At 45.4% G+C, this 141,916-nt stretch overlaps 5 protein-coding genes and 1 pseudogene across 14 annotated transcripts in view; 4 read left to right on the top strand and 2 right to left on the bottom strand.

Moving 5' to 3' along the window:
- Nucleotides 1-5,995, bottom strand: part of WDR93 (WD repeat domain 93) — a 52,888-nt gene extending 46,893 nt beyond the window's left edge. Inside the window, exon 1 of one of the 2 annotated variants that reach the window (XM_023187134.2) lies at nucleotides 5,937-5,995. The gene's annotated coding sequence lies outside the window, so the exon portion shown is untranslated. The remainder of the gene's footprint in view (nucleotides 1-5,936) is intronic. The other variant, XM_023187135.3, reaches the window with a different exon arrangement.
- An 18-nt stretch (nucleotides 5,996-6,013) lies between these two features.
- On the top strand, nucleotides 6,014-15,273 carry PEX11A (peroxisomal biogenesis factor 11 alpha). Of its 2 annotated transcripts, XM_023187138.1 has the most exons (3): nucleotides 6,020-6,217; nucleotides 10,245-10,360; nucleotides 12,861-15,273. In XM_023187138.1, exons 1-3 carry the CDS (start codon nucleotides 6,162-6,164, stop codon nucleotides 13,430-13,432), a joined length of 744 nt encoding a protein of 247 aa, XP_023042906.1. In that variant the 5' UTR covers nucleotides 6,020-6,161; the 3' UTR covers nucleotides 13,433-15,273. The 2 variants fall into 2 exon arrangements, with proteins under 2 accessions (XP_023042907.1, XP_023042906.1); XM_023187139.1 differs by lacking the exon at nucleotides 10,245-10,360 and having other exon boundaries at nucleotides 6,014-6,217.
- Nucleotides 6,195-32,646, top strand: PLIN1 (perilipin 1). Of its 2 annotated transcripts, XM_023187136.1 has the most exons (10): nucleotides 6,195-6,217; nucleotides 10,245-10,360; nucleotides 19,920-19,978; nucleotides 23,902-24,106; nucleotides 25,754-25,836; nucleotides 27,075-27,339; nucleotides 27,650-27,822; nucleotides 29,525-29,716; nucleotides 30,134-30,379; nucleotides 31,378-31,737. In XM_023187136.1, the coding sequence occupies exons 3-10, from the start codon at nucleotides 19,934-19,936 to the stop codon at nucleotides 31,735-31,737; spliced, it is 1,569 nt and encodes a 522-aa protein (XP_023042904.1). In that variant the 5' UTR covers nucleotides 6,195-6,217; nucleotides 10,245-10,360; nucleotides 19,920-19,933. The 2 variants fall into 2 exon arrangements, with proteins under 2 accessions (XP_023042904.1, XP_023042905.1); XM_023187137.1 differs by lacking the exons at nucleotides 6,195-6,217; nucleotides 10,245-10,360 and having other exon boundaries at nucleotides 19,934-19,978; nucleotides 31,378-32,646.
- LOC111522875 lies at nucleotides 8,350-9,620 on the top strand (annotated as a pseudogene).
- Nucleotides 32,647-41,926: 9,280 nt separating the features above from the next.
- Nucleotides 41,927-63,232, top strand: KIF7 (kinesin family member 7). Of its 7 annotated transcripts, none has more exons than XM_023187146.1 (19): nucleotides 41,927-42,058; nucleotides 44,153-44,504; nucleotides 47,167-47,367; nucleotides 47,740-48,133; nucleotides 48,329-48,722; nucleotides 49,386-49,502; nucleotides 50,057-50,284; nucleotides 51,094-51,227; nucleotides 51,663-51,778; nucleotides 51,948-52,097; nucleotides 54,739-54,941; nucleotides 57,312-57,509; nucleotides 57,924-58,049; nucleotides 58,194-58,370; nucleotides 59,494-59,709; nucleotides 60,709-60,915; nucleotides 61,632-61,830; nucleotides 62,048-62,194; nucleotides 62,413-63,232. In XM_023187146.1, the coding sequence occupies exons 2-19, from the start codon at nucleotides 44,177-44,179 to the stop codon at nucleotides 62,775-62,777; spliced, it is 3,900 nt and encodes a 1,299-aa protein (XP_023042914.1). In that variant the 5' UTR covers nucleotides 41,927-42,058; nucleotides 44,153-44,176; the 3' UTR covers nucleotides 62,778-63,232. The 7 variants fall into 7 exon arrangements, with proteins under 7 accessions (XP_023042914.1, XP_023042912.1, XP_023042911.1 ...); XM_023187144.1 differs by having other exon boundaries at nucleotides 48,329-48,848; nucleotides 51,097-51,227; XM_023187143.1 differs by having other exon boundaries at nucleotides 48,329-48,848; nucleotides 51,951-52,097.
- On the bottom strand, nucleotides 63,188-116,254 carry TICRR (TOPBP1 interacting checkpoint and replication regulator). The gene is made up of 22 exons (XM_023187148.3): nucleotides 115,523-116,254; nucleotides 108,764-109,043; nucleotides 107,193-107,434; nucleotides 105,791-106,025; nucleotides 100,450-100,579; nucleotides 98,047-98,186; nucleotides 97,012-97,230; nucleotides 92,498-92,649; nucleotides 91,245-91,345; nucleotides 90,548-90,641; nucleotides 90,371-90,450; nucleotides 89,961-90,200; nucleotides 89,059-89,155; nucleotides 85,135-85,192; nucleotides 82,682-82,828; nucleotides 75,098-75,188; nucleotides 73,251-73,309; nucleotides 71,282-71,416; nucleotides 69,608-69,765; nucleotides 65,386-67,549; nucleotides 65,111-65,236; nucleotides 63,188-64,227 (listed from the first exon to the last, which is right to left on the bottom strand). The coding sequence occupies exons 1-22, from the start codon at nucleotides 116,177-116,179 to the stop codon at nucleotides 64,097-64,099; spliced, it is 5,736 nt and encodes a 1,911-aa protein (XP_023042916.1). The 5' UTR covers nucleotides 116,180-116,254; the 3' UTR covers nucleotides 63,188-64,096.
- Nucleotides 116,255-141,916: the final 25,662 nt, after the last annotated feature.

Genomic DNA, 141,916 nt, shown 5'->3' with positions numbered 1-141,916 from the left:
CAGAGCAAGGCCCTGTCTCAAACAAAAACAACAACAACAACGACAACAACCACCACCACCAATGTAAGTTCACACAAAAACCTCTACACAAATGTTTATGACAGCTCTACTTTATAATTGTCAAAAATGGTAAACAATCCAAACGTCCTTCAACAGGTTTATCAATGGATAAACAAACTGTGGTATATCCATATCAGTAATAAAAAGCAAAAAACTATTAATCCACACAACAACATGGATGAATCTCAAAGACATTATGATGAGTGAAATAAACCAGTCTCAAAATTTATATGCAGTGTAATTCTATTTATACAGCATTCTCAAAAATGCAGACTGAGTAATGGGGAACAGATCAGTGTTTGTCACGAGTTGTAAGCAGGGAAGGGTGTTATTCAAAAAGGACAGCATGGCTGGGCGCGATGGCTCATGTCTGTAATCTGAGCACTTTGGGGGGCCGAGACGGGTGGAACACTTGAGGTCAGGAGTTCAAGACCAGCCTGGGCAATATGGCGAAACCCCACCTCTACTAAAAATACAAAAATAAGCTGGGTGTGGTGGTGTGTGCCTGTAATTCCAGCTACTCAGGAGGCTGAGGCACAAGAATTGCTTGAACCTGGGAGGCAAAGGTTGCAGTGAGCTGAGATTGTGCCATTGCACTCTAGCCTGGGTGAGGGAGTGAGGCTCTGTCTCAAAAAAAAAAAAAGGAGAGCATGAGAGAGTTTTTTGGAGTTATGGAACTATTTCATCAGTGGAAAGAAAAATGTAAAGCTGCCTTATCTCCAGATTATATGCTTATATAGGACATCTGATGAAATCTACAAAAACATTTTCTAGAAATAATAAATGAGGAAAGAAAGGTTGTAGGATACAAGTTCAATATACAAAACTGATTGTATTTCCACGTACTGGCAACAACAAACCAAACACTGAAATAAAAATACCATTTACAACAGTATCAAAAACATGAAATACTTAGGGATAAATCTGACAAAAGATATATAAAACCTGTAACTGGGCTAGGCAAGGTGGTTTGCACCTGTAATTCTAGCAACTCAGCAGGCTGCGGTGGGTGGGAGGATTGCGTTGAGTCCAGGAGTTCAAGGTTGCAGTGAGCTATGATCACGTTGCTGCACTCTAGTTTGGGCAATACAGCGAAACTCCCTCTCTGAAAAACACCCACCCATATACTGAAAACCATAAAATATTGCTGACAGAAATTAAAGAAGACCTAAATAAATGGAGAGTGTGATACCTTATTTATGAATTGGAAGACTCAATTTTGTTAAAATGTCAATTCTTTTTAAATTCATGTACAAATTCAACACAATCCCTATGATAATCCCAGGTGGCTTTTTTTTTTTTTTCTAGAAATTAAGAAGCTAATTTTACAACTCATAATTGGAGGACTAACACTACCTAATTTCAAGACTTATCACAAAGCCACAATATTCAAGACAGTGTGGAATTGGTATCAAAATAAACAAATAGATCAATGAAACCAAATAGGGAGTCCTAAATTAGATGCAAACATATATGGAGAACTTATTTTTGACACGGGCACAAAGACAATTCAGTGGAAAAAGGATATTCTTTTCAACAAATAATGCTGGAGCAGTTAGATATCTATATAGGAAAAAACTGAATGCCGATCCCTACCTTGCACCATACCTTGCACCATTAACTCAAAGTAAAATCATACACCTAAATGTAAAACTGAAAACTATAAAACTTCTAGAAGAAAACCTTGGCAATCTTCACTTAGACAAAGATTTCCCAGACATGACATTAAAGTATAACCTAAAAAAACAAACTGGTCATTTAAACCTTTTCAAAAATAAACTTATATTTCTTCAAAACACACTGTTAAGAGAATAAAAGGTAATCCTCAGACTGGGAGAAAATATATGTGCAAGTCACTTATCTGATAAACTACTTGCGTGTAGAGTATTTTTAAAACTCTCAAAACTTTCAAAAAGAAATAACCTGGCTGGGCATGGTGGCTCATGCCTATAATCCCAGCACTTTGGGAGGCCAAGGCAGGCAGATCATGAGGTCAGGAGATCGAGACCATCCTAGCTAACATGGTGAAACCCCGTCTCTACTAAAAATACAAAAAATTAGCTGGGCATGGTGGTGGGCACCTGTAGTCCCAGCTACTTGGGAGGTTGAGGCAGGAGAATGGTGTGAACCTGGGAGGTGGAGCTTGCAGTGAGCCGAGATAGTGTCACTGCACTCCAGCCTGGGAGATAGAGTGAGACTCCGTCTCAAAAAAAAAAAGAAATAATCCAAATTTTAAATATGTGCAAAAGATTTGTACAGATACTTAACCAAAGAAGATATACAGATGGCAGACAGACTCATAAAAAGATGTTCAGCATCATTAGTCATTTGTGAAATGCAAATTAAAACATGAGATATCACTACATATATATTCAAATGCCTAAAAAGATAGACCATACAAGTGTTGTTGAAGATGTAAAATAAGAATGCTCATACGCACTGTTGGGAAACCAAAATAGTACAACTGGTTTGGAAAACAGTTTGGCAAGTTCTTAAAATGCTAATGTGGAGGCCAAAGCAACTCCATCTTGGATGCTAATCTTCCATGTTAACTTCTGATTATCCCCAGTTCCAGAAAAACCTTTAAGATTTCCAGCTGGGCTCATTCCTTGTGTAAGAGCACCACTTACTGTAAATATTGCCCTTAGGTCAAAACAACCTTGATGTTATCATCCTTGCTATAAATTCTGCCCTTAAGCAATTATCTTACACATTCCTTCTGAAGCACCTTTCTCTATAGTACAGAAACCCAGGGTCTGGTGGATAATGGCAGGGACCCACCATCTTGTCTTGCTTCCTGAGACACAGACATGGCTTCTGTTTGTAAGTCCCTATTAAATGTTTGTTTCTGAGAAACTGGGTATGTCAGCCTCTTGCTTTGGCCTCTCAGCTTTCTCAGACTTTTGGGGGTAGGTTTGCATTGGCCTGTCCGCTGCAGGACAGTTAAACACACACCTACCATTATATCCAGTCATTCCACTCTTAAGAGTGGTAGAAGGGAACTGAAAACATATGTCCATACAAAGACTTGTACACAAACAGTCATTACAACTTTATTTGTAGGAGCCCCAGAGTGGAAACAACCCAATGTTCATCAATAGGCAAACAGATAAGCTCTCACACATTGTCAGTGGTAATACAAAATAGTATAGCCACTTTGAAAAACAGTTTGGTAGTTTCTTGCAAAGTTAAACATACCATATGTTTCAGCAATCACATTCCTGCGTATTACACTAGGAAAATTAAAACTTATGTTTCACATCAAAATCTGTACTTAAATATTTATAGCAGCTTTATTTATAATTGCTTCAAATTAGAGATGACACAAATGTACTTCAGTGGGTGAATGGATAATGAATTATAATACATTCACACTGTGGAATAAAAAATTACAAACTACTGATGTGCACAGCATAATCTCAAATGCATTATGCTAAGTAAAATCAGAAAAGAAAAGAAAACGCTACATACTATATGATTCACTTTATATGATACTGTGAAAAAAGCAGAATTGTAGGTATAAAAAACAGATGAGGCCAGGCACGGTGGCTCACACCTGTAATCCCAGCACTTTGGGAGCTCGAGGCAGGTGGATCATCTGAGGTCAGGAGTTCCAGACCAGCCTGACGGTGAAACACCGTCTCTACTAAAAATATAAAATATCAGCCGAGCGTGGTGGTGCATGCCTGTAATCCCAGCTCAGGAGGCTGAGGCAGGAGAATCGCTTGAACCCAGGAGGCAAAAGGTGCAGTGAGCCGAGATTGCGCCATTGCACTCCAGCCCTGGCAATAAGAGTGAAACTCTGTCTCAGAAACAAAAACAAAAAACAGATTACATAAATCTGTGTTTAGAGGCACCCTGTGCTCACCTCTATCATCTAACGTATCTCTGTATTGTACTTATCAGTTTACTGTGTTCCTTATTAACCTTTACCCTAGGACTGGAGTTCAGCACAGTGGTTGGTATATGGCCAGCACTCAATAAATTCTTATTGCTTGCAGAATTTCCCTGACCAGGGCCATGCACTTAGAGAAAACTTCTGGCTCTCTTCCAGGCTCTTTCCTCTGCAAAAAATGAGTAACCCATGGGGCCAAGGAGATATGCTCACCCAAAGCCTAGTTTCCCTCTTTTGGAGTCTAGACCATGTTCAGGGTACCAATACCCCTGGAATTTACTGCCCAAATGACACCATGGCCTGCATGAGCCTTTCTCAGCTTTCTCCTGAGGGCAAACACAGCTGCTGTGAGCACTCCTTGATCTGAAAGGTGGCCAAGGCACGGCTGCTTGCAGGGGTCTGGGCAAAAGTTGGATGTGGCTTGGAGTATCAGGATGGTATGCAAGGCTCCTGGCAGGGAATGTAGGTGGGCGCCAGAAACCAGAAAAGAAAGGGAAGTGGGAAAAGACTGGGGGCCATTTCTCCCCACATTGCCATATTCCAGCTGTGTTTCCAGGTGTTCTAAGGAGTCTAGGAATTCTGAAAATGAACCTGGCCTTCTATATCACTATGAGGGTTTATTTGTCAATGTAGGAAAATAGACTATATTTTACTTAACATTTTGTTACTTGATTTATAACTAAAATATTTAAACATACGGTATGCCAGGCCGGGCGCGGTGGCTCAAGCCTGTAATCCCAGCACTTTGGGAGGCCGAGATGGGCGGATCACGAGGTCAGGAGATCGAGACCATCCTGGCTAACATGGAGAAACGCTGTCTCTACTAAAAAAGAAAATACAGAAAACTAGCCGGGCGAGGTGGCAGGCGCCTGTAGTCCCAGCTACTCGGGAGGCTGAGGCAGGAGAATGGCATGAACCCGGGAGGCGGAGCTTGCAGTGAGCTGAGATCTGGCCACTGCACTCCAGCCCGGGCGACAGAGCGAGACTCCATCTCAAAACAACAACAACAACAACAACAACAACAAAACATACGGTATGCTGGACTCCATTTGTACTCTTACTCAGGGCCTGCAAATGTTATGAGCTGGCGTGACCAAGGGAATAAAGATTACAAAAATGTTGACGTTATTTTATTTTATTTTTTGAGGCTGGAAATCAGTGGCACAATCTCGGCTCACTGCCACCTCTGCCTCCTGGGTTCCAGCGATTCTCCTGCCTCAGTCTCCCAAGTAGCTGGGATTACAGGTGCCCGCCACCACGCCCGGCTACTTTTTTTGTATTTTTAGTAGAGACGGGGGTTTCACCCTGTTGGCCAGGCTGGTCTCGAACTCCTAACTTCAGGTGATCCGCCCACCTCGGTTCCCAAAGTGGTGTTGGGGTTACAGGCGTGAGCCACCGCGCCGGCCGACCTTATTTTGTGGTTATAGAGGGTACATTTTATAAAATTACTGCCACGGAGTGGGTGAGGCTCAATTTCTTCAAGCCGCACAGAACGAATGTTCAGCGGTGCAATTTCATTGCAATCTATTTTTGCTTCACTTTGCTCACAATGACTCTTTTAGGGATTACCTCAGGTAACAATCTTCTTTCAGTGTTCAATAATCCAAGCAGAAAATTCTCTCACTTCATCCGGCTCTCGTGCTAGGTTCACACTATGAATTGGCTTATCTCTGCCCTAACCACTTCCTTCACCATACATGGAGCTGGTGTAGCTCAAGGGAAAGAGGCACGGCGCTGGGAAATGATTAGGCCCCACCGTCCCAAGCAAGAGAGTTCTCAGGCTGGAGAGACCATTCGGGATTTCACCCCGGGTTCCTGAGAACCTGAGATCTGCGGGCAGGTGCGAGGCATCCGGAAATGCCCGAGTCTGGGGAGACGGACGCCCTCAGACTTTCCTCTAGGAGACTCTACAGGTAAAGGGGAGTCCTGGGACTCGAGGGGAGCCACGGCACCCGAAGGTAGGATCAAAAGTTTTGCTCACCTGGCCCGGCGGCGTTGCGTCGCCTTGGTAACCACAACTTCCGGCTTAGACCGGAAGTCAGCGAAGTTGCTCTACGAAATGTGTGCCCGCCCCCTCTGGGGCGGAGAGACTCAGCCCCTCCCTCTCAGCCGATACCCTGGGACTGACAGTTCCCTAAGGATCTGGCGGGCCCCAGAGGACCCACGCCTGAACCCGGTGCGACTCGTGGCCTTTGGGCTAGGAGCCATGGACGCCTTCACCCGCTTCACCAACCAGACCCAGGGCCGGGACCGACTCTTCAGGTGAGTCAGGTGCCAGCGGCCTCCGCCCCTTTCTCGCCCTAACTGGGTGCTCCGGTGCCTATTCCCCGGCACCCGAGAAAAAGGAGGTGATAGCCTAGTAGATGGAAGCGGGAAGGACGTTGCCAGCTCCTACGGGGGGAGTTTGGTATCCGAGCCCCTCCTCACCCTAAATTCTACGTGGGTGGGCCCAACGCATCCGCATCCGGTCCTAGCCTCGTGTACGAAAGCCCCAATGCCTGGCACCCTGGCCGCCTCGAGACCGTCTATGACGTGACACCGGCTGACAGATCCTTCTCCCCTCCTAACTTTGCTCTCCGGGCAAAGAAAGATTGGGTTCTCTCCACTCAACATTCTTCCGAGGGATTTCCTTTAAAGAGAAACTTTGGGTTACTATTTGTGGCCAGGGAAGCAAACCACTTGGCGTGGCTTCAAATATCTCTCGTTCTTGTTGTTGTTGTTGTTGCTGTTGTTGTTTGTGAGACGGAGTCTCGCTCTGTCGCCCAGGCTGGAGTGCAGTGGCACGGTCTCGGCTCACTGCAACCTCCTCCTCCCAGGTTCAAGCGATTTTTCTGCCTCAGCCTCCCAAGTAGCTAGGATTACTGGCGTGCACTACCACGCCCGACTACTTTTTGTATTTTTAGTAGAGACGGGGTTTTGCCATGTTGGCCAGGCTGGTCTCCAACTCCTGACCTGAGGTGATGTGCCCACCTCGGCTTCCCAAAGTGCTGGGATTACATGCGCGAGCCACCGTGCCCGTTCTCAAACACCTCTTTTGAGTAGAGACAGAAGTTCTCTTCCATTATTGCCCAGTCTGTATCATTGAGATACTGCATGTGGAATAGTTTTGTAAATTGTAAAACAAAATATAGCAGGGATGAGACCACACCAACTGGACTGGGGGAGAAATACAATGGGGAGAAGCTCAGAAAGAACTACCTGCACGTCTAAGGTTCATGCTGTGCTACTGAAAATATTAAACAGAGATTGTGTCTCTTTTTCTTTTGGTTCCATAAGAAACAAAAAGAACTGAGAGACTGTATCTTTAATACACATACAGTACTAGTTCATGATGTTTTAGAGATTTGGTTGATTCTTGCTTGATTAAAAAATAGTTACAGTTGCAGTTTTATTTAACAGCTCTTCATTCTCTTCTGGGTGTGCAAGTGCTGATACAAAGAGATCAATTAGAATGGCCCCAATAATGAGGCTTTTGGAAGCCATCTTTATACCAGCTATTGTTACCAGTGTTTTGCAACTATGAACTCATTTAACCCTCATCACAACCCTATGAGGTAGATACTCTAAATATTCTCCCCATTTCAGATGGAGAAAACCAAGCAGAAGGAGGTTAATAAGTACCACACGGCAGAACTGAGAGATTCACGTCCACACAAATGACTCCAGTGCCCACTTAACTACCAAGCTATACTGGCTTTCTCATTAGTTTGATAGGTTTTTTAAATGGTTGCTTTATATACAAGCTTCATTAAATAGAAATTTCATTAAATAGAAACCTGTAATTCCAGTGTGCCTAGAATGTACCCTGCAAGGTTTATCAAGGAAGTTGGTTAAAAAAATAATCATTTAGGCCGGATGCAGTGGCTCACCCCTGTAATCCCAGCACTTTGGGAGGCTGAGGCGGGCGGATCACGAGGTCAGGAGATTGAGACCGTCCTGGCTAACATGGTGAAACCTCGTCTCTACTAAAAATACAAAAATTAGCCAGGCATTGAGGCGGGCGCCTGTAGTCCTAGCTACTTGGGAGGCTGAGGCAGGAGAATGGCATGAGCCCGGGAGGCAAAGCTTGCAGTGAGCCAAGATTGCGCCACTGCACTCCAGCCTGGGCGACAGAGCAAGACTCTGTCTAAATAATAATAATAATAATAATCATTTAGGCCAGGTGCAGTGACTCACACCTGTAATCCCAGCACTTTGGGAGCCTGAGGCAGGTGGATCACGAGGTCAGGAGTTCGGGACCAGCCTGGCCAACATGGTGAAACCCCATCTCTACTAAAAATACAAAAATTAGCTGGGCGTGATGGCGCATGCCTGTAATCCCAGCTACTCAGGAGGCTGAGGCAGGAGAATTGCTTGAACCTGGGAGGCGGAGGTTGCAGTGAGCCAAGAACGCACTACTACCCTTCAGCCTGGGCAACAGAGCAAGACTGTGTCTCGAAAAATAATAATAATAATAATTTAAGATATGTTTATTCCAAAAGATCTGAGATCTCTAGCATTCATTTCCCAGCCTCCTTGATGATCTGTATAACCTTTATGACCACACTGGCATTCATAAAATAATACCTTGCTTTCTGTGCCAATAATGCTCACGCAAACATGATGAACATTCCTAAAACCTGTTGGACTGTAAGAAGTGTGGCAAGCACCAACCCCACAAAGTGACATACTACAAGAAGGGCAAGGATTCTCTGAATGTCCAGGGAAAACGCATTATGACAGGAAGCAGAGTGGATGTGGTGGGCAGACTAAGCCGATTTTCCAGAAAAAGGCTAAAACTACCAAGAAGATTTTGCTAAAGCTTGAGTGTGTTGAGCCCAGTGAAGATCTAAAAGAGTCCTGGCTATTAAAAGATGCCAGCATTTTGAATTGGGAGGAGATAAGAAAAGAAAGGGCCAAGTGATCCAGTTCTAAGTGTCCTCTTTTGTTTTATTATGAAGACAACAAAATATTGAGTTTATGTTCACTTCAAAAATAAATAAATAAACGTAATGTCTTACTGTTGGCCTAATTCCTATTGTTAGACCAAAGCTCAGAAAGGCAGAGTCATTGACATGACCAGCCCTCTAACCAGGAAGCACACTTAAAAAAGAGAAAGCAATTGTTTATGATTCCAGTCTTCTCTTTTTATTTCATTCCTAGTACCAAGTTCACTATTTTAGAAAATGGAAAATGTACCACATTTTTATTGAGAATAATATTTATAGCATAAAGGGATTCAAATGCACTTACAAGACAGTAGGAACCAGGCACCTACTTTATTAGTAGATTGCCAAATGGATTTGGATGTGTGACTGTGTGATGTAAAATTTCTCATACATTTATATTAGTAAGCCATTGTTATTTGTAAGCATGACAATAATCACTTTATATATAGTATTATTAAGCAGGATTCTGCCTGTATTTTATATAAAATATCAATGAGTTTAGAAAGACAACTATGAAAACATATTTATACTAATTTATGTACTGATGTGTATTTGGTCCTTTTGTTTACAAAAAATTAAACAATCTTTAAACTGTGGACTTTTCATTTGGTTCTGGTTTGAGTTTGTGTCGTGTCACATAGATGGTAGATTATGTACATGGTAGAAAAGTTCATTTTAGAAATCTGAAAATCAGGCCAGATTACAGGTAGCTCACGCTTGTAATCCCAGCACTTTGGGAGGTTGAGGCGGGCAGATCACGAGGTCAGGAGATCGAGATCATCCTGGCCAACATGGCGAAACCCCATCTCTACTAAAAATACAAAAATTAGCTGTGCGTGGTGGCGCACAGCTGTAATCCCAGCTACTTGGGAGGCTGAGACAGGAGAATCTCTTGAACCCGGGAGGCAGAGGTTGTAGTGGAGCCAAGATCGCACCACAGCACTCCAGCCTAGCGACAGAGTGAGACTCGGTCTAAAAAAAAAAAAAAGAAAGAAATCTACACTGGGGAAGAGAAGGAGTACGGATCTTTGTAGACTTAACATGAGGGAGATGTTGTGCAGTTTCTCACTTTGACTATATCCATTTCTCTGTGCCATTTGCCTTTTGGACGCACATTGGCTGCATTATTGCAGAGTTCATTTTCATTACCTTTGTGTTAAATTTCCATGACATGTTCTACCCTTTGGCTGTCCTGTGGAATGACTGTTGCAGAATTTTGCTTTTGTAAGAGTTGCTACATGAGAAATGGTCTTGAAATGTTGTCTGTAGGCATGTGTTTCTCTTTCCCTTACTTCATGAATTAAGTTTTATTTGGTTTGTAAATCACTCTTCTCAATTTTTTTTTTTTTTTTGCATTTCAGAGCCACTCAGTACACATGCATGTTGCTTAGATATTTGTTAGAGCCTAAAGCTGGCAAAGAGAAGGTGGTAATGAAGCTCAAGAAACTGGAGTCCAGTGTGAGCACTGGTCGTAAATGTAAGTACCCTGTTTCTTGAGGGACAGTGGCTCCTGGTTTAGAATCCTCAGCCTCAGATCCTGTAATTTGTGGAGTGATTTCTAGGTCATTAATTTCTAGTCAATCAAGTTTATTGATGAAATTGACCAGTAAGACTGTCCTCATGGTACAAAAGGTTTGAATGTCTTGCTGCAGACCATTCATAAACACCCTGTTATGTTCACATCTGGTGCTACACCTTGTCTTTCTGCTTAGTCATAACCAGTGAGACAGACAACGTGTTAGTTCACCTTTAGTTCTTAGAATCACAGTATGTTTTAGCAGTCTCTGACATGAGCTTCTGCTCCTGTGAGCCCCTTTGTTCTAAACAAGAGTGGAATAGTTATATCCTAGACCACCTGCCTTTTTCCTTTCTTGAGGAGTGCTAGAGGATATATAGGTGGATACATTTTTGTAGCCCATTTGTGAGGTAGGTTTCATGCTAAAGGTAAAAAGTGAAATCAATGTTTTCTGCTTATTTAATTCACTTTAATAATACATCATCATACTGGGAAATCCAGTGCTTTTCATAGCAGTTGCCTTTCTGACTCTTTGTTGTTTGATGAAAACCAGATGTTGCTATAGTAGGTTAGCAGAGGCATTAGAATGGAATTTAGAGCATCACATATTGATCAGTTGGTTTTGAGCACCTATGTTATATAGGTATATTCCTGAGCCTTATGGGAGAAGTAAGGTGCTTTAAATAATGATATATAAGATTTAGTGCCAAACTTGTTGGCTGAGAGGTAGAGGAAAAGAAAGGTGTTTTAGAGGAGGTGGAACTTGAGGTGAGGCTAGAGAGAAGGAAGAAGAGTTTCGAAGGGCATTCTCCTCTAGTAAAGGCTCAGAACTGTTCTGAACAAACCATTGTATGGGAGGATCATTGTCAAACTACAAAACTAGTTTAACAGAAAATTTAAATTGTCAAGCAGAGGGATGGGAAGGGTGGGGCGAGCTTTTCTGGATGGCACTGAAGGCCAAGATTAGAAATTCTGTTTAGATTATTTAGAATGTTGGAGCTGAAAGGTCCTTTAGAGGTCACTGGTGTCTGAGTCCAGAAGGGGCTTATCCAGGGTCATTCAGCCAGTTAGTGCAACAGCCAGAACTGGAACCCAGAATCTATATACTAAAACAGCCATTACATATACTATTTTACTATTTTATGTTATTTTTGATAACATAATATCAAACATTCTTTTTTTTTTTTTTTTTTTTGAGATGGAGTCTCACTCTGTTGCCCAGGTTGGAGTTGGAGTGCAGTGGCGTGATCTTGGTTCACTGCTACCTCCACTTTCCGGATTCAAGCAATTCTTCCACTTCAGTCTCCCTAGTAGCTGGGACTACAGACATGCGCCAATATGCCTGGCTAATTTTTGTTTTGTTTGTTTTATTTTTAGTAGAGACAGGGTTTGACCATGTTGGCCAGGCTGGTCTCAAACTCCTAATCTCAGGTGATCTACGCACATTGGCCTCCCAAAGTGCTGGGATTACAGGCATGAGCCACCGCGCCTGGCCCCTTCTGAGATTATAAGTTTTCTGACAGTAGCTACTTCTGAGTGCCTCCTGAGTCTAAGGTATGGTCCTTCAAGGAAAAGTATTTATTTTGCATCCTCCATGATGTTTGGTACTATAACTCTTTCTCAGAAGGTGTTCAGTAAGTACCTGTTGATTGATGCATCCCTGATGAATTGAATTACATGCTCACATAAGGACATGCCATTGCAATGGTTGATTTAATTCAACTAGGAGCTCTGTGACAATATTAGTAATTGTTCTATCCATTAAATTCTACCATTTCTACTTTATTTTCTTGACAATAGGTAGCCAAAAGGGGTTTGGACCAGAGAAATGGCAAAATGATAATAGTGTTTTTTAAAAAGACAGTCTTTTGTCTGGAAAATAAATAAAATGTAAGGCATCAAACTCTCCAAGAGAGTATTGCATCTGGAGTTCATGTTATCGTAGTACCTTCCTTCTAAAGAAGTGTAGCTGGTAAATAATCCGATGTAACTGTCCACACTCATGATTGACCTTGCCTGGAGTATGCTGTCAGTCAACATTAAGGTGTTCATTACAATGAAGGAGGTAAATTTAAAGAGTCACTGTTTTTTTTTTTTTTGCCTTCCAAGATCATTTTAAGTGTCCTTAATGTACTATAAAATCTTTTTCTGAACAAAGGCTGAGCCTTGAATGACCATCAGTTGTTAAAAACACCAGTGCCAAACTGGGCACACTGGCTCATGCCTATAATCCCAGCTACTCGGGAGGCTAAGGTGGGAGGATTGCTTGAGCCCAGGAGGTTGAGGCTGCTGTGAGCTATGATGGTGCCACTGCATTCCAGCCTGTGTGACAGAGCAAGACCCTGTCTCAACACAAAACAAAAAACAACGAAAAGCTGGCTCCTCACCCGGATACAGGGATTCTATCTTCCCATTGTATACTAATGAAATAACTGTTCATTATTGTGGGTTCTACTTGCAGGGTTCAGACTAGGCAATGTGGTACATGCTATACAGGCAACTGAGCAGAGCATTCATGCCACTGACCTGGTACCTCGCTTATGCTTAACATTAGCCAACCTGAACCGTGTGATTTATTTCATCTGTGACACCATCCTCTGGGTGAGGAGCGTAGGTCTCACCTCTGGCATCAACAAAGAGAAATGGCGAACGAGGGCTGCCCACCACTACTGCTTTTCTCTTCTGCTGAGCCTGGTCAGGGATCTGTATGAAATCTCCCTGCAGATGAAACGAGTTACACGTGACAGGGCAAAGAAAGAGAAATCAGCATCCCAGGATCCTCTTGGGTACAGTGTGGCTGATGAGGAAACAGAATGGCTCCAATCCTTTCTACTTCTCTTATTCCGATCTCTGAAGCAGCATCCTCCCTTGCTCCTGGACACGGTGAAGAACCTTTGTGATATCCTGAACCCTTTGGACCAGCTGGGGATCTATAAGTCCAATCCTGGCATCATTGGACTTGGAGGTCTTGTGTCCTCTATAGCAGGCATGATCACTGTGGCATATCCTCAGATGAAGCTGAAGACCTGTTAGGGTGTTTTTAGGCTTGGAACTAGTACCTACTTTAAAAGATGGCCTCTTAGTGGGATAGAAATTTGTATAAGTCAAGGCCATGTCATACTGTGCTTAAGTTCTTGTTCATGTGAGCATTTAACAACCTATGATGTGGGCAGAGGTGAGGCCAAAAATGGAGAAGGGAGGAGCATGAAGACTTGTATGTTTTTGGAGTGCTGGAGTGACTTGTGAATTTCTGAATATTTTCCCTTCATCTAACATTTATTGAACATCTCTTATGTGCATAGTGGGAGCTTAGTATTTGCTGAATGAATAAAAATTGAAAGGAAAAAATTTTAAAAGACCCAATCACACTGATCATTTAACACTAATATACAATAACTTTAGGGTTATATGGATCATTGGTTTCACATAATTACAGTAGGTCTGGTGCATGGCACTCTCAGATCTAGTAGAGGCTCTGATGTCAGTAGCAGGATGGAGGAGAGCTGGGCTGACAGCCTCTCAACTTGTTGGCCCTTATACCATCACTACACTCATGTCCTTGCTCTGTCCAGAAGTAGAATCAGAAAAGCATCAGGCACCTTCATGGTATAAATTGTGTTTATGGGTGCAGTGAATAAGCAAAAATCAAAAGCAGACAGGAGGGACTTAGAAAAATAGGTAGAGGGTCACAATGGGTGCCTATATGTAGCCTGTGACAGATAAGAAGCTGACAGTTAGACAAAAAACAACTAAGGCTAGAGCCTCATTCCTCTGACTCCTAATCCAGTGTTCATTCCATGCTCTCCCACTGTCTTCAGAATTGAGTAGACATGTGATCCTCTCCTGAATCCTGTTTTTTGCCTCTTACTCTCCCATAATTGGGACCTTCCTTGTCCAGTGGTTTATATTCTTTTCTAGAAAAACTAAAACTGGGTGGAGTGTGGTGGCTCACACCTATAATCCCAGCACTTTGGGAGGCTGAAGCAGAAGGATTGCTTGAGGCCAGGAGTTCAAGACCAGCCTGGGCAGTGTAGTGAGACCCCATCTCTACAACAAAGTGTTAAAAAATTAGCCAGGCATGGTGGCGTATGCCTGTAGTCCCAGTTACTCTGGAGGCTGAAGCAGGAGGATCACTTGAGTCCAGGAGTTCAAGGCTGCAGTGAGCTTCCACCGCACTCCAGCCTGGGTGATAGAGCAAGACCTTGAGTCTTAAAAAAAAAATTATAACAGTATTTAGACTCATCAGCTAGATTGTTTTATTTAAATCCTTCTAACAATTTAGGCAATACTACATTAATTTTCATCAAAATTTATCCAGTCAAAAAAATGTCATGATACTCCAGATGTAACAGGGTCACAATTTTCTATGATAAATCAGACATCTTATTTTTAGGGTGATTGAGGGAGGTGGAAAGCACAGGAGGAAGCCAGTGAAGAGGACACTGGAATGCTGAGTCAATGACATTGACTTGTGTTTCTATCTCCCATCTTGGGTGTGGGTCTTTATATGTGGTTACAGATCCTTTAGTTTGAGGGAGGTGAGATAGGGAAATAGGATGCCAGCAGGTAGGAGGCTGATGTCAGTCCTCCCAGCAAAGCCGTGTCATTTATCTGAATGGAAGTGAGAAAATAAATATGTACTCAGTAAGTTATATTTCCCAGAAATGTGATTGAGATTCTCAAAAAATAGACTCAGATTCTTGGCTGTATGTTTAACCAATCAAGATATGGAATTTGAGAAATAAAATTTTGGAAATTTTAAAAGACATGAAAGCTACTAGGTCAGGGCAAATAAAAAGCTTAAATAACGATTTTTATTGTCCAGATCCTCTACTGTAATAGATTAATTATGTTCAATAAATTTCTAGACAAAATTGACTTGTGTCTGTGAGTATGTTCTGGGAATAGAGAAGAGTTATACGTAAGGCAATCCAGCAGATAATCCTCAATCAGCCTACACAGTTGGTACAGCGAGCTCTGGGCTGGAAGATCCAGACTGAGGAGGTGGATGGAGAAAGATTAAGACGTAGAGCCTCTGGGTTGAGAGGGACCTCTGAATGAGCTCATCTAGACTGCTGCCATGGAGAGGGTGCTCTATGGTAGCCCTGTCAATGGCTGGCTGGCTTCTGCCTAGATAAGTCTGCGTTGAATTCATGGTAGTATGTTACAGTGGTATCCATCTTAATGGTGTCCTGGTACCTCCCTGTGAATCCTTCTTTCTAACTAATGTTTTCCACCCCAGAGCCTCCACATTCATGAGGGATGCCAAAAATTGAAGTTCTTCATAGATGTACAGCCCAGCACATTCACAACTGAGCATTGTTGCCTGATAATTCATTTATTCAACAATGAATGTTTGAGTGCCATGCATGGTTTTGGGGATCCACTTGTGAGCAAGATGACCTAGCTCCCTGCTCTCATGTGGTGGAGGGGTAGGGAAAGCAGGTAGGGACGGAGAAGGAAAGAAGATAGAAGTCTATGCCCTGCAAGCTGCTGCTAGAAAACTAACACTTCTGTCTTCCCTCGGGACTCTCCTAGGCCCTTTCACCACTTCTCACCTCTCACCCACATTCTGCACTCCCAGCTAAAGCAGCCAAAGGACTAGTTGATTTGGCAGCGCTTTCAGGCACAAAGCCCTATACTCCCTCTGGCCCAAAGCCACTACTCTGAAGGCTGAAAACTGCCCTTTGGCTCAGGTTGCTGTCCAGTCACAGCCTCACAGATAATTTGTGCTGAACCTTGAGGTGAGGGCAGAGGCCACTTCTTTTTTTTTTTTTTTTTTTTTTTTTGAGACGGAGTCTGGCTCTGTCACCCAGGCTGCAGCGCAGTGGCCGGATCTCAGCTCACTGCAAGCTCCGCCTCCCAGGTTCACGCCATTCTCCTGCCTCAGCCTCCCGAGTAGCTGGGACTACAGGCGCCCGCCACCTCGCCCGGCTAGTTTTTTGTATTTTTTAGTAGAGACGGGGTTTCACCGTATTAGCCAGGATGGTCTCAATCTCCTGACCTCATGATCCAACCGGCTCAGCCTCCCAAAGTGCTGGGATTACAGGCTTGAGCCACAGCGCCCTGCCGAGGCCACTTCTTTAAATACTTTCTCTTCTCTACTGCCTTACATTTGAAAAGCCCAGGTTGGATCAATAAGTATTAAATGTATAGCATATTACTCCTTTGAAGCCTCCCTGCTTGACTCCTCCCTTTCCTGCCTTCTCATTCCCTACTTTATTTATTTATGTATTTATTTTTATTATACTTTAAGTTCTAGGGTACATGTGCATAACGTGCAGGTTTGTTACATATATATACTTGTGCCGTGTTGGTGTGCTGCACCCATCAACTCGTCAGCACCCATCAATTCATCATTTATATCAGGTATAACTCCCAATGCAACTCATTCCCTACTTCATTGCATCACAGATACATAGTTTATTACCAAGGATCTTTCATAATTCCCCACTCCCATCTCTTTCTTCTCTTGCCCACAGTGTGTGACATAGAAGAGTCAACAATACATGTAATTCCACCAGCAACAAAGAAAATACGTTTTGTTTTCCTATTGTCCATTTTCACAAAGAGGCCCTTCTTAGTTAATCTGAAAGCTATGGCTTACACCATAGTCCTCCATCATATCTGAAGCCAGGAACTAGAACTTGGGCTTGTGCTTGAGTCCTGGCTAAAGAAGGGTTGAGTGGTGCTAGTTCTTGGTTGTCTGGGTGCTACTGATTAGTGATAGAATCTTAGTCAACACTGTCGCTTATCCAGACTTAGGAGAACAAAAATCTACTTGGCTCTCCCACTCTTCATTCTGGTAGCATCTTAGGCCAGGTAAAGTTCAATAAATTTTTTTGAACTCTAAGAAGTGAAAATTCCTCCCTCAAAGGCTATATTGTCAAAAACAACTCCTGGCTCTGTTGCTTCTTCACTGAGGGCAATTTATCTCCATAATCAAAGACGAATACATTCAGATGAACTCTTCTGTGTGGGTTTAAATTTTACTGTTCAACATTCACTCTTGCTAGTAAATAAGAAAAGATGAGAGAAATGGATTGAGAACTGTCCCACAAGACCCTCTACGGAAAAGGAGCCAAAAGATTGCAGAGGTATATAGAACTTTAGAGCTTTTGAGTTTAACGATGTATATCCCTATACCTTCTTTCTGGAAAGCAGACTTTTGTGAATTGAGGGCAGGAACATTATAGAACTGATGCTTCATGGCTCTGGAATACTAAGTCCTCTGAGCCTGGATCTCCTTCAGCTCTGCCACCTACCTCCTTGTTTGCTAAATGTCCTTAGAGAAGTTAGGATATGCCCCGGGAACCCTGGGTCAGATAACCATGACAACTGCTGACCCTGCTTTCTCTTCCTCTCTGCCCTCCTCTAGCTGGGAGGCGTTAGTAGCATTGCCCAAGACTCCCAGGGGTGATAGGAATTGTTTCTGCCTGAGGAGACGCTCTGCAGCCTGGGCTCTGTGAGACTGAGGTGGCGGTCAGCTGCAGTGAGTGTTGGGGTCCTGGGGCACCTGCCTTACATGGCTTGTTTATGAACATAAAAGGGAAGAAGTTGAAGGTAAGGGCCTCTTGGGAATTTTGCTTGGGATGAAAAGCTCTGCAGGGAAACTACTGAGGGAGAGATTCTGGTATAGATACTCTATACCAGAAGTATAGAATAGCTATTCTGGGGCTACTGTCTTTTCTAAAACACAGATATGTTTGTTTAGAAATAGAGGAATTGGGTAGGAACAGTGGATCATGCCTTTAATCCCAGCACTGCAGGTGGCCGAGGCAGGTGGATCATTTGAGCCCAGGAGTTCAAGAACATCCTGGGCAACATAGTGGGATCCTGTCTCTACAAAAAAAGAAAAAAAGAAAAAAAAATTAGCCCTGCATAGTGGCGCATGCCTGTAGTCCCAGCTACTTGGGAGGCTGAGGTGGGAGGGTACCTTGATCCCAGGAGATCGAGGCTGCAGTGAGCCATGATTGTATCACCACATTCCATCCTGGGCAACAGATTGAGACCCTGTCTCAAAAAAAAAAGATAGGGAGAGGGGGAGAGGGGCAGACAGAGAGAGAGAGACAGAGAGAGAGAGAGAAATAGACGAATTAACCCAGAGCCTTTTCAAAGATGAGACCTGAAACTTGTTTATCTATTTTTTTAGAGATGGGGGTCTCACTATATTGCCCAGGCTGATCTCAAACTCCTGGGCTCAAGCAATTCTCCCATGTTAGCCTCAGTAGCTGGGATTACAGGTGCTTGCCGATGCACCCAGCTTGAAACTTGTTGTTTTAGTCTCTTTTGGACTCTCATTAAAGAGCCTTAAGACTTTAGCTAAAACTTTTTATCTCTTATGGCTGCCTGCATTTTTCATTTCCTAACCTGAACTCTTTTTTTTTTTTTTTTTGAAATGGAGTTTTGCTCTTGTCGCCCAGGCTGGAATACAGTGGCATGATCTCAGCTCACTGCAACCTCCGCCTCCCGGGCTCAAGTGATTCTCCTGCCTCAGCCTCCCAAGTAACTGGATTACAGACGCCCACCACCATGCCTGGCTAATTTTTGTATTTTTAGTAGAGACAGAGTTTCACCATGTTGCCCAGGCTGGTCTCGAACTCCTGACTTCAGGTGATCTACCCACCTTGGCCTCCCTGAGCCACCGCGCCTGGCCTCCTAACCTGAACTCTTTTAAGAAACATTATTCTTGGCTTGGCCAAGGTGGGCAGATCACTTGAGGTCAGGAGTTCGAGACCAGCCTGGCCAACATGATGAAACCCTATCTCTACTAAAAATACAAAAATTAGCCGGTATAGTGGCTCATGCCTGTAATCCCAGCACTTTGGGAGGCCGAGGTGAGCGGATCATGAGGTCAGGAGATCGAGACCATCCTGGCTAACACGGTGAAACCCCGTCTCTACCAAAAAAAAAAAAAAAAAAAAAAATTAGCCGGGCGTGGTGGCAGGCACTTGTAGTCCCAGCTACTTGGGAGGCTGAGGCAGGAGAATGGTGTGAACCCGGGAAGCAGAGCTTGCAGTGAGCGGAGATCATGCCACTGCACTCCAGCCTGCGCAACAGTGTGAGACTCCATCTCAAAAGAAAAAAAAACCCGTCTCTACTAAAAATACAAAAAATAAAAATAAAATAAAATTAGCCGGGTGTGGTGGTGGGCGCCCCAGCTACTGGGGAGACTGAGGCAGGAGAATCCCTTGAACCCAGGAGGCAGAGGTTGCAGTGAGCTGAGATTGTGCAACTACATTCCAGCCTGGGCGACAGAGCAAGACTCCATTTCAAAAAAAGAAAGAAAGAAAGAAAGATCAGTCTTGACAAGTAAGCTATGGAGCAACTCATTCCTATGGGACCCTAACGAGTGGGGCTATTGTGTGTGACATTCACCCTCCAACCTAATGCCTTCCGTTCAGGGCAAATGGGCCCCCAGGCAGCCTGGGCCTAGTTGGTGGCCATGAAAGGTAGGGAAGTGACCCAGTGGAGCTCAAGCCTGAGGGCTTCTGATGGGACCTGGGACTCTGTTTTGCAGCTTAAAGAGCTAGGATGGCAGTCAACAAAGGCCCTACCTTGCTGGATGGAGACCTCCCTGTAAGTAACTTGGGCTCATCTGTGACAGGGGATGGACAACTAAGGGAGGAGGAAGAAGCAGGGAGGGAAGATGCAGGGGACTTAGAGCAAGATATGCCCACATTATAATCCTAGTTCATTGACTACCATGGCTTAGTTATTCTTGCCCTCACCACCTTTTGTAGAGGGCAGTTGGAGGATCTGGGAGGGGAAAAAAGATGCTTATTAAAAACTAAGCACCTTGGAAAAAAGGGACAGAAATCCTGGCTTAGGGACAGTGGGGAGTGGAGAAGAAGGGAATGACTATGTTTAAACCCTGATGCAGAAGCCCATGCTCTGTCCACCGCCCAGCTGGATGTGTATTCAGTGCAGAGCCACTGCATTCTTTGTCTCCAGCATCATTCATATGGCAAATGGCACCTCTTGGAGTCAGACGGTGCACAGCCTGTGCTGCTGTGTCGGGGGAAGGGTGGGATATTCCGTGTGTCTGGTGTTCTATCTCTGACCTGGTTTTCACTGTGATTTGAAGTGGTTTGATACTTTTAGGAATGCTTGATGGCTCCTGGCAAGGCATCTCAGATTTGCACACAGTTCAGATAGTGAAACTTAAAAATTGTGAACCTGTACAATAATCCACCTTGCCCAAATTAGGCTTATACTAACTCTTGCACTAGGAATCACTTTGTTTTGTATTGAATCATAGAAGAGAGAGGCATAAAATGGTCAAGTACATAGTGAAGCCATTCTAACAGACGGTCGGTAGTTTATTCCCTTCCCAGGATCTCTTTCCCCCTTTGGTTTTGTCTAAAACAACCTCTGAAGGCTCTGTCCAAACTGTTAAAAAGAATGTTTTCACCGGGCGCGGTGGCTCAAGCCTGTAATCCCAGAACTTTGGGAGGCCGAGGTGGGCGGATCACGAGGTCAGGAGATTGAGACCATCCTGGCTAACATGGTGAAACCCCGTCTCTACTAAAAATACAAAAAATTAGCTGGGCGTAGTGGCAGGCACCTGTAGTCCCAGCTACTCGGGAAGCTGAGGCAGGAGAATGGCGTGAACCCGGGAGGTGGAGCTTGCAGTGAGCCGAGATTGTGCCACTGCACTCCAGCCTGGGAGACGGCAAGACTCTGTCTCAAAACAAAAACAAAAACAAAAAAACCCGAAGACATTGTGGGCTGCTCTGTCTTAGTGTACACATAGGTCTCATTGATGGGGGATCTTTGAACTCTCCCTCCTACAAACAGAACAGGCCAGGTCTTTACTTCATGAGCAAAACTATGCCACAGTGTCATATTCAAAGTTACAGAGAGTCTGAGCATCTGAATCTGACCTGGGGAGTTTTTCTTTTTACTTTAGATATGGAGAATTCTCAGCATTCATAAGAACAGACAGAAAAGAACATAATAAGCCCCGTGTACCCTTTGTTAGCCCCGAAGACCATGAATTCATGGCCAATCCTGCCTCATCCTCACTTCCATTAATTCCCTCACTTTGTGTTATTTTGAAGATAATCCTAGGCAGGCCATTTCCAACTCAAGTTGGAATCCTGACTCTGCCACTTACCAGCTGTGGGATCTTGGGTAAATCACTTCCCATTTCTGATTGTCAGTCTCGTCATTGACTCAGTGTTGGTGACAGTGCTAACCCTAGAGGATGGCTGTTAGAATTAAGTGAGCTCATGTCACCAAGTCACCCAGACCAGTGCCTGCAGCATAATGGCACCTGACAAATGCTCTTTCCCTCTGCATGCCTAGAATTTGTTCTTTTAATTTTGTTTATTTATTTTTTAGATATAGCGTCTTACTCTGTCACCCTAGCTGGAATGCAGTGGCACCATCATAGTTCACTGCAGCCTCGGCCTCCTGGTCTCAGGCAGTCCTCCCACCTCAGCCTCCCCAGTAGCTGGGACTCAGTAATCCACATGCCATCAAATATTAGCATGGCTAGCTTTTTTCTTTTTTCTTTTTTTTTGTGGCTCAGAGTGTTCTCAAACTCCTGGCTTCAAATGATCCTCCCACCTCAGCCTCCCAAAGTGTTGGGATTACAGGCATGAGCTTCTACACTTAGCCCTAGAATTCATTATTTTACTCAAAGACCAGTGTTTTTTCACTAAGGTTCCTAGGTGACCTAAAGCTTAATTATGTGACTGCTGCCAAAGGTGCATTACTAATAGCACAGCACCCTAGAAATTATAAACGATTGTTCCACTACACCCAGCACGCACAGATCACACCCAGAGTGCTGTCTTTGAGTGTTTTTTGTTTGTTCGTTTTTTTGTTTTTTGAGACAGGGTCTCATTCTGTCATCGAGGCTGTAGTACAGTGTCATGATTATGGCTCACTACAGCCTCCATCTGCCAGGCTCATGTGATCTTCCCACCTCAGGTTCTTGAGTAGCTGAGACCACAGGCACACAGCACCATACCTGTTAATTATTATTATAGTTATTTTTTGTTGAGACAGGGTCTCCCTATGTTGCCCAGGCTGGCCTCAAACTCCTAGGCTCAAGCAAGGGTAGTATATTTTTAAGAAAGATAATGTAAAACTGTAGCATGTCCAGGAGAGGGGGTCACCAGACCACAGTGTGAACCATTTGTAAACAAAGTTAGGAACTGGAGCCATTTAACATGACGGAGGTCCCTCTAAAGGGAGACATATTTGACTTCAAATATGTGAAGGGCCAACCCATGAATGATGAAATAGGTTTGCTCAGTTTTGTTCCAGAGGGCAGAGTGTGGAACAGGGGGATGGAGGCAAATTTCAGCTCAGCAAAGCTGTCCAACAAGGGACACAGGCCACTTTATGGGGGGAGAGCTCTCATTCAGGCAGATATTTAAATATAAGTCTTGGCTGGGCACAAAGGCTCATGCCTATAATCTCAGTGATTTGGGAGGCTGAGGCAGAAGGATCACCTGAGGCCAAGAGTTCAAGACCAGCAAGACCTGCCCCCTCTACAAAACAAAAGTATTAGCAAGGCATGGTGTCACACGCCTGTAGTCCCAGCTACTCAGGAGGCACAAGTGTGAGGATTGTTTGAGCTCAGGAGTTGGAGGTTACAGTGAACTATGATGGCACTAATGCACTCCAGCTTGAGCAACAGAGTGAAGCCCTGTCTCTAGGAAAATAATAAATAAATAAAAACAAATACAAGTCTACCAGAGAAATGATGGAAAGGATTCTTACCACAAAGTCCCCTGGGGGCCTAAGATTCTGTGATTCTGTGCAGTTGGGCAGATCTAACCCTACACATTCTACTAGGCACAGCCCTGACTGTGGTTCATGTATTCAGCTAACATTACTGTGCCATGCTTTAGGCTACACTCTGGGGATACAGAGATGAGTCTACGGGGAGTGAGATGAATACCCATAACCATAGCACGGTGTAATGAATGTGGAGACAGCCAGGGAGGGAGTGGTTTCCGACGCGATGGAGGAGAGTCTGGAAGCTTCACAGGGGAAGTGCTGGTCAAGTGGAGTCTTGAGGGAATGGCACTCTGCCAGGCAGCAAGGGCTATGGGAGGGAAGGTGAGCATTCTAGGCAGTGGGGCCAGGATATACAGGCGGGGAGGCAGTACCTCAGAAAGACCAGAAAAATGTTTGGAGAAGCCACCAATCAAAGGTGGATTAAAACTCTATCAAAGGTATCAGGGGAGTGAGTGGGGGGGGGGGGGGGGGTGATGGGATCTGACTTGGCCCCTGGAGAACAGAGATTGCCTTGGTAGCTCTCCAGAACCTGGATAGTGACCAGGAGGACATGGCCTTGTTTTCCCCATGGGCTCTCCCATGCTCCCATGATTGGGGCATCTAGAGAGCTCTTTGGCCTTGGTTCCTCCCAGGTCACTTGGACTCAGGCTAATTGCACCATTGGTCTCCATGACCCTGAGGTCACCTTCCTGGGAGGCTGGAGAGGGAGGTGGGACAACTTGAATGTGTTCCTTCCACACCAGGAGCAGGAGAATGTGCTGCAGCGGGTCCTGCAGCTGCCGGTGGTGAGTGGCACCTGCGAGTGCTTCCAGAAGACCTACACCAGCACTAAGGAAGCCCACCCCCTGGTGGCCTCTGTGTGCAATGCCTATGAGAAGGGCGTGCAGAGCGCCAGTAACTTGGCTGCCTGGAGCATGGAGCCGGTGGTCCGCCGGCTGTCCACCCAGTGTGAGTCCTCGCGGCACTCAGCAGCTGCCTGCTTATTCACTGCCTACCTGCCAGTCTGTCTGTCCGCCTCTCAGTCTGTCTGACTATCTGATAACTTGCTTGTCTGTCTGCTTAACTGCCTACATCCCATTGCATGGTCTTCTTATCTATGGATATAAAGATATACATACAGATCTCTTTTCATCTATAGATGCCTATCTGTGGCCCAGCTGGCATTTGCCTAGGATAACAATGATGGCCAGAGAATCTGCAGGGGAAGGGAAGGCAGAGCTATGCAGGCAGCAGTGAGGTTGGGGCCCATGGCAGACCAGACACTCACTGTAGCAGCACGGGCAGCAGCAGCAAGAACCAGCAGAGTCTGGCAGAGGCAGAGGCAGCCACACTAGGGGGCCTGGCAGGGCTGGAGGGCATGGAGGGAGGGGAAAGCTGGCTGAACCCGGCAGCTGATGGTAGCGGCTCATGACAGGTGGGGGCGGCAGAGAGCCACTAGCCAGAGCCCTGGAGGCAGAAGACGGTTCTCTTACGGGCCTTACCAGGTGTGTACCACTCAAATTGTTCTGCCCCATCTGAAAATGTGGTCTCCAAGGCATAGCTCTTGACAGGGCTGAGGGAAATCGCAGTAATGCCAAAAAGTCTAGCACCTTCCACCATCCTAATTACAGAATTATGGGTAGCTGAGGACTCCACACAGCAAACAGAAGAGGACAGATGTAAAGTAGGCCCAGGCCCTGTCCCTGGCTGCAAGCTCCTTAAATAGTTTCCTTGAGTCTCACTCTGCCCAACTGGAAGACAGCTAAGTCATCTGGGCTCTCTGCTGCTCGAGAATTTTGTGAAGAAAAATAAGGTATCTGGAGAAAGAATATATGAAAGAGTATAAAGAACTCTCTTTGAAAGCTGTGGCCCCCAGTGGCCATGGCTGCAGAGCCGATGTCCCGGCCGACCCGGGCAGGATCCCCTTGAAGCAGGTGCATCTCTGATGCAAGCCCACTCTCCAGGGGCAACTCTTTTCCCTTCTCTGTGACCCTCTTCAGACAGCTGACCATCTCAACACCTAGTGGTTAAAAAGAAGAGCATGGACAGCCTGGGGCCTGCACTGGCTGTGCTGGGAGTTTGTCATGTTGAGAGCTAAGCAGGCCCAGCTCCAAGGCCTCACTGCCATCTGCCTCCGTCTCACACCTCTCTTCTTCTTCCTTATGCTCACTCAGAGTCCCCATGCAGGTACGGAGGGAAGAGAAGGAAGGAAAGAACAGTACTTGTTGGTGATTCATATAGCTCCCATCATTCTTCTTCATAAAAATCCTGCCAGGCAGGCACCATTAATTCACCTTTTACAACGTAGGAAGCAGAGGCTCAGACAGGCTGTGACTTGCTAAGGCCACAGGCTGCTTAGACGTGGTCACTTGGCCTTTTGAGTGCAGGTCTCAGTGACTCCAGAGTTCGCACACAGATGTAAGAAATTGGCCCGGGTCTCGAGGAGTCCCTGCGGACAGGGGCTAAAGAGGGCAAAGGGCCTGGGGCCCAGAGATGCTGGGGAGGCAGGAGGCCTTGGGATTTGAGGGCTCCAAGTCACTTCTTTGGCACAGAGGCCACTGCTAGATTCTCATGGAGACAGGCAGCACTCACCCAAACTTGACCCTTTCCTTCCAGTCACAGCTGCCAATGAGCTGGCCTGCCGAGGCTTGGACCACCTGGAGGAAAAGATCCCAGCCCTCCAGTACCCTCCTGAAAAGGTAAGCCCCTTCCCACCTCTTGAAGCCTCCCTGCACTCTGTCGTCACCACCTCTCAGGGAGGAGAGGGCAGGGGCTGCTGATGCCGTGACTGGAAGTCTGTGTCCCATGGTGAGCATCCTCCAAGGCCAGCAGAGGCTGCCTGCTCCCAAGGCCACACCATACAACAGGCTCCTCTTCTCCCTGTGAAGCTAAATGGAGTTGGGGTTTCTGGGACCAGCAGGCACGAGCCCAGAGGCAAACCCAAACAGGAGCTCTGGCGGGTCCCACTGCCTCCGGATACCACACCCTGGGATCTGAGGTTCCACAGTCTGCCCTGGACCACTTGGCAACTACAGCTGCTGAAGGTCATGAGTCACACTCATTCGATCCCAGGAGTGTCGTCCCATATCCTCAAGATCCAACATTTTATGGACCATGAGATTGAAAGTCACTTTACCTGGCTACATATTTATTAGGTAGTTGCTATGATAAGGACTCATTTTTGGTGCTTCTGGGGAATAAGCTTCAGTCTCTGACCTCATCTATCTCACTGACCAACTACCCTTCCCACAAACATGTACTGAGGCCTACCCTATGCCCGGGGCCATCACCTATGCTTTATCAAGTACTCTCACTTAATCCTCTTGTCAACCCTCTGGGATAGGGGTTGTTATCTCCATTTTACAGAGAGGAAACCAGTAAGTGGAGACAGTGAGAGCAGGTCTGTTCAGCTGTGAGGCCTGTGTCCTTTGCTCCCCATTTTTCCAGATTAAAGGCAACATTTTTGTTGTCACAAAGGCACTCCCAGGATAACGAAGAAAAAGATAAATTATTTCAATGCAGAACTTGTAGGAAGATCAAGCACACCTATAAATCAATAGAAACGCTGTGTTCTGAGGAAAGGATGAAGGAGATTCCTTGTGAGCATGAGGGTATCAGGACAGGTGGCACCAACGAGGAGTCTTTGGGGTCATCCTCACAGGATGAGAGGGATCTTGACAGACAGTGATGGGGGTGAAGAAGCCAGGAGATCCAAACGGTTGGCACAAGGAAGGTTGGAGCCCTCTGCCTTTAAAGCCTAGCTTAATTCCAGGTACCCAAAGATCAGTACCAGTTCCCTGGGCCTTTAGATGACACCTTCCTGGGACCTGGGCTCAGGCCACCAGACCCCGAAAGGGTGGGCCACCAGACCCCGAAAGGGTGGCCCTTCCAGGGACTGCAAGACCACATGCCTAACACCCCCACCAACTTCCCCCAGATTGCTTCTGAGCTGAAGGACACCATCTCCACCCGCCTCCGCAGTGCCAGAAACAGCATCAGCATTCCCATCGCGAGCACTTCAGACAAGGTCCTGGGGGCCGCTTTGGCTGGGTGCGAGCTCGCTTGGGGAGTGGCCAGAGACACTGCGGAATTTGCTGCCAACACTCGAGCTGGCCGACTGGCTTCTGGAGGGGCTGACTTGGCCTTGGGCAGCATTGAGAAGGTGGTGGAGTACCTCCTCCCTCCAGACAAGGAAGAGTCAGGTACCTGCCATTCGGAGGCTCGGCCTGGGAGTGAGTTGTCACACACACTGCCTGGGAATCAGCAGGAGGTAGCAGGGCTCATCCAGCCACTGCTCTGGAATAGGGAAGGCCAGTGGGATTTTCAGATGGATTCATAATCATTTACCCCCCCGCCCCCACCCATCTGTAAAGAGGGAAAGTGAATTGTGGAACTCACCAGTGAGTTTGTGGTGGAGCTAGAACACCTGCTTTCCAGTCCTAGACATGACCCAGAACTCCCCGGCCCCTCTCTTACTTGTTTTCTCCTCTTTCCCCCTAAATCCCTACCCAGCCCCTGCTCCTGGACACCAGCAAGCCCAGAAGTCGCCCAAGGGCAAGCCGAGCCTCATGAGCAGGGTTGGGGCTCTGACCAACACCCTCTCTCGACACACCATGCAGACCATGGCCCGGGCCCTGGAGCAGGGCCACACCCTGGCCATGTGGATCCCAGGAGTGGCGCCCCTGGTGAGTATCTGCCCTGAGCTCTGACTGACCCGGTGCCTGGGAGCCTTGTGGGCCTCTTAGTACCTCCCATCCCCCACCCATCGCCCCTTCCTGTCCTGAGAACATTCTCTCTTCCAACCTGGGCTAGGACTTTAGTTCTAAGGACAAGAGGCCTTGAGAGGGGCAGAGGGATGGCCTTCCAGACCACAGGGAAAGAGAAGGGACAGGATGTTAAGCAAGGGCAGGCCTGCCTTGCTAGAGTGCTCCTGCCCTACCACTCACTTCTATCTCCCCCATTTCCCTCTGAGTCTCCCCCAAGCCCCAGTCTTCATCCCCTCAAGTGGGCCTCTTTCTATGGGTCTTCCCACCTATAAGACAGCAGGACTTCCATCTGCTATGCAAGCACTAGGGACTGTCATCCTTAAATAAACAAAGTACACAACCCATTTTGTCAGGGAGCGTGTACCCAGCACCAATGCACCCAAGGTAAATTTGCCCTTTCTAGGCCCAGGGAGAGTTAACTCCCCACCACTCCCCACCTCCACCTCTCTGTATTTTAGCAGAAATAGGCTGGATTTTTTTCATAAGGAATTTTAGTAAGAAACTAGTGCCAGAAAAGAAAATAAAACAACATTAAAGCATAAAGGTCAGCAAACAAGATTACTACTTTTCAGCCATCTTTTGAGCAGTACTTTTAAAAGCATCATCAGGCCTGGATCATTCATTCAAGCAAGTGTTGCCCCTGCAGGGATACAGGAGTAGCAGTTCCCCTCAGTCCCCTGCATCAATAATGGCTGAGACTGAGTCACATGCCTGGGCCCGGCCTGCAGTGGGCAGAACCTCACATGCCACCATTCACATGGAATAGAGTGGCATCCCCAAAAGCTGTGTAATAAGGAGGCCCTGTTTGTGGGGTTCCCTAGAGGTTTAGAATGTGCCTCAGGAGACACCAGCCCATTGCTCAGTCAATTTCTTCCCGTGGGACACTCTGGTTTATTGAATTTTTCACTCTTTAGAGATCTGGGAGGAGTATCTACCAAAGCTAACAAACATATATCCTATGGCCCAGCAATTCCACTCTTAAGTTGTATACCCAACAGAAATGAGCACTTAAATCTCCCAAGACAAGTAAAAAATGTTCAGATCAGCAATATCCTTAGCTAAGAACTGGAAGCAATGATAATGCCCATCTACTGTAAGATGGGTAAGTTACGGGAAATTCGTATGATGGAATATCACACAGAAGTGAAAAAGAAGGAACTACTTCCATTTGCAGTAACATAAGTGAAACTTACACCATAATATTTAACTAAAGGAGCTATTAATGAATGAATACACATGATGTGAGTCCACTTATATGAAGCTCAGAAATAGGTAAAACGAAGGCATGGTGACAGAGATCAGGATTGTGGTTGCTCTTGGGGGAATATGGACTGAGTGGGGGACACAGGGAGTCTTTGGGTGTTGAAAATGGTCTATGTCTTGCCCTGTAGTGGTTACATAGGTGTGTTCTTATAAAAATTCATAGAGCTTACACTAAAGATGTGTGCACTTTAGTGTATGTAGATTACCATTCAATAAAAAGTTTCAAGAAAAGTTTGCTGGGGCCAAGCCCTGCTCACCACTTGGCCTGGACCCTGGGGGCGAGGGGCTTTGGCTGCTGTGGCTCCCTGGTCATCAGCAGGGGCAGTTGAGCCAGCAGTCTGCTGCCATCCTCCCTCAGAGCAGCCTGGCCCAGTGGGGTGCCTCAGTGGCCATGCAGGCGGTGTCCCGGCGGAGGAGTGAAGTGCGGGTGCCCTGGTTGCACAGCCTCGCAGCCGCCCAGGAGGAGGATCATGAGGACCAGACAGACACGGAGGGAGAGGACATGGAGGAGGAGGAAGAATTGGAGACTGAGGAGAACAAGTTCAGTGAGGTGAGGGGGAGAGTGGGAGCCTCAAGGTCGTCCAGTCCACAGAAGTGGTGAGAAGCAGAGGCATAGGGTGAACTCAGGAATTCTGGCCCAGATGCAGGGGCATGGCATGTGTGTGCAACACCCTTCACCCCACCCCTAAATGCCCAGCTGATGAGGGACTTCCATGTCATTCTCTCAGCTGATCCTTGCAACACTCTGTAAATAGGCAGGGCAGAGATTATTGTCCCATTTTGCAGAAGAAACAGAGGTTCAGAGAGGGAATGTGACCTGTCCAAGGCCACATTGCTAGTGGCAGAATAAGCCTGAAGTTTTGTAAATTTGGTATTCTCATGCTTTTCCCTTGAGCTCTGGGGCTGGTGAGGAGGGAAGGGTCAGGGGAGTTACTGCAGGAGGCACTGACCCTACTCTGGCCCCCAGGTAGCAGCCCTGCCAGGCCCTCAAGGGCTCCTGGGCGGTGTGGCACACAACCTGCAGAAGGCCCTCCAGACCACCATCTCGGCTGTGACATGGGCACCTGCAGCTGTGCTGGGCATGGCAGGGAGGGTGCTGCACCTCACACCAGCCCCTGCTGTCTCCGCGACGAAGGGGAGGGCCATGTCTCTATCAGATGCCCTGAAGGGCGTTACTGACAATGTGGTGGACACAGTGGTGCATTACGTGCCGGTGAGTACCACCCCTGGCAAACTGTTAGTGTCCCAAGGGGGCCCGGACAGGGCAGATAAAGTAGATTTCACTGAAGGGGATGCAGTCCCCCTCTTTTCCCCTATTCCTCTGGAGACCCCCCTGCAGTCCTCAGTGCCCTGGCAACATTTTGACATACTGGGCCTCTCCCAGCCCCAGGAGTATAGAGGCCCATGGCTCTGGCCTAAGGCCTCTCCCCACGGCCCCTCCCACCTGCTGGTAGAGGAGTCTCCAGCCATTAGTCCTGGGATCCCAGTGGCTCACTTTCACCCCTTTGCTCCCAACTGAAAGACCGGGCAGGTGCCAGGCAGGTTTGCATGCTGCTGCACGGGAAGTGGTTGGAGAGACTTCCAGGGCACCCTGAGGGGTGGGCCATGAGTTCCAGGGGACAGCAGCAGGCTCCACCCAGTTCTGTCACCTGTGGCCAATAGGAAAAACCCAGGGGATACCAATGCCATCCCTTTGGGAGCCCCTTTCCAAAGCAAGTTATAGGTTATGCGGCCTGAGTGGGGCTGGTCAGGGCAGAAAGCACCCTTAGAGCTGATAAGGGGGTGGGTTACTCAGTCACTCTAGCAAGCAGCATGCCAGTGATCTTAGCAGACCTCCTGTTCACCCTGCGCTCGGGCCAGCCCCAGGAAGGTGTACCCATCCCTGGCCAGGTCACTGTGTGGGCTGCAAGGAAGAGTTAGGAAAGCTGATGACCTCCCATTGAGGGTTCCCCTCAGGGAGGCCTAGGGGATCCTGAAACTTTGGGAGGCTTGGCTTGCCTGAGCGGCCACCTGGTCCATGGAGAAGCTCAGAGTGGGTAGGACCTCAGGGCTTTCCCCGGTGCCCCCCAAACTACTGAACCGCTCCCCAGCCTGTGGCCTCCTGACGGCCGCTCCCAGTGAAACAATCGAGGGACCCGGGAAGGGGCAGTGGGTCAGAGGCGCAGGGACCAGGGCCAAGCCAGGACTCTAAGGCGGCTGCCGGGCCCTCAGCTCCCCAGGCTGTCGCTGATGGAGCCCGAGAGCGAATTCCGGGACATCGACAACCCCCCCGCCGAGGTAGAGCGCCGGGAGGCGGAGCGCAGGGCGTCAGGGGCGCCATCCGCCGGCCCGCAGACCGCCCCGCGCGCCGCACAGCCCCGCCGCAGCCTGCGGAGCGCGCAGAGCCCCAGCGCGGCCCCCGGCCCGGGCCTGGAGGACAAGGTCGCCACGCCCGCAGCGCCGCGCCCGGCCTTCCCGGCCGTGTCCCGCGAGAAGCCGAAGCGCAGGGTCAGCGACAGCTTCTTCCGGCCCAGCGTCATGGAGCCCATCCTGGGCCGCGCGCAGTACAACCAGCTGCGCAAGAAGAGCTGAGTCGCCGCCTCTGTCGCCGCACCCCGGGCCGGCGGGTTTCTCTAACAAGTAAACAGAACCCGCACAGCCCAGGCGAGCGTTGCCGCTTTCAAAGTGGTCCCCTGGGGACCCCAGCCTCATCCCGATGATGCTGCCGAGGCACACATTTTTTTTTTTTTTTTTTTTTTTTTTTTTAAGCATCCTTTTGGGGCTTCACCCTCAGAGCCAGTTTTTAAGGGACACCAAAGCCGCAGCCTGCTCTGATTCTATGGCTCGGTTTTTACTAAAAGAGTAATTGCCTAACTTGATTTTTCATCTCTTTAACCAAACTTGTGGCCAAAAGACATTTGACCGTTTCCAAAATTCAGATTCTGCCTCTGTGGATATTTGTCACGAATGAGTAACTCCTGTCACCACTTTGAAGGTCCAAACAGAAGATCTTGACACATTCTTAGCACTGAACTGGGAGATCCTCTGATGATCTAGGCTCCCAGCAGACTACTTTGAAGGGAACAATCAGATGCAAAAGCTCTTGCATGTTTATTTAAAATACTAAATGTCACTTTCTGAGTACTCGCCCTTTCACAGGCTGAGTCCCAGGCCTGTGCTTCATAGAGCCAGCTTCTTGCTCACAGCCACATTTCCATTTGGATCATTACTGCCTGCACCTGCATAGTCACTCTTTTGATGCCCTCCAGATGCTGGGGAATGAAAATGGTGATCATATATAGACTTTATAGGCACAGTTCATCCCCAATCTCATTTTCCAAGGGAAATGTTAATATTTGATAAATCTAGAAAATGCATTCATGGCCGGGCTCGGTGGCTCACGCCTGTAATCCCAGCACTTTGGGAGGCTGAGGTGGGTGGATCACGAGGTCAGGAGATCGAGACCATCCTGGCTAACACGGTGACACCCCATCTCTACTAAAAGATACAAAAAATTAGCCCGGTGTGGTGGTGGGCGCCTGTAGTCCCAGCTACGCAGGAGGCTGAGGCAGGAGAATGGCGTGAACCCGGGAGGCAGAGCTTGCAGTGAGCCGAGATCGTACCACTGCCCCTCCAGCCTGGGCGACAGAGCGAGACTCCGTTTCAAAAAAAAAAAAAAAAAGGAAAAGAAAATGCATTCATACAAGTCTAAAATTCAAACATTGCAAAAGGGCGTGTGTCTTCCTCCCTGAGCCCCCCGTTCCCCTTCATTAAAAACCACCATGATGCCATCTCTGGTGTATGCAGGGCTATGCACCTGCAGGCATGTGTGTATGCACTCCCCGCTTGTGTTTACACAAGCTGTGGGGTGTTATACACGCCTGCTTTTTTCACTTAATAACACAGCTTGGAGAGATTTTTGTATCACATCATAAATCCCACTCGCTCTTTTCGACGGCCACATAATAACTACTGCATAATATGGATATGCCTTATTTGATTTAACTAGTTCCCTAATGATGGACTTTTAAGTTGTTTCCTTTTTTTTTCTTTTCTGCTGCTGCAAACAGTGCTATAATAAATGCCCTTATCAAAAATGTCTAGTGTACATGTGTGGAAATACATATATATACATATGTGATAGATGCGTAACTTGTAACCGTGACATGCTGGTTGAAAGAATATGTGCATTTTAAGTATTCCTAGATAATACCAAGTAGCCTGCCAAACCAAACCCTATTTTTCTAGTTATTTTCACCTGCGACTTCAGAAATATGCACAGAAAATTATGAGTCTTCAGTCAGTCATTTTAGACATCCATATATTTATACTCATTTTCCACAGGTCCCCCTCAGACCCATAAGCACCCACTCTGTTAGCTCCCACTCTACTGCACACCTGGAAGCCCTGCTCCCTGAAACTGACTCTGGGGCCCTGGAACTGACTCTGGGGCCCTGGCAGATCTTTGGTGTAATGGGTCATGGGCCTTGATCTATGGTTTTGGAGTCTGAGGATACAGAATGGGGACAGGAGAGAAGCCGGTAGATATACACATGAAGGTGTGGCCAGGCCCCTGACCCAACCATGGACCCTCCCCACCCCACTTCCACGATATAAACCACACCCAGCAGTTCCCTGGGGGGTGGGGAGGGAAGATGAAGGGTGGAGTTGGCAAGATGGTTTCTTAGAAGCTGATATAACAGGACTGAGCAGACAGAGCCCAGCACAGCCTTGGCAGGGCTTCCATGGACAGATGCTGGAGAAGTGACCTCAGGCCTAGATGTGCAGAAAGAAGTGCTTGCCTGTCCTGGGCCTCACCCACCCATGCTGCTTTCTTCCTAGTGTTCCAGAAACTACATTCCTAGCTATCCACTCCTCCCCAGTCCTGTGGCTCCTCCTGCTAGGCTATACTCCAGAAGGCAGGAAAGCTGCCGCCTCAGCAGCATGAGGGCTGCAGCCGCCAATATGCCTGCTGGTCAGGCCCAGTTCCCTCACCCAGCCCTGGGCCTGGGCACAGGTGCTGGAGGCTACATATGGAATAGGACAGCCCAGGAAGCAAACAATGTAAGTTGTAAGTTTCTTTTTACTGTTAGAAACCTCTTGATTAGGCAGCAAGGTACACTGAACCTGCTTCTCAGTATTTTGAACACATTCTGGCCAGTAACAAGGGCAAAGTAGCTCCTCTAAATGGCAGACATTTGCTTCCTTGACTCTAGGCTCAATGGGGGACTTCCCCCTGTTCTGCGGGGCATCACTTTGGCAAGGCCCACCCACACTCAGCATCTTCAGCGTGGCTCAGGACCTAGCAAGGGCCTCCGCTTCACATTGGGTTGCCCAGGGTCCTTCAGAGAAATACCCAATGCCTTCCGTTCCAACTTACAAAACTCACCTCTAACTCAGCCACAGCTTTTGGAGATGCACACAATTACAGAAATTAACATACATTTATCCAGGCAATTATTTACCCCTTTTTCTTCCCATAATTTTATTTTGAGACTGTATCGCTCTGTCGCCCTGGCTGGAGTGCAGTGGCAGGATTTCAGCTCACTGCAACCTCCGTGCCCCCAGGCTCAAGTGATTATCTTGCTTCAGCCTCCTGAATAGCTAAGATTACAGGCATGTGCCACCATGCCCAGTTAATTCTCATATTTTTAGTAGAAACGGGGTTTCACCATGTTGTCCAGGCTGGTCTCAAACTCCTGACCTCAAGTGATCTGCCCACCTCGGCCTCCCAAAGTGCTGGGATTACAGGTGCGAACCACCATGCCTAGAGTTCCTTCCAATAATGATCTAGGATCTTAATAGCCAAGGGACTTCTGGGCATGGAGAGAGAGATACCGCTATGACTTGTGCTTCGAAGCTCATTGTCTTAATCATAACTTTCCTAACCATTTAAATACTTCACACTTAATCAAAATTTATAAAATGCATACATCAAATTATTTTAAATATTTAAATGTTGGTTAGGTGGCTCACGCCTGTAATTCCCAGCACTTTGGGAGGCCGAGGCTGGCAGATCACGAGGTCAGGAGTTCGAGACCAGCCTAGCCAACAAGGTGAAACCCTATCTCTATTAAAAATACAAAAATTAGCCGGGTGTGGTGGTACGCACCTGTAATAATTGCCAGCTACTCAGGAGGCTGAGGCAGGAGAATCACTTGAAACCGGAAGATGGAGGTTGCAGTGAGCCGAGATCACACCATTGCACTGCAGCCTGGGCAACAAGAGCAAAACTCCATCTCGAAAAAGAAAAAAAATGTTGATTACAAGCTAAAAAGTCAAATTCTTCTAAGCTTTTCTGTAAACTGAGTCAATGGAAACTTCTGTATACCTTGTTGGTATGTCATTAGAGCTAGTGGGGTCATCCAGAGGTTCCTCTGTGCGCAGAGGGGGGACCAAGCCTGTGTGGTCAGCTCCCCATCCAGGATGTACTATTGGACCCTTCTACTCACTGCTCTACATCCAGAACACAAGCACTACCTTTAAAACATCCTGCATGACATCCACAATCCCTCCCCATCCCCAGCCCCAACCTGCTATAACCACAGTCCTGAATTTTGTTGTTTCTCATTCCCTTGCTTTTCTTTATAGATTTACTTCCTATATATGCACCCCAATACAATATGATTGAGTTTTGCATGCCTTGAGCTTTATTTAAGTGTGATTATGTGTATTCTTGAGATTTGCTTCTTTTCACTCAAAATTATGTTTCTGAGCTTCATTCATTTTCACTAGAGATTTTAATTCTAAAACTCTGTATTTAATGAGTACATATAAATATGCCCTAATTTATTCAGTCATTTGTATTAGAATGGGTTCAGTTTTAAAAGACAGAAGGCTCCCAATAACAATGTATACTAGTCAGCTTTTGCCATGATATTGTTGCATAACAAACTGTCCTAAAACTGTGGCTTACAACAACATGCATTTATTTTTATGTTCATAGGTCAACTATGGTTTGGCTCATCACAGTGGCACTCCCAATGGCTCTGCAGATCAGCTGAACTTGGCTCCAGGCTGTGCATGGGTTCAGTTCTGCACCAGGGGTGCTATTTCAGGGCTCTAGGATAAGGGGTCAGTGGCAGTGGCTATCTGGGGCATACTCTTCTCACAACAGATCACTGGAGCACAGAACCAAGTCTCATTTCAAGTCCTCTCCTTGTGTCATATCTACTTACATTCCATTGGCCAAAGCAAGTCATACAGCCAAGTCCGCATCAATAGGACAGGGAAGTAGACTTCTCCCCTAGTGGAAGGGGAAGGGAGCAAATATTTACTGAACAATAGTACAGTCTAGCACACAGTGATTTAAACAAGAGAGGAGTTTATTTCTGTCTCCTGTGAAAGCCCGGAGATGAGTAGTCCAGACTGGAATGACACTCAGCAGTGCCAGGAATTGAGGTTCCTTCTATCTTAAGGACAGAACCTTACTATTCTGTCATGAATGATTTCTTTCCCTAAAGTCACCTCATGAACCAAGATAGCTGCTCCAGCTCCAGCCATCAACTCCATATTCCAGCCACAGAAAAGAGCAAGGAGAAGCGATAATGGCATGCCTCCACATCAGAAATTACATACTACTGCTTATAACCCAATGGACAGAACTTAGTCACATGACCACTCCTGGTTTAAAAGGGGGATGGGAAATATAGTTTTCATTTGGAGTGGCTATGCATCTAATTAAAAATCAGAAGTCCTAAATGGAGGGGAAGTAGATCCCAGGGATGGGGGTTAACTTGTGATCTCTGCCACATCACTCTCATGTCAATAGACATTTGGCTTGTTTCTGTATTTTTTTTTTTTTTTTTTTGAGACTGTTTCAGTTTTGTCCCACAGGCTGGAGTGCAGTGGTACAATCTTGGCTGACTTCAACCTCCACCTCCCATGTTCAAGCAATTTTCCTGCCACAGCCTCCAAGCAGCTGTGACTACAGGCGCCAGCCACCACGCCAGGCTAAATTTTTGTATTTTCAGTAGAGATGGAGTTTCAGCATGTTGGCCAGGCTGGTCTCGAACTCCTGACCTCAAGTGGTCCACCCACCTCGGTCCCCCAAAACGCTGGGATTGCAGGCATGAGCTACCATGCCCAACCTGTTTCTGTATTTTTACTGTTACATACTTTGTGACAATGAACATTCTTATAAGAGTTTCTTAGGGAATTCCTAAAAGATGAAGTATGTGTATCGTTAACTAGATACTGACAAATTGCCATTCAAAGTGGTTGCTCTGATTTACATTCTCACCAGAAGTATAAGAGTCCTCTTACTCAGCATCCTCATCAGCACTTGATATTGTCTAATTTAATCACTTTTCCTAAATCTGAAAGGAGGAAAATGGAATCTTGTCATGGACTTAATTCCCTGATTAGCAATGATATTGAACATTGTTTATGATGTTTATTTAATATTTGCATTTCCTCTTTTGTGAAGTATTTGCCCTTTCTTTTTCTCTTTTCTTTCCTTCCTTCCTCGCTCCCTCCCTGTCTCCCTCCCTCCCTTCCCTCCCTCCCTCTTTCTTTTCTTTTCTCTTTTTCTTTTCTTTTCTTCTCTTCTCTTCCCTTCTTTCTCTCTTTCTCTCTTTCTTTCTTTTTCTTTCTTTCTTTCTTTTGACAGGGTCTTGCTCTGCCAGTCATGCTAGAATGAGTGGTTTAATCAAAGCTCACTGCAGCCTTGAACTCTTGGGCTCAAGTGATCCTCCTGCCTCAGCCTCCAAAAGTGCTGGTATTACAGGTGTGAGTCATCATGCCAGACCTAGTTTTTCTCAATGATTTTTAGGAGTTCTTTATATTTTCTGAATACTAATTCTTATCAAGGATAAATATCACAAATATCTTCTTCCAGCTTGTTGCTTGCATTTTCATTCTCTTTCTGGTTTCTTTGTTCATCCTTTCAATGAACAAAAGTTCTTAATTTTGATTTAGTCACAATTATCACCTTTTCCCTTTGTGGTTTGCAATTTTGAGTTGTGATTTTTGTTTGTTTCTAACCTTCCCTATGGTGCTGAGAGTTATATTTTAAAAGCTCTCCCCTACCATGAAGTTGTGATGATGTTTCCCTAATATTTGCCATGATGATTTTCTTCTAACGCTTTCATAGTTTTGCTTTTACATTTCATTAATTATTATTTTTTTTGCGACAGAGTCTCACTCTGTCACCCAGACTGGAGTGCGGTGGCGCTATCACGACTCACTGCATCCTTGACCTCTCGGGCTCAAGCAATCCTGTCACCTCAGCCTCCAGGGTGGCTGGGACTACAGGTGCATACCACCATGCCCACCTAATTTTTGCATTTTTTTGGTAGAGATGGGGTTTCGCTGTGTTGCCCAGGCTGGTCTGCAACCCTTCAGCTCAAGTTATCTGCCTGTCTTAGCCTCCCAAAGTGCTGGGATTATAGGCATGTGCCACTGCGCCTGGCCCAGCCCTACATTTAATTAATTTTTATAAGTATGGTTTAAGTAGGAATCCAATTTTTTTCTTCCATGTGGATAACTACCTTACACATTTCCTAATTGAATTTTCAGTTGTGCTTTCTCTCTTTCTCTCTCTCTCTTTGAAGATGGGGTCTCTGTCATCCAGGCTGGAGTGTTGTGGTGTAATCACAGCTTACTGTAGCCTTGACCTCCCAGGCTTAAGCAATCCTCCCATCTCAGCCTCCAGAGTAGTTGGGACCACAGGTGCACACCACCATGCCCAGCTAATTTTTTTTTTTATTTGTAGAGACGAGGTCTCGCTATGTTGCCCAGGCTGGTGTTGAACTCCTGGGCTCAAGCTATCCTCCTGCTTCAGCCTCCCAAAGTGCTGGGATTACAGGCATGAGCCACCATACTCAGCCTTGAGTTTCTCTCTAAATGAATTGTATACTGCAGGAAGTTTAAGAGTTCTCTCGAGGCCAGGCGCGGTGGCTCATGTCTGTAATCCCAGCACTTTGGGAGGCCGAGGCGGGCGGATCATGAGGTCAGGAGATCAAGACCATCCTTGCTAACACAGCGAAACCCCGTCTCTACTAAAAATACAAAAAAATTAGCTGGGCATGGTGGTGGGTGCCTGTAGTCCCAGCTACTCGGGAGGTTGAGGCAGAGGAATGGCGTGAACCCGGGAGGCGGAGCTTACAGTGAGCCAAGATCCCGCCACTGCACTCCAGCCTGGGCGACAGAGCGAGACTCTGTCAAAAAAAAAAAAAAAAAGAAGAGTGCTCTCGAATGTCAGCTGAAAACTTCTGATTTACTGATGTCTGATGAACAATGGACCAGGTTCGGCTTGATGGACTGAATAGCTTTCCCCCACTGATCTGCACTCTCTACTTTGTCACAGATCTGGTTTCCAAATTTGTTCTATTTGTTATTCCTGTAGCATGAACACATTGTCTGAATTACAATAGTTTCAAATATGTTTTCACATCTTCTCGGGCAAGTCCACCCATACTGCCCTTCTGCAAGTGTCTTTTGCAACTTCCGGCACTTTGCTTTTCCATATAAGTAGTAAAATCAGCTTGTCAAATTCCACAAAAGGAATTTTTACAGACTCAATTTCTTTCAAGTAACTATAATTATTCTTTGCTCTTCTGAAGCTCATGATGTCACAAGTTGGCTGGTAAGAACCCCTTTAAATTGGGGCTTTTGTCATTTCAGGCCTACAACATACATTTTAAAAGCATCTGAATTTTTTGACCACAAAATAATTATTCCAGTTCTTACCCTAATACATGGCATCAACTACTTTTAATGGAAAATAGTGATAAAGGCCACAATTTGGACACTAGGGTACACAAACCAGATTATTGCATATGAGTACTACTGATACACAGAAAAACACCGCACATCCACCAGAAAGAGCAAGAAAAAAGGTACATCTTTCTAATTCTTTAAAAATTTATTGTAACATAAAAGTTTTAATTTTATTTTCTCTACAATTTAATTACTGTAATTGTAATTAGAATTGTACCTCTCTCTTTTTTTTTTGAGACAGGGTCTCGCTGTCTCACGCAGGTTAGAGTGCAGTGGCACCATCTTGGCTCACTGCAACCTCTACCTCCCAGGCTTAAGCCAGTGTATCTTCCTACCTCAACCTCCGGAGTAGCTGGGTCTATAGGCCCATGCCACCACGTCTGCCTATTTTTTGCATATTTTGTGGAAACAGCTTTGCCCTATTGTCCAGGCTGGTCTCAAACTCCTGGGCTGAAGGGATCTGCCTGCCTCAGCCTCCCAGAGTGATGGGTTTACAGGCGTGAGCCACCTTGCCTGGCCCAGAATTGTACCTCTTAAAACATGATGTTTCATTAATCATCATCACCTTTTATTACATTTTACACACATGAAGATCCAAGTTCAGTTTTCAGCTTCTTCACATTTTCAGGGTCTAAAATGATTCTCTTTGGGTATCACAGCGGCAGGCTGCTCTGTGTTGTTCTTGTTCAGGACCCCAACTGATTTAGAATATTTGGGACCAACGGTGTCATTCTACAGCATGTCAGAGAACACCGGGGTTTCATGTGCTCTTTCCAATTACTTGAGGTTTTAGTTTCTCCTTAATTGAATTATCTATTGGAGGAAATGGCACAGCTCCTGGCATCTGACGGATAGATGCTTGGTACCTGAATCATGGTGCTTTGTGATACATGAATCAGCTGGCCAGCCTCTCCTCTATGAAGCTTCGAGGATGTGGTTGTGGAGATTGTGGATGACTTCCCTATATCCACGCTGTCTCACACAGGTATTGCAAGCCAATCATGGTAGTTCCATCCCCTTGACAGTGATTAGTTTGTGGGTGGACAGGCCTAAGCTGTGTGGTACATGGAATGGGAAGGCAATCAGCTCGGAGGGCTCTTGATCCAAAGGGCATGCCTTGCCACACACTGCTGTCTTCTTCCTCTGGACGTTTTCTGTTTGAAGGTAATGGCAAAACAAAACAAAACAAAACAAAACAAAACACCAAAACCAAAACCAAAAAACAGTTAAAAAGGCCAGCTCCTTGGTAATGTTGCCACTGACTCAACCTGCCCAGGAGCCCTCATCCCTCTGGGTTTCACTGTTCCCCAAGATAACAAATGACCTTATCGTTCAAGCCACTTCAAATTGTGGTTTCTGTTACTAGAGGCTGAGGGTTTCCTAATATAGATCTATCTGAAGAGCCTGGCAATTTCCATAGCCTTTAATTATGTTGCCTGTCTATGCCAGGTAATCTTCTATATACATAATAAAATATCACTAGAAACGACACTGGAGTTTACTTTTTCTAATGGCATTTTAAGTGACAAATATGTTTTCAGATTATAAAATTCACCCATTCACGGTGCTTCCAGTGCAAACAATGGATCAGAGGTCTCAGAGGTGAAGACAACAACCATCTCTTTGAGGCTGCCGGCTGCCGGGGACACCGCCAGATCACCTCTCCTGCCCCTCCTGGTGCCAAATTTCCCTTGACAATGAGTGTAAGATGGAACTCAATTTTAGAAATACTAAAATATGAGAAAATGAGAGTCTCAGAACTGAGAAAACTTTTTTAAACGTGGGGAGATGGAGGTTTCTGCTGGCTTTGTGAGTGGCGTGCAGGGGGCGTGGTTTGGGACTGGGAGTGGAAAACAGAGATGGGGGACGAAGGTGACTCGGGGCTGAGGACAGGATGGCCTGGAGTCCAGTTTGGAGACACATTCTAGAAAATAAGTCGATGCCATCAGGAGGATGCTTCAGACTCTCCAGGCCTGGGCCCTCCGCACGGGCCCCGCCCGCCCAGTCTGCGGGCAGACTCTGCGACGCCGCCCGGCTCGCGCCTCCGCCCCCGAGAGCCCCGACGGGCGGAGTTGCGGGTGAGGGGAGGGCTGGTTTTGGGGGCGGGGGTCCCGATGACGGCATCGGAGCGCGCCGCACTGGGGATCGAAGCCTGACTGCCTGGCCCGGGACGGCGCTCGCACCCAGGCAGGTGAGTGTGGGCCCGAGAGCGGGTTAGGGGCGAGGACCGGGTGGGTGGAGGGAGGCGCGCGCTCCCTCCTCGCGCAGGCCTGGGCCTATTGACCCTGGGAGCCGGCACGCCTGGGAGACCTGAGCCAGCATGAGGAGCCCCGCACCCTTGCTCCCCAGCCTCCTGGAAGCTCTTCCTTGGACTGGCCGGCGCCCTCTTCCCGACATCTGGGGGCTGACGCCGGCATCCCGGGCCTGCAAGGAGGGGCGAGCGCCGAGGCCGCGTGAGTCGGGTCCCCATTTGTAATCACTTCTTCCAACTTTCCGGGAGCTCCGTCCCGCGCCCCGCCGCCTCCAGCCCCGGCTGCCCTACCCTGGCTCGGGATTGCGCCTGCGGGGATGTCAGAGCGCCTTCGGAGCGGTAGCGCTGTGCGGAGAGCAGGGGCGCGCGGTAGCCGGGACTGCACCGGGCTCGGAATGCTCACGCGGAGGAGGGGTGCGCGAAGGCCCACACGGTATTGCGAGGCAGAGTTTACCGCTATGTGCCCAGGATCGGGCGCCCAATAGGGGCCGGGTGATTGAATTAATGAGAGGTTACTGTGCTGAGAGAGAGGTTAAAGGGTAAAGAATGACGTGCCGGGGTGGCGGTGGGGGTGAAGAACGCTGTAGGAGGAGGGAGGACGTGGAAAGTTCCTTGGATGAAGATTATCCATCACTGTTTATTGGGCAGCGTGGGACCTTGTGCTGGGCGCTGGTGATGAAGTGCAAAGTGGACCCAGAGGGTCCCCGCCTTCCAGCTCCTGGTCTGGGAGGTGGGGGAGAGAAGCGGGTAGTAACCTGCAGTTGCAGTAGAGTGATCACGGGCGGGTGGAACAGCACTGGGGGTTGTGTGCGTGTCGTGGTGGGGTCACAGAGAAGGGGAGCTTCCGTGGCTCCCTGAAGAAGAAGGTGCCTGCAGCCTTAGCCGGGAGGGATGAGGAGGCTTGGGTAACACCTAGCCGTTGCAGGCAGAGAGAGGAGGCAAGGAAAGGCCTGGGGTGTGGGAGGTGAGTAATCCAGGGAGGCAGGGCCTGATTTAAGGCTTGTCTTTTTTTTTTTTTCCCTTAATATTTTGAATCCCAAGGGCAGTGGAGAGCCTTTTTTTGGAGAGTTGGGGTTAGGCAGGGAGTGAAATAATTGTATTTGCATTTTGAGAGATGCCCCTGAGGCGCAGTGGCTGATGCCTGTAATCACCGCACTTTGGGAGGATCCCTTGAGCCCAGGAGTTCAAGACCAGCCTGGACAACATAGCTAGACTGTCTCTACAAAATAATAATAATAATAATAATAAAAATTAGCCAGGTACGTGTCTGTGGTCCCAGCTACTTTGAAGGCTGAGGTGGGAGGATCACTTGAACCTGGGAAGTCTTGGCTGCAGTAAGCAGTGATTATGCCACTGTACTCCAGTCTGGGTGAAAGAGGGAGACCCTGTCTCAAGAAGAAAAAGTAAGATGTCCCTGGCTACCCTGCGGAATGGGACAGGGAGACTGAGACCAGGGGGAAGGCTGCTCAAAGTCATCCTGGCACAGTGTCAATGGCCAGGACCAGGGCTTTGACAACAGAATGGGAAGGAGCAGGTGAACTTGAGAGATATTTAGGAGATGGATTTGGCAGGATTTGGTGGTGAGAGCTTGGTCTTGAAGGATCTGTTGACTTTTTTGAAGAAGGTGGGGCAGGGGATGTGGGTGACTTGACAAAGACAGAGATTGTGGTAAACCCAGTGGGTGTTAGGGACAAGAGTTCCCTGGTGTGGTGTGGTGTGGTGCTGTGTGTGTGCGTTATTCTAGGAGATTGGGCCGTAGGGAAGAATGCAGCTGAAACACTGGAGTGCAGGAGTTAGGGCCTCATTTCGCCAGTGCTGGGAGCCATGACTTGTTACTTAGGGGGACTATATATGTCATGACCCTTGCGATTTTTGAGCACCAGGTTGGACACGGGGATGTTCTGAACTTTGACCACCCTCCCCCCAATCCCTCTAAGGTCAGGAGCTGCAGGGTCTGGCTCAAGTCCCCTGCAGGGTGAGTCTAGCTCCTGGAGTACAAGTGCTGATGGCCAGGGCTTCTTTCTCTCTCCACAGGGCCCAGAGCAGTCCTCCCTCAGCATGGGGCTGGAGGCCCAGAGGCTGCCAGGGCCTGAGGAGGCCCCAGTGCGGGTTGCCCTGCGAGTTCGACCACTGCTGCCCAAGGAACTGCTGCACGGGCATCAGAGCTGCCTGCAGGTGGAGCCAGGGCTCGGCCGCATCACCCTGGGCCGTGACCGACACTTTGGCTTCCACGTGGTGCTGGCCGAGGATGCCGGGCAGGAGGCCGTGTACCAGGCCTGCGTTCAGCCCCTCCTTGAGGCCTTCTTCGAGGGCTTCAATGCCACCGTCTTTGCCTATGGTCAGACCGGCTCAGGGAAGACGTACACCATGGGGGAGGCCAGTGTGGGTGAGTGACCTTGCTCGGGGCCTTTGCCCACTTTAAGGAGCCTTAGTTCCTTCCTGGATTTCTGCCCCTGTCCTCTTGCTGCCTGTCCCCGTGAAAGGTGGGGATGCTGGGGGAGGAAGAGTCAATTTCCTAGACAGAGATCTGTGGCCCAGGCTGGGACCAGCCATGTCTATGGGGTAGGGAGGAAGGAAGAGTCATTGGAGGTGAGTGGCCTTCTCACCTCCGTAGAGATGGCGCCATGCTGCCTGGCTCTGGGGACCTCAGCAGAGGAAGGGTACGGGAAGGTAGCATGTCTCTGGAGGTTGTCAGGTTGGCTGGGAAAGGTCAGGAATCTGTGTTCTAGCTGGAGCAGTTGGGAACGGGGACCATGTGTCCTGGAAGAGACGTGCTTTGGATGCTGCACAGCAGGGCTGCAAGGTGCTTCAGCCAGGCTCTGGAGCAGTTTCGAGAAAGATCCTTTGGGCCAACTGAAGGAAGTGTCCCCTTTTAAGTAACACAAGCTGCTTTCTCTCAGGTTACTGCCTTGCTCTGCTCCCTTCACTATAACAGAATACCATAGACTGGGTGGCTCCTCAACAGAAATTTATTCCTCACAGTTCTGGAGGCTGGAAAGTTTAAGATGAAGGCACCAGCAGATTGAAGGGCCTTCTTCCTCACAGCCACCTTCTCTCTCTAAACTCACATGGTAGAACACAGCAGGGGTCACTCTTAGCTCTCTTTTACAAGGGAACTAATCCCATTTATGAGGGCTCTCCCCACCCACTTTCCAAAGGCCCCACTTCCATCATATTGGGGGTGAGGATTTCTACATGTGAATTTTGGGGAGCATAAACAAATTCAGACCATAGCAGTTACAGAAACATAACTTTGTCGTAAAAAAATTAGGAAAATACAGCAAAACACATGCACGAAATATAAAAGTACTTGATAATTGCCTTTCAGAAATCCCCTGCCCTGTTAGCATTCCAGTTTCTTTGTCTGGGAAAATTATTTTACTTTTCAAAAATGGGATTATATTATGCACATTCTTTTGTGTCTTGTTTGATTTTCTTAACAATGTATCATTGGCCAGGCATGGTGGCTCGCACCTGTAATCCCAGCACTTTGGGAGGTGGAGGCGGGTGAAACACCGGAGGTCAGGAGTTCGAGACCAGCCTAGCCAACATGGAAAAACCCCATCTCTACTAAAAATACAAAAACTGAGCAGGGCACGGTGGCTCATGCCTGTAATCCCAGCACTTTGGGAGGCTGAAGCGGGTGGATCATGAGGTCAGGAGATCGAGACCATCCTGGCCAACATGGTGAAACCCTGTCTCTACTAAAATACAAAAAATTAGCTGGTCGTGGTGGTGCATGCCTGTAGTCCCAGCTACTCAGGAGGCTGAGGCAGGGGAATCGCTTGAACCTGGGAGGCGGAGATTGCAGTAAGCCGAGATCTCGCCACTGCACTCCAGCCTGGTGACAGAGCAAGACTCCATCTCAAAAACAAAAAACAAACAAAAAAAAACTGGCCAGGCATGGTGGTGGGGGTCTGTAATCCCAGCTACTCAGGAGGCTGAGGCAGGAGAATTGCTTGAACCCAGGAGATAGAACTTGCAGTGATCCAAGTTTGCTTCACTGCATTCCAGCCTGGGCGACAGAGCGAGACTCCATTTCAAAAACACAACAACAAAAAAACAATGTATCATGAACATTTCTCTGTATTATTAAATATTCTTCAATCTAAATTTTTAGGCCAGGCACAGAGGCTCACAGTTGTAATCCCAGCACTTTGGGAGGCTGAGGTGGGAGGATTGCTTGGGCACAGGAGTTGGGAGACCAGTCTGGGCAATACAGCAAGACCCTGTTTCTAAAAAAAAAAAAAAATCCAACTTTTTAATGGGCTACCTGGCATTCCATTGTGAATATAAAATAGTTGATTGGGTACGGTGGCTCATACGTGTAATCCCAGCACTTTGGGAGGCCGAGGCTGGCAGATCACAAGGTCAGGAGTTTGAGACTAGCCTGGCCAACATGGTGAAACACTGTCTCTACTAAAAATACAAAAATTAGCTGGGCATGGTGACAGACGCCTGTAATCCCAGCTACTCAGGAGACTGAGGCAGGAGAATCGCTTGAAACCAGAAGGTGGAGGTTGCAGTAAGCTGAGATCACACCACTGCACTCCAGCTTGGGCAACAAGAGCAAAACTCCGTCTCAAAAAAAAGTTGATTTGGCCAGATCTCCTGTTTGATCTTCAAATGGACACTTAGGATATTTGCATTTTTTGAAGTCATGAGGAGGAGTGCTATTCTGAACTTCCTCTGATTATTTCCTTGGGATAAATTTAGGAGGCCCTTTAGATAACAGCATGGATTAGGAGTAATCAAGGCAAGGTTATTTGCTAATCTGTTGAGGATGCAGTGAAGGGGATGCTTACATCATGAAAGGGGTTGATTGAATCAGGAGAGGTTGCTTCCAACTCTTAAATTTTATATTTCTGCCTGACCACACCGAAGCATAGCCTAGCTCAGGCCACCTGTCCCATCCTGGCCTTGGCCACTGTCTTCTCCATCCTAGAGCACCATCCTCCAGCTCTGGCAGGGGCCTATGAGCTTGCGGGCCTGGGGGACTTGGGTTATGTCCAGCTGAAGTGGCAGGAGGCCTTGCGGTGTCTCCCCAGCCTCCCTCCTTGAGGATGAGCAGGGCATTGTCCCGAGGGCCATGGCCGAGGCCTTCAAGCTCATCGATGAGAATGACCTGCTCGACTGTCTGGTGCATGTGTCCTACCTGGAAGTGTACAAGGAGGAGTTCCGGGACCTGCTCGAGGTGGGCACTGCCAGCCGTGACATCCAGCTCCGGGAAGATGAGCATGGGAATGTTGGTGAGGAACTCTGGGGTCCTCCGCTGACGGAGAGGGGTTTAGGGAGGCTTCACCTGCTTGGAGTGGGGTGCTTACCTGTCTGGGAATGGCAACTCCTCATGGAAAACCCAAGCCCTGGGAGGTTTTGCTTTAGCTTCCTGTCTCCAATGAGTTCAGTACTGCTTCTATACCCAGAGTGAGAGGCACTGAGGTGGGCCAGTGGGAAGCCGGAGCCCCTCAAGCCCTAACTAGGAAGGGCAGTACCCCGTGGGCGTGGGGAGGGAGCGGTGGGTCAGGAAGGGCAAGTTTGGGGCTAGTTCTGCTCTGCCTGCCCTCCTGGCTCGTCAGTCTGGCGGCCCCTGCCCTGGGGCTCACGGCCTTCTGTGCCCGCAGTGCTGTGCGGGGTGAAGGAGGTGGACGTGGAGGGCCTGGACGAGGTGCTGAGCCTCCTGGAGATGGGCAACGCGGCGCGGCACACGGGAGCCACGCACCTCAACCGCCTGTCTAGCCGCTCACACACTGTCTTCACTGTGACCCTGGAGCAGCGGGGGCGCGCCCCCAGCCGCCTGCCCCGCCCCGCCCAGGGCCAGCTGCTCGTCTCCAAATTCCACTTCGTGGACCTGGCGGGCTCAGAGAGGGTGCTCAAGACGGGCAGCACCGGCGAGCGGCTCAAGGAGAGCATCCAGATCAACAGCAGCCTCCTGGCACTGGGCAACGTCATCAGCGCCCTGGGGGACCCTCAGCGCCGGGGCAGCCACATCCCCTACCGGGACTCCAAGATCACCCGGTGAGCTTCCCCCGGCTCCTGTGTGGCCTGGGGGCCGGGGAGGCGGGGAGTGTCACACCACTGGGGGTGGAAGCCCAGGTACTCCCAGGTCTCCGGCCCACGGGGAGCCGTGCCAGGAGCCGGTCCCGGGTCTGGCCCGCTGGCCCTGGGCCTGGCGTGTCAGGGCCCCTGAGAGCCTCCCCCTCGCGCCCTCAGGATCCTCAAAGACTCGCTGGGTGGGAATGCCAAGACGGTGATGATCGCTTGCGTCAGCCCTTCCTCCTCCGACTTCGACGAGACCCTCAACACCCTCAACTACGCCAGCCGCGCCCAGAACATCCGCAACCACGCCACGGTCAACTGGCGGCCCGAGGCCGAGCGGCCACCCGAAGAGGTGGCGAGCGGCGCGCGGGGGCCGCCACGGCACCGCTCCGAAACCCGCATCATCCACCGCGGCCGGCGCGCCCTGGGCCCGATCACCGCCTCCGCTGGGGCCGCCATGCGCCTGGACGCCGAGTGCGCGCGCTACCGAGCCTGCACCGACGCCGCCTACAGCCTCCTGCGTGAGCTGCAGGCCGAGCCCGGGCTGCCTGGCGCCACCGCCCGCAAGGTGCGCGACTGGCTGTGCGTGGTCGAGGGTGAACGCAGTGCCCTGAGCTCCGCCTCTGGGCCCGACAGCGGCATCGAGAGCGCCTCCGTCGAGGGCCAGGCGGCGCAGGGGGCCGGCGGGCGAAAGGTGACCAAGGGACAGGTTGTGGTTGTGGGCAGGGGGAAGTGGTGGAGAGGAAGGAAGAGGGTCTTCAGACAGCAGCTGTGCTCCTGCCTCCTGCCCGTTGGCAGGGCACATTAGGGATTCGGTCACTTCTGCTGATTACCGTGTTCACTTCCGTAACTTTACAGTGCCTCAGGTCTCCAGCTGTAAAATAGGGACAACCGTAGGACTTACCCCATCTCTTAGTGGGGATGTTGTAAGGGCTGAGGGTGTCACATGTGGCTAGCATGCTGGTGAAGATGCAATAAATTGTTCCTAATAATAGTGGTGATATTATTAATACAAATACGATGGATAATTACAAGAGATGACCCAAATGGCTTGCAGAGGGCATCCAGGCCAGCTGGGGTCTGGGGTGCCCTCCCCACCAGTGGGTCTGGAGTTTCCACTGCAGGCAGGGCTTGGAAGAGTAGGTTGGAAGCAGGGCTAGACAAGAAGAGGCCGGGTGTCCAGCTCGCCCTGTCAACCCCCGCCTCTGAAGCTCCTCTCCTTGCCCTGTAGGAGGATGAGGGGGCGCAGCAGCTGCTGAGCCTGCAGAACCAGGTGGCGCGGCTGGAGGAGGAGAACCGAGACTTTCTGGCTGCGCTGGAGGACGCCATGGAGCAGTACAAACTGCAGGTGCAGCGCCCGCTTCACAGTGCAGGGAAGGCTTCCCAGAGGAGAGTGGAGGGAAGGCAGAGCTGAGTTTCTCAGGATGGGAGGGAGTTAGGGTGGGATACTGCGGGGTAGGGGAGTAGAGTTAGGAGGTGCACATGAGGGAAAGTGTGGAGGTGAGCATCACAACAGCGCAGGTGGGTGTGCAGGACCGCCAGGCAGGGCAGCTTTGCTGGGTGGTGTGAGCTTGGACGAAAGAGGGGACTGAAGGGGCAGCAGCGGGGGACCTTGGGGCCTGGCGTAACCTGGTCCGCATTGCTCCTCGCGCCCTCTGGTGGCGGCGGTTGGAGGTGGTGGTCTGGCAGGATAGGAGTGTGATGGGACCTGAGGGGTGAGTTTGAGTCTGAACTCCTGCAGAGTTGTTGGGGTCAGGGGAGGAGGAAAGGAAGGAAAGTATTTGATCCTCCTCAGTTTTAGCCCAGAGATGGTAGAGTGGCCTCAGACCTGTTCCTCAGTTTCCTACACTCCTGCCTGTTGAGGCATTCATGCCCCCTCGGCACCTGGACCATGTCTTGCAGAGCGACCGGCTGCGCCAGCAGCAAGAGGAGATGGTGGAACTGCGGCTGCGGTTAGAGCTAGTGCGGCCTGGCTGGGGGGGCCCGGGGCTCCTGAATGGCCTGCCTCCCGAGTCCTTTGTGCCTCGACCTCATACAGCCCCCCTGGGGGGTGCCCACGACCACGTGCTGGGCATGGTGCCCCCTGTGTGCTTCCCTGGAGATGAAGTTGGCTCTGAGCAGAAGGGAGAGGTGAGGAGAGGGCGAGGCTGGGTGTCAGTGGGCCCTGCTGGACTGGTCAAGCTCGGGGCAGGGGAAGGGGGCACTGGGGCATGTGTCCCCCACTCATGTTTTAATGGGACTGGCTGTGAGATGCGAGAGGCTGCTTTCAGGTGTCCCCAGAGGAGGAGCCAAGATTTGAATGACTCTGGGCCTCTCAGAAGGGTCCAGTGGCATCGGGCATCCCTGGGGTAGCTGAAGATCACTTGGAATGAGGAGGGGTTACAGAGGGGGTTCTGGCTTCCGGCACCAGGTGGAAACCTTGTACATTTCTGCAGAAAGAGAGCTTATCACCTTTCAGACCACCCGCTCTGTCTTTGGATGGCTCTCTTTGCAAGTTCACTTTTCCACGTGGTGAACCTTATTTGGACAAAGGTTACTCCTGCTCTGCCTGAAAGTTCTGGGTCCTCTGGGGCTTTTAGGCCTGGATCATCTCAGCTCTCAAAGCTGGGGGTTGGCAGAAGTCTCGTGTTCACCCATCACTCTGGCAGGGAATTGTTGGTGAGATAGGACTTGGGTGCAGATGACCTGTACGCAAGGTAGAAAGGGCAGGTTGTCACCTGAGGAGTACCAGGTATCATGGGAGCCAAAGCAGGCGGGAGGGGAGGGGAGGGAGGAAGCTCTCACCCCAGCTTGAGATTCAAAAGGCTGCCAGAGGGGTCATTTGGGCTGGATCATGAAGGTAAAGCAGGACTTGAGGAGGCAGAGATGTGAGGAGGGCAGGCAAGGCGGGGTATACTGCAGGGACGATGACTTGAAATGGGAATGGCTCACTGCCCTAGCAGGTGACAAATGTCAGGGAGGCTGGAGTTGAGTTGCTGACTGAGGTGAACAGGCTGGGAAGTGGCTCTTCAGCTGCTTCAGAGGAGGAAGAGGGGGAGGAGGAGCTGCCCAGGCGGACCTTAAACCTACGCAGGTGAGTGGGACCCACTGTCCCCCCCTGACAAGGGCCTGATCAGGGCCCAGGGCTAGGCAGGCTGGGGGTCCCACCGTCTCCTCTCCTGACAGCAGTGGGAAAGCCTCTGGATCCTACGGTGCCCTTATGTTGCCCTGGCTAGCCCTTGGGGGAGAGCTGTGGGCTCTGAGGCGAAAGGTCTCACCGGAGTGAGTGTGATACAGGGTGGGCCCAGGCCTCCTGACTTCAGCCTCCAGGATGGCCTTCTGTGCCGTCCAGCTGCCCTGTACCTCCTAAAACTGCCCATAGACTCCTGATTCTGCCAGACTCACATCCTGGGTTTATATCAACCCTGGGAGATGGAAGACCTGGTGGCCTCTCTTCCTCCCTCCAGGCCTGGGGTGGCCAGGCTGGGGCAGGGGTTGGGGAGGAGCACGGCCTCCTTCTGTCCTCCAGAAATGGGATCAGCAACTGCAGCCAGAGGGCGGGGGCCCGCCCCGGGAGTCTGCCAGAGAGGAAGGGCCCAGAGCTTTGCCTTGAAGAGTTGGATGCAGCCATCCCAGGGTCCAGAGGTAAGCTGGGTGGGGTGCACAGAGGGCCTCCTCCCCATTGCCCCTTCACAGTCCTGGGCCAGCCACCTTGGGACAGTCCACCCACCCTCCCTGGCAGCCCCTGCCCTCCACTCCTCTGTCTCCCCCATTGTCAGTTGGGGCAGCGACCTTGACAGGCTGCCTGTTGCAGCAGTTGGTGGGAGCAAGGCCGTTCAGGCCCGCCAGGTCCCCTCTGCCACGGCTTCAGAGTGGCGGCTGGCCCAGGCCCAGCAGAAGATCCGGGAGCTGGCTATCAACATCCGCATGAAGGAGGAGCTCATTGGCGAGCTGGTCCGCACAGGTGAGGGGTGGGCCTCAGGTGGGCCTCCCACCCGAGGGGGACTTCTCATCATTACTTCTGCACTGTTCTAGAGGGATTTCAACAATGAGGTGGTTAGGAGCAGGGGCCGGATAGCCTAGGTTTGATACTCAGCCCAGCCTCTTCCAGCTGTGTGACCCTGAACAACTAGCATAACCCCTCCGTGCCTCAGTTTTTTCATCTCTAAAATGGGGATAGTCATTGTACCTCCTGAATAGGGGTGTTGTGAGGGTGAAGGGAGTTAATTCAGGTGAAGTGCTTAGAATAGCTCTTAGTAAGCAGTACTTTTTTTTTTTTTTTCTTTTTCTTTTTTTTTTCTTTTTTTGAGACAGAGTTTCACTCTTGTCGCCCAGGCTGGAGTGCAATGGTGCGATCCCGGCTCACTGCAACCTCTGCCTCCCGCGTTCAAGTGATTCTCCTGCCTCAGCCTCCTGAGTAGCTGGGATTACAGGCGCCCACCGCCACACCCAGCTAATTTTTTCATTTTTTATTTATTTTTGGTTGAGATGGGGTTTTACTATGTTGGCCAGGCTGGTCTTGAACTCCTGACCTCAGGTGATCCACCCGCCTTGGCCTCCCAAAGTGCTGGGATTACAGGCATGAGCCACTACACCCAGCACTTCTTCTTCTTTATCAAGTGACTGCAATGTTTCAGCCATTGTGCTGGGCAAAGTATCTCTCAGTTCTGGGGAGCACACAATGAGTGTCATGGAGAACTGAGTGTCTCCAAATTGTATTATGTCTATTACTGGTGATATGAGCGCAGGCGGGGACGGGGTAATTTTAGGTGGTGGCCAGTTGAGCATTTTTATTTTAATAGTTAATGAATTTGTTACCAAATTCATCATAAATATTTTCAACCAGACATAAGATGAGTACCGTGGGTCCCATATACCCATCCTCCAGACTTAGTAGTTACCAAGATTTTTCCACATTTGTTTTACCTCTCCCTTTTTTCTTTGCTGAATATTTTGAAGGACATGCCAGACTTCATGTCCTTTCTTCCCTATACCTCCCAGTGTGCTGCTTTAAAAATATGAACTTTTTTTTTTAACCTAACTGTAATACCATCAGCACACCTAATGAAACTAATGTCCCCCTTTTTTTTTTTTCTGAGATGGAGTCTCACTCTGTCGCCAAGCTGGAGTGCAGTGGCATGTCTTGGCTCACCTGCAACCTCTGCCTCCCGAGTTCAAGTGATTCTCCTGCCTCAGCCTCCCGAGTAGCTGGGACTACAGGCGCGTGCCAACACAACCAGCTAATTTTTGTATTTTTAGTAGAGATGGGGTTTCATCATGTTGGCCAGGATGGTCTCGATCTCTTGACCTCGTGATCCGCCCACCTCAGCCTCCCAAAATGTTGGGATTACAGGCGTGAGCCACCGCGCCTGGCACTAATGTCCACGTAATGACCAGAGCATAAGCACATTCTCTCCATTATCAGCAGTGTCTGTTTATAGCTGGATTGTTTGAATCAGGCTCCAAACTTGTTCCACACACACATCATACAGTCATCACTTGGTGTCTATGTGGGAATGGTTCCAGGACCCCGTGAATGCCAAAATCTGTGGATGCTCAAAAAGGGTTTAGTAAATAATATGGTATAGTATTTACGGTAACTGACCCACATCTTCCTTTAAATCACTTTAAAGGAAGTGATTTAAATCATCTCTAGATTTCGTATAATACCTAATACAACGTAAAAGCTGTGTAAATAGTTATTATACTGTATTGTTTAGGGAATCATGACAAGAAAAATCTATACATGGTCAGTACAGATGCAGCCATTTATTTAGAAAAATATGATTTCCAACCATGGTTGGTTGAACCCATGGATGTGGAACCCACAGATGCAGAGGGCCAACTATATTTGTTTCTGAGGTCTCTGACATCTCCCTTCTCTCAGTCATCCTGTGAAATGTCCCAAACCCCACGTTTGGGGTTTGTCCGTTCGCTTTTTTTGTGGTGTCATGTAGCTCATTCTTTTGTCCTCCAGATTTCCTGGAAATGAAAGTTAGTTCTAGAGGCTTAATTATATACAGGTTCAGGTTATATATTTATTTTAGAATGCATTTGGTAAAAATAAAACTAATTAATTTGTAATTTCCTTGGGTCGCTGTAGTGAATGAGGCTCATTTAAAAGGTGAGTTGAGGCTGGGCGCGGTGGTTCACGCCTGTAATCCCAGGACTTTGGGAGGCCAAGGCGGGTGGATCACCTGCAGTCAGGAGTTCGAGACCAGCCTGGTCCACATGGTGAAACCCCATCTCTACTAAGAATACAAAATTAGCCAGGTGTGGTGGCGCGTGCGTGTAATCCCAGCTACTTGGGAGACTGAGGCAGCAGAATCACTTGAATCCGAGAGGCGGAGGTTACAGTGAGCTGAGATTGCACCATTGCACTCCAGCTTCGGAAAAAAGAGCCAAACTCCGTCTCAATAAATAAATAAATAAATAAAGAGTTGATTTGAAGAAAAATATTAAGTAAACCGTGGTACTGGTGGTACAAAGGCTTGGTGAAACCCACGCAGATGTCCAAGGGCTGGGAAACCTCCCAGGGGGACAAACAGCTTGCTCTCTTGTTGGAGCAGGGCTGCCTGTGCTGACATAGTCCTGCTTTCTTCCAGGAAAGGCAGCTCAGGCCCTGAACCGCCAGCATAGCCAGCGTATCCGGGAGCTGGAGCACGAGGCAGAGCGGGTGCGGGCTGAGCTGAGCGAAGGCCAGAGGCAGCTGCGGGAGCTCGAGGGCAAGGAGCCCCAGGATGCTGGCGAGCGGTCTCGGCTCCAGGAGTTCCGCAGGAGGGTCGCTGCGGCCCAGAGCCAGGTGCAGGTCAGTCTCAGGGCCTCAGGGTGGGGTGCTGGGGTGACTCCTGCCTCCTAGGCTGCCATCCTTGGGACCAGGACATGTGGGCTCCAAGGTCCAAGTTCACTGTGGAACCTTGCGCTCCAGCCCCGGCCCCCCAGGGTGAGTCTGGTATCGTATACAAGCCGGAGGTCCGCCCAGCTTTACATATAGTAGAGGCAGGGGGGCAGTTCCTGCCTGAAGACTACCTGGGAGACCAACGAGAGGGTGAAGGGTGGGCATCTAAAGAAACCTACCCTGTAGCATGCAGTCCTCTGTCCCCCGGTCCCCCTTCCAGCTCTCCATTCGCTTACCCCTCCATCCCATACTCCCTTGTCTGTCTACCCGTTGGTCCATGTGTCCATCAAACCCATGCATCGGTTTAGTCTTTCTCTGAGACAGAGTCTCACTCTGTTGCCCAGGCTGGAATACAGGGCCACCATCCTGGCTCACAGCAACCTCCGCCTCCTGGGTTCAAGTGATTCTCCTGTCTCAGCCTCCTGAGTAGCTGGGATTACAGGCATGCGCCACCATGCCCAGCTGATGTTGTATTTTTAGTAGAGACGGGGTTTCACCATGTTAGCCAGACTGGTCTTGAACTCCTGACCTCAGGTGATCTGCCCACCTGGGCCTCCCCAAGTGCTGGGATTATAGGTATGAGCCACTGCGTCTAGCTGATTTAGCCTTTTATCAGTGGATTGACCACCTGTCCATTTATCTGCAGGTATATCCACCCTTTCCATCCCCTTTTGTTAATTCATGCATTCTCTGTCTGTTTTAGTTTGCTACGGCTGCCATAGCAAACTTCCTTAGACTAGGGGGATTTAGACAACAGAAGTTTACTTTCTCCCATCTCTGGAGGCTGTCAGTCCAAGGTCAAGGTGTCTACAGGTCTGGTTTCCCCTGAGGCCTCACTCCTTGGCGTGCAGACGGCCACCTCCTGGCTGTGTCCTTACATGGCCTTTCCCCTGTCTGCTTGCAGCCCTGGTATCTCTTCCCCTTCTCATGAGGACCCTGGTCATATTGGATTAGGGCCTACTCTAATGTCCTCATTTAAACTAATCGCCTCTCTAAAGACCTTCTTTCCAAACATAGTCATTTTCTGAGGTGCTGGGGGTTAGGGCTTTCATATAGGAATTTTGGGGAAACACAATGCAGCCCATAACGGTCTCCATCCTATTTTTTTAATTTTTTTATTTTTTGAGACCAAGTCTCACTCTATTGCCCAGGCTGGAGTGCAGTGGTGCAATCTCAGCTTACTGCAACCTCCGCCTCCTGGATTCAAGCAATCCTTGTGCCTCAGACCCCTGAGTAGCTGAGACTACAGGCGGATGCCACCACACCTGGCTAATTTTTGTATTTTCTTTTTTTTTAGTAGAGACAGTATTTCACCATGTTGGCCAGGCTCGTCTTGAACTCCTGACCTCAGGTGATCCACTTGTCTTGGCCTCCCAAAAGTTCTGGGATTACAGGCATGAGCCACTGTGCCTGGTCTATCCTATTTTTTTACCTTCATATGATCTCGCCCACCTAGCCATCTGTCCTTCCCATCCTTCCATCCGTCCATCCTTGCAGGTGCCCACCCATCATTCATTCCTTATTTTCTCAGTTCAAATGTCCAAGAGACAATATCATGGAGTGGTTGAGAGCATGGGCTCTGGAGCCTGACTGCTCAGGTTTGAATCGCAGTTATACCACTTACTAGCTATGTGTCCTTGGTCAAGTTTCCTAACCTCTCTGTCTCAGTTTTCTAATCTGTAAAATAGGGATAATCATAATTACACTTTTCGTAGGCTCGTTAGGATCATTTCATATACACAGAGCTCTTAGTATGGTGCCTGGTGCATGGTAAATGTCACAGTATTTACCATTATTAGTATTGTTATTATTATTATTTTTTGAGTCAGAGTCTCGCTGTGTCGCCTAGGCTGGAGCGCAGTGGCACGATCTCAGCTCACTGCAACCTCTGCCTCCCGGGTTCAAGTGATTCTCCTGTCTCAGCCTCCTGAGTAGCTGGGATTAGAGGCTCCCACTACCACGCCCAGTTAATTTTTGTATTTTTAGTAGAGACAGGGTTTCACTATGTTGGCCAGGTTGGTTTCAAACTCCTGACCTCAAGTAATCCACCCGCCTCAGCCTCCCAAAGTGCTGGGATTACAGACATGAGCCACCATACCCGGCCTTTTGTTGTTATTATTGGTCTATCACCCACCTATCCGTTTGCCCTCTATCTGTCCCTCTGTCCATTTATGAGTCCTTTGGTCCTGCCTGCCCTCGTTGAGTGCCCAGCTCAACAAGCACTATGGCAGGCTCGCAGTAGCCCCGTGCATGGCCCAGTGAAGACTGTGTGGGTCCCAGGTGCTGAAGGAGAAGAAGCAGGCTACGGAGCGGCTGGTGTCACTGTCAGCCCAGAGTGAGAAGCGACTGCAGGAGCTCGAGCGGAACGTGCAGCTCATGCGGCAGCAGCAGGGACAACTGCAGAGGCGGCTTCGCGAGGAGACGGAGCAGAAGCGGCGCCTGGAGGCAGAGATGAGCAAGCGGCAGCACCGCGTCAAGGTCAGGCTCACGGCAGGGCAGGGACCCTCTGTCCAGGCCAGTAGGCTGAGCTGGCAGCCCAGCCAGGGAAGCCCAGGTAGGGTTTGCCACCCACAGCTACGTGACCTTAGAAAGCAGGTTACTTAGCCTGAGTCTGTTTTTTCATCTGAAAATGCAGAGTGTTACAGGAAAACTCAAGGCCAGGGTGAGACTTCAGTGAGATGAGGTATATGAGGTGACTGGCATGGGCTTATTTCTAAGTGTTTGCGTCTATTTGCCAGTCTCCAGGGAGACTTGTGTGGGATGGGTCTGGGGGACGCTTCACAGGGCCGTCTTGGGAGTGGGCAGGCACTCCTGGGGGCTTTGGGATCGGTGGCAGGCTCTGGTAAGATGCTGGCACCATAAACAGCCCTGCCCACTGAGCTCCTCACCCAGGAGCTGGAGCTGAAGCATGAGCAGCAGCAGAAGATCCTGAAGATTAAGACGGAAGAGATCGCGGCCTTTCAGAGGAAGAGGCGCAGTGGCAGCAATGGCTCTGTGGTCAGCCTGGAGCAGCAGCAGGTGGGGCCAGGCTGCGTCCGCACCCAGGGCTCCCCTGGGGGCTGGCTGGTGGGTGCACCTTTCTCCCCAGTGAACCTTGAGTGGCGGCTGACAAAGCCAGAGGTGGGCCCTGAGTTCCCTCCCTCCCTCCCTGCTTTTCCTTAGAAGATTGAGGAGCAGAAGAAATGGCTGGACCAGGAGATGGAGAAGGTGCTACAGCAGCGGCGGGCATTGGAGGAGCTTGGGGAGGAGCTCCACAAGCGGGAGGCCATCCTGGCCAAGAAGGAGGCCCTGATGCAGGAGAAGACAGGGCTGGAAAGCAAGCGCCTGAGGTCCAGCCAGGTGAGGCCCTGCCAGGAGAGATCCTGCCAGGTGAGGTCCAGTGAAGTAAGGTCCAGCCAGGACAGATCTTGCCAGGTGAGTTCCTGCCAAGTAAGTTTCTGCCAGGTGAGGTTTAGCAAAGTGAGGTCCCTCCAAGTGATAAACCTGCCAGGTGAAGTCCTGCCAGGTGATGTCCCTGCCAGGCGAGGTCTAGACAGGCGAGGTTCTTCTAGGTGGTATCTCTGCCAGGTAAGTTCCAGACAGAGGAAGCTCTGTCCTTCTGGGTTCTATCCTGTGCCTCCCCGTGAGCCGTAGGGCTTCAGGATATTTATGACACGGTTACAGATGTATGCACAGAAGAACCTCTTTTAAGTGTCCCTCGTCCAGTTCATTTCACTCATTAACCCCACTACTCAGGGCCTGTGCAGGAAAAATGAGGAGGTGCAGGTATTGGAAGGTGGTATAACCAAGTAGAAAGAGACTTCTCTGCCTGGCATCATTACTCCATCTAGAATAGGAAGGTCAGCTTCTGAGCCACAGCATCCTCTTCTGTCAGATGGGATCATAACGTTACCATGACGGCTGGAGGGGGATGGCAGTCACTGATGCAGGGCCTGTTCCAGTACAGGGACTTGGGCCAGATGCCCAGTGTCCCAGGCCTGCAAAGGCCAGGAGCCTTGCTCCTGCCGGCACGCATCTCTCTGATGTCCAGGAGGATCCAGGGTGCTACTGGATGATCCATAACTTCCCTCGGCCAGGAGAGCCCTCACTTCCTCCCTCATCTGGCTCCCAGAAAAGCCTTTGGGGCTTGGCCAATTCCTATCACTGTCCAGTCCGGTCATCTCAGTGACAGGTCATTCCTCCCACCCCTACCCATTGCCCCTTCTTGCCAGGAGGGCCACGTCCCTCTGGTCCTTATCCTCCTCTCACCATCTCTGAGTGCCCCTCTGTGAATGCTCTGGTCCCTTTAGCCCCACCTCCTGGAGCTTCTGTGAACTAAGTCTGGTCTCCCTGCTGAGCAGAACATTTGGAGTGCTGGTTTCTTGAGGGAAGGACCCAACTCCTCCTTAGCATCCTGCCCTTTCTGTCACCCTGTGAGGACAGTGCCTGTTCCTTCTCTAATCCCTGGCGATTCTGCCCCCAGGCCCTCAACGAGGACATCGTGCGAGTGTCCAGCCGGCTGGAGCACCTGGAGAAGGAGCTGTCTGAGAAGAGCGGGCAGCTGCGGCAGGGTAGCGCACAGAGCCAGCAGCAGATCCGCAGGGAGATCGACAGCCTGCGCCAGGAGAAGGACTCGCTGCTCAAGCAGCGCCTGGAGATCGACAGCAAGCTGAGGCAGGGGAACCTGCTGTCCCCCGAGGTACCCTGCGGCCCCCTGGCTCAGCCCCTCAGCCTCTGCCCCTGGCTCCTATCATCTGCCTCTCTGTCTGCTCTCCTCAGCCCCTGCTCCAGCCCTCTGTGGGTGCTGGGCCTTGCTGTCAGCAGACCCAAGTTTGCACTGTTAGGTGGAGGTGGGGGCTGGGGAGGGCTGGCCTGGCTCTTCTGCCCCTGCTTTGGCCTCATTGGCTGGAACACAGGGGCCAGGCCGTGCTGATCCCTCAGCTCCCTTCTGGCTGGAGCCCGGACTCCTGTGCTGCCCACACATCTTGGCTTTGTGTGTGGATACAGTGTCAGGAGCATACTCAGTGCACCTCATGCCCACACATCTGTGTTCCCTGAGCAGAGAGAAGGCCTATGTGACTACGGTCATGTGCTGTGTGACATTTCGGTGAATAACAGACAGCTAATACAATGGTGCTCCCAGAAAATTATAATACTGCATTTTTACTGTGCATTTTCTATGTTTAGATACACAAATACTCACCACGGTTAACAACTGCCTACAGTATTCAGTACAGTCACATGCTGTCCAGGCTTGTGGCCTAGGTGTGTGGTGGGCTATACCATCTAGGTTTGTGTGAGTACATTCTGATGTTTGCATGATGTCGAAAATGCCTAATGATGCATTTCTTAAAATGTATCCCCATCTGTAGAAGCTTACCCAGCAGACACTGGTGCCTCCGTGGCTGTCCCAACTATGCCTTGTTTGGTTAGGGTGCTCTGAGCTTCCTGAATGTAGATCATTCACAGGGGCTTGCAGTTGAGCAGGCTGCCTCTGAGCAGTAGCCCCAGCTCACCCTGGGGTCGGGGCTGTGACAGTGAGCAGGGGGCATCTCTCTCGATGCGCTGACTCTGCCCTTGGGACGAGGGGACCCTTAAGGCCCAGTTGTGGCTACGTGTTGGTTGTTGCGTGTCTGCCCAGGACTTAAGCGTTCAGGCAGTGGGTGCTGTTCCTCCATGCATGCCCCTGTCCCTGCAGGAGGAGCGGACGCTGTTCCAGTTGGATGAGGCCATCGAGGCCCTGGATGCCGCCATTGAATATAAGAATGAGGCCATCACATGCCGCCAGCGGGTGCTTCGGGCCTCAGCCTCATTGCTGTCCCAGTGCGAGATGAACCTCATGGCCAAGCTCAGCTACCTCTCATCCTCAGAGACCAGAGCCCTCCTCTGCAAGTATTTTGACAAGGTGGGCCACCAGCCTATGGCCCCCACCTCCTCCTCCTGCGGCGGCACGGCGGGGAGGTGTCTCATGGCAGCTGCTCCAGCGGATATCCCGTTTCCTCCCAGGCTGGGGGACAGAATCAGGACCAACTCATCTCTAGGGCCACCTGCCTTTAAAGCTTATTTTACTTGTGAAACTGAGACGCAGTTTCCTACCCCGCCACTTCTGCTTTGATTGGCTCACCTCAGGGTAGTCCATGGCCACAATAGTGGCTCTCAGTAGGGGGTGTTTTTGCCCTTTGGTGACATTTGGCCATGGCTGGAGATAACTTTTGGTTGTCACAGTGGTGGGGGTGGAGGCCAGGGATGTTACCAAACATCCTATAACACACAGGACAGGCCCCCACAACCAAGAATTATCTGGTCCCAGATGTCCATAGTGCTGAGGTTGGTCTAGATGAAATCCCACAGCTTGAGGCTCTGCCAGCTCCATGGTGTGGGGTTAGGAAAGGGTTGGTGGCAAGAGACAGCAGATAAGGTGAGAGCCAGCTCTGATCGTTGGAAGATAACTAGAGCACTGTTGAGAAGGTGTCTGAGGCTAAGTCTTGGTTCAGCAGGGAAGACCCTGGTGATTTCTTAGTGCCGTGGTGGCAAGTGTGCCAACGCTGTGTCTGTGGTTGAGGATTAGCCGGATGAAGAGAGGTCATGGTGGGGGCTGAGCCTGGCTGGGTCTTGGGACAGGTGGTGACGCTCCGAGAGGAGCAGCACCAGCAGCAGATTGCCTTCTCGGAACTGGAGATGCAGCTGGAGGAGCAGCAGAGGCTGGTGTACTGGCTGGAGGTGGCCCTGGAGCGGCAGCGCCTGGAGATGGACCGCCAGCTGACCCTGCAGCAGAAGGAGCACGAGCAGAACATGCAGCTGCTCCTGCAGCAGAGTCGAGGTGAATAGCCCCAGCCCACCGCTCACAGCCCTGGCCCAAAGCTCACAACCCCGCCCCCTCCATCCCCCCTTTTCCCCCTGGCCCCCGTCCTCCTGCACCCCCCCTCGCCCCCAGTCCCCGCCCCGGCCCCTGCCGCTCACAGCCCCTACCCCCATAGCCCTGGCCGCCTACCCACCTGCAGGCCCTCACCACCCTCTCCTCGGCCCTTCCACTCTAGACCACCTCAGTGAAGGGTTAGCAGACAGCAGGAGGCAGTATGAGGCCCGGATTCAAGCTCTGGAGAAGGATCTGGGCCGCTACATGTGGATAAACCAGGAACTGAAACAGAAGCTCGGCGGTGTGAACGCTGTAGGCCACAGCAGGGGTAACTCCTCCTTGTCGCCATCACTGAGCCCTGCCCCACCGCGCTCTGAAGTCAGACCTGTCCCCTTTCTTTGGGGAAAGCTTAGAGACCACTCTCCCTGGAGCCTTTATTGGCTCAATTCACAGGTTGCTTATTGTGCTGGGGCACTTGGGAGCTAGGGCTTCGGGAAGGTGCTGCCACCTCTGTTTCTGATGAGGACACGTTATTCTCCATGACAGGCGGGGAGAAGAGGAGCCTGTGCTCGGAGGGCAGACAGGCTCCTGGAAATGAAGATGAGCTCCACCCGGCACCTGAGCTGCTCTGGCTGTACCCCGTCACTGAGGCCCCCCGCACCCAGGAGGAGACGCGGGACTTGGTCCACGCTCCCTTACCCTTGACCTGGAAACGCTCGAGCCTGTGTGGCGAGGAGCAGGGATCCCCCGAGGAACTGAGGCAGCGGGAGGTGGCCGAGCCCCTGGTGGGGCGGGTGCTTCCTGTGGGTGAGGCAGGCCTGCCCTGGAACTTTGGGCCTTTGTCCAAGCCCCGGCGGGAACTGCGACGAGCCAGCCCGGGGATGATTGATGTCCGGAAAAACCCCCTGTAAGCCCTCGGGGCAGACCCTGCCTTGGAGGGAGCACTCTGATCCTGCTGAAAGGGGCAGCTGCCTGTTTTGCTTCTGTGAAGGACAGTCCTTACCACACACCCTAAATCCAGGCCCTCATCTCTACACTCGTTGGGATCAAGAAATTTGGGTCATGGCCCAAAAGAACTGGACCCTCATTATAAAAAATATGCAAATTCCCACCACTTACTTCTTGAAGCTGTGGTACCCAATTGCCGCCTGCCTTGTGTCTTGCTCGAGTCTCAGGACAATTCTGGTTTGAGGCGTAAATGGATGTGCTTGTAGTTCTGTGGTTTGGCCAAGAATCATCACGAAAGGGTTGGTGGCAACCAGGTTGTGGTTTAAATGGTCTTATGTATATAGGAGAAACTGGGAGACGTAGCACATTTTTAGGATCTTAAAAAAACATTTAATAAAATCTCTGAAGGGAGAAATGGGAAGTTTTCACTTAGAGTTTGATTTACAAGACAATAGGAGGAATCAGATTTGGAAACACAATAGGCTTGAATGCTTTCTGGAAACAGAGTTCAGAGTCAGCCGTCACCGTTAGCCAGACCCCGGGCCAGGACCTAGTGGCAGGCTGGTCCAGCGGGTCTGTGGGGCACTCTCGGTGGAAACGACGAGCCAGGTGATGGTCTCCCCAGGAGTGGGCAATGGGCGAGGCCTGTGCCATGAACTGGCTGACTCTTGGACAGTCCTTGAAATGTGGCTGCTCCAGAAGCCACTCGAGCTGGACCAAGGTCACAGTTAACCTCAGGCCCAACATTAAACATAAACGTACTGAGTGCTCAGTCACTAGAGATGATTTTATTGTTAGACAGGGAAGGCAAAAAACAGCTTCTGCTGCCCAATACACTCTTCAGTTTCACATATATGGCTTCACAGTTTACAAAGTGCTGCCTGTGTTGCAGCAGCCCGGCCTTACAGCAGCTCAAGGGACCCCAGGGAGGGCTCCTTTCTCCATTTGCATAAATGAGGCAGAGTGGCCCCCCTGACTTGCCAAGGCCATGGTTGGGGTGGGGCTGGAATGGGATTCTTGTCTGGCTTCCCGACTCCCAGGCTGCCTGAGTTATGGCACCAACTACATTGCCATCCACCTCTCCTCCTGCAACTTCCCCAACAAGGGGCAGTGCCAGGAGATGGATTGGATCCATGAGGGGAATTAGAAAACCCTAAGGCATTCTAATGGCAATCTGAACACTGACCATGGCAAAAGAGGCTTGGGACTAGGCCTCCAACTTCTTTATACCCATAGGGTCCTGGCTGACTCCTTCATCTTTTGGGCTCAGTAGTGTTTGTGGCTACAAGCCCTCCAGCCAGGTTCCCATGAGCTTCTTCCGTGTGTAAGTTCTGCTGATGGGGTGCCTCCTGGAGAATGCACGACTGAAAGGAGAGTCTTCTACGGTGGAGGGAAGTACATCCACATCCTCATCTAGAAGAAGGTAGAAAGGTTTAGCAGGCAGGAGTCACTGAGGACCGAATCAAAAAAATGGACTTAAATTGCAGAGGGTTACACACAAAAACAGACTTTAAGAAAATCAGCACTGCTTGGAGGTTCGCTCATCCTGCAGAAATGGTACCTACACTTTTTAGAAGGTGCTATGCACCGTGCTGGCAGCAAGAAGCAGCTCTGAAAATGCAAAGTACCTGTGGTTTGAATTCCCCCAGGTTAATATTCTGTACATTCTTTCTAGGTCTCAGATCTCTGGGGTTATGCTGTTTTGCATGATTTATATCATGGTCTTGAGGGAACTGAACCACCGAAGGTCCCCTCCTCCTGCACTCCCCCTTTGATTCTAGCAGCAGAAAGCAACATTGCTAACCAGGGCAGTTAACAGGCCAAATCCTGTTCTTTTGGGAATAGGATTTGGAAGGGGAAGGGGAATCCTAGAGTCTGAAGGCTGATTATAACTACAGTCAGTACTGTGTCCCACTGAACGTACAGAACGTGGGGATAAACCCGCTGTGGGGAACTAGCTCTAAACAGGCCTATCACTCGTGCTGCTCAGAACACCTTCCTATTCAGATTCTTAGACTACAGATGAGCAGTATGTTGTGGCAAGGTCACAACTATCACCATCTTCAAGAGGACCAAGGAATTTTAGTAGGATTTTGAGGGGACTTCTGTTCACATGCACACAAGTTCTAATGTAGAGTTTCTCTGGAAAGGGCACACATGACACTTGTAGGCACGAAGTCACCTATCCCACACTTTGCACTCTCCAGAGCTCCTCTAGAATCAAGCTGCCTGGCAACCCTGATGAATTCAGAGAGTCTCCCACAAGAAAGGGTCCTAGACTTTCAATAAATACTACCTCTGGAGTCTTTGTTCTGAGAAGAAGGTGTTTTCCCCTGGAACAGCAGTGGAGACTGGGTCAGAGCTTGAAGGGCACTGGCAGAGAGGCAGCTCCGTACGGCACAGCTGGGAGGTGGGGTGGAGCCTAAAGAGAACCTACATGGTAAGAGTAGCATCCCTAGACCCCCAACCCGGAAGCCCAGGCCTCCTAAGAAGCAACTCCCAAGTTCCTCCTTGTCAAGCACTCTGACCAAAAGAAACCATGAGGCAAGAAGGTTTCAAAAACAAACTCACCGGAAACAAACACCTCATCGTCTCCCGTGGAGGGGAGCTGCCATGCACTCCAACTTGGAGACCTCTCTTTACTCTTACTAACTTCTGAATCTTCTCTCAGGTCACAGATCCTTTTGGCTCCACAGTCAGCTTCTTCCTTGGCCAACAAGACTCTCTTCCTGGAACTCAACCCAAACTGTCCCCAGGAGGAGGCTTCCTCAGCCTTAGGCATGCTGTTCCTGGGAGGCGACTGGTCTGGCAGCTGGCACACTCCCTCGAGCTCGAAATCCTCCAAGATGGGCGTCTTGTGGATGCTGAGTTCGAGGCCATGGTCCTTGCCCTCTGACTCCAGCAGTGACAGGCTCCCAGGAAGGTCTGCACTGACCTCACCCCTCCCAGAAGAGGAGCCAGCGCCACAGCCCACTGCCCTCTTCCTCCTGGGCCAGTCTTTAATTATGTCTGGAGTTGTCTTCCCACTGTGCTTAGGGGATGGTGTCCAAGGAACCCCATCTGTCTGAAATGGAGAGGGGGTACTAGAAGGGCCGTGGGTGGGGGTGCAGGCCTGGCAGATGTAGGTTTGTCCCCCGCTCTTGCCAGGTGTGCTGTGGGAGAGGCGGGGGCAGGGGGGTGACACATAGGTGGGTTCAGGTTTGCTTAAGGACCTGCTGGCCCTGGGCATGCTGAGGGCAGGGAGGAAGCTCTCCTCTCCCAGAGAGCTCTCCTCCTTGCTGGGGGGCTCAGCCTCTAACGAAGAGCTGGGGTCTATCTTTTTAATTCGAAGTTTGGGAAGACCAGAAGCTTGCATCTCCAGCTCAACCTCATAGGTCTGTGGGCTGGCAGAGTCTGTGGAATGCCAAGCTGATGCCGACAGGTTGTCTAGTTGTGCTGAAGCCTGGCACTGTCTCCCATCTGTGGTACAGTGCATGTCACAGGAAGGCATCAGAGGAGAGCCGGGCCCACAGGAAGGAGGAGATGGGGGAATCCCAGGGTGAGACAGAGAAGACTTCTCCTTAGCATCTGCTGTCCTTAGTCCCTCACCCTCTTCCACTGATGAGACATTACTTTTCAAGTTACCAATGCCACGGTGTTCGGCTTCACTGAGGAGAGTGAGATGCTCTGTGTCACTTGTAATGAGCAAAGGAGAGGATGCATGCCAGTCACTCCCGAGACCAGGGCCTGGGTAGCTCTGTCTTTCAGGAGGAGACTGAGAGAGGCTCAGTCCCTTCTGATCATCTCTAGAGTCTGTGGGGGCAGCTGGACTGTCAGCTGTGCCAACCCCAGGAGTAGCGGAGGCATCAGGCTGACACTCCAGGATGCTCCTTCTGGGATCAGAGGTCTTTCTACACCGTTTCCCAACTTTAGAAGGAGGCGGAGGAGGGACAGTGTCCAATGTAGCTCTCTGTGAGAGTTTAGGGGGAGTTGAGGGAACAGGGCAGGAGAGAGATGCAGTTACATTGGGTAACATCTGGGGCTCTTTCCAATCCAGTTCTCCCGGTGAAGGAGACTCTATTTTAGATTTCCTGAATGGACTCTTCTTGGAAACATCACATAAAGGAGAGGTAAATAGTTTCTTTAGCGTAACAGGTGGGGAAGAAGTCACAGTTGAATTCCCTAGTCTTTTTGGGGTTTTGATAGCTTTATCCTTTAGTTTCTGGGCTGGTTCCTCCGCCTGAGCAGCTCTGAGGACATGAGGCTGTTGGTGTGTTTGATTCTCAGGTGTGGCCATGAAGGCTGCTGCTCTTGGAGGTGTTCTGAGAGGGTCTCTGATGGGAGTCAGACACTCTCTCCTAGGCTGGGCAGTCGATGAAGTTGGTGGGGCTGGATAGGAGGGGCTTTCTGGAATGGAATTCATTGAATGTGGCCAAGTACAAGTTGGCAAAAACCCAGGCGGCTGAGTACCTTGCCTCTTAGGAGTTCTTGGTGTCTTCGTTTCAAGAGAGGTACCTTCTCCTGCCTGGGTGCATCGTTTTTGAGGAGTAATTTTTGAATCCAATGGTGAGTCATGGCTGGGTGAGGAGGAGTCTTTTAAGTATTCCTTAAAAGTTGCCTGCTTTGTAGGGGTCATTTTTGCAGGGGACTTCTGCAGCCTTTCTGGAGTATACAGTGGAGTTTGTGGTGTATGAGAGAACCTTCTTGGTGTAGTTTTAGAAGAGCTCAGAGATTTCTGATGACTCTTCTTGGGAGTCTGAAAAGAGAAATGCTTATTTCAGTCCTTGAATATTATAACTCATGATCTCTGAAGTGTTTTAGTAATCTCTAAGACCAAATGGGAGATTTATAGTCAGCCAAAGGAATGATCTAAAGATGGAAATCTCAAACAGTGACCCGTTTCCCTCTCCAAAACATGACTCAGATTTTACTTGTCCACTTTTTCTAGGACCAAACACTATCCAAGTTTAGTTTGTCCTAAGAACAATTTTAATAATCTACATATTGCTAAACCATGCTTTTTGCCTCTAATAGAATCATTCTACCACTGCAGCTACTCTCTAGCTCTTCCTTCTTTTCAGATGAGGGAGCTATTTCTGATCTTTGCCTAAAGCAGCCTCTAGAAGCCACCTCATCTGCTGCTCACCCTCATTCAACATGTGCTTACTGATTACCTGCTATGTGCCAGGCACTGTGTGTTGGGGGCATGGAATACACAGATATATAAGGTGCAGCAGCAAAGATAATGTCTCAGAAAAGACACTCCCCAGTAAAAAATTTCCCTGCCTTCTTGCAAAAATATGTAGTGAAAAGCTCCAACAGGTAAGGAGATCAATGCTTATCTTTCCTACAACCTTTCTTCATCCTATCAGGAGACTCCCAATCTAGTTGGCATTTCCTGTTCAGTGGGGCATACACAGGTGAAAATACAATGTGGCTGGCGCAGTGACAGGGACATGCAAGGGGCATCACAGAGCACAAAGAAGGGCTGCCTAACCTGGCCTGGATCAGATCTTCAAGCATGTGTGTCAGCAGGGGAAGGCAAACACAGGAAAAGTGGGTGGGGTGGTGGGGGCCTTTAGGCATAGAAAACAATACCAGCAAAGGCCTGGAAGTGAAAACCAGTGGCTGTGTGGGCTGGCACCCAGCCTGATGTTGCTGGGAAGGTAGAGCAGGGAAGGGTGAGGCCAGAGGGAACAGACCACGGAAGACCCTGTCTGTCTGGCGGAGGAGACTGATCTTGGTTGTGTAGATCTATGGTTTTCAAACCCTTCTCCAGAGCTCTATGTCTTTCCCAACCTCCAAACAATTTACTGAGTTTCTAAACAAAGGTGATTATTTTTGAACCCAAGAGTTCCATTTAGGAAAACTTAAAACCTTGCTTTAGCGGACGGGGAGTCTATAGAGCTTTAAGCACAGTGAACATTTTAAGCAAACTGAGAGGAAAGTTTCAGAAAGATCACTCTGACCTCTGGGTGGAGGATTTCCCTTTGAGAGGGAAAAGCCTGTTGAAGTGTTCCAGGTAGACCTGAACTAGGGTAGGAATTGCAGGCAGGGAGAAGAGGGGGTGGGTACAAGAGTCAGTTTGTAGGCTGGGCGTGGTGGCTCATGCCTGTAATCCCAGCACTTTGGGAGGCCGAGGCAGGTGGATCACTTGAGGTCAGGAGTTCAAGACCAGCCTGGCCAACATGGTGAAACCCCGCCTCTACTAAAAGTACAAAAATTAGCTGGGCATTGTGGTAGGCCCCTGTAATCCCAGGTACTTAGGAGGCTGAGGCAGGAAAATTGCTTGAACTGGGAGTCAGAGGTTGCAGTGAGCCGAGATCATGCCACTGCACTCCAGCCCGTGCAAAAGAGACTCTGTCTCAAAAAAATAAAAAAAAAAAGAGTCAGTTTGTAAATAAAATGGGCAGGACTCGACTGATTGGCTAAGCCTGTGGAGAGGGAAAAGGATGACTCCAGGTTTCTAATGTTGGTGACTGGATGGAGTGGGCAATCAAATGGAAAAGATGAGTGTCACACACTCCAGAAAGATATCTGTGTAGTATATAATATAAATAGTAGACGAAGCCAAGAGAACAGATGAGATCCTCTCTATCTCCTCCTCCACTGCCCCCACCGTGGCTTCAGTCAAACCTGCTGCTTGAAGTTCCCACATGTCTAATAATCAATCATGTGGCTCCACCCAATCACCTCCAATATCTAGTATTATCTAGAGATCACCCGCTTTCTCTTCCCTAATGGATTCTGAATTCCTTGGCCATGTCTCTGTGTTCCAGGAGATTATATTTCAAACGTTACAGAAACATTATACCTGGTAAGCTGCAGGTACCTCCGAATCCAAAGTATTTCTTGAACGCTTTTTCATTTGAGCTGAACCCTTTTCTGAGGGGCTGATCATCTCAGACATTGCCCCAAAAAGAAGACTCTTGGGAGACCGAATACTTTGGACTGGAGAATTTTCTCTTTGGTCTGCAAGTCAAAAACAGCAACAACATTTAATTCTTTCTCAATTCCTGTTCTTCCAATACTGTTAAAACAGCCAGCCAGACAGGTTGGCTCATGCCTGTAATCCCAGCACTTTGGGAGGCCGAGGCAGGTGGATGGCCTGAGGTCTGGAGTTCAAGACCAGCCTGGCCAACATAGCGAAACCCATCTGTACTAAAAATACAAAAAATTAGCCGGGTGTGATGGCAGGGGCCTGTAATCCCAGCTACTCAGGAGGCTGAGGCAGGAGAATTGCTTGAACCCAGGAGGTGAAGGTTGCAGTGAGACGAGATTGCGCCATTGCACTCCAGCCTGGGCAACAAGAGCGAAACTCCGTCTCAAAAACAAACAAACAAAGCCAGGTGCGGTGGCTCACGCCTGTAATCCCAGCACTTTGGGAGGCTGAGGCAGGCAGATCACTAGGTCAGGAGATTGAGACCATCCTGGATAACACAGTGAAACCCTGTCTCTACTAAAAATACAAAAAAATTAGCTGGGAGTGGTGATGGGCACCTGTAGTCCCAGCTACTCAGGAGTCCCAGCTACTGAGGTAGGAGAATGGCATGAACCTGGGAGGCAGAGCTTGAAGTGAGCCAAGATCGCACCACTGCACTCCAGCCTGGGCGACAGAGTGAGACTCCATCTTAACAAACAAACAAACAAAACATAAGAAAAACCCAGTCAGTTCATAAAAGAAAGAAGGCAACAATTTTTGAGAGAAACTCAGGGGAAAATCCTACCTAATTATGTCAGCAACTGCAATAACTGCTGCCTTTTTGAATTTTAGTAAGACTACATATTAACCCCAGTTCCTATGTTACAAAAGGTAGACAACTGAAATAATTTAATTTGTAAATATAAAAATACATATCTTATTGGCCGAGGCAGATGGATAACTTGACCCCAGCAGTTCAAGACCAGCCTGGGCAACATGGTGAAACCCAGTCTTTACTAAAAACACAAAAAATTAGCGGGGCGTGGTGGTGCACAGCTGTAATCCCGGCTCCCTGGGAGGCTAACGTGGGAGGATCACCTGAGCCTGGGAGGTTGAGGCTACAGTGAGCTGTGTTCGTGCCACTGCACTCTAGCCTGGGTGACAGAGTGAGACCTTGTCTCAAAAAAAGATAAAATAAGAAACACAAATCTATTAGCAAGCTAACCATGGATAGAAGAATGAAGAACATAAACAGAGATATCACCTTTCACTTAAGATACTGATGTGTAGGATCTGTCCATAAGGGAAATTATGGGTAGTTTCCTCTTGAATGAATGAGCTACCTATAATGATAGCATGGATGACCAGCTGTAGGAGTCCAAGGGATGACTGATTACAAAGGTCATGGACTATTCATCTAGTCATCACCCTGAACCTCAACTAGACATACCTATTCTACTTCTCCAATGTCAAAAAAGAAAATGTCAAATTTCATGCTTCTTTTCCCAAAAACACTTCCCACCAAGTCAGCACGGACTTGTGAAGGCAGAGGGGCCCGTATGTTACCTGACTTATCTTGCTGGAAAGAGTGGACTCTTTGCACACTTCGAGACTTGGGCTGAGACACAGAATAGAAGGAGGCAGAATGTGTCCTGCTAAATGACAATTGCTTGATTCGAGGACTTCGTCTCAAACTTATTTCTGTAAAATCAGAACCACAGTAAGTAACCAAAGATAACTACAAGCTTGACATTTTCTCATGTTGTCCAAAAATGGGCAAAATTTACATAGTACCACATATAAGATGGAAATTCAACAAGCTATTAGCTTTAAGAGACTTGTGAAGTGTCTCTTAAAAAACTAAGAGGGGTTTGATACACGGTCCCAACAAGGTATTAAAAAAACACTGACCCATTAGACTATCACCTTCAGAAGTCTTATTTACTTCCACCTTAAGAATGGTGTAGCCACCCTGACCAACATGGTGAAACCCTGTTTCTACTAAAAACACAAAAATTAGCCAGGTATGGTGGTGGGCACCTGTAACCCCAGCTACTTGGGAGGCTGTGGCAGGAGAATCACTTGAACCTGGGAGGTGGAGGTTGCAGTGAGCAGGGATCATGCCACTGCACTCCAGCCTGGGCGACAGAGCAAGAGTCCGTCTCATCAAAAAAAAAAAAAAAAAAAAAGAAAAGAAAAGAATGGTGTAGGGCGAAAACAAGTATTTATGTTAGGTTTCAAATGTATATGTTACATGCATTTGTATAGAAATATAGCAGTGAGAGTATACGCTAAAATGTTAGAGTATTTCTGAGTTGTGGAATTACCAAGTGATTTAAAATTTTTGGCTTCTCTGTATTTCCTGATTTTTCTACAATAAATGTGAATTACTTGAGCAACTCAGAAGTTAGTTTTTTTAAAACCCCTCCTTCATTCATCAGGTATATTTTTATTATTTTATTTTTTAGAGACATAGTCTTGCTCTGTTGCTAGGCTGGAGTGCAGAGGCACGATCATAGCTCACTGCAGCCTTGAACTCCTGGGCTCAAGAGATCCTCTCACTTCAGTCTCCCAAGTAGCTGGGACCACAGGAGTATGCCAACATTCCCAGCTGATTTTTAAAAAAATTTTTATAGAGATAGCATCTCGCTGTGTTGCCTAAGATGGTCTCAAACTCCTGGCCAGTGATCCTCCCCACTTGGCTTCCCAAAGTGCTGGGATTACAGGCACAAACCACCACACCTGCTGCTTACCCTCATTCAACATGTGCTTACTGATCACCTGCTATGTGCCAGGCACTATGTGTTGGGGGCATGGAATACACAGATATATAAGGTGCAGCAGCAAAGATAATGTCTCAGAAAAGACACTCCCCAGTAAAAAATTTCCCTGCCTTCTTGCAAAAATATGTAGTGAAAAGCTCCAAAAAAGCTATATATACTTTTAAAATAAGTCACTGGGTACAGTGGCTCAAGCCCGAAATCCCAGTACTTTGGGAGGCCGAGGCGGGCGGATCACGAGGTCAGGAGATCGAGACCATGGTGAAACCCCGTCTCTACTAAAAATACAAAAAATTAGCCAGGCGCAGTGGCGGGGACCTGTAGTCCCAGCTACTCTGCTCTGGAGGTTGAGGCAGGAGAATGGCATGAACCTGGGAGGCGAAGCTTGCAGCAAGCCGAGATCGCGCCACTGCACTCCAGCCTGGGTGACAGAGCGAGACTCCGTCTCAAAAAATAATAATAATAATAAAATAAATAAAATAAAATAAGACATAGTACTTTGTATAACACAGTTTAGCCCTCATCCTGAATTTCATATCTGTTGTGTAAAAAAAAATTTCTTTTCCAGGAATTCTCTCAGTACCTTCTATGTAAAAGAACATTCACTTATAAATACTTACGGAGCTGCATTGTGGACTCAGAGCTGTCACAATTTCTGTAAAATATCTTAGAATATGCCAAGTAACAATACATGCAGAAAGGTTTTCATAGAAGCTGGGTAGATTGCATTAAAAACAAAAAGAGATAACACTTACCATCTCCTTTTTCAGGGGACTCTTCAACAACACCAATATCAGGACCAGGATCAGAGGACCTTGAGGAACCACATGCACAAGGATTATTCCCTACCACTTGTAATTCACACTTATTAAGGAGAGAGGCAGCTTCTCACTTAACAAGATCACAAAGATCACAGGGTCTGATAACACCAGCGCTGGTACAGGGCTCTGATACGTGATTATTGCCAAGCAGGAGGCTGGCCACAGTGTCTCACGCCTGTAATCCCAGCACCTTGGGAGGCTGAGATGGGCAGATCACTTGAGGTCAGGAGTTCAAGACCAGCCTGGCCAACATGGTGAAACCCCATCTCTACATACAAAAATTAGCTGGGCGTGGTGGCGTGCACCTGTAGTCCCTGCCACTTGGGAGGCTGAGGCAGAAGAATCGCTTGAACGGGCAGATCACTTGAGGTCAGGAGTTCGAGACCAGACTGGCCAACATGGTGAAACCCCATCTCTACATACAAAAATTAGTTGGGTGTGGTGGCGTGCACCTGTAGTTCCAGCTACTTGGGAGGCTGAGGCAGAAGAATTGCTTGAACCTGAGAGGCAGTGGTTGCAGTGAGCCGGGATCGTGCCACTGCACTCCAGCCTGGCGACACAGCAAGACTTAGTCTCAAAAAAAAAAAGAAAATCAGCTGGGTTCGGTGGCTCACACTTGTAGTCCCAGCTACTCTGGAGGCTGAGGTAGGTGAATCGCTGGAACCCAGGAGGCAGAGGTTGCAGTGAGCTGGGATTGTGCCACTGTACTCCAGCCTGAGTGACAGAGCGAGACTGACTCAAAAAAAGAGTGAGATGGTTAGAATGTGGCTTTGTTTTGCTTTGGTTTTTTTTGGAAAGCAATTTTACAACCTCAGAATTATAAACCCCATTAATGTATTAAAAACTTATACTAAACTATTAGACTATCACAGTAATGAGCAGCAACATTCAAGTTTCTGTTTAAGAGACTTAATTTCTGCCAATGTGTCAAGGACTTTATAAAAAATTTAATTAAAAATATATATATGTCTCTGACCCACCAATTTCACTTTTTGCAATTTAACCTATAAACTTCACAAGTGTGTAAAATCCATATACAAATAATGTCAAGATGGGTTCCTGACAAAATGAAGTAGGTGTGCTTCTATTATCCTTGAAATCAAGCTAAAAACCTGTGACATTATCTATACAATGAGCGGAAGACAATTCTGAAAGGCAGAGAGAAGAAGGCAGCCTGGCTGGGGACTTTGGGACTGAGGAGGGCAGTGAACTCCCTGGGTTTTCTGTTTGCTGCCTGCACCCCTAGACTGGGTGCCAGAGAAGCTGACAACTCAGGTATACCAGGAGCAGACTACAGATGCCCCAAGGAAGAAGAGCTCTCAAGCCAAAGAACTAGGAAAGGGTCAGCCAAGCAAGACAGAAAACTTTGAGACAGTAATTGCCCTACTCCAACCAATCGCTGCAGAAAAAACTGCAGCCCCACCCACACCTCTGTCAGCAAAGGCTGAGTTGGGATCCCAGACTTCCACCTTCCCCATGTTCACAGATGAATGGATTTAAAAACAGTGGAGTATCTATTCCATGGAATACTTCTCAGCAATAAAACAGGATGAACTACTGCATGCAGCAACATGGATAAATCTCAAAATAATTGAGGCCAGACAAGTGTACATTTTATATGGTTCTACTGCTCCCATGGAGAGCTTATAGACTGTTCTTTGGTTTTAAGCAACATAGTGAAGATTTAAATCATGAAGGTCAGGAGAAGCCAAGTAGTGGCCCACAAGGTCGCTTTGAGGTGGTGTGGGTGTATGAAGAAGCCTGGATGGGGTATCACTCACCTGCCCTTGATTTGTCTATGCAACAGCCTTTTGGAAATCTGCTTATGCACTGGAGTCTCGGCCACACTCTTAGTCAGCAGCTTGTGATAACCTAAAATGTAAGAACAGCTTAAATCATAAATTTCATTTAACCTCATCAAGAAGCAGCAGTAAGGCCAAGGGAGCAGTTTGAACTTCTGTATGGCTTATTACCTAGCTGGAGAGGATCTTAATGGTCTTTGGGCTAAGTTCTGTGGTTACAGGACTCAACATGATAGAAGTTTGTCAGCACTATTAGAGATTAAAAAATGACATAAGGGCCGGGCACGGTGGCTCACGCCTGTAATCCCAGCACTTTGGGAGGCCAAGGCGGGTGGATCATGAGGTCAGGAGATCGAGATCATCCTGGCTAACGCGGTGAAACCCCATCTCTACTAAAAATACAAAAATATTAGCTGGACATGGTGGTGGGCACCTGTAGTCCCAGCTGCTGGGGAGGCTGAGGCAGGAGAATGGCGTGAACCCGGGAGGCGGGACTTGTAGTGAGCCAAGATCACGCCACTGCACTCCAGCCTGGGTGATAGAGCTAGACTCCATCTCAAAAAAAAAAGACATAAGACAATCTAAATATAGGCTGGGCACAATGGCTCATGCCTGTAACCTCAGCACTTTGGGAGGCTAACGAGGGCGGATCACTTAAGGTCAGGAGTTCAAGACCAGCCTGGCCAACATGGTGAAAGCCTGTCTCTACCAAACATACAAAAATTAACTGGGCGAGGTGGCACATGCTTGTAAGCCCAGCTACTTGGGAGGTTGAGGCAGGAGAATTACTTGAATCCAGGAGGCAGCGGTTGTAGTGTGCCAAGATCATGCCACTGCACTCCAGCCTGGGCGACAGAGGGAGACTCCATCTCACAAAAAAAAAAAAAAAAAAAAAAAATATATATATATATATATATATATATATATAAATATAAAATTTTATCTCATAAGCAATCCTGAAAAAATGAAAACTGCTCACTTGTTAAGACTAACACCTAATTGGTGGTTCTAGTATTTATGATTAAATGAAATATGTGAAAATGCTGATACGCCACATAAATGTTAATTATTAAGATAAACCTAGGTGGCACAAAATTTCTCAGTAGAGTAGGCAGCCAAGCTACTTATGAAAGGACTGATTTAAAGTGAGCTTAAAATTACTTGTAAAGAAGAGTGATGCCAGTAAGAATGGTGAGGTAAGGACCTCTGAACACTCTCCTCCATAAAGGAACAGAGATCACTGGGAAAAATGGTCAAAAATCAACTTTTCCAGAACTCTGAACATTAACTAAAGGTTTGCAACAATCTAGGGTGTATTTGTTCAAGAAAAATGGTTGAATCTCAGGAAGCTTTAACTTGCCTTAGTCCCCACACCTTCCCCCTAGCCCTAGGGTAGCTTTAAAAATCAACTGCCCATAATCACAGTGAAAACCAACAGCCCAGCAGCCTCTGGACAGGGCAGAATGGGGCTGGAGCTCCTCCAAAACTCCATTCTCAGATAACTGTCATCCATTAACCTGTCAGGCAGTTCCCTGGAGAATCCTACTCAAATCGAGGCTTGTCTTAATTTGACTTGAATCAGAACAGGTCAACCACCTTTTTCCCTGACAGCATTTACTGAAAACAATCAGCAGCAATTGTTAAATGTCACAGCTGCCTGGGGTGGTGGTAACATTTGGTGCAATAACAAGCTGGCCTAAAGTTTAACTGGGAAAATTGGGGAATGAGACATCACAGGGGACTTTGAAAACCTCTGACAACATTCTTAGGCATCCAAAAGTCCACACACATGTGTAGCACTGTGCATGTGCCAAGGATAGACTTGAGAAGCCTGTAAGCTGCCACCTATGGCTAACCTTGAGGCTCTGGCAAAACAGAAAGTGAAGTGGAATTCTAAACTGCCTGGCTGAGTGTTGAAGGCATGACCCAACACACAAAGAGCCCCTCAGCAGGGGCTGTGAAACTTATGGGTTCCAGGCATTAAAAGAAATCTCTGTCCAATCATTAGCTGACCACTAAGACAACTGAGCAGAGGCTTTAGCGGCCACACATGACAAAGAATACAAAATTTAAACAAATAGTTCAGAAAAGTCACTAAGCAAAAACAACAACAAATCCTGGCAGGGGTGGGGTGGGTCTGATTGTTAGCGCTGCCTCATTATATTGTTTAAAATATCCATGCTGGGTGCAGTGGCTCATGCCTGTAATCCCAGAACTTCGGGAGGCTGAGGCAGGTGGATTGCTTGAGTTCAGGAGTTCAAGACAAGCCTGACCAACGTGGTAAAACCACATCTTTACAAAAACATACAAAAATTAGCCAAGAGTGGTGGTGCATGCCTGTAGTCCAGCTAGCTACTTGGAAGGCCGAGGAGGGTGGAAGGATTGCTTAAGCCAAGAAGCCAGGGAGGTTGAGGCTACAGTGAGCTGAGATCATACCACGGCACTCCAGCCTGAGTGACAGAGCAAGACTCCATCTCAAAAAATAAATAAATAAATAAAATAAAATAAAATAAAACAAATCCAGTTGTCAACAAAATTATGAGTCATACAAAGAAACAAAACACAAAAGTATGGCCCATTTACAGGGGAAAAAAAAAAAATCAGCCAATAGAATCTGTTCCTGAGAAAAGTCCAGACATTGAACTTATTAGAACAAGACTTTAAATCAGCTATTTTAAATATGTTCAAAGAACTAAAGAAAATCATATCTAAAGATCTAAAACATGAGTCCAATGACTTGCCAAACAGAGAATATCAACAGATATTCTTAAAACAGGAAATCGTTAAAAAAAAAAAAAAAGCAAATCGAAATTCTAGAGTTAAAACAAAAATGAAAAGTAGATTTGAGGTGGCAGAAGCAAGAGTCAACAATTTTGAAGACAGGTTAATTGAGATGATCTAGTCTAAGGAAGATAAAGACAAAAGAATGAAGAAAATGAACAGAGCTTCAGACTCTTGTGACACCATCAAGCACAACAATACACACACACATACCAGAAGTCCAGAAGGAAAGGATAGAAAACAAGAGGTAGAAAGAATATTTGAATAAATATTCGCTAAAAATGACCCAAATCTGATGAAAGACACTACACATCTAAGAAACTCAATACAAGTAGAATAAAGTGAAAGAGACCCAAACCTAGACAAATCATAATCAAACTATCAAAAGTGAAAAAGAGACGATCTTGAAAGGAGTCAGAGAGCAGCTATTTATCATGTATAGATCCTTGATGAGATTAGCAGCTGCTTTCTTGTCAGAAACAAAGGACAAAAGGCAGTGTGATGACATACTCAAAGTACTGAGAGAAAAAAGACTGTCAACCAGGAATTCTATACCCAATAAAAGTATTCTCAAAAATGAAGAAGAAATCAGCATATTCTCAGACTGAAACAAAATAAAACAGAATTTGTCATTAGCAGACCTACCCTATAAATAATACTAAAAGGAGTCCTATGGGCTGAAAGGAAAGGGCACTAGGGTAACTCAAATCCACATAAAGAGTTAAACAGCACTGGTAAAGGTAACTATACAAGAAAAACATTATAAAAGTGTTTTTTATTTGTAACTGTTCCCACCTGTTATTTAAAAGACAGAGTAATGATTATAAATCAGTGTTGATGGGCATACAATGCATAGATGTAATTTGCATGACAATACAGAACTAAGAAGGGATAGTCAGAACTATACAATAGCAAAGTTTTTATAAACTATCAAAGTTAAATTGGTATCAATGAGAACTAGGCTGTTATAAGTTAATATCATAATTGTAATCTCCAGGGGTAGTGAGGTTGATGGAGAAGAAAGCTCTAGGGGTCAGTCCCTCAACCAAAATAACTAGTAAACTAGAAAAAAAGATCAGAATTCACTATTTTGGAACCTGTGAACTTGATTGAATACCTGTTAATAACCTGGGAAGTGCTTGATGATGGGAGAGGCTGCTGATCTTTAGGAAGGGAATGATGTGCATGTGCATGAACTAGCTACCATTTCCCTTTTCTCAGCCCTGCTGTAGCTATTGGGATAGCAGCCCACATTCCAGGAGCAGCTGGTTGGTGCTAGGGCAGACAGTGAGGACCTGGTCCTCCAAAAATTGGGAGTTACATGCTTTGGTCAATCAGGCAGATTCCTGTAGGAGCAGTGCAGACACTGCCTTGGTTTCAGCTGTCTTAGGCTACACTGGGTTTCTCCCAATTATCAGAAGATTAAGGGACAGACATACCTTCCCCCCACTCCTTTCTTGAATCAGACATTTAAGGAAATCCTTCTTAGGTCATTGGCTGACCGCAGAGATAAAAGACAGAAACTTCAGTGACCACACATAACAAGGTATACATACTTTACACAAATAGTTCGGAAAAGACACAAATGAATAGCTGAAGTCCTTAATAAGCAAAGAACAGGAATCCCTGAGAGGTGACAGAATCTGACCTCCACGCAGTTACCACATTATACTATCCCTAATAACTAGTCCTCAACAAAAAATTACAAAGTATACAAAGAAGCAGGAAAGTATGGCCTATTTACCAGAAAAGAGAATTTGGCAGAAACCGTCACCAAGGAAGCCAAGACATTAGAATTACTAATCAAGGATGTTAAATCAACTTCTCTAAATACATACAATGAGCTCACTTAAACCATATATTAAGAAACTAATGGAAATCAGGAAAATAATGTATGAACAAAATGAGAATATCAATAAAGCAACAGAAATGATAAAAAAGAATCCAGTAGAAATTCTGGAGCTGAAATGAAAAAATTAACCAGATGGGTCAACCACAGATTTGAGCTGGCAGAAGAATCAGTGAACTTGAAGATAAGGTAATTGAAATTATCCAGCCTGAGCAGAAAGAAAAAACAATTTAAAAAAACCCCAAAAAACAAAAAACAAAGTCTGAGGGACCTGTAGGACACCATCAAGTGTACCAACACATACATCATGGGAGTCCAACGAGGAAATGAGACCAAAAGCAGCAGAAAATTTTTTGAAGAAATAATGGCTAAAAGCTTCCAAAATCTGATGAAAGACATGAACATATATACATCCAAGAAGTTCCATGAACTCCAAGCAGAATAAACTCAAAGAGATTCACACTGAGACACATTGTAGTCGAAGTGTTGAAACCCAAGGACAAAGAGAGAATCTGGAAAGCAGCAATAGAGAAGCAGCTTAATAAGATTAATAGTTGATTTTTCATCAGAAATTTGGGAGACCAGAAGGCAGTGGATGTCACATTTGAAGTCCTGAAGGGGGGGAAAAAAACTGTCAACCAAAAATTCTACGTCCTTCAGGAATAAAGTAGAAAGTAAGACATTTCCAAATAGCTAAAAGCTGAGGGAGTTCACAATCAGTAGACTTACCCTATAAGAAAAACTAAAATGAAAGGTACTACTAGACAATAACTCAAAGCCATGAGAAGAAATAAAAAGCAATGGTAAAAGGTAACTACATAGATAAATATAAAAGCCAGCATTATGGTAATTTTGTTTTTTTTAAATCCTATATAATTTAAGTCTGTATTAACAGGTACACAATGTATAAAGATGCAGTCTACAATAATATAAAGAAAGAGAGACAGAAATATATAGTAGCAGAGTGTATATTATTGAAAAGAGGTTGGCTTTATTCATAAAGCCAGGTTCATTTAAGCTTAAGATGCTAATTGTGATCTCCAAGGTAACCACTGAGAAAACAACTTAAAAATATACAGAAAAAGAAAGAAGGGAATTAAACTAGTACATTACAAAAAATCAGCTAAATACAAAAAACAGGAATTGAGGAATTGAGAAACAAAAAGGCATAAAACATAGAAAATGACAGTTGTTCCTTATTAGTGATTACATTCATGGAAGTGGATTAAGTACTGCAATTGAAAAGCAGAGATAGGCAGAATGGATTTAAAAAAAACATGCTCCAACTCTATGAGGTCTATAAGATATTTAGTTTAGTTACAAAGACACTAAGGTTGAAAGTAAAAGGACAATGAAAGATATCCTATGCAAAAGAGCTGGTGAGTGGGGAGCTGTATTATTGTCAGACAAAACAGACTGTAAGCTAAGAAAGGTTACAAAAGACAAAGTACATTACCTACTGGTAAGAAGTTTAATTGATCAAGAAGACATAATAATTATTAACATATATACCTAAGAACAGAGTCTCAAAATACATGAAGCAGAAATTGACAGAACTGAAGGGAGAAATAAGCAATTCAACAGTAATAGCTAGAGACTTTAATATGCCACTTTGAATAATGAATAAACGATAAAACAGAAGCTCAACAAGGAAATAGAAGACTTGAATACCATAAATGAACTAGACCAAACACACATCTACAGAATCTTTCATATTCTTCTCAAGCACACGTTAAACATTCTCCAGGGTAGAACAAATGTTAAGCCATAAAATAAGTCTCAAGTTTCAAAAGACCGAAATCATACAAAGTATGTTTTACAACAACAGAATGAAACTAGAATAGAGAAGAGAAGTTAGGAAATACATGTATGTGGAAATTAATGCACTCCGAAATAACCAATGCATTAAAGAAGAAATCACAAGGGAAATTTGAAAATATCTTGAGATGATGAAAACAAAAACAAATCATATCAAAATTTATAGGATATGCCTAAAGCAGTGCTTTATTAAAAAAGATCTCAAATCAATAGCTTAAACTTCACCTTAAAAAAGTAGAAAAAGAGCAAACAAAAATCAAAGCTAATAGAGGGAAAAAAAAATGAAACTGAGATTAGAAAACCAACAGAGGCTAGACGTGGTAGCTCACACCTGTCTCAGCACTTTGGGAGGCTGAGGTGGGCAGATCACTTGAGGTCAGGAGTTGGAGACCAGCCTGCTCAACATGGTGAAACCCTGTCTCTACTAAAAATACAAAAATTAGCCGGGCGTGGTGGCACATGCCTATAATCCCAGCTATTGGGGAGGCTGAGGCAGGAGAAGTGCTTGAACCTGGGAGGCTGAGGTTGCAGTAAGGCGAGATCACGCTACTGCACTCCAGCCCAGGAGACAGAGTGAGAGAGATTCTATCTCAAAAAAAAGACAAAGAAAACCAATAGAGAAGAATCAATAAACCAAAGTAAATTCTTTGAAAAGATTAACAAAATTAACTGGGTGTGGTGGCTCATGCCTATAATTCCAGCAACTGTGGGAGGCCGAGGGCAGATCATTTGAGCTTAGGAGTTTGAGACTAGCCTGGGCAACATGATGAGACTCCATCTCTACAAAAAAATACAAAAAATTAGCTGGGTGTGGTGGTGTACACCTGTAGTCCCAGCTACTTAGGAGGCTGAGGTGGGAGAATCACTTGAGCCTGGGAGGTGGAGGCTGCAGTGAGCCGAGATTGCGCCACTGCACTCCAACCTGGGTGATAGAGGAAGACCCTGTCTCAAAAAAAAAAAAATAGATTAACAAAATTGACAAACCTTTAGCTAGACTGAAAGAAAAAAGAGGGAAGAAGACTCAAATTACTAAATCAGGAAAGAAAGACAGTACATTACTATCAATCTTACAGAATAACCCTTTCCTTTTTCCTAGCTATTCTGAAATGTGGTACCTTTGTTCTTCTTGAAGTTGTCAAGTTTATCCTCTAGACCTTCCACAGCTGACACAGAATGGCTTCTAGGCAATCCCCGCTTTAGTGATCTCTTTGAAGGGGAAAGCAAGTCCTGGTTGAAAAGATTTCTTCGTACTTTGGTCACTTCTGAAAGCATTAAAAAAAAAAAAAAAAGAAAAAGAAAAAGCCAAAAATTATCATCAATAAATGCCATATCTGAGAAAAGAAAGATAACCAAAACAGAGAAGCTCCTTAAGGAAACTACTCTACAGATTGCTATTGTCACATATGCTAATAAGGTTTCTTTAAATAGTATATTCCCATAATGCATTAAAAATATCTACTTTTGCAAATTTAAAAAAATTTTATATGTTATTTTGCATGAGATAGGGGGTACAATGTCATTCTTTTGCATGTGGATATCCAGTTGTCTCAGCATCATTTGTGCAAAAGACTATTCATTCTCCATCAAATTGTCTTGGTACCCTGAATATCAGTTGACCATAATAAATGCTAGTGCTAATTTCTTTTTTAAAGGCTAGATAGAATTCAGCAGTGAAAACTTCTACTCCTGGGCATTTCTTTGTGAGTGGTTTTTTGATAACTAATTCAAACATTTTACATGTTATAGATCTATTCTGATTTTCTATTTCTTCTTGAGTCTGTTTTTAGTAGTTTGTATCTTTCTAGGAGTTTGTCCATTTCATCTAAGTTATCCAATGTGTTGGTATACAGTGGTTTGTAGTATTCCATTACGAATTCAATTTAAATCTAACTTCAGGAACATGAGGAAGGCCCACACCACTTAGTAAGTTAGAAACTTTACTCATTGTAAAATTTTTTTTTTTTTGAGACGGAGTCTCGTTCTGTCGCCCAGGCTGGAGTGCAGTGGCCGGATCTCGGCTCACTGCAAGCTCCGCCTCCCGGGTTTATGCCATTCTCCTGCCTCAGCCTCCCCAGTAGCTGGGACTACAGGCGCCCGCCACCTTGCCCGGCTAGATTTTTGTATTTTTTAGTAGAGATGGGGTTTCACCGTGTTAGCCAGGATGGTCTCGATCTCCGGACCTCGTGATCCGCCCGTCTCGGCCTCCCAAAGTGCTGGGATTACAGGCTTGAGCCACCGCGCCCGGCCAAATGGAGATAATTCTTAAGTAAGAGGATGGCTAACAGAGGTCATGGTCCTTTTAATATAGCCCATGTTATGATTATTTTTCTCATTTTGGACCTTTTTGCTGCTGTGTATTCAGCTCAGTATTGAGTAGAGAACTGTTCTTTTCAGTTCTACAGATTTCTTTCTTCTTCTTCTGACTACTTTACTAAGCTGCGGGGACATTTTAAATTCTATTCTTGACTCCAAAGCATGAAAGTTCTGATCATCTAGACTCAAAGTTAGAAAAAATAGCTGAAAATCAAGAAGTACTTGGCAAATCTAGCCAGACGATACCTTAATCTTAAGATAGCCTGGTGGAAGTGGTTCAAAAATTCACCAAGGGTGAATTCTTCAAAGATTAATCATTTAAACCCAAACCAAATAATCTAGGATCCACAAACTGGGAGCAACTCTTGTGTTTACCCATCAATGACATAAAGGTTCATATTAAGGTTATTAAGGACATCAATAACACACACCAAAGTTTTAAAAATTGTTTCCCTATCTCCATTATAAGAGTTCCTGTTACCTAACTTAGGCTGTTGGTGAAATTGATTTATGACCTGAAAGCCAAATTTGGTTTGTTATTCTCTATTTTCCCAATGTTTTGAAAAGTTTAATATCTATAGAAAGTTTCAAATAATAATAAAATTAAACATATGCCCATCAATGAAGGTCACCAACTGACAACATTTGTTTTCTCCTTCCTTCTCTCTATAGGTACATTATTCCCCTAAACATTGGGGAGTAAGTTGCAAACATTGCAACTGTTCACTTCCTAAAGGTCAGCATGTATCTCCTAAAAACAAGGACATTCTCCTCCAAAACCCCAATGACATTATTACACTCAAAATATCTTTAACATTGATACAATATTATCTAGCATACATCGCTTCTTCAAATTTCCCTAGTTGTCTCAATAATATCCTTTCTAGTATTTTTTTCCCTAAATTTAAGAGCCAAGCAGAGATCATGGAATGCATTTAGCTGTCATGCTTAAACTCCATTCATCTAAAACAGTTTCACTGCCTCTTTTCTTTTTCCTTTCTTCCGGCTTTTATGATAATTTTTTTGTGTGTTTTTTTTTTTTGTTTTTTTAAAGATTTCAGACCAGTTATTTTGCAAAATACAGTATTTTGTGACTATTCCTAGGGGACTATGTCCATGGTATTTGGACATACTTTATTAGCCAACAATCATACAAAGCCTTAATTTACACCTGTAAGCAGCTGCTTAAATACATACAATAAAAATAAAGCTGTCATTCTAGTGAATAAATATATACACTGAGAAAACAGTATACCTTGCACTGTACCTTTCACTGGCTGGGAAGGCTGCTGAGGAGCAGGGTGAGAGTTCTCCTGAAACATGAGAAAATCCAGAAAGAAAATTTAAATAGGCATTCATTGAAATAAAAGAATAAAGATTTCACATGAACCCTTTGACTCTTGCAATTCATTTATAGGAATCCATAATAGAAATAATAAAATGTACCATAGAAATGTTCCACAAACACTGCTGCACTATATAGTAATAATACAAAATAAAAAACACTACACATGCCTACAAAGAGTGAAACAGTTAAATAAATTACATACCCATCCAATGCAGACATTACAAGAATAAGGAAGGAAGACCTCTCTATATATGGCTGAGCATCCCTAATCTGAAAATCCAATATGCTCCAAAATCCAAAACTTCCTGAGTGCCAACACGACACTCAAAGGAAACACTCATTGGAGCATTTTGGACTTCTGGATGTGGGATGCTAACCACTAAGTACACGTAATGCAATTGTTCCAAAATCCAAAAATATCTGAGATGGGAAACATTTCTGCTCCTAAGCATTTTGGGTAAGAGATACTCAACCTGTACTAACATAGAGATCTGTGATAGGGAAGAAAACGGAAAATATTAAGTATTCTAAGTTATATCATTTATATATATGTCTATAATGGATCTGCAGAAATCTTTGGTGTTATCGGTACATACAGAAAAGGGCCTGGAAATATACACAACAAACTATCATCAGTGATTACTTCTGATGAATGGATGGAGAAGGAACACCCTAACTTTTAACTTTATATGTTTTAACTTTTTAATGATAATCATGTATACCTTTTTACCTAAGAAGGGAAAAGCCATATACATTAATTAGAGGGTGGCTATACTCTCAGAAACATTTCTTTATCAGACTGCTATTTACTTGCTATTACAGTAGAAGATTCAAGAGTCTAAACCCTAGATGCATCAAAACAAGGAAATTTTTTTTTAAAGATTTTTTGTTTTTTTCAATTCATCGTAATAATTGAAGAAGCCACCACATATGGGCAGAAACTTAAAAAATGGTCTCAGTGATATAACCAAGGTCTTGCTGACAAGAAATGAGATGTGATCATTCTATTTATATTGATTAATAACTTTTAAAGAGAGAAACTATAATTGCAAAAATATGTCATACATCCGGCCAGGCACAGTGGCTCATGCCTGTAATCCCAGCACTTTGGGAGGTCGAGGTGGGCAGATCACGAGGTGAGGAGATCGAGACCATCCTGGCTAACACGGTGAAATCTCATCTCTACTAAAAAATACAAAAAATTAGCCAGGCGTGGTGGTGCACGCCTGTAGTCCCAGCTAATTGGGAGGCTGAGGCAGGAGAATGGCATAAACCTGGGAGCGGAGCTTGCAGTGAGCTGAGATTGTGCCACTGCACTCCAGCCTGGGCGACAGAGGGAGATTATCTCAAAAAAAAAAAAAAAAAAAGTCATACATCCAATTTCCTATCCAGGGAAGTAAACTACAGCGTACAGACCAAATCTGGACCACCTCTTATTTTTGAAAATAAAGTTTTTACTGAAACACAGTCATGCTCATTTCTTTCCCTAATGCCTGTGGCTGCTTTCCCACTACAGCAGAAGAACTGAATAGATATTGCAGAGACGTATGGCCTGCAAAGGCTAAAACATCTACTCTCTGGCCCTTTACAGAGAAAGTTTATCAACCCTTGTTAATCCATGTAATTGAATGAAAAACTAGGAGAGTATGTCCTGGAGGTATTAGGGCAGGATCAAACTTCTTTTTTTTAAATCATTGTGTTCTTATGGAGTTAAGATGCATAAAAGAAATTAATATACATTAATGTAATTAATACTACATATCTACACTTAAGTTTTAAGTTCACTGCTTCCCGAGTTAACTATATTGATCCTTCGGAGAACTGAGATTTATTCTTTTAAAAATGTAATATCTGGTCCTTTCAGTTCAACAACTGTCACTTATCTATGGTACCAACTTTGACATGAAAAAACGTTACTAACCACAATCAAATCCTGACTTCAAAATTTTTTTTTTTTGATAGAGTCTCTCTCTGTAACCCAGGCTGGAGTGCAGTGGCTTGATCATAGCTCACTGCAGCTTCAAACTCCCAGACTCAAGCGATCCTCCAACCTCAGCCTCCTGAGTGGCTGGGACTACAGGAGTGTGCCACTATACCTAATTTTTTAATTTTTTGTGGAGACAAGGTCTCACTATGTTGCCTAGGCTGGTCTCCAACTCCTGGGCTCAAGTGATTCCTCCTGCGTTGGCCTCCCAAAGTTCTGGGATTATAGGCACGAACCACTGTGCCCAGTCGTAATTCTGATCTTAGAGAAGAAAACTATCTTGTGCAATCTAAAACAAAAGTCTTGAAGTGTGCTAGAAAGATCTGCAAATCATTGTAAAATCTAGTGAGAATGAAGGCCTGGCAACTTTCGGCCATTCAGTTTTGAATTTTCCAATCTTCAATGAGGATTGTGAGATATGTAAGATTTGCATTTTATTCACAGTTAAAGTTTAAGAAAATGAACACCATTAACCCGTTAAAAGAAATCCCACCTCCAATTCCAAAGGATAGCTACAAATATCTAGAAACACAACAAACCACTATTATAATAATTAATGCTTCTAAAGATAGTTCTCATTGAATTTTAACTCTTCTCAGATAGTTCGTGCAGTTGAAAAGTTTCATTGTATTTTTAGTCTCCCTTTTTTCCTTAGCAAGACATTAATTCTACTCAGTAAACAGATTCCAGATAGGTTTATTTTTTTTTCAACCAAGAAAAACCTCAAATCCTTATATCAACTGCCACGAAAAAAACAACAATAGTACCCTGTTATCTGTGATTTCACTTTCCACGGTTTCAGTTTCCCATAGTCAACCATGGCCCCAAAATGGGTGAATATAGTACAATTAAGATATTTTGAGAGGGAGACCACATTCACATAACTTTTATTATATTATACTGTTATAATTGTTCTATTTTATTATTGTTGTTGTTAATCTCTTACTGTGCCTAATTTATAAATTGAACTTATGCATGCATAGGAAAAAACAGTACTATATATAGGGTTCAGTACTACCTGTGGTTTCAGGCATCCACTGGGGGTCTTGGAACATATCTTCTGCAGATAAGGGGGGACTACTCTACCTCCTGGCTCCATGACCGTCATCATCTTCTTTTTCAAAAAACTTGTTATTCATTCATTCATTCATTCATTCATTCACTTAAAAGAGATGAAGTCTTGCTCCGTCACCCAGGCTGCAGTGCAGTGACACGATCATAGTTCATTGCAGCCTTGACCTCCTGGGCTCAAGCGATCTCCCTGCTTCAGACTCCTGAATAGCTGGGCCTATAGGCATGTGCCACCATGCCTGGCTAATTTTTTTTAATTTTATTTTTTGTAGAGACAAGGTCTCGCTATGTTGTCCAGGCTGGTCTCAAACTCTTGGTGTCAAAGTATCCTCCCTCCTCTGACTCCCAAAGTGCTGGGATTATAGGTGTGAGCCCCTGTGCCTGGCCTAAATTTGTTATTGAAGTAAAACATAACATATTGAAAAGCACCTTCTGGTATGCAACCAAAGTCCTATATATTCTCTTCCAGCGACCGCTTTGCTTATTTTGGTTATTGTTTTATGAGTTTTCTTATCTACATTGAAGATTTTGAATTAATTCATTCCTAACATTTACTCGCTGTTTTTCCTCACATTACCTCTAACTATCACACTCTTCAGTAAAACTGTTAATCTCTTAACAAGTTTATATTTTCTTATTCCTTGGATTATAGCTTTACACACATTCATAAAAATATTTAATATTATTTCTGTATCCTCCAAAGTTCATTTTCCTAAAAGTAGGGACACTGCCTTTTTATTCTTATTGTGTCATCTCAAACTGGAAGGATTACTTACCTTTTTCGTAGCTCTCTTTGACACTTTAGGAATTTCAATTTGTCGAAGATTCTGTGAAACCTCAGCAATGCTTTTATGTCTTATTAATGCATTTTTCCTTTTAAAAATAGAAACAGTCAATACATCTAGATAGAGATTATATATGGTTAAATTCAAATGGAACTAGAGTCTAAGTGAAATAAAATATGGTTTAAATAAAAGCCAGTTATCTTAAGGTTGTTCTGGATTTATAATAAAACAAGTCACCCCAGAATTTTCAAAAGTAACAAATTCAACTAGTTATGAACAATGAAAAGCATCAAGGGAAATTTAAAAAGCTGAAACTCTAAGCTTATTTCATAAAAGGCCTAGTTCCTGGAGACCTTCTGTGGACAGTAAAGAAGGCTTTGTGAAATACGAAATAAACACTATACAGTCACGCAATGTTTCCTTAAATGACGAACTGCATATAGGACAAAGGTCCCATAGGTTATAATGGAGCCTATACAGAAACCTAATATATGACACTTGATATTGGCATTACAGATCAAGTAGGGGAAATGACTGCTCTTCAGTAACAATGCTGGAACATTAGCTTTTCCATACGAAAAAACATATACTATCTAGGTTTTGGTAGGCACACTCTGATGTCAGTACAACGAAAATTGCCTAACAATGCATTTATCAGGATGTATCCCTGTTGTTAAGCAAAACATGACTATGTATTTCCTAGATAATATAAAGATTGTCAGATGCTCCTATTATGAGCTCTAATAGTTGGCTTCTATATAGTTGGTCAGACATAAGGGCAGCTATTAGTTCAACAAATTATATGGACAAAGATGACTGGACTGTGGTTGAAACACATCTTTTATCAGAACTATAACAGTGCAAATAATTCCTTTGATTCTTTGAGCTCCTACCTTCTCTTCTTGGCTGATCTGGTACGAAGTTCCTCCAGTTCATCAGATTCAGGGCTGCCTGACACTGATCTACGAGCACTTGACAAAAAAGGCACAGAAAGAAGTGGTGATTTGTTCTCTTGTGTCATGGAGTCGTCACTGAAAAAATCTGTAGGAAGGACACCAGCCAGCTTCTGAGGAATCACAAACCCTAGGCTGTTGTAAAGATTTCCAAGTGTCTTTGGGATAGAGTCAATATACCTGTGGAATAGATTGATTGAATATGGAACAGAGTTACCATCTTACCCTCTCTATTCCCTCCCTCACACAGCCTAAGAAGTAGTCCTTACAACTCCAAAATTCAGAGACAACACCATATGTAGGTATTGACAAAACAATTTTAAAGTTAAGTTAGTAATCATCAAACTTACAATCTCAAAATGTCCTCCAGAAACTCAGCTAGGTATGCTGAATCCTCAGTTAAACACACCATGCGCAGCAAATCTGTCACCTGAAGGAGATTTTAGAACATTATTAGATAGATGCCCTCTGCAGGGAAGCTGAAAGCATCTAGGGCTTATTTCAATGGCACGAAGCTATATACTTGCCTCCTCCACTACTTGTTCCATATCATCTGTACTTTCATTTATTGAAGGGCATTGTAGACACATCTCCAAACGAAGAAATACCTGAAGCTGGCACCTTGAGAGAAAAAAAAACTTGGTCATATCTACTTTGGATATCACTAAACGAAAAGCTCCTTCCTTAAGCATAGATCTATTTATATAGGAAACAACAATCAAAAAGGAGAAAAGCCAGTGCCTTTTCTAAAAACTGATATAGTTATTAGATAAACAGGTGATTCAAGCTGCATATTATAACATCAAAAAGAATTGGCTACAAAAGCATCTTCATGCAATTGGTAATCTTTTTTTTTTTCTTTTTTTCTGTGACAGGGTCTTGCTCTGTTGCCCAGGCTAGAGTGCAGTACTGGCATCATAGCTCACAGTAGTCTTGAACTCCTGGGCTCAAACAATCCTCCAGCTTTAGTCTCCTAAGTAGCTAGGGCTACAGGTATACACCACCATGCTCACCTAATTAAAAATTTTTTTTTGGTACAGGTCTCACTATATTGCCCAGGATGGCCTCAAATTCCTGGCTTCAAGCAATCCTCTTGCTTTGGCTTCCCAAGGTGCTAGGTTTACAGGCATAAGCCACCGTGTCACAATCTATTTTAAACTGATACAAGCTAATCTTACAGCTTTGTTTTGGAGAGATGATTTTTAAAAAACGGTAGTTACTTACTCTCTAACTTTGTCTTCCTTATCCAGTTTTTTTCCTAGATTCTGTCGAAGACTTTTGCTAGTTTTTAAGAGATTACTTTTTACTTGATTCAGGCAGTTCACCTAAAAATACAAAATTATTACATAGGAGAATAGTGTTACTTGTTATTATTTCTAATTTCTTTCACAGTTGACTAAAGCCCTAAGAAGGGAAATACATTCCCTTATAAACTTCTCTATTCTTTCATTTGAATGAAAAAGTGACATGAATCTTCTTCTATCTTTAAAAAGAACATGGTAAAAAAGTTCTTTTGAGAGCAAGCGGGCATGGATAAAACAAGCCTGCCCTAAATAAAGTGTCTTAAAAGAAATGTTCCACAAAGCAGTGATTAAGAAACCTAAGTATTATAAACAAATCCTCCTGTTTGCTTTAGAGAAGGAGCTCTGTGGTGGCCACTGAACATGAATAAAACAACAACACGGTCTAAAATAGTGGTTTGCAACACTCCCAGTGCCTAAAATTATTCAGGGGGCTTTTTAAAAGTACCAACCCCAGATATCTGTTTCAGCTTGTCTGGAGAGAGCAAGGCATCTATATCTATCTATATTCTATATATTTTATTTATTTATTTATTTTATTATTATTATTTTTTTGATGGAGTCTCGCCCTGTCGCCCAGGCTGGAGTGCAATGGCACGATCTTGTCACACTGCAACCTCCACCTCCCAGGTTAAAACGATTCTCCTGCCTCAGCCTCCCAAGTAGCTGGGATTACAGGTGCCTACCACCCCATCCAGGTAATTTTTGTATTTTTAGTAGAGAAGGGGTTTCACCACGTTGGCCAGGCTGGTGTCAAACTCCCGACCTCGTGATCTGCCCATGCTGGCCTACCAAAGTGCTGGGATTACAGGCGTGAGCCACTGTGGCCAGTCAGCATACACATATTTTTTAAATGTTGTAGGTGATTCTAAAGTATAGCCAGGGTTAAAAACCACTGGCTTAATCATGCAGCTAACATACAGCTCACATGAGGAAAGGCTTTTCGTTAGGAGAGAATTATATGTAATTATCCCCGCTCACCCCATCTCTTTGATTTTTGCCTTACCAGTTCACCATATCCACCTTCTGAGATCTGGAATTGTACTTACTGCCTTACTCATCTTACCATTTTTGAATCACGCATGGCATAACAGACATTTTGCAACACATTAACCAAATCCACCAATAACCAACCAACCACTACATCTATGACAAACAATATCCGGATTCTTTTACTTCTAATTCTTTGGTGCCTTTTGATTTTAGGAACATTTTAATGGTTGAGATCATGTTTCGAGCACATGCATTCAACATGATTTCTCCTGTGGTCACAGTCTTTTGGTAATTTTCACGTATATATGATAGTAGCTCTTCCTCGGTTTTAAAATCTGTGAAAAAAATAACATAAAATGGATTAATCACATCTTGCTCAAGTCCTTGTATTATTTAGGCCAGTAGTTATCCACTGGGGAAAACACTTCCTTACAGGGAACATTTGGCTATGTCTGGATTGTCAAGACTGATGGCAGTGGGGGCGAGGGTGGCTGCTGGCATCTAGTATGTAGAAGCCAGGGATGCTGCTAAACATCCTACAACGCATAGGACAGCCCCACAACAAAGAATTATCTGCTCTAAAATGTCAATAGTCCAGAGATTGAGAAAGTACAAAGACAACTGATTAACTTAATTTAATTTTATTTTATTTGAGACAAGGTCTCACTCTGTCACCCAGGCTGGAGTGCAATGACACTATCTCGGCTCACTACAACTTCCGCCTCCCAAGCAGGCTCAAGTGATCTTCCCACCTCAGCCTCTAGAGTAGGTGGGACCACAAGCATGTGCCATCACACCTAGCTAATTTTCTGTATTTTTGGTAAAGACAGGGTTTCACCATGTTGCCCAGGCTGGTCTTGAACTCCTGAACTCAAGCCATCTGCCCGCCTTGGCCTCCCAAAGTGCTGGGATTACAGGCATGAGCCACCATGCCCAGCCAAGTGATTAATTTTAAGGCTCTGTATACCAAGTGTAGTGTTAAAAATTTAAAGGTAGGAGGCCAGGCGCGGTGGCTCATGCCTGTAATCCCAGCAGTTTGGGAGGCCGAGGCAGGCGAATTACCTGAGGTCAGGAGTTCAAGCCCTGTCTGGCCAATATGGTGAAACCCCTTCTCTACTAAAAATACCAAAAATTACCCGGGTGTAGTGGTGTGCGCCTATAATCCCAGCTACTCAGGAGGCTGAGACAGGAGAATCCCTTGAACCTGGGAGGCAGAGGTTGCAGTGAGCCGAGATTGCACCATTGCATTCCAGCCTGGGCAACAAGAACGAAACTCCATCTCAAAACAAACAAACAAACAAACAAACAAACAAACAAAAAATTTAAAAGTAGGAAGAAATGAAACTGTCTTTGGTGATATGACATGATTAGAAAATCTGAAAGAACAAACAACAAAACTCCTGGAACTAACAAGTGATTATAGCAAATTTGCAGGATACAAGATTAATACATAAAAGTCCATTGCTTTCCCATATACCAGCAATATACAAGCAGAATTTAAAATTAAAAACACATTACCATTTAAATTAGCACCCCCCTAAATATGAAATACCCAGGTATTAAATCTTAACAAAATTTGTATAAGGTCTACATAGGGAAAACCACAAAATTCTGTGAACGAAATCAAAGAACTAAATAAGTGGAGAGATATTCCATATTCACAGCAAGAAAGACTCAATACTGTCAAGATTTCGGATTCCCAATTTGATTTATAGATTCTATGCAATCCCTATCAAATTAGTTATTTTCTGCATATTGACAAACTGATTCTAAAGTTTATATGAAGAGGTGAAAGATCCAGAATAACTAACTCAATATTGAAGGAGAAAAACAAAGTTTGAGGACTGATAGTACCAAACTTCAGGACTTACTATAAAGCTACAGTAATCAAGACAGTTTGTGTGGTATTAGCAAAAGAATAGAGAGATCAATATAACAGGAGAGCCTGGAAATAGACCTACATAAATATAGTAAACTGATTTTTTTTTTTTTTTTTGGAGACAGAGTCTTGCTCCGTCACCCAGGCTGGAGTGCAGGGGCACAATCTCAGCTCACTGCGACCTCTGTCTCCTGGGATCAAGCAATTCTCATGCCTCAGTAACCCCAAGTAGCTGGGACTATAGGCGCCTGCCACCATGCCTGGCTGATTTTTGTATTTTTAGTAGAGACGGGGTTTCACCATGTTGGCCAGGCTAATCTCAAACTCCTGACCTTAGGTGATCTGCCCCTCTTGGCCTCCCAAAGTGCTGGGATTACAAGCATGAGTCACTGCACCTGGCCTCAACTGATCTTTGACAAAGGAGCAAAGACAATATAATAGTGGAAGACTAATACAATCATCTTAGTAATAGATAAAAGCAGCAGAAAAAAATTACTAAAAATGTTGAATATTCAAACATTAATAAATTTGATGTACGGACGTGTATAAAACCAGATATTCAACAACTAGAGAATACACATTATTTTCAAGTGTACATAGAATATTAACAAAACTTGACCACACATTAGGTCAGTTTCAGCAAATATTAAAGAATCAATCTTACCACATTGAGCACAGTCCAAAAATTTCAAAGCTAATTATAAAACACTCCCTAATATTATGGATGTCAGAAAATACTTATAAGTAAGTATCAATGAAAATAGAAAATAGCAAATATATAATGCAGTTAGTTAGTTATACTTAAAGAGAAAATGTACAGACTTTAGACTTAAGTGATTATTTTTGTAAAGCAGATAAATTAAAAACGATTAACTAGCTAAGGGTCCAACACATTAAGTACTATGAGAGAGTAAACCCCAAAAATAAAGGCAGAAAGGTAATCATAAAGAACAGAAATGAATAGACAATGCAACAGCAGCAATCAACAGAAACAAAAGATGGTTCTTTGAAAAGCCAAATAATGCCGGGCACGGTGGCTCACACTTATAATCCCAGCACTTTAGGAGGCCGAGGCCGGCTGATCACCTGTTAGGAGTTCGAGACCAGCCTGACCAATATGATAAAACCCCATCTCTTCTAAAAATACAAAAATTAGCTGGGTGTGGTGGCATGCTCCTGTAATCCCAGCTACTAGGGAGGCTGAGACAGGAGAATCACTTGAACCCAGGAGGAAGAGGTTGCAGTGAGCCAAGATCGTGCCATTGCACTCCAGCCTGGGCAAAAAGAGCAAAACTCTGTCTCAAAAAACAAAAAAAAGAAAAGTGAAATAAAACAAAATTCTATAGCAAGATTGAGCAATTAGAGAGAGACAGAAGGCATAAATATTAGACATAAAATAGCAGGAATTCAAAATACTATTAAAAGTAAGGTCTAATTTGTTTCCATAAAGGTATCTAGTTGTTCCAGCATCATTTATTGAAAAGATTATCTCTTTCTCACGGAAGTACTGGGGCATCTTTGTCAAAAATCATTTGCCCACTATTGTGCAGGTCTATTTCTGGACAAAATCTAGTCCAGAAATTAAGTTCCCACCACACTGTCTTCAGTACTGTTGTTTCTGCCTTCCCTTGCATGTATCAATCACATTTCACACACTTTTACTAGCCCACTAAAGGTGTTCTGTCTCATTCAAACTGATTATCATCTATGGCTCTCACATTCCACAGGAAAAAAAAAAAAAAAAAAAAAAACTTACACCCCAAAATTTTCTTTCTTTCTTTTTTTTTTCTTTTGAGACAGAGTCTTGCTCTGTCTCTCAGGCTGGAGTGCAGTGGTGCAATCTCGGCTCACCACAACCTCTGCCTCCCAGGTTCAAGCGATTTGCTTGCCTCAGCCTTCCGAGTAGCTGGGACTACAGGTGCGCACCACCACGCCTGGCTAATTTTTGTATTTCCAGTAGAGATGGAGTTTCACCAAATTGGCCAGGCTGGTCTCGAATTCCTGACCTTGTGATCTGCCCGCCTCAGCCTCCCAAAGTGCTGGGATTACAGGCGTGAGCCATTGTGCCCAGCCCACTCCAGAATTTTCAAAAGAACTCAGAGATGACATCAAAACACAGCACAATTCAATTTATTATTTTTTTAAAAAGGAAAGAAAAAAATAGGAAAATAGAAGCTGCTGGATTAAATTATTCCCACCTTTGAAAGATGTCAATAACCTAGCCCTAGATTACTCATAAACCCTTTTTCTTCTCCCTTTATTCACAAATGTAAAACTTCTTTAACCATTTGTCCTATGCCCAAGCCATAGGCCTTCTTCTTTGTAACTTTGCTTATGCTAATTCTCCACCTGGAATGCTCTTTTATCTTTCTGTCTTCTAACTCTGCCCATTCTTGGAAGTCTAGCTTGGACTCCAGTGGTTCCTAGAAGCCTCCACAGCTTATCCAGCCCTTATCTTCCCTGTCTGAACTCCTAGTCTAGACTTTACTTCCCAAATGGGCTTGTATTTTCTGTTTTAGACTTTTGGCTCTCTTATTAGTTCTATTAGTTCATTTTATATATATATACACACACACACACATACACACACACACACACATATATACACATATATATGTATATTTGTTTATTAGTTCATTTGTTTTATCTTTGTAGCTAGATCATAAATCTAAGAATAGGACATTATCTTATTATTTACTGTATTCACCATAACACCTTTTTGGGCATGTAGCAGATAGTCAATAAACTAAGGGTATGATTAAAATTTATTTTTAAAAAAGAAGGTATAAAAGAGTAAATTATAGACTAAGAGGAATACCTTTAGGTTTAGAACTTCTTAGTGTTCTTCCTCTATCTTCCAATTTATCTACTGTTCTCCCACTGGGTATCTTTTGGGTTCCCTTCTCCCCAGCCACATCTGGACTGCCATCTGGATGTAACTTCTGGGCCTTCACATTGAGCCTTGCAACATTCAACATCTTTAAGGAACGGCACATGGTATTCATCTTCTGTCTCACTGGAGTACGAGGGACACCTCCTACCAAAACATCAGAGGAGGGAAAGTAAATTGCCTTCCACTTCTGTGGAATCAAGAACTACTTTAATTCAGATTACTGTGAAAGAATATCAAAATGAAGCATATCCCTCCAGAATGATTTGAATTAGGAAATACTTGCATCTCTTTCTGCCCACACACAGAGTAGAAAGAGAACCTTTCTTTTAACCAAAGTTTAGGAACTAAACATCTCTATGTGATTGGATTGGAACTAAACATCTCAATGGATGGTTTTCCCATAAGGCAAATGCCAGACTTATTTTGTTGTTACCCAATGGCCACCAAAAATGGTGACGAAACTTTTCTGAATGACAATTTAGCAATCTACATAAAGAGCCAGTTTTCATACCCTGACACAGTAACTGGTTCCTGGAAACTGCTAAGGTAATTACTTAAAAAACAAATTATATGCATAATGTATACTACAGTATTATTTATAATGATGAAAACTGAAAGCAATCTAAATGTTCAACATGAGAATTTTGTAAATTTAGTTAATGAGGTGGAATAGTATCTAAAAAGGCAAGGTAGCAAAAGAAAAAATACTTATAAGCAGAACACAAAGTTACATTTGAATTTCTATCATAATTAAAAATGAAGATGGTTTATTCGTTAGATAAGACTGGGTGATTTTTTAAAAATCACTATTGAACTAATGTAATTATTTTAAAATTTAATTATAAAAATTTGCCCTTCTTTATTTAGTTACCATTTCAACCTCATTTCAGGAAATGCCAATCTTTTAAAATGTAGTCTCAAAAAACAATGCCTTAAGAAACAGCCCTTCTAGGTGCATACGTTTCTTTTTGCTGTCTTCTTGATGAGTTATGGTGGATTCTTCACGAGATTTTCTCTGGTAGAGCTCGGCAAGGCAATGTGTTAATTCACCTTCAGTTTTGGAAGACTCTTCCTTATTAGCTGAGGCAGCCTGTAATGACCTATAAAGTAAAGATGTCTACAATAAAACCAAAATTCTAATTTTGCAAAATGCTTTAGAAATAAACAACACTGAAATACCCACTATCCTCTAAAAAGCTAACCAAAAGATGTCCCCACAAGATGCCTTCAAAAATATATTTTCTTAGGAGAGAAAATGTCTCTCCTCTCATTTTTGATTTGAACGAATGCAGGAACCAAAGCTGTCTTGTTCACAAAACCATTAACTATTACATATAATATTGACTTTTATTAATAGGATTGTTCATGAATTAGGGTACAAGTCTAATTATGGCAACTGTTTCACTTCAGGCTTCCATAGTTATTTTTTACTCAGTTTCCATATATCAAAGTAAAAAATGATGTTAATACATTGTAGTAAGTATTGCAATGACTTCGAATAATTCTTTCACATTGTAATAAACTAATTTGGGATTGATGAGAAGAGGAGGAAGTAGGGCAGGCAGGAGGGGTGATTAGTTATTAAATGCTTTTCCACCTAGAGCTAAATATGTCATTAATGAAATTATGAAAATGGCACAACATTCAAAATGTGTTATTTGTATTTTAATACCTTCCATTATCTGATATATCTGATTAAAAAGTGGAAGAAAGTTATGGTGACATTAGCTGAACAGATATTACAGGGTGGAATACATGCTGGGTCTATCGGTTTCATCCATACAGTCAGTATGAAGCAGGTTAATCCTCCCTAAGTGGGCTGGTGCTCTGTCGCCCATCTTGGAGTGCAGTGGCACAATCTTGGCTCGCTGCAACCTCCACCTCCTGGATTCAAGTGAATCTTGTGCCTCAGCCTCCCAAGTAGCTGGAATTACAGACATGTGGCACCATGCCGGGCTAATTTTTTTGTATTTTTAGTAGAGACGGGGTTTCACCATGTTGGTCAGGCTGGTCTTGAACCTCAGGCCTCAAATGTCCGCTGGCCTTGGCTTCCCAAAGTACTGGGGTTGCAGGTGTGAGCCACCATGCTGGGCCTGGATTTTCTATAAAGACAATCATACTATCTTCAAACACTTCAATATTTACACCTCATAACAATACTTAGAGATAATTAAAAAAAAAAACCTTGGGCCACATTTGTACATTAAAAACTACAAAACACTGAGGGAGATTAAAGAGAGACCTAAATAAATGGATAGCTGCACCATGTTCATGGATCGGATGACTCAACATTGTTAAGATGTCAGTTCTTTCCAGATTTATCTACGATTCAATGCACTCCTAGAGTTTCAACAGACTTGTGTGTGTGTGGAAACTGACAAGCTGGTTCTGAAGTTTATATGAAAATGCAAAGCATCTAAAATGCCAAAAAAAAAAATTCTAAAAAAACAAAACCAAAGTTTAGAGGACTTATACTACCTAATTTAGTGACTGGTGCTATAAAGCTACAGTATATGGTATTGCTATAATGCAATATTGAAGATAATGTGGTATTAACATAGTTTCTGGACTGTATTCTGTCTAGAAATCAATCTGCACAAAGGTGGCCAGTTGATTTTTGATAAGGTGCCATGGTAATTAGTGGGAAAAGATAGTCTTTTAGCAAATGGTGTTGGAACAATTGAATGGGTATCCATGTGGAGAAAATAAATGTCAACCATACATCTTAATAATAGGTTGAATTTCTGCCATATCGTTTACATTTCTAATATTGTTTGTCTTTTAATTGCTTGATCTTGCTATAGATTATTTTATTTGGCTTTTCAAAGAACCATCTTTTGTTTCTCTTGATCACTTACATTTATTTGTTTTCTATTTAATTGATTTCTGTTCTTATCTTCATTGCTTTCCTTCTTTTGTAGGGTGGAGGTTACTCTCTTGTTTATTTCTCATGTTGGATTCTTAGTAATTGGTTATAACTTTTTTCTTTACAAAAATAGTCTGCAAATAGTTCTTTAAGTATAAATTCAGCTGCATTATTCAAATTTGCTGTTTTCTATTTACGTTGATACTTAGTTATAAATATTTTCTCACTTCCATAATATAAGGGAGTATTTTTATTTAACTTGATGGATTACTTTGGTAAATTTTAAAGAATTTTTAGCATGTATATGTTTATATATTGTTAACATATTATCTAACATACTCTCACAATATATACTAAGTATGAGAGTATTTTATTTTTGTAATTAGTTTTTAATATTATTAGACTGTACTCAGAGAATGTGGCCTGTTAAGGAACAAATGCAGATAACTGAACATTGATTTTAATAATTAATACTCAGAGATATAAAAAAGTTTTACCCAAATGACTCCATCAAATTGGAACTGGCACCACTGATGTTACAGAAAGGAAACCAATTTTCCACAACAGCTGGACTCCAGGGAGTGGTGTGGCCAAGTTCCTGCTGGGCCCACTCTGGAACAGGAGAAGCTATTGTAGCAAAGGAACAGAGGCAGGAGAGGAAACCGCATGAGAACCAAAGCAGAGAATTCTAAGCACTTGCTCTTCCCCTGGACTGACTGCATCCCTCCAAAGGACATACAAAGTGCATGGTTAACATTTGTTCTCCAGCACCACAAACTGCTACAGACCTACATGGTAAATAAAAAATGCTACTGAAAAACGTACAGACACAATTTAAAATCTTTTGTTATTACTGGCTATAATCCTCTCATCTTATTTCTGAAATGTTCCTCTAACCAGGTTAAAAATATATATTGTTCTTCTATTTATTTATTTATTTTTTTGAAACAGAGTTTCACTCTTGCCCAGGCTGGAGTGCAATGGCATGATCTCGGCTCACAAGCCGCAACCTCCGCCTCCTGGGTTCAGGCAATTCTCCTGCCTTAGCCTCCTGAGTAGCTGGGATTACAGACATGTGCCACCAAACCCAGCTAATTTTGTATTTTTAGTAAAGACGGGGTTTCTCCATGTTGGTCAGGTTGGTCTCAAACTCCTGACCTCAGGTGATCCGCCTGCCTTGACCTCCCAAAGTGCTAGAATTATAGGCCTGAGCCACCGCGCCTAGTCCTGTTCTTAAAAATAGCTGTGTACAGTTGGGCACAGTGGCTCACGCCTGTAATCCCAGCACTTTGGGAGGCCGAGGTGGGTGGATCACCTGAGGTCAGGCGTTTGAGACCAGCTTGGCCAACATGGCAAAGCCCCGTCTCTACTAAAAGTACAAAAATTAGCCGGGCGTGGTGGTGGTGCCTGTATTCCCAGCTATTCGGGAGGCTGAGGCAGGAGAAGCTTGAACCCGGGAGGTGGAGGTTGCGGTGAGCCAAGATCACGCCACTGCACTCCAGCCTGGGCAAAGAGCGAGACTCAGTCTAAAAAAAAAAAAAAAAAAAAATGGCTTTGTACAAGAATAAATATACAGTAACAAAACTGCAGAATATCACAATTCTGCTGCACTGAGTAGGTAAATTGGAAATAGGAAGATATGGCTCTGTGTTGGAGAATATAAGGGTAGAAGGCTCTCTTAAAATAAGCCTGATGGAGGAGGTGGTTGGGGGAACAGTAACAGAAATTTCAGTGAACTCTGTAATTCTGAGAGGTCCATCTAAGACCCCAGACAAATGAAATGTTAGACATTAATGAAGTCTTGGGGAAAAAAACCCAAATACTTAAAATGCATTCCAACTTATTGAGACAACCAAGTTTTAGGCCTTCTTTCAGTGAGAGAATTCAGAGATAAATACAATGCCTACTTCCAAAGGAGCTCCCAGTATAGGAAGAGTAGGTCCACTCTTGTGAAGTCATGGAGATATGCATAAATGTTAGCACATGCTAACTCTGTCTAGATGGGCAAGGAAGGTCTCATGGAGAACGCAGTATTTGGGCTAGGTTCTAATGCAGGAATAGGCTCTCACCCAGATGGAGCACGGTGGGGAGACTGGACAATAAGCCGGCACACTGATTTATAACCTGGAAGAAACTGTGGGCCATGCTACAGCAGAGTACTGGTAAAATACTGCAGTTCTTCCTTTACCAAATTCCAAAATACAGTTTTCTGAGCTGCTTCCAAGGCTATATACATAGTTAAGATACAGTCTGTTCTACAATACAAAACTTTCTACAAATAGCCTACACACAATTGATAAGTAAGGTAGTGACATTAGTACAAAGTATTATGTTGCTTTGGTTATGTGATCATTCCTAATGTGCTATATTTTATACCACCAAGTAGCAGCAGCTGAATTCAAAGTGCACAAACACAACTAAATACAAACAGCCAGAGGAGCACAGTGCTGTAAACTACGTCCTTTCTTTTTTTTTTTTTTGAGACGGAGTCTCACTGTCGCCCAGGCTGGAGTGCAGTGGTGTGATCTTGGCTCACTGCAAGCTCCGCCTCCTGGGTTCACGCCATTCTCCTGCCTCAGCCTCCAGAGTAGCGGGACTCCAGGTGCCCGCCCCCACGCCCGGCTAATTTTTTGTATTTTTAGTAGAGACGGGGTTTCACCATGTTAGCCAGGATGGTCTCAATCTCCTGACCTCGTGATCCACCCGCCTCAGCCTCCCAAAGTGCTGGGATTATAGGCACCAGCCACCGTGCCCGGCCGACTATGCCCTTTCAACGCGTATTCTTCTCCTTGGCTGTTTGGCCACATGCACTTTCGTGGAAGTGCTTATGATGTAGTTCCCTATCATTGTCATTGGCCCCTGTCTCCATAATACCACAGCCTCAACCCTTCCATCATGCCATCTTCACCTTTCTTTTAAGGGATAAGGTATATTTGTTATGGAGTTTACTTATTATGAATTTAATGTGTCTTTTAATCAAACTATAATTTTTACTAGGATTGCACTTTTTTTTTTTTTTAATTGAGACAAGGTCTTGCTATGTTGCCTGGCTGGTCTTGGACTCCTGGGCTCAAGCAATCTTCCTGCTTCAGTCTCCCGAGGAGCTGGGATTACAGGCATGTGTCCCCACACCCAGGATTGCCTTAGTTTTTATCAATACCAAAGATTTTGAGAAGTCTGCCCCAACTGTAGTTTTCCCAAAGCTATTATTTTTAGTGTAAGATTTTGTAGAATTTTTTAAACAAGCAAAAGAAACTTCACATCACATGACAGCATAAATGCCTATAATTGCATCTGCTGTTATATTACAAAATTCAGACAAGGGCAGTAAAGGTCTGTGAGAATAAATATGACATGATAGTTTCTTCTCAAGTCATTGTATGCTGGATTATGGCAGAAAGGCTAGACATACCTGCCTCAGGCCTCCAAGTCTCAAGCCTCCCTATGCATGGAGAGAGAGTACCCCTCACAGAGCTACCTGCACCTCTTCCAGCAAATGCCAAGCAGGAGCCCCACACTAGAAACAAGGCCACCCTCCACTGGCCTCCCAGGCAGGGCTTTGGAGGGAGCCCTAGGCCCTTGGAGTTAGATGCCCTCCTTGCAGTCTCCACGCCTACATGGGCAGGAGTGTGGGTGGGCCACCCACCCTTCTTACCCTCCAAACTCACAGGTTCAGCACCATTAGCTGCATTGAAACCACCAGGAATTAATCTCATGATCCCCTTGATAGCTGCTTTTTCCCATCATAGGAAGCCCTAGACCCCCAGGTCACTCCAGTCTGCCCACTGGAATCGCCTCACTGCTCCTTCCGTCTCCCATCCTGTCACCGTGGCCCAGCCCTTCCACACATAAAATCCTCCCACCCTGCCCTCTGGAACTCACTGACCCTCATCAGCAAAATCCCCTATATCCTCAATTCCATCTTCTCCTGCCCTGAACACACTGCTTCCCCTGCAGCGCTGGAGAGAACTGACTGCTCCCCCGCCAAGCTCTTCTTTCACTTGGCCCTGAGGTGGACTGGTATCCTCCTTGCCTCTTCCAGATCATTTTCCCTCTACCTGCTGAAAATAATGACAAAAACCCAGCTTTGAGTCTCACATCAAAGCCTATACTCTCATAGTCATCTAATAAGCCTGGATCATTCCCCCTTACTCCTCAAAGACTGTTAGCTCCCGACTCACCACCATCAGTCTCTCCAGTACTATTCAGTCTTAACTCTGGATAATTTCAATACACACATTTGATGCTACCAACACTCTGGCCTTTGTCCCCTTGAATTCCTCGCTTCTGGTGCCCCGGTGCGTTGCCCTCCTTCAGTCACTCTCTCCTCCTGGTCACCACTGTCTATGATCTCAAGCACCCCACTCTGACTACCTCCATCTATTTTTTTAACTCTCTCCTTTGAGCACATTGGCTCCAGAAATCCTGAGACCCCTACAACCCACTGATCTGATCGCCTGTCCTTGTTGTCCTCACTTTCCTCCTTACCCTGCCTTGTTCCATGGACAAATCCTATAATCTCTTCCTGTTCACACCTTTGAATCCCTGACCCCTCTCTAGCTTTACTGCCCTCATTTGGGAAAATCCCAACCCTGGTTAATCCAGCTCCCTGCCTACTCTGCAGCTGCGCCAGCTGGTGAATGTGGTTGGAGGAAGGCAAGCCCATAGATGGATCTCACTTTACCTTCACGACCATCCCAGCAACCTTCCTCCACCTTCCTGCTATCTTCACCCTCTCACCAGCTGCTTCCTCCTCCCCTCTCTCCTCAGTCTCCAGCATCTCCTTAAGTCTTCATTTTCAGCTGATGATGTCACTTCCTAACTCACTAAAAAACCTGAAGCAATCAGAAGAGAACCCCGTACACTCACACCAACATCACTCAACTCGGCATCCCAGCCCTTGTATTTTTGCCTTCCCCCAGTTGTCACAGATGAACTGTGCTTGTTCCCAAGACCAACCCCTCCACTTGCACTTCCTCAAAGCCCTCTAACCAACAATTCTCTCTATCCCCTGCATTAATTTTTACCATATTATCTCATCAGCATGCAAGCAGGCTATTATTATTTCTAATAGCCTTGGCTATTGCCTCTACCAGCAACTACTTGCCGTCACTTCCTTCATGCCTTTGCTCAAATATTATTTTTTCAGCAAGGCCTTCCCTGACCACCCTACTTAAAATTGCAACCCTCCCTACCCTAACACACCCCATTCCTTTGTTCCTGCTTTACTACTATAACTTTTGTCTCTTTAGAATAAACCGTAATTTTCCTGACTTACTGCTTTGTCTCCCCTGACTAGATGGTCAGCTCCATGGGAAGATATCTTTGTCCATATTCTCTAATATAGTCCCAGTACCTCAAACAGTGCCTGACATACAGCAGGTACTCAAATCTGTTGAATAAATGAATGAATTAAAGAAATATCAAGTTGACATTTAAATCTACCTAGCATAAATAAAGTTTGTAATCCTAATATGATACAAACCTTATTTATGCTAGGTAGATTTAGTAGTAACAATGCATTTAGTTGCAATGCTAGTAGTAACAATGCAATGCAGGGTAGATCGAATCACTACAGTTTTATACACAGTATTTATTAAATATATTAAAAACCATGACTTCGATTTCAGACTGGTTTCATGGAACCTGCAGCCTCCTCAGAAGTACTTACGGAATTCTATAAACAATAATGATTTAAACTGCCTGAAGTATTGTAGCTTTCTTTTATCTGTGTTATAACATATTGGGGTTCTACTAACTGTACAGTGAAAAAGTCCCGATGCTGGAAAAGACTGCAAACCACCCTAGACTATGTTAGTTACTGGTTTAGGAGCTTACCAGCAGAAGCAGTATCTGCAAGTGAATCATGAGTCTCATTCAATATACCATCCACAACATCTGAGAAAAGGGAAGCTGTGTCCCGGGGGCTGTCAGTCACAGCTGTTTGGAGAACATGTCGTTGAAATTCAGCCTCCTTGGTGTGGAACACAGTGAGGATTGTAGCACTGGCAGAGAGCGGGGAAATAACTCCAGTGATGGGGGGCCAGCCTTCACCAGGGTCCACATCAGCAACCTATGCGAGAAGTTCTAATTAGTTGAGAATATTATTGTCAATATGCCTAAAGAAGAATGCAGTGTACTAAAAGAATAATCATTTTTCCAATGATTATTAACGCGAAAACTATGAAAAAGATAGATTTGATAATTATTAGAGGTAGAAGGGAATTTATTGATCACAGAGTCCTAATATTTCTACTTACAAATAAGTAAAACCTGACATTACCAGGAATATTTACTAGGTATTTACTATGTGCTCACTGAATCCTCACAATCACCCTGAGGTAAAATAATTATTATCCCCATTTTATAAAGGAAGGATTGAGGCTGAGGCAGAAGTAACCTGTTAAAGCCACCTACTTAAGATGCCAAGCATATGTGACTTTGAAACCCATGTACTTAACCATGAGGCAGAAATACCACTTGAGAGATTTATCCAGAACATACAGTAGGCAGCAGAGCTGAGACCTAATCCAGATCACTGACTCCCAAATCCAGTGCTCTTTTCCTCAGAGCACACAACTCTTAGAACAGCATCTGTCCAAAGACTACCCTATTTTTCTCCAGAATATTTTACAATGGGAACCAGAAAAGAGACCCCTTCTGAGACTATGAAGGCAAAAGACAAAGTAAGGTAAGGAATTTGCTGGTAGTTTAAAAATAATAATCACCGTTAAATCAAATCTGGATATGTATATGTTCCTTTTCAGAAGACATTTCTACATTTGTGTAACTACTGTCCAACTACTGAGTTACACAGACAATTATATTACATTGTATATACTTACACAACTATTATACTATTATACCTAATTTTACTGTGTAGCAGCTTTTTCTTAAATACTTATATAAAAGTAGTATATATATAACAGAATACTTAAAAAATAATGAGAAATCACTCATCACATTACTACCCTAACATAAGCACTCCATCTGGCCAACTGCCTTCTTCCCTATGTGAATATAATTTAACTTAATTGGATTCTTGATACATGCAATTTTATAAGTTATTTCTTGTCTAATGAACATTGCTGTCATGATACTATAATGTCGACAATATTATTTGCAAAAGCATAATCAGTTTTACTAAGACTATATTGTGTAAGGCATTTATAAACACACTTATTTCACTTTACCAGTATGTTGTTAGACAAGAATAACTTCCTGTGTGGAGGATACCTACCAGGTGTAACTCTTCAGCAGTCAGCCTGCTTACCAGCTGCTGAAATAACAGCCTTTGAGTTGCTGTGCTCTCCTCTGGACTTTGTAGCATCCAGCTGTCGGTGCCCAAAGTGCTGCTCGTTGGGAGAGACCACTGGGCCACAGAGCCTTTTAGAAAAATTCTGACTGGTTTCTGAAAATGTCTCTGATGCATGGCCAAGGGCTCTAGGGTGACTGTCCATGTTTCTTGAATCTCTTTGCCTGCTAGAAATAAAGATTAATTAGACCAGAATGCCAAATTAAAATTAAAAAGAAAAAAAGATTAAAATCCAAATATAAGGAATACATACTAAAAAGAGATTTATTAACAATAAGAAAAAAATCAAGTTGCCAGTTGAGATACTGTCACTTAGTTGAACACTTCAACCCTTATTCTACTGCCACACCATCACAGCAAGTTCATTTAGCTCTATAGAAAAAGCTATAAACAAATGGAATTACAAAGGCAATACGTAATGGCAGAACTTCTCAGAAATTATGACTTAGAAATAAGTATTGAAGGCCAGGCATGGTGGCTCATGCCTGTAATCTCAGCACTTTGGGAGGCCAAGGCCAGAGGATCACTTGAGGTCAATGAGTCAAAGACCAGCCTGGGCAACATGGCAAAACCCCATCTCTACAAAAAATACAAAAATGAGCCAGGTGTGGTGGCTCATGTCTGTAGTCCCAGCTACTTGGGAGGCTGAGGTGGGAGGATCCCTTGAGCCCAGGAGGTCAAGGCTGCAGTGAGCCGTGATCTGGGCTATGATCGTACCACTGCACTCCAGCCTGGGTGATACAGCAAGACCTTGTCTTAAAAAAAAAAAAAAAGAAAAGAAAAGAAATAGGTGTTCAAGCAATGTTTACTACTTATGAGAAAGAAGATACCACTTCTTAAATCCATAAAGTACAATGCATTGTATCTTATGAGGAGGTTAAATTCTAAAGACTGTGTAATGAAATTACATAAACTACTCTTGAAAATTCCTTAAACTGCACATAATGTACAACACAGTTTTATGTATATATCTCTATGCAGTATTATTTCTGTGACTATACAGTGTATTCAGAAATGAAATTTACTATATAGCAAATCATAAGGTGAAACAAATTTAATGAAGATTCCAACATGTTTGCTTTTCCTGGTAACAGACATCATTCTGGGTTTCTGTAGACTAATTTATTTCTTATTTTAGTTGACCATTGTTTCTCTATGGTCTTCAATTTATCAGTCTCCTCTATGAGGCAATGAAATATTATACCCATGTGCTTGGGCACCTGAATAATGTTACCCTGCTTTGGGAATAGCTGGTAAACTTTTAAATCAATCATTCACTTGTTTTTTTTGTACACAGGCTGGCAGTTGTACTGAATTAGAGTTCAAATCTTTCCTACAGTATCTCTGATTTTGCCTTGATGTCTTTTAATTCTTTCATGACAAGCATTCATTGAGTGCCTGGGCTGTGAGAAATGCCAAAGAAGTTAAAAAGCTTCTTTGAAGAAATTAATGTAACTGAGATTTACAAAAAAAACCTTAAAATATTATTTGCTTACCTTCCACAGGGAGAAATAACATTCCTTCCATCCGTGGAAACAAGGCCTCATACTCAGGAGAATTATAGAGCAAACGGTTTAAAGTGGCATCAGTTGGCAGCATTGAAATCCATGGAGAGAGATGAGGTTCACTTGACAGCTTTATTTCACTCCTGAGCAGCATTTCCCCAGCTTTAGCAAAATCCCAGCTGAAAGATTCAGATGGCAAGACAGCGCCACCTCCATGGTGGAGCAGTTCACAAACAGTCCAGTATCCAAGGTGGTCTGGGGATTCCCACATCTCAAATAAAATGACAAACAACCTTAGGTTACTACAAATTAGGCATTCATAAATAAAAGTAAAGGAAATCAGGAGAAAGTAAAGTTGAAACCAATATTAAAGGGTCGAATTACACAACCAATGTATTTGCTGAGCTAAACAGAAATAATGGTCAGCATCAAGCTACTGCGCAGCCCCAGAACAAATTACTACCTACTATGCCTTTGAGAAAGTATTCATTTAGTAACAATAGTACCTCATTTACATTTTTTGTCAAGGAACAAAAAGAAGTTTCACAAATCACTGGGTATAGATTATAAAATGTTAGAAGGAACATAGAACCATTATACTTTAATAAAAATAACCTTTTTTTTTTTTTTTTTTGAGTCAGAGTCTTGATCTGTCACCCAGGCTGGAGTGCAGTGGCATGATCTCGGCTCACTGGAACCTCCATCTCTCAGGTTCAAGTGATTCTCTTGTCTCAGCCTCCCAAGTATCTGGGATTACAGAAATGTGCCACCGTGCTCGCCTAATTGTTGTATTTTTAGTAGAGACGAGGTTTCACCATGTTGGTCAGGCTGGTCTCAAACTCCTGACCTCAAGTGATCTGCCTGCCTCAGCCTCCCAAAGTTCTAGGACTACAGGCGTCAGCCACTGTGCCCAGCCTATTAATAAAAATAATTATGTCCTATACAGCACAACACAATAATGGCCAGGTGTCATGGGAGTGAGGCAGGAGCACCTCCCCTAGATGGTGGCCATCGCTCTGACTTGCCCACCCACAGGCCTGTGCAGAGGCCAGACAAACTGAGGCCTCGTCGCGTCTTTTGCCCTAACCCTTACCATAGCCTGTAAAGTCTGTGCTCTGCCTCTAATCGTTCCTCCATGGTGTTCTAAGTATTCTTCCAAATCACTTCTCTGATCACGTGCTACTTCTCTGAAATTCTGAAAAGCTTCCCACTGCCTCCAGAATAAAGTAACTCTTCAGCATAATCACAAAGCCCTTCACAATCCAACCCTAAACCACCTTTTGGTACACATTATCTTCTACCCCTCATCCATTCCCACTCCTTCTAGACATATTGAACCATTTGCTATTTCCTGAACATGCCATATTTTAAGGCTTCCCTGTTTTTGCTGATTTATATTTCCTGTGCCTCCCCTTCCTTCTTCACCAACTGAATGGTTATTACACTTCTGTATCTGGCTCAAATCCTGCTTTCTTTGTAAAAAGCCCTGCTTCACTCCTTCACACACAGCTGACTCTTCAGTCAACCTTCTTTCAACAAACTTTTATTGAGCAACCTCTATGTGCCATGTCTAGGATCTTGAAGTGAGGGGTGGGGTGAATAAAACAGTGCCAACATAAAATATTTAACATGGCATCACAGTATAACAACAATATTCAGTTACTATGAATATGAAGGAGGAGCACACCCCTTAGAATATGCTCATCATGCCAGTTAACAATTATAAACTATAAACTGCTATGTGAATGTGAGGAATTAGAACTAGAAGGGTATTGAAAGTTAACTAGGTCATTCCCAAACTTCCCATTACAGTCAAGTTCAAAGACAAGCAGGGTATCGTCCATGGTCACAGCAAGGCAACGATGGACCAGACAAGAACCCAGGACTGCTCTGAATAGACTGCTTTCATTTATTTTTATTTTTTGAGTCAGGGTCTTGCTTTGTTGCCCAGGCTGGAGTGCAGTGGCATGAACATGGCTCACTGTAGCCTTAACTTTCTGGACTCAAGCAATCTTCTCGCCCCAGCCTCCTGAGTAAGTGGCCGGGAGTACAGGCATGTGCCACCACACCTGGCTAACTTTTGTATTTTTTGTAGAGATGGGGTCTCACCATGTTGCCCAGATTGGTCTCAAACTTCTGGGTGCAAGAGATCCTCCTGTCTCAGCCTTCCAAAGCTGGGGTTACCGGTATGAACCACTAGGCCTGGCCTAGACTGCTTTTAAAATTCGGATCATGACCATCTGATGGACTTTGATAGATTCTCTGAGGGATTAATTGAGTGGGTTTATGATCAGCATTAAACACAAAAAAACAAAAGATCCCATGTAATGAAGATAAACAATGTATGGGAGCACATTACCTTCTAATCTAGCTAAACTTTTGTTTCAGTTATGCGTATCAATCTGGAAAATGCTGTATTAGATTAACCAATTAATTAGTATGTGCTGTTACCATCCATGTATCTATATCTGTGTTCACTGCTATGGAGAGAATGGTAACCTAGTTCAGACGCCATAGATCCTGATTAGGATTTTCTGCCAGAGGGACGCAAAAAATTTTGTTGGAACTGTTTCAGCCAGAAGACCAGCCAGGAAAACAAAAAAACCCTGCTAATAAAATGAAAGGTTAAGATGTAACTTTATGGCTGGTGGTGGCGGACAACACCTGTAATCCCAGCACCCCTCACTTTGAGCCACAAGGCAGGTGGATCACCTGAGGTCAGGAGTTCAAGACCAGCCTAGTCAACAGGGTGATCTCTACTAAAAATACAAAAATTAGCTGGGTGTGGTGGTTGGTGCCTGTAATCCCAGCTATCGGGGAGGCTGAGGCAGGAGAATCGCTTGAACCTGGGAGGTGGAGGTTGCATTGAGCCCAGATCGCACCACTGCACTCCAGCCTAGGTGACAAGAGCGAAACTCTGTCTTGGGGGGCGGGGGTGGGGGGTGAAGATGTAACTTATTATTAATAAGTGTTGAAAAGGACATTAAGTTTCTATGAAAGGTAATGTGTGCATGCCTTAGTCTGTTTAATGTTGCTTATAACAGAATAGCTGAAACTAGGTAATTTGTAAAGAAAAGGGATTTATTTCTTACAGTTATGGAGGCTGAGAAGTCCAAGGCCGGGGGCTGCACTTCGCAAAGGCCTTCCTGCTGGTGGGGACTCTGCAGAATCCCAAGGCAGCACAGGGCAAAGCATGGCGAGGGAGCTGAGCAAGTGAGCTGAATACTTTCTTCCTCTTTTTATAAAGCCACCAGTCCCACTCCCATGACACTCATTACTCCATGAGTTTTGGAGGGGACAGATATTCAAACCATAGCAAAACATGTGATTAAAAAAAAATAACAGCCTGTAATCCCAGCACTTTGGGAGTCTGAGGTGGGGTGGATCACCTGAGGTCAGAAGTTTGAGATCAGCCTGACCAAGATGGTGAAACCCTGTCTCTACTAAAAATACAAAAATTAGCCGGATGTGGTAGCACGTGCCTGTAATCCCAGCTACTCGGGAGGCTGAGGCAGGAGGATCACTTGAACCCGGGAGGCAGAGATTGCAGTGAGCCCACATTGCACCATTGCACTCCAGCCTGGACAACAGAGCAAGACTCTGTCTCAAACAAAACAAAACAAAAACAAAAATACGAACAGTAGACTACAGAGTATGGTCACATTTTTCATTCGTATGTATATTATAGGATAAGTGACAGACATGTGCTAGTGGTAGTTTCAAATTTGGGGATCGGTAAATGTCCACTAGACTATATGCTCCAAGAGAGCAGGGACTACATCTATTTGATTCCTTAGCATACCTGGCAGGTATGAAACAAATATGTGTTGAATAAATCTAAGGCATAAAGTTCAAAATGTGTCAGAGGTCTCTTATCCTCCATTCTATCCTATGTCTTAGAAAATATGATATCCTGTTTTATGCGCTTTGATCCCTCCACCTCCAATGTAAGTGCAAGTTCTGTTTCTCCCAGTTATACTTCCCACACTGTGCGCTCCCCAAGGCAGGACCTGAATTTTCTCTTCTTCTCTTTTCTCCACTCCTGCACAGAGCAGTCCCCAAGGACACAGCCTAAACCTTCCTTTTGCCCAGCATGGCTGGGCAGGTTTTTGAATAGGAAATGCTAGATCTTCAGCAGAAGAAAATTCCAGAAAAGCTTAAGAGTATCTGATGGGCATTTTCTTAGGGGAAACAGCAGATGTAAGAAGGGAAGCCTCAAAGAAGACCCATCCCCTCAGTCGACGGTATGTCAGACCTGGAAAGGATCTTTAAAAATATCCAGTCAACCCACTTATTTCAATGCTATTCAAAAAAAAAAAAAAAAAAAAGAGAGAGAGATTAAAGAGAAAAAAAGTGAGAGAATCTCCAAGACCCATTAAGCCCCATCTAACTTATTTCTAGCCAATATTTAACAAAATACAATCTCAGAAGAAAGTTTTTGATGTGATATGAATTGTTTCAAACTGAGCAATATATTGTATACTGTGTCTTAAGGCTTGACTGGCTGCCTTAAATTTTAATATTTCTAAGATTCCATTTTTCCCATAAATGTTTATCATCCCCTTAAACACTTCTTGTCCTTTCCTTTTCTTGACAAACCACTGCTGCCTTATTTTGCATTTGCCACGCCTTTTTCGGGCTTTGTATGTGAAGGCACTTTGAAAATGTTAACACACCATATCATTATTTAAATGCTTGCTCATTTTCCATCTGTAATCTTGCAATTTAACTCACTCCTGGGTTAGTGATATGTATTTCCATTAAGCAGAATGGCATCTTTCACTTGGTTAAACCACATTCCAAAGACTTCTCATTAACTAATTAGAACAAAATCCACATTTTTGACCTTGGCCCTACAGGTCGGCCTCTCCTGCTTTCTGACTTCCTCTCACACTGCTCCCCTTGCCTACTAGGTCTCAGCACTCCTTGCCTTTTTGTTTCTGAAACAAACTAAGTTCATTTCCAGCTGAAATCCTTACACCTGCTCATCTCTTCACCTGGAATGTTCTTTACCTACCTTTGAGTTCCTCCTCCTTCACCATTCAATTATCTGCTCAAAAAGGCCTTCCCTGGTGGGCGTGGTGGCTCACGCCTGTAATCCTAGCACTTTGGGAGGCTGAGGTTGGCGGATTGCCTGAGCTCAGGAGTTTGAGACCAGGGTGGGCAGCATGGTGATAACCCCGTCTCTACTAAAAATACAAAAAAATTAGCCAGGTGTGGTGGCACCCGCTTGTAATCCCAGCTACTTGGGAGGCTGAGGCAGGAGAATTGCTTGAACCCAGAAGGTAGAGGTTGCAGTAAGCTGAGATCGTGCCACTGCAACTCCAGCCTGGGTGACAAAGCAAGACTCTGTCTCCAAAAAAAAAAAAAAAACCTTATCACCCTATATACACCCTATATACAATAACCACCTCCTTCTACTCCCATCCTCTCACCCCATTTAATTTTCTCCAGAGCATGATTTGAAATTGTCACTTGCTTATCTGTTTAATCTGTTCCCTGCTTTGGCTACCATGTCCCCAGCAGCTCAAACAGTGTGGTAGGCACTCAATGTTACTGGCTTCTCAATGTACATTTGTTGACTAAACGAAGTGCAATGAGGAGAAGGATGAAGGCAAAAATATATACCTATCCTAGCACTTAACAGGAGCAGGGGGCCTCACCACTTCAACAAAAATCCAAATTAGCCATGTAAGACTTTAAGTTTGCAAGAATTTACTCATTTAGTCAGCAAATACTGACTGAATACCTACAATGTTTAATACACATCTGGGTAGCTGGGTGTGGTGGCTCACACCTATAATCCTGGCACTTCAGGAGGCCAAGGCAGGTGGATTGCCTGAAGCCAGGAGTTCAAGACCAGCCTGGGCAGCATGAAACCTGGTCTCTACTAAAAATACAAAAAAATTACTTGGGCATGGTGGTGTGGGCCTGTAGTCTCAGCTACTTGGGAGGCTGAGGCACGAGAATCGCTTGAACCCGGGAGGTGGAGGTTGCAGTGAGGAGAGATTGTGCCACTGCATTCCAGCCTGGGCGACATAGATTGTCTCAAAAAAAAAAAAAAAAAAAAAAAAAAAAATATATATATATATATACACACACACACACACACACACATACACACACACATATATACACGCATATATATACACACATATATGTATATATACACACACATATATACACACTCACACATCTGGGTATTGTGTTAAAACCTGCTGCCTGCCTCTGAGGTATTTTTAGACTAGATGGAGGGTGAGAGATGTGCACAATCAAAACATGGAGAAAGGGTTACGTGCCACACAAAAATGTGTATAGCAATTCAGACGCTGGACTGAGCAGTTGTCACTGGGGTAAGCCTTAAAGGGTAAGTGAAGTTAGGACTGGCCTGGAAGAGTGAGAACTGGCATTCCAGGCAGATTGAAGAACACACATAACACAAAACAAGCGGTCCAGACCTGTTGATTTTCTAGACTGGACTTTAATATGTTAGAGTACATGTAGTGTGTAGGAAAATCAAGTCTGGGAAGGCAGGTAGGGCCCAAATTGTGAGGGGTCTTAAACAGTAGGTAGTGAGGAACTACCCATTTTGTTGTGAAAACTGTCCCTATTTATTTGTTTCCTTCCGAAGGGAGCCATAGTCATGTTGGTCTCATTCCGGGTCTGTGGCTGCTCTAAGGACGCTGCCAAGTTCTGCTTAGCAAGGAACGCACCGCGCACGCTATCTGAGACGACTGTAACCTTCCTTACCTTAGACCATTCGGTGGTATCCACCCAATAGAAGGTGATTTTTCGGGCGACCATGACTTCCTGGACTCTCTTGGGTAACAACTTCTCCATCACCTGCTTAGGGGTGGGCGGCAGGCGCTGGGCCTGGGCCTCGCACCCAGACACGAACTGCAGCAGCTCCCTCTGCGAGTGCGGACAGGGGGCCAGGAGGAAGACGGCGTTCACCAAGCCCCCGAGCGCGGCCTCGGCCTCCTTGGCCTCGCTCTCCACGTCCAGCAGTCTCCTCCCGCTGCTACGCAGGATCGGCTTCGTGGGCGACGTGATCTCGGGCCGGTCCCACTGGTAGTCTAGCAGCGTCTCCATCAGGGCGCCGTGCGTGTGGGTGGCCCTGGGCGCCGGGCCGGGCAGGTGGGCGCGATCCTCGAGCCTGGCCTCCAGCTCCTCCTCAAAGTCCTCCCACGAGCGAGCCCCCAGCTCGCGGAAGTCAGACACTCGGGACGGCCAGCCGCTCCGCGCCCCCTGAGAATCAAAGAACTTGAAGGCCCAGTGGACCCTGGCCAGGCCGAATCGGCAACTCAGGTAGGTGAGGAGGCGCAAGGCGGCCCGCCGGACCCGGCTGTGGCGAGCGGCGCCGCCCGCGGTGTCGAGCAGCAGCATTACTTTGTGACAGCATGCCATATCGGCCGTGCCGCCGCCCCGGGGCCCCGGTCCGGGCCCGTGCCACCGTCCCTGAGTCCCTTCCTTCAGGGAACCAGCGCCATTCACTGCTTTCCTTTGGGACCCTGGTCGAAAGGCTCCCGCGCTCTTCAGGAGCTGCTGCTATTGGCGGAGCTAGTTTCCAAGGTTAGCTCCTATTGGCTGCTTGCCTTACGTAAGTTACGAGAGCAACTTCCATTTTTGGCGGTGATTGGAGGGGCAGTGGCGAAAACTTCAGTCTGATTGGTGAAGGGAGTGATGGTGGGCGGGTCTCTGTGTTCCGAGAGAAGCTTAGCATTCATTGGCCTGGGCCTTCGTTTTAAATTTTAAAGAGGTGGTGCCTCGGGGGCGTGTCAAGAAGTTTCCCCATTGGAAAGAGGCCCGCGTTAGTGCGCACTCGTGAGTGCGGACTGCGGGGCCACGTTTCCCAAGACCGAGGAAAACTTAGTGCAGGGAGGGAATTTGGGATGGTTTCAATCGAACTGGTTGAAATCTCTGTGGACCGTCTATGAAGTAGAATCCGACGACTATGGCTTTAATTTTCTGTAATTTAAAAAATTTTATTAAAAATTAAAGGTTCGGCCGGGCGCGGTGGCTCACGCTTGTAATCCCAGCACTTTGGGAGGCAGAGGCGGGTGGATCATGACGTCAGGAGATCGAGACCACGGTGAAACCCCGTCTCTACTAAAAATACAAAAAATTAGCCGGGCGCGGTGGCGGGCGCCTGTAGTCCCAGCTACTCAGGAGGCTGAGGCCTGAGAATGGCGTGAACCCGGGAGGCGGAGCTTGCAGTGAGCTGAGGTCGAGATCGCGCCACTGCACTCCAGCCTGGGCTACAGAGCGAGACTCTGTCTCAAAAAAAATGAAAGGTTCATTCCCTTTGCCCCAGTAATTTCTAGGAGTTTATCTGCAGAAGGTAATGGGAGAACCAGATAAAAGACGTCTGTACATCTTAGCGTTTATTTAACATCAAAAAAAAAAAAAAAAAAGGAAACAAAGTTTGGGAATGGTTGAATAAGGTGTGGTACACGCCCAAGGGGAGCATCGTGCAGCTCTTTTTTTTTTTTTTTTTTTCTTTTTTGAGACGGAGTCTTTCTCCATCGCCCAGGCTGTGGTGCAGTGGCACAATCTCGGCTCACTGCAACTTCCACCTCCCGGGTTCAAGCGATTTTCCTGCCTCAGCCTCCTGAACTCCTGAGTAGCTAGGACAACAGGCGCACGCCACCAGGCCAGACTAATTTTTGTATTTTTAGTAGAGACGGAGTTTCACCATGTTGGCCAGGATGGTCTCGATCTCCTGACCTCGTGATCCACCTGCCTTGGCCTCCCAAAGTGCTGGGATTACAGGCGTAAGCCACCACACCCGGCCTGGTGCAGCTTCTTAAAATAGTGTTTTATTATGTAATGTTAGGTTTAAAAAGTGGACCTCAAACAGCACCTGCAGTGAATTCCCTAACTTTTCTATCTACATATATATAGGTAGAAATTACATGTAGATTTGCATTATAGATAGAAATCATATATAGCTATATAGATAGAATATATAGAATTATATATAGATAGGCCGGGCACAGTGGTTCACGCCTGTAATCCTAGCACTTTGGGAGGCTGAGGCGGGTGGATCACCAGGTCAGGGGATCGAGACCATCCTGGCTAATACGGTGAAACCTTGTCTCTACTAAAAAAAAAAAACAAAACAAAACAAAAATATATATAGATAGATAATCATATAGATAGAAGTTATATATAGATAGAAATGCACTTATATGCATATTTTTAAACTGTTAATATAATATTGTGTACCACAAGTTGTCTATGATTGTCTCTCCATGTGATTTTTTTTTTAAACTTTTTTACACTTCCTTTCGCTGGCCAACAGTCAGGCTGATTTCAGAGATGTGATTATATGCCTCTAGGATCAATGGAATATGGTATTTGGAAAGAAGAAGAGACCAAGAATGAAGGTCAATTACCTGAATATGTGTTTAGGGAGACTGATCCAATACTCCACACCACTGAATTCTGCTTGTTGAGTAATTCTGTTTCCACTTGGAAACAGAACAACTTCCTTTATGTGCTTCGGCTACAACTTCCTTTATGTGCCTTGGCTTCTCCAGTCAAAGTCCTCAACAACTACTGCCTCATGTACAACAATTTTCTCTTTTGTTTGAGTTTTCTAGGGCTGCCTGCTGTAACAAAGGATCAAACCCAAAAATTGTCTCACAGTTCTGAATGCTTGATGTCCAAAATCAAAGTGTTGGCATGCACTTGCTCCCCTCCAGCCCCCAATGGCTCTAGGGGAGAATCCTTCCCTGACTCTTCTAGCTTCTGATGTTTGCTGGCAATTTTTGGTGTTCTTCCTGTGTCTCTTCCCATCATGTTCCCTCTATGCATGTCGGTCTCTGTGTCCAAACTTCCCTTTTATAAGGACACCAGTCATGTTGGATTAGGGCCCACCCTAATGATTTTATTTTAACTTGCTTACTTCTACAACACCCTGTTTTCAAATAAGATCACATACTGGGGGATGTTGGGGTATAGGACCTCAACATATCTTTTTGGGAGGACACAGTTGCAATGAGCCAAGATTGCACCATTATACTCCAGCCTGGGCAACAAGGGTGAAACTCCGTCTCAGAAATAAGAAGAAGAAGAAGAAAAGAACAAGTGGCTTTACAAGATTCCTGCTAAGAAGTCATATATTGGAAGTCATATTATTAATATTAGCAATACAATCACAAGCAAATCATATGAAAATAGTGGATCTGACATTCTCGTTTTCCTAGTATGAGATCTTTGTTAGCCACACTTTAAGATTAAAAAAGATAATTTGATCAAATCTTACACTTGTGTCCAAGTGAAATGTGGAATTAATAAAAAGGCTATTTGAAATGTGTATTTTTATTATAATTAATCACAAACCTTACCTAAGTGTATATTGTACCTTGAGATGTTAGGTAAAATGATAGTATGAAGCTATCACAATTAGCAAGACATTTAAAAACTGTCTATTTTCTCTTTAGGTCACCCTTTATAAATTTCTATTTTATGTTTTATAATACATATTAATAGGTATCTGCATATAATTTGCCAGTTAGTAAATATACATATATTAGGGGTACAGGGTCAGCTTCTATTTCTATGTATTTCAAATTACATAAAGTATAATTCTATCTTCATCAGGGAAAATGCCAAATAAATATGGAAACCACTGGTCTGCTTATGATGGTGGCTTTGGTACAAGTGATGGATATGGTGAACCATGGTTGAATTCTGGATATATAATATTTTGAATGTAGAAGTGACGTAACTTGCAAACAGATTGCAGAACAGAATAATGACTTCTAGGCTTAGGGCTGAAAATGGAATGAAGGGTGGAGAAGACTCAGTGAGGAAGTGATGGGAAGGAGGGTGCAGAATATCAAAGGTTCTAGTTAACCCATGTTAGTTTGAAGATGCCTAATGGACCTCCAAGCAGAGATGCCAGATGTGTGTGCAGTTAGATATATGAACCTGGGCCAGGCACAGTGGCTCATGCGTCTAATCCCAACACTTTGGGAGACTGAGGCCAGTGGATCACTTGAGGCCAGGAGTTCAAGACCAGCCTGGCCAACATGGTGAAACCCTGTCTTTACTAAAAATACAAAAATTAGCCAGGCATGGTGGCTCATGCCTGTAATCCCAGCTGCTTGGGTGGCTGAGGCACGAGAATCGCTTGAATCTGGGCAGCAGAGGTTGCAGTGAGCCAAGACTGCACCACTGCACTTAGCCTGGGTGACAGAGCAAGACTCCATCTGAAAAAAAAAAAAAAAGATAATGAACCTGGAGCTCTGGGGAGAAATTGAGGCACAGAGGTAATTTGAAAGGGATGAGTATTCAGCTGTCATTGAAAGCCCCAAGCCTAGATGAGAGGTTGGCAAGAGGAGTGGCCACTTGGGTAGGAGGATGCTATGGTCGGAATGTTTGTAGTCCCCTAGAATTCATATGTTGAAACTTAATTACCAAGGTAATAGTATTAGGAGGTGGGGCCTCTGGGAGGTAATTAGGTCTGAAGGGCAGAGCCCTCATGAATGGGATTAGTGCCCTTACAATAGGCCCAAGGTTCGGTGGCTCATGCCTATAATCCTAGCACTTTGGGAGGCCAAGGTGGGAGGATTGCTTGAGCCTAGGACTTGGAGGCCAGCCTAGACAACAGAGCAAGACCCTGTTTATGCAAAAATTAAAAAAAAAAAAAAACTGGCTAGGAGTGGTGGCACATGCCTGTGGTCCCAGCTAGTTTGGAGGCTGAGGTAAGAGGATCACTTGAGTACAGAAGTCAGGGCAGTGAGTCATGATTGCACCACCTCATTCCAGCCTGGGCAACAGAGCAAGATCCTGCCTCAAAAAAAAAAAAAAAAAAATAGACTTAAGGGAGCTCGTTTGCCCCACCCACTATGTAAGGGCACAGCTAGAAACCTCTATGAACTGGAAAGTGGGCCCTCTCCAGGCACCAAGTCTGCTGGTACCTTAATCCTGGACTTCCAGCTTCCAGATAGTGAGAAAAAAAAAAAATGTTGTTGTTGATAAGCCACTCAGTTTATGGTATCTTGTTATAGCAGCCCCAAAGGACTAAAATACTAAAATCAGGAGAATTTGGTGAATGTTAATCCAGTGAAAAATGGGTTTCCAGAACGAGGGGGTGGAATACTAGGCAGCCATAAAAGGCACAAAATCATGTCGTTTATAACAACATAGAGGCAGCTGGGGCCATTATCTGAAGCCAATTAATGCAGGAACAGAAACCCAAATACCACAGGCTCTCACTTATAAGTGGAGCTAAACACTGGATACTCATGGACATGAAGATGGCAATACCAGACAGTGGGACTACTAAAGGGGGGAAGGAATGAGGGGAGTAAGGGTTGAAAAACTATTAGGTACTATGCTCACTATCTGGGTGATGGGATCAATTGTACCCCAAATATAAGCATCACACAATATACCCAGGTAACAAACCTGTACATGTACCCCGTGAATCTAAAATAAAAGTTGAAATTATAAATAAGTAATAGAGATATAGAAAAAATTAAAAATGAAACTGAGAGAAAAAGAATGAGAGAGTTGTTTACATTTTTAAAAGTTATCTTTTAGAAATGCTGAAATATTTTACCGACAAAATGATGTAGTATCTAGGATTTCCTTCCAAACAATAGGGAGGGGAAGATGCAGAGGTGAGTCTGGGCAAGACTTCCCTAGCGTGGGTTGGAGGTGGTTGGGCTGAGTGGTATGTACGAGGCTCATTGTTTCATGCTCTCTCCTCCCCCGTTTTTTTTTTTTTTTTTTTTTTTTTGAGACAGAGTCTTTCTCGGGCACCAGGCTGGAGTGCAGTGGCGTGATCTTGGTTCACCACTACCTCTGCCTCCCGGATTTCTGCCTCAGATTCTCCTGCCTCAGCTTCCCAAGTAGCTGGGATTACAGGCACGCACCACCATCCCGTGCTAATTTTTTGTATTTTTAGTAGAGAAGGGGTTTCACCGTGTTGACAAAGATTGTCTTGATCTCCTGACCTCGTGATCCGCCTGCCTTGGCCTCCCAAAGTGCTGGGATTACAGGTGTGAGCCACCACACACTGCTTTTTTTTTTCTTTTTTTTGAGACGGAGTTTTGCTCCTGTCTCCCAGGCTGGAGTGCAATGGCGAGATCTCGGCTCACTGCAACCCCTGTCTCCTGGGTTCAAGCAATTCTCCTGCCTCAGCCTTCTGGGTATGTAGCTGGGATTACAGGCGCCGCCACCAGGCCCAGCTAACTTTTGTATTTTTAGTGGAGATGGGGTTTCACCATGTTGGCCAGGCTGGTCTTGAACTCCTGACCTCAGGTGATCCACCCACCTCGGCCTCCCAAACTGCTGGGATTACAGGCAGAGCCACTGCGCTCAGCGTCATGCTCTCTCTTTCCGTACACGTTCAATATTCTCCATGATTAGAGGAGGAAGCAGCAGAGGAACACAGGGCATGATTCCCTCTGCCACAGGCTGCTGTGAGGTGGGATATAATGAAGGTTGAGAACAGACTGTTGGGTTGGGCAAGGTGACAGGCATTAGATTGCTTTGACAAGAGGAGTTCTGCTGGAATGGTGGGCATCCAGGAATCAGGACACTGGCAGAGGGGGTGTGAGGAGAGGAAGGCAATGAGGACAGGCCACTCTCTTGAGCAGAGCTTTTTTTTTTTTTTAATATAAAAAGGAGAGCTGAGAAATGAGGTGGTAGGTAGGGGACATGAGGAGTTTAGGAAAGGGTTTTTGACGTTTTGTTAACATCAGAACATTGCAGGAGACATTGCAGTGTGTTTGTACTTGGTTGGAAATGACAGAGATTAAATGAAAAGCTGCTGATAGAAAAACAGCATTGGGGAGAAAGAGGACTGTGGCAGTGCAGTAGCTGGGTCCGGGGTGGGCTCTGTGACAGTTTTAGGGTTCTGTTACAAAAGAGAGAAGGGGAGAATGTATATTGAGGAATAACTAGCAGCCTTAGACACACTAGGATTTGGGCAGGAACAGGGCTGAAAAGATGAAGGTGAGTGGCTTGAGGATGGAAGCCAGGGAGAGGTGGTATTGATGAGAAATTATTAGGAATTCTTTTAGCTGCAAGGGCAGGAAATTGGACCAGAGTGGCTGAAGTAGATTGGAGATAGGTGGCTGCTGGTGTGGGGTCATTGGTTCAGTTGTGTCAGGGCCAGTGACTGTGCTGTCCTCCTCCCGTTTACACATGCTCATTAACCCAGAGAGGCTGCATATACCTTGCAAGGCAATGCTTTCACAGAAACCACCCCTCCTTTCGGATTTTGACTTCCATCCCATTTGACTGAAATGGGTCACATGGCTACTCCTAGCTGCAAGGGAGGCTGGGACATTGTGGGAGATTGTCATGCTGGGAGTTGAGGTGTTGGATAGATCATTTGCACAGATCCCAGGGTGCTAGGAAGGTATGAAGAATGATGATGGGACAGTGGCAGAGAGACACAGTTAGCTGTGACCAGAATACTCTGTGAATGAAGAAGAGATCTGAAGAGGGCTGTAACAAAGAGGCAGGGTGTGGCCTAATGTCAATTGTTTCAAAAAGGCTGGGGGTTTATGGAGGACCCGAAGGGAGGACAGCTACCCCTATCGCAGGCCAACTGGAATGAGGAGCAAGAGAGGGAAAATAGCCCTCATTTGAGGAGGCCATAGGGGAAGTGTTGCCTGCAGGTATCAGCCAGTTTTCCTACAGGGCAAGAAGGTGAAGGGAATATTCAGAGTGAAGGCAAGGGCACATGGGGTTTGTGTAAGGGTGCACTGCAAATTCCAAAATCCCTAGGGAGGCTGAGGAAGTGTGGGAGATGGGCTCAGCTTATGGATATGCAGAGCTGTAAGGGGTTAAAAATCTACATGAGGAGGATGAACTGAGCTTGAGGGTGTCCCAATCTGATAGTTTTAACTTTCTCTGAGGAAGGAGGCAAGACTGAGTGAGCAGGGAGTTGGAGGAGTGGGAGTTGGGGGAAAGAGGAGAAGGTTAAATGTAGCTTCTGCAGAGTGGAAGGTGAGTTGACCAGGCAGCCATGAGAAAGGCCCTGGCTGTGTTGAGGCACCTGACTGTAGCTTCTCTCTCGCTCTTCCTGAATTCCCCAGGCGGAATTACCACACCCTTTTCTGCATTCCTATGGCATTTTTCTAATGGAAAAATTTAAGAACAGTCTAACAGCATGGAATTTCTACCCCTGAAAAGCATATTTGTAAAAAAGCAAAATTGAACCTGGGTATGGCTCTCACACCTTTGGTTTACATCAGTGATTGGATTGAAATTGTTTTCAGTTGGCTAAACTGCTCCAGGAAAAAAAAAAAAAAAGGGTGTAGCGGGGTGGTGTGTGTTTTGTCCCAGACAACTAATAAACTCAAGATATTTTAATTAAGATGAAAAAAAGAAAGAATAGCCAGAATGAGTTGAGGAGAGGTTTAATTACTCTTGAAGCTAAATGCAATCAAATAGATTTTTAAATGGTCTCTCTGTGTGTGTATATGTGTGTGTGTGTGTACACTAGAAAACTCACAAAGCTACAAAGCTTGAACTGAGAAAAAAGCATCTTTGTTTGCATAAAAATGACGACCTTGGACCACCAGAATCCCACGTAGGGTGTAATAGATGGTAAGATCCCCAGAAAGCCATAACCCCTAATGGCCCTACAAATGAAGTCAGACAAGATAAGGAAAAACCGAGGATCTGGCATGGATAGCTATGACCAGAGAGCAGAAACTGGCCTCTTCAGGGGTAAAAAGTACCCTTAGATCAAGGGAGCTCAAAATATCTCCCTGCCAGGATCTTGGTATGCTGTGGCCCAGCGAGTGTAGTGTTCTTCCTCTTCTTCCACCCCATAAATGATAGTGCTTGTTGCACATGTTCAGTCCTTGTTCCAACAAGAGATTGATATGGGTTGTGAGACTGATATGTGTTAGATTGATATGGGTTGGCTGATAACATGGATTGGTTGTTTTTCTTTTTAACTTTTGAATTTTAATTACAGATCAAGTTTCTCTCTCTCCCTCTCTTTCTTTGTTATGGATATCTATGGTCCATCACCATTGGTTGAAAAGATTATCCATCCTTCCTTCCATGAATTGCTTTTTTAGTTTTATTAAAAAATCAGACCAGGCGTGGTGGCTCACGCCTGTAATCCCAGCACATTGGGAGGCTGAGGTGGGCAGATGACCTGAGGTCAGATGTTTGAGACCAGCCTGGCCAACTTGGTGAAACTCCATCTCTACTAAAAATACAAAAATTAGCCGAGTGTGGTGGCACATGCCTGTAGTCCTAGCTACTCAGGAGGCTGAAGCAGGAGAATCACTTGAACCCGGGAGGTGGAGGTTGCAGTGAGCCGAGATTGTGCCACTGCACTCCAGCCGGGGCAACAGAGTGAGACTCCATCTCAAAAAAAAAAAAAAAAAATAGACTGGGCACGGTGGCTTACACCTGTAATCCCAGCACTTTGGGAGGCAAAGGCGGGTGGACTGCCTGAGGTCAAGAGCTTGAGACCAGCCTGGCCAACATGGAGAAACCCCGTCTCTACTAAAAACTACAAAAATTAGACAGGTGTGGTTGGGTACCTGTAATCCCAGCTACTCAGAAGACTGAGGCAGGAAAATTGTTTGAACCTGGGAGGTGGAGATTGCAGTGAGCCGAAATCGCGCCACTGCACTCCAGCCTGGGCAACAAGAGTGAGCCTCCATCTCAGATAATAATAATAATAATAATAATAATAATAATAAAAAATAAAAATAAATAAGTAAATAAAATGGTTAAAATGTTCCTATGTGTAAAAAAAGTAAAAATATGTATATATAATATAATAAAAAGAAATACAATGATTAAAATGATCAGTTTTATATTATCTGTATTTATTATAATAAAAAATCTTCAAGCTAGAAAAAAATCAATTAAGCATATTTGTATGGCCTATTTCTAGGTTTTTAATGCAGTTCACTGACCTATATGTCTGTTTCTCTGCCAGTACCACACAGTCTTGATTACTGTAGCTGTGTAATAAATCTTAAAAGCAGGTAGCACGATTCCTAGCACTTTGTTACTTTGTTGTTCAAAATTGTTTCAGCTATCCTAGTTCCTTTGTCTTTCTATATAAATTTTAGAATAAGCTTATCTGTATCTAGAAATAATCTTGCTGGAAGTGCATGAAAGTTACAACTCAATCTGGGGAGAATTGACATCTTTACTATGATCCTCCCAGTATGAGAACATGTGTATCTCTTCATTTAGTTAGGTCTTCTTGGATATTTTTTCAGTGTTTTGTAGTTTTCAACATACAAGTTATGTACATGTTTTGCTAGATTTGTATGTAAAATACTTTTTTTTTTTTTTTTTTTTTTTTTTTAGACAGTCTCACTCTGTCGCCCAGGCTGGAGTGCAGTGGTGCAATCTTGGCTCACTGCAACCTCCGCCTCCCAGGTTCAAGCGATTCTCCTGCCTCAGCCTCCTGAGTAGCTGGGACTACAGGTGCACACTACCACGCCTGGCTAATTTTTTGTATTTTTTTTAGTAGAGACTGGGTTTCACTGTGTTAGCTAGGATGGTCTCGATCTTCTGACCTCGTGATCCTCCTGCATCAGCCTCCCAAAGTGCTGGGATTACAAAATATTTCTTTTTTAAAACAATTGTATATGGTATTTTATATATACACACACACACACACACACATATATGTGTGTATATATATTTTTTCCTCCTTTATTTTATTTTATTTTATTTTTGAGACAGGTTCTGGCTCTGTTGCCTAGGCTGGAGTGTAGTGGTGCGATCTCAGCTCTCTGCAACCTCTGCCTCCTGGGCTCAGGCGATTCTTGTGCTTCAGCCTCCTGAATAGCTGAAATTACAGGCTTGTGCCACCACGCTCAGCTAATTTTTTTGCATTTTTTGTAGAGATGGTATTTCATTATGTTTCCCAGGCTGGTCTCAACTTTCTGAGCTCAAGTGATCTGCCCATCTCAGCCTCCCAAAGTGCTAGGATTGCAGGTGTGAGCCACCACGCCTAGCACCTGATTTTTCCTCCTTTCTAATGTATGAGTTTAGTGCCATGCATTTTCTTCTTAGCGCTGCTTTAGTTGTGTCTCACAAATTTTCACACATTCTATTTTCATTTTCATGCAGTTCCATTAAAAAAATTTCCCTTGAGACTTCCTCTTTTGATCCTAGGATTGTTTAGAAGTGTGTTTAGTTTTCAAGTGTTTGGAGATTTCCCTGTTATCTTTCTGTTAATGATTTCTGGTTTTATTCCATTGTGGTTGGTGAATACATACTGCATGATTTCAGTTTTTTAAATTTATTGAGGTTCATTTTATGGTCCAGGATATGGTGTATCTTGGTATAATATTCCGTGGGCACTTGAAAATAATGTGTATTCTGCTGCTGTGAGGTGGAGTGTTCGTCTATAAATGTCAATTAGATCCTCTTGGTTAGTGGTGTTTTTGAGTTCTATATTTTGATTTTGAGGTTTTTCTTTTCTTTTCTTTTCTTTTCTTTTCTTTTTTTTGAGATGGAGTCTTGCTCTGTCACCCAGGCTGGAGTGCAATGGCGCAGTCTCGGCTCACTGCAACCTCCACCTCCCAGGTTCAAGCAATTCTCCTACCTCAGCCTCCTGAGTAGCTGGGATTACAGGTGCCTGCCACCATGCCCGGCTAATTTTTGTATTTTGAATAGAGATGGGGTTTCACCATGTTGGCCAGGCTGGTCTCCAAATCCTGACCTCAAATGATCCACCTGCCTCCCAAAAGTGCTGGGCTTTCAGGCATGAGCCACTGCTCTCGGCCTATATTTTGATTTTCTGTATAGCTGTTTTATCAATTGTTGAGAGAGATGTTGAAGTCTCCAACTATAATTGTGGATTTGTCTGTTTCTCCTTTCAGCTCTGTCAGTTTTGCTTCATATATTTTTAGAGCTCTGTTGTTTGGTGCATACAAATTTAGAATTGTTGTGTATCTTTGTATTCTTGGTAGATTGACCCTTTATCATTCTGCAGTATCCATTTCTAGACCTGGTGATTTGCTTTGAAGTGCTTTATCTAATATTAACATAGCTATACTTTGTTAATTTAGAATTAAGATGCTTGCATTGTTTTTCATCTTTTTACTGTCAACCTACATACATTATTATATCTGAGGAGAGTTTCTTGTAAATGACATATTGTGTCATATATTTTTAAAAAATCTTTTCTCCCAATCTGTCTTTTGATATATTTAAACTATTTACATTTATGGTAATTATTGTATATTAGAACTTAAGTCTGCCATTTTATTGTTTGTTTTTCTGATTTTTTTCTCTTTTTTTTACCCCTTGCTTACCCCCAGGTTACTTGAACTTTAAAAAAAATCCATTTTGATTTATCAATTGTGTTTTTAAATGTATTTCTTTTGTATAGTTTTCTTTTAGTATTTTATCTAAGTATTCATTATGTACATATACCTTATCATGGTCTCCTGGTGAAGTATAGTAAAGTACAGAAAGCGTGCCTCCTTTTGGCCAGGTGTGGTGGCTCATGTCTGTAATCCTAGCACTTTGGGAGGCTGAGGCAGGTGGAGCACTTGAGGTCAGGAGTTGGAAACCAGCTTGGCCAACATGGTGAAACCCCCATCTTTACTAAAAATATGAAAATTAGCCGGGCGTGGTGGTGCATGCCTGTAGTCTCAGCTACTCAGGAGTCTGAGGCAGGAGAATCACTTGAGCCCAGGAGGTGGAGGTTGCAGTGAGCTAAGATCACACCACTGTACTTCAGCCTGGGCAACAGAGCAAGACTCTGTCTCAAAAAAAAAAAAAAGAGAGAGAGAGAAAGAAAGCAAACTTGCCTCCTTTTAAGTCTCTTTATCCTCTCTCACTTATAATTGTCTTAAATATTTACTTTACAAATATTGATAACCACATTAGGCAATATTTCAATTTTTGCTTCAACCATCAAACATAATTTAGAATACTCAAGAAGAGAATGAAAGCTTATTGTATTGACCATGTTTTTACTCTCCCCATTGTTCTTTCTTCTTTCCTGATGTTCTGAGATTCCTTCTTTCATTATTTCCTTTCTGTTGTACAGTCTTCTTTTAACCATTCTTTTTCTTTCTTTCTTTTTTTTTTTTTGAGATGGAGTTTCGTTCTTGTTGCCCAGGCTAGAGAGCAATGGCACCATCTGGGCTCACCATAACCTCTGCCTCCCACGTTCAAGTGATTCTCCTGCTTCAGCCTCCCAGACAGCTGGGATTATAGGTGTGTGCCACCATGCCAAGCTTATTTTTGTATTTTTAGTAGAGACAGGGTTTCACCATGTTGGTCAGGCTATTTTTGAACTCCTGACCTCAAGTGATCCACCTGCCTCTGCCTCCCAAAGTGCTGGGATTACAGGCATGAGGCACCACGCCTGGCCCTTTTGACCATTCTTTTAGGAAGTAGGTGTCTGGGGGTAATGAACTCTCTTAGTTTTCCTTCACTTGAGAATGCCTTAATTTTTCCTTTATTCCTGAAGGATATTTTCACTGGGTGTAGAATTCTTGACATAAAACTTCTAGACACAAAACAGTTCTCAAAACAATATTTGAAAATACTGTGCCATTTCTGCCTGGCCCCATGGGGCCTCCACTGACACCACGAGTAGGGAAACCTCCTTACACAGAGAGGTGGACGGACTTCCAGCTTCCCACTTTGCCTTCTCTGATCATCTCCAGGCAGGGAGAAAGAGGGGTGCCTCGTTCTTACTTGGTGGAGGTTAAAGTCCTGGCTCTCCACCAGGCCTCCTCTGCCACTGCCCCAGCAGGGAGGGAGAGGGCATCCTAACCTTCAGATGGATGTGGAAGTCCAGGTTCCCCAAGTGGCCTCCACTGACTTTGCAGGGGCTGGGCCTCATTGCCACTGGAGGGAGATAAAAGCCTCAGCCTTCCACTTAGCCTTCTCTGACACCACCCTGGCAGAAGAAGGGGCTGCCTCATTACAGCTGTGCGAGGGTGGAAGTCCAGGCTCCCACTCAGCTTTTCTACCATATGTTTACTCTGTGGAGTTTGGCTGCACTAGAGTGATTATTGTCTAAAAGTTTCTGTCTTGCTAGGCTGCTCCTTTCCTGGTCGCTTGACTCAAGAGCAGCCCTTCTTGGGGCTTCTTTTGTCTGTGTCCATTGTTGTATTAAGTTGTCAGCTTCTCTAGGATCCAGTTAAGATATAATTAAGACAAAATTAAAACCTAGAGTCTGGGTGCCATGGCTCACATCAGAATCTCAGCACTTTGGGAGGCTGAGGTGGGAGGAGCACTTGAGCCCAGAAGTTCGAGACCAGCCTAGGCAACACAGTGAGACCTCATCACTACAAAAAATATGGGTGCTGTGGCTCACGCCTGTAATCCCAGCTGTTTGGGAGGCCAAGGCAGGTGGATCACCTGAGGTCAGGAGTTCGAGACCAGCTTGGCCAACATAGTGAAACCCCATATCTACTAAAAAAAAAAAAAAATACAAAAAATTAGCTAGGCATGGTGGCAGGCACTCGTAATCTCAGCCACTCAGGAGGCTGAGGCAGGAGAATTGCTTGAACCCAGGAGGCAGAGGTTTCAATGAGCCGAGATCATGTGCCATTGCACTCTAGCTTGGGCAACAAGAGTGAAACTCCATCCCAATAAATAAATAAATAAATACATAAATAAATAAAAACTAAAATATATTAGCTGGTTGTGGCGGCACATGCCTGTGGCCCCAGCTCCTGGGGACGCTGAGGTGGGAGAATTGCTTGAGTCTAGAAAGTTGAGGCTGCAGTGAGCCATGATTACACCACTGCACTCCAGCCTGGGCAAAAGAATGAGAACCTACCTCAAAAAAAGAAAAGAAAAGGAAAACTCAGAGAACTCACTGCCGTGTCTCTCCCTGGGTCGCAAGTTCCCCAGCCAGTCTCCTTTCCCCTCAACCTTTCAGAGTCTTCTTATGTTTATTATATACGATATTCAAGAATTTTTAGCTTTACATAATGGGAACAATAGGAATCCATTTTGTGTGGAACCAGAAGTTGTGGGAGTCATTGTTTTTATTAAAACTTATCTCCTTTGGGCAAAAAAAAGAAAAAAAGAAAAAACCTTACCACATTGGATTATATTCAAGCAATCTCTTTTAAGAGTTTGCAGGCCGGGCGCGGTGGCTCAAGCCTGTAATCCCAGCATTTTGGGAGGCCGAGACGGGCGGATCACAAGGTCAGGAGATCGAGACCATCCTGGCTAACACGGTGAAACCCCGTCTCTACTAAAAAATTACAAAAAACTAGCCGGGCGAGGTGGCGGGCGCCTGTAGTCCCAGCTACTCGGGAGGCTGAGGCAGAAGAATGGCATGAACCTGGGAGGCAGAGCTTGCAGTGAGCTGAGATCCGGCCACTGCACTCCAGCCTGGGGGACAGAGTGTGGCTCCGTCACTCAAAAAAAAAAAAAAAAAAAAAAAAAGAGTTTGCCTCATTTTCTAAACTGTGAATTCTTAGAAGGAAAGAACTGTGTTTTATTTGTCTTTGTATCCCTAGTTCTTAACAAAGTAGAGACTCAATACATTATTTTTTAAATTGAGTTGTAGTATGTTATTAAGTATTTATTATTTACCCAAAGCAAGTTAGGAATTTGTGCAGATACAGACAAGTTACCACTAGAGGGCAGCAGCAACAGCCCTTTACAAAGAGCGCTGAAGCTGCATGCCACTCCGGAATTAAACCTTTCCCTAGAACTGCCTATCCTTAGTTTTCACAAGCAAAGCAGAAGCCTGGGAACTGATTGTAGTTGAGCCTCTCAGGGAGACAAAGGACTTTGTCCAGGCTGCACCTGGAACACTGGGGCCCCATTCTTTTGGAGAAAGAGGCTTCTCCCTCTTCCCTGTAAAGTGAAGAGAATTCACATATTTCCAGCATCTGGTGGGACAGTCATGATATGCTGGGTTCTCCTCACAGTGGTTCTGCAAGGCAGGCATTATTTCTTCCTTTTTTTTTGAGATGGAGTTCCACTCTTGTTGCCCAGGCTGGAGTGCAATGGCGTGATCTCGGCTAACTACAACCTCCGCCTCCCGGGTTCAAGCGATTCTCCTGCCTCAGCCTCCCAAGTAGCTGGGATTACAGGCATGCGCTACCACGCCCGGCTAATTTTGTATTTTTAGTAGAGACGGGGTTTCTCCATGTTGGCCAGGCTGGTCTCAAACTCCCGACCTCAGGCGATCCGCCCGCCTCAGCCTCCCAAAGTGCTGGGATTACAGGCGTGAGCCACCGCGCCCGGCCTACTTCCTCCCTTTTGCACATGAGGAACTGAGGCTCAGAGGACCTCTCATAGCCAATAAGAGGGAGTGCTGAAGGTATGACCCAGGCCTGACTGATCTCACTCTCTTTCCACTAGTCTACACTGCTTCCCCCAGGAGATGCAGGGACAGCCTCCTCCCTGATACAATAGACGGAAGGGAGCTCCTTGGGCAATGGAGGGCCCAGCATTGTGGCAGTAGAGAGCCAGGCTAGGGCACATGGGCCGGGGAAGCTGCATCCCAGCCCTCCCTGCCCCACACCCTGCAGCCTCCGAGCCCTGAGCCCTGGGGCAGGTCTCCTGGGTACATTGATTTTCTTCTATAGCATCCATTCTGCCTAGGGTCTCAGGACTCCAGTGGTATCTGGTGGTCTCTGGGGGAAGTCATCCATTTGTGGCAGTATTTCTGGGCATGAAGAGACAGGAGTGGCCCTGAGCCATCTTTCTTTAATGTGGTGATGATCTACTCTGTGTATAAGAGCTGTGTGATCTGGGGCCAGTGCAAAGTGAAAATGCAGGACCCCTTGTTTAAAAATTAAGAATTTCAAGATGGCAACATCAGAGCAGGAAACGAAGCACAGGTGCCTGTGGAGCATGCAAGCCTGTGCCATGATACATGTCACATGTCCATGAAGCCAGCCCTGTCTGGGGCAGTATTTGAAATAGTGACATGATAACGGCGTCCATCTTTTAGGCACGTACTTTGCGCTATAGTCTGTCACTTTAAATATTTTATTTCTTTTAACCTTTCTAGGGCTGTTTTTCTCCCTGTGTGTTTTTATCCCTACAGTGAGAAGGTTGGACTAGACCAGTCATTCTTAACTCTAGTTACACATTAGAAGTACCTAGGGACATTAAAAAAATACCCAAAGCTGGCCCCATCCCCAGAAATTCTAATTAAGCTGGACTGGGGGAGGGGTCTGGGCATGTGAGTAAACGGCTCCCTTGTTCTAAGACTCTAGTTTCTATTTGAGGGTAATGATGACAAAAATATCCTTCTCCTCCTTTATAAAAGCAACCAAGGGATCTGGACCACTCTTGCCACAGTTGGGCAGGGAGTCTTGAAGAACATGTGTCCTTGGTGGGTCTAGCTAAGTGGCAGGTCTCCTGGGGACATTGATTTTCCTCTACAACATCCATTCTGCTCAGGGTCTCAGTACTCCAGTGGTACCTAGTGGTCTGTGGGGGAAGCCTTCCATTTGTGGTAGTATTTCTGGGCATGAAGAGACAGGAGCGGCTTTCCTTCTGCTTCTGGGATCTTCCAGCTTGCCTAGCTTCCTTCGTAAAGCCAGAGCAATTTGTGAAAAGCTGTTATAGAGAAGAAAGCAACAGGAAAATAAAGTTGATCACACACTTTCTGAGTCCCTGGCATTGTGCTGAGGAGCGTTTGTATTTGATCCTCCAAAAAATCTTCTGGATGAGTACTTTTTTAAGTTCCTGTTTTCATAGCTCAGAAAGGATACGTTGCTAGGCATCACACAGCTGATGAAGTAGTCCCTCTACTGACTACAGGGCAGGGGCCAGGGCTGTGGTTCAGAGATGCTGTGGAGGGTGGACTGAGGTACAGAAGTGGTCAGAGAGGTGCCCTGTTATCTATCTGACCCCTGCTAGCCTGAGGCCTGGGACCCTATGCTCTTCCTCAAGCTCCACCCCCTCCTACCCCAGTAGTCCTCCCTGGCCAAACAGTGTCTACAGGCCAGTGTAACCCCAGACCTCTGTGGGACCGGCCCTCCTTTTTCTAGCCAGGGGAGCTGAGCCGTGGCTGCAGCCAGTGAGGTGTGGCCCAGGCCCGTCTTATCAGGACTGCACTGAGCCCAGAAACCCCTCACCTGTGAGAATGATCTGGAACACTGGGTCCATTCACCGATCCAGAAACCCAAGGACAAAAGGCAGGTCCCCTGGGGAGGCCGCCCAGTCTCCTCATGGGAGCCCATCAGGAGATGGGGCTAACACAGACTCAGGCTGAAACTCTGTATAAAATCAAACACCTTCTCTGAATCCTAGTTATGCTACAAAGAACCAGAGTGTGGTAGCCAGGGTGGGAGTAGGCCACACCCTCATGGCCATCAGCCTCTGGCTCCATCCAATGAGGGGTAGCCTCACTTTTGAGGAAGGAGCTCAAATTCTCCTCACTACAAACACAACACTCAGAGGGGCTTGTAGAGGTTCAGGGGAGCTGCAAGGACACAGGTGGAGGAATAAGAAGGAATGGAGACCTCAATTTCAGTTTTGGGGAGTGAGCAGGATTGCAACCTTCCTAATAGAGCCTTGGCGAGAGCAGAGAGGAGGGCTGCAGCTGAGGCCCCACCCCTCAAGGAAGCCACACTGTCCCCTTCAGGACTCTGGACCTGCAGTTTACAACCCTGAGCTGGGCTAAACCAGTGAGACCTGGACCAGCTAATGAGCATAAGCAAAGATTTCTATCACACTGTGAATTCTAGGGCTGCCAAGTGGTTTGAGAATAAAGGGCTGGAGGATCCATTTTGAATTCATTCTTCAAAAATGTAGGGTCAAATGAAAAGTGTTTTGTGAGATGAAACTATGATACGGGATGGATGGTGGTGATGATCGCACAACATTGGGAGTATACTTCACGTGCAAGAATGTTTATCGCAACCTTATTCATAATAGCCCCGAGCTGGAAACAGCCCAGATGTGCATCAATAACAGGAAAATGGGTAACAGTGCTAGAGTCACACAATGGAATATTACTCAGAATAAAAAAAGATCAAACTACAGATACATGTGGTAACATAGGTGATTCTCAAAATCATTACGTTTAGTGAAGGGAGCCTTACACAAAAGAATATATTCGGTATAATTCAATTTATATAAAGTTCCAGAACAGGCAAATCTAACCTATGGTGGAAAAGAATTACAAGAGTGGCTTTGTCTGGCAGGTGGGGCAGGGATTGACTAGGAAGAGGCAGGAGGTAATGGTCATGGGGTTTGAAACTGTTCTATATCTTGGTAGGGATTGGGTTGCACCAGTTTATTCATTTGTCAAAATTTGGAAAAGTTGCACATAAGATGCTGCATTTTTTTGCTTATGATTTTCACCTCAAAAAATTAAACACGGTTGGGTGAGGTGGCTCGCGCCTGTAATCCCAGCACTTTGGGAGGCCGAGGTGGGCGGATCATGAGGTCAGGAGTTCGAGACCAGTTTGGCCAATGGTGAAACCCTGTCTCTACTGAGAATACAAAAATTAGCCAGGTGTGGTGGCGTGTACCTGTAATCCCAGCTGCTCAAGAGACTGAGGCAGAAGAACCACTTGAACCCAAGAGGCGGAGGTTGCAGTGAGCTGAGATCACGCCATTGCACTGTAGCCTGAGTGACAGAGCAAGACTCCATATCAAAAAAAAAAAAAAAAAAAATTAAACAAATACCGAACTCTAGTTAATGAAAAGCATGCTGAAGTAATCAGAGGAAAAGGTGTTGATGTCTGCAATAGACTTTGGGATCCATAAAAAAATAAAGTGGATTGATGGATGGATAAAGTTGAGATGTAGCAAACATGGTAAAAATTAATAGTACAATCTGGGTGACAGGTGTAGGAATTTTGACTGTAAAATCATTATGTTTAAAATTTTCTATTTAAAAATGTTGAGAAAAGATATATTGCTATATCATGGAGTAGCACGTAAAATTTATGTGACTTTTCCATGCTAGAACAGGAGTGTTTCAGCAGATCCTTGAATAAGTTTGACCTAAAGCACCTCCTGTTCCCCACACTTATCTACCATTACTGATTTTTTTTTCCTTCCTTTCTCTTAGGAATCAAATGAGCTAGCAAACTGTGCCTGATGTGTGGTCTCTCTCTCTCTCTGTGGCCAGAAATTCTACCTGTTTGCTACTTTAACAGACTCAAGAGGGCTGCCCACTGCACTTGTCTGAAAGATGTAAACAAGTTATGGTTGGTTATTTGGATATCACTAAGGCCCATAGTTTCTGCCCAGAGAGAAGTAATAAAATAGGTCAGGTCACCTCTCCCCTTTAAAGCAGCTGCCTTAATGTGTGCAACATGGCTGAAGGATGGCACACAAAATTCTGTGTCCACATCCTAAGATTGGAATGAAATAAGTAGAGATCTAGACTCCTCAGAGTTTTGTTTTGTTTTGTTTTTTGGGTTTTTGTTTTGTTTTGTTTTGCCTTTTAGAAACAGGGTATTGCTATACTGCCCAGGCTAGTCTCAAACTCCTGGGCACAAGCAATTGTCCTGCCTCAGCCTCTGAAGTAGATGGGACTATAGGTGCACACCACCACACCCCGCTGGACTATTCAGACATTTGAAAGACACTATTGTATCTGTAGAAGCTGAAAAAACAGGGTGGTTAATATGTGAATATCTTGAGTATTGTCTTAGGCAGAGGATAAAGGGAACAAAAGGAAACCCCTGTGACTGGAGTCTGCCCCTTGGTGGACTAACTCTTCTGACTCATCGTTTCATACCATAAAGAGTGGAAATACTGCCTTCCTGAATTGAACGCGACAAGGGTTTCAGACAATGACCTTCAAAGAAACACTGTGTTCCTTGTGGACTGCTTGGGGCATGCCCTTCGACCCCTGAGAGTTATCCTCACTTTCTCTTGTTCCTAGGGCCACTGTATTAGTGTCCCTGAACTGCCTTAACAAAGTCCCCAAGACTAAGTGGCCTAAAAGAGCAGCAATTTATCCTCTCACAAGTCTAGAGGCTAGACGTGAAATCAGTGTTGGCAGAACCCTGCTCCCCTGATGGCACAGGAGGGACCCTCTCCCTGCCTCTTCTAGATTCTGGTGCTGGCCCTCCTAGTGTTTCTTGGCCTGTAGATGCATTGCTCCAGCCCCCTGGCCAGCTTCTCCCTGTGTGTGTTCACATCCTCTTCCCTCTGCGTGTCTTCTGTCTCTGTCACATTCCCACCCTTTTTTTTTTCTTTTTTTTGAGACAGAGTTTCACTCTTGTTGCCCAGGCTGGAGTGCAGTGGCGCGATCTCGGCTCACTGCAACCTCTGCCTCCCAAGTTCAAGCGATTCTCCTGTCTCAGCCCCCCGAGTAGCTGGGATTATGGTGCACGCCACCATGCCTGGCTAATTTTTTTATTTTTAGTAGAGACGAGGTTTCATCATATTGGTCAGGCTGGTCTCGAACTCCTGACCTCAGGTGATCTGTGTGCCTCGGCCTCCCAAAGTGCTGGGATTACAGGTGTGAGCCACCGTGCCCAGCCTCCCACCCTTTTTTTCCTTCAACTTTTATTTTAAGTTCTGGGGTACATGTGCAGGATGTGCAGATTTGTTACATAGGTAAACGTGTGCCATGGTGGTTTGCTGCACAGATCAACCCATCACCTAGGTATGAAGCGAGCATCCATTAGCTATTCATCCTGATGCTGTCCTTCCCCCTACCCCTACCGACAGGCCTGAGTGTGTTGTTCCCCGCAACCCATGTGTCCATGTGTTCTCATCATTCAACTCTCACTTAGAATTATGAATGTGTGGTGTTTGGTTTTCTGTTTCTGCATTAGTTTGCTGAAGATAACAGCTCCCAGCTCCATCCATGTCCCTGCAAAAGATATGATCTCATTCCTTTTCATGGCTGCATAGTATTCCATGGTGTATATGTACCACATTTTCTTTATCCAGCCTATCATTGATGGGCATCTGGGTTGATTCCATGTCTTTGCTTTTGTGAATAGTACTGCAATGAACATATGCATGTGTGTCTTTATCAAATTCCCCTTTTTGTAAGGATACCAGTCATATTGGAGTAGAACCCATCCTGATGACCTCATTTTACTTTGATTACTTCTATAGTGGTCATCTCTACAGGTAGAGACTATTTCCAAATAAGGTCTCATTCATGAGTACTGGGGGGTTAGGACTTGAGCTTCTCAGGGGACACCATTCAACCATAACAGGAACTTTGGGAAAAAAAGATTTGAGGATCATTGCATTAATTATCTCGTGTAATTGTTAGAATAATATTATGAGGTACATTGTGGTTATTTTTAACATCTGAGGAGACTAAGGCGGAGACAGGCATTGGATGACTTGGTCACTGTCACCACAGTGCACACTTATTGTCATAATGCGCAGCATTCATCCTTTTCTTTTAGTGACAGCACCCTCATTTCTGTAAAGGTAGAAATTGCTTCCCCTTAAGTCCCTCTGCCCCTAAGCTCCTTCACCTCTAGCTTGTACACATAAGCCATATTTAGAGAGGATCCTTTGAGAAGGACTGCAAATGGACATAAAAGTATAATAATAAATTTTATACAGAAATGAGGGTGTCCTGATCATCATTTTGTTAGAGGCCCTCTTTATTCAGAAATAGCATCAAGATGAATATATTCCAATATTTTGATTTGCATTCAGAAATTCAGGTTGAGCCTAGCACAGTGGCTCATGCCTGTAATTCCAGCACCTTGGGAGGCTGAGGTAGGAGGATTACTTGGGCTCAGGAACTCGAGACCAGAAATCTAGGTTGCTTGCTTCTAATATTGTCCGGTGAAATATTGTATGCTCAAATTAATTGTTCAAGTGGGGAAAAAAAGGCATTTTACAGTCTACTGGATTATTTTCAAAATAGAAATATTTTTTAAATCAGAAAATAAGAAATCAAATAAATGCTATTATTTAAAATTTCAGATCACACAGTTACAAATAAAATCTCATCCATAATTCTACTGCTATTCACATTTTGATGTATATATCTGTGTATGTAGCTATTCTTTTAAAATAGGAGCATAGTACGTTTATTATTTCGTAATTTGACTTTTTAAACTTAAAATTATATTATTAGTAACTTTACATGCCAATGAGCAACTCCACATTATCCTACTTAAACAACAAGATGAATTGCTTGGAGAAAAATTCCCCCAGGTATAAAACTCAAACCTCGGCCAGGCGTGGTGGCTCACACCTGTAATCCCAGCACTTTGGGAGACTGAGGTGGGTGAATCACTTGAGGCCAGGAGTTCGAGACCATCCTGGCCAACATGGTGAGACCCTGCCTCTACTAAAAATACAAAAATTAACTGTGCATAGTGGTGCAGGCCTGTAGTCCCAGCTGCTTGGGAGGCTGAGGCAGGAGAATTGCTTGTGAGCGGAGGTTGCAGTGAGCCGAGATCGCACCATTGCACTCCAGCCTGGGAAGCAAGGGTGAAACTCCAGCTCAAAAACAAAAAACAAAAAAAACAAAAAAACCAAAAAAACACAATCCTCCTGTCCAGGCAGCAGGACCTTGTGGCAGTATCTCAGGGCTGCCTCCACCTCTGCCTCTGGCCTCACCTTGGTCCCTTTCATCCTCCCTTACCCACCTTCGTGCCCCTCTGCAATCACTCCAACATCAGCCAAGAATCTTAACTAGACTTTCTATACACTTATGAAAACACCCAACTTTATGTAAATAAACATCAACAGTGGCTTTACCAATTCCGAGTTTGTTTGTTTGTTTTTCCGCGTAGCAAGAGGTTTGAAGGAAGGCAATCCAGTGTGAGAGTAGCATTTCCACAATGTCCTGAATGTTTCAGGCCACTGTCTTTCCATTCCAGGGTCCTTGCCATTTGGCTTTACTCTCTGTGTGGTCACTAAGTGACTACTTCACCTCCAGCTTCATGTCTGTGCTCCAGAGAGGAAGAAGGCAAAAGTAAGGAGGAAAGAGAAGAAGGAGGAAGTGGTGGCACCTGTATTAAGAAACCAAAAAGCTGACCGGGGGTAGCAGCTCACGCCTGTAACCCCAGCCTTTGGGAGGCCAAGGCGGAAGGATCACTTGAGGTCAGGAGTTTGAGACCAGCCTGGGCAACAAAGTGATATCCCCTCTCTACAAAAAATAAAAAAATAGCCAGGTGTTATGGCATGCACCTGCGGTCTCAGCTGCATGGGAGCCTGTGGCAGGAGGATCCCTTAAGCCCAAGAGGTCAAGGCTAAAGTGAGCTGTGTTTGTGCCACGGCACTCCAGCCTAGGTGAAAGAGAGAGACCTTGCCTCAAAAATAAATAAATAAATAAATAAAATAAATAAAGCAAGCAAAAGCTGTCCCAGAAATTTCTAGATCATTTCTACTTAGCAGAACTGTGTCACATGGCCACCCACAGCTGCAAAGGAGTCTAGAAAGTTGAGTATTTTGTCTGGGTACATTGTCATCTTGAAAAGAAATCAGGCTTCTGTTAGTAAGGAAACAAGAGAGAATGGATGTTTTTGTTTGTTTGTTTAGAGACAGTGTCTCATTCTGTTGCCTAGGCTAAAGTGCAGTGGCATAATCATAGCTCACTTTAACCTCAAACTCCTGGTCTCAAGTGACCTTCCTGCCTTAGCCTTCCAAGCTCCCAAGTAGCTGGGACAACAGGTGTGCATCACCACATCTGACTAATTTTTTGTATTTTTTTGTGGAGATGGAGTCTTGCTATGTTGCCCAGGCTGGTCTCGAACTCCTGGCCTGAAGCAATCCTCCCATCTTGGTCCCCCAAAGTGCCAGGATTACAGGTGTGAGCCACCGCACCCAGTCTCATTTAATCTTCACAACCTTTCAGAGGTGAGAAACTGAAGTTCAGAGAGGTCACATAACTTGTTCAAGGTCACTCGATAGTAAGTGGTAGATTTGTTTGTTGCTGTTGTTGTTTTGTTTGTTTGTTTCTGTTTTTTTTTTTTTTGAGACGGAATTTCGCTCTTGTTGCCCAGTCTGGAGTGCAATGGCACGATCTCAGCTCACTGAAACCTTCGCCTCCCGGGTTCAAGCAATTCTCCTGCCTCAGCCTCCCAGTAACTGGGATTATAGGCATGTGCCACCATGCCCGGCTAATTTTGTATTTTTAGTAGAGATAGGGTTTCTCCATGTTGGTCAGGCTGGTCTTGAACTCCCAACCTCAGGTGATCCGCCCGCCTCGGCCTCCCAAAGTGCTGGGATTACAGGCGTGAGCCACTGCACCCAGCCTAAGTGGTATATTTTAAGTCAACATTGTGTAACAAATTACTCATGCTACACCTTAAAATTATCTCAAACTCATCCATGGGGAAGATACTTTGGTTGAGAACCATGACTCTGGGAGTTTATCATCTAGTAGGGACAACAGACACAGACACAACTGATCATAACACAAAGCAGACAGAGGTGAGCACTTTAATGAAGGAACAAGGAATGTCCAGCAATGCCTCAAGGACAGGTGAGGTTTGAGCAGAGCTTTGAAGGATAGACAGGACTTGGGATTTTTGTAGGTAGCATTGTGGGAGGGTGTTCCAAGCAGAAAGAGCAGTGTGGACAGAAGAAAGGAGGTAGGAAGCTGAGTTGAGCATAGGCATTCACGTGGGGCAGCGTGGGAGATAAGGGTGGGAAGCTGTGCTGTGGGTGGGTGGTGGTTCTGTAACTGCCTAGCTCAGGAGTCTGGGCTTTATCTTTATTCTCTGCAAGCTGGGAGACCAGAGAATATTTTGAATGAGGAGTGACCTGAACTAATTGCATTTCAGATTTCACTGGGGAGGAAAATTTGTGAAAGGAGAAGAAAAAGAGAAAGGCATGGATCCCAAAGACGTAGCCTTCGAAGGACAAATTTGTCAGCATTCCCCAAGTGCTGGCAGCTGAAGGAGACTCAAACCTAGAAGCCCCATGCTCTCCCCAGCAGACACCTGTGCAGAGGCCGACTTTGGTTTGGAGCTGGTGGAGGCGTGGAAAGGGAAGCCTTTTATCCAAGCCCCTGGGGAAGTAGGGGGGAACAGAGCTGGGATGGTGTCCATAGAGCCAGGGCTGGGAACCAAGCATCAGGCCAAGGGGACCCTCCCAGGTAATTGCCTGTATCACCCTGTCCCCGGCCCATTGGCTTTTACTGCCAAGTTGGGTGACTGTGCATTTAACCCGAGAGTGGCCTGGGTCCAGCCTAAGCTGCTCTTGCCACACTGGCAGGGGTTGAGGTGGAGACAGGGTTGGCTGGGAAAGATTTCAAGTCAAATATGAAGATAATTT

The sequence above is a fragment of the Piliocolobus tephrosceles genome, chromosome 6, assembly GCF_002776525.5.
Source record: "Piliocolobus tephrosceles isolate RC106 chromosome 6, ASM277652v3, whole genome shotgun sequence".
NCBI classification, from domain to species: Eukaryota; Metazoa; Chordata; class Mammalia; order Primates; family Cercopithecidae; genus Piliocolobus; species Piliocolobus tephrosceles.
This window is presented reverse-complemented; position numbering and strand designations above follow the sequence as displayed.

Bases quoted from the DNA above. Each gene is read 5' to 3' on its own strand.
- PEX11A (XM_023187138.1), top strand. From the start codon at position 6,162: ATGGACGCCTTCACCCGCTTCACCAACCAGACCCAGGGCCGGGACCGA. The intron at 6,218-10,244 runs GTGAGTCAGGTG...TTTGCATTTCAG, and splicing joins GGCCGGGACCGACTCTTCAG to AGCCACTCAGTACACATGCA. The intron at 10,361-12,860 runs GTAAGTACCCTG...TTCTACTTGCAG, and splicing joins TGTGAGCACTGGTCGTAAAT to GGTTCAGACTAGGCAATGTG.
- PLIN1 (XM_023187137.1), top strand. From the start codon at position 19,934: ATGGCAGTCAACAAAGGCCCTACCTTGCTGGATGGAGACCTCCCT. The intron at 24,107-25,753 runs GTGAGTCCTCGC...CTTTCCTTCCAG, and splicing joins CCGCCGGCTGTCCACCCAGT to TCACAGCTGCCAATGAGCTG. The intron at 29,717-30,133 runs GTGAGGGGGAGA...TCTGGCCCCCAG, and splicing joins AGGAGAACAAGTTCAGTGAG to GTAGCAGCCCTGCCAGGCCC.
- KIF7 (XM_023187141.1), top strand. From the start codon at position 44,177: ATGGGGCTGGAGGCCCAGAGGCTGCCAGGGCCTGAGGAGGCCCCAGTG. The intron at 60,916-61,631 runs GTGGGCCACCAG...GTCTTGGGACAG, and splicing joins TCTGCAAGTATTTTGACAAG to GTGGTGACGCTCCGAGAGGA. The intron at 62,195-62,412 runs GTAACTCCTCCT...TCTCCATGACAG, and splicing joins CGCTGTAGGCCACAGCAGGG to GCGGGGAGAAGAGGAGCCTG.
- TICRR (XM_023187148.3), bottom strand. From the start codon at position 116,179: ATGGCATGCTGTCACAAAGTAATGCTGCTGCTCGACACCGCGGGCGGC. The intron at 69,766-71,281 runs GTAACATACGGG...TTTGACTTGCAG, and splicing joins TTTCCAGCAAGATAAGTCAG to ACCAAAGAGAAAATTCTCCA. The intron at 65,237-65,385 runs GTGAGTTTGTTT...GGTTCTCTTTAG, and splicing joins CGATGAGGTGTTTGTTTCCG to GCTCCACCCCACCTCCCAGC.